The following is a 133531-nucleotide window of genomic DNA, read 5'->3' on the forward strand; positions in this document are numbered from 1 at the left end:
CTAACAGGATTAGTGCTAATAGCACTTAACGCATAATGATTCATTGTCTTAACGCCCGGACCAATTCTACTCTCATTTTTCCTAAGCAGGTGGCGCTCTCCCTATTCTCCCTTTTCCTGTATTATGTCCCCCCCCCACCCCACCCCCCACCCCACATGCCTGAGGGGAAGTGCTTCAGAAGCAAATTTACCAAATTAAGTCAACAAAAATGAACACATTTACAGGTCTATTAATTGATAACAGCTAATGAATGGAATGATAAAACCTATATGGTGTGTCACAAACATTGTGTACTGACAACCCAGGCTGGTGGCCTGAGGGGTTTTGTGTTTGACCTTACTATGGCCTGGCTGAAAACCTTGCCATTGCGAAATAAATTACTTAGAGTAGATGAACATGTTAACAATCACTTCTGAATCTTACGGAGAGCCTATATCGGTCCAGAATGTTCATTTGATAAATTACAGTGAGAGTTATTTGGGGGGGGAATAAAAGATTCCCACCCACTGCCTCAAATGAATAAAACAGCCAAAAAGAGGATGATTTTAGAGAGGATAACAATGACTTTCAGATTGTAGTAGCGCCGTATGTAGCGCCGTATTCATAAAATGTAGATGAGGTAGAACAAAAGTTCATTTGTCAGGTTCTCTGTGTGTAGGTATTCTGCTCTCCCATTCAACTAAAATGCATTAAATCTCTACCCCTCGCCTCAAGTGGAACGGTGTTTAAATTAATTCACTCAAATGATGACCTCTCTGTACAAAGAGGAATCCTAAAATGGACTGATCCCAGTCTGTACCTTCCACATCTACTGTACTCTACTGCCCCATGTTCCCAGTTAATAACATGATCCCAGTTAATAACATGATCCCAGTTAATAGCAGGCTCCCAGTTAATAACATGATCCCAGTTAATAACATGATCCCAGTTAATAACAGGATCCCAGTTAATAACATGATCCCAGTTAATAACATGATCCCAGTTAATAACAGGCTCCCAGTTAATAACAGGATCCCAGTTAATAACATGATCCCAGTTAATAACATGATCCCAGTTAATAACAGGCTCCCAGTTAATAACAGGCTCCCAGTTAATAACAGGATCCCAGTTAATAACATGATCACAGTTAATAACATGATCCTGGTTAATAACATAATCCCGGTTAAAAACATGATCCCAGTTAATAATATGATCCCCAGTTAATAACATGATCCCCAGTTAATAACACAATCCCCGTTAATAACACGATCCCGTTAATAGCATGATCCCAGCTAATAGCATGATCCCAGTTAATAACATGATCCCAGTTAATAACATGATCAAAGTTAATAACATGATCCAGTTAATAACACGATCACAGTTAATAATGATCACAGTTAATAACACAATCACAGTTAATAATGATCACAGTTAATAACATGATCACAGTTAATAACATGAACACAGTTGATAACATGATCACAGTTAATAACCTAGAATAAAAGGCACTTCTAAAAGGCAAAATAAAACTCTGAAATGATCAATGGCTACCCTTCTAAGAGAGTATAGATGTCAATTGAATAATTATTTTCAAAGCTTTCAAAACTGCCAAAGAGATCTAAATAAATAAAGAATTTTAGGGCTGGAATCCATAGCGGTGAAACTGCCAAGTCCGTTAGCGATAGTACAACAACGAAGACATTACTTGAAACAATGGACACTGTTTTTTCCCATCTGACGTCATTGCACATGCAATACAACAACAGAGTATGAACAACATTGTTTTTTACCACGATGCTGGATACTAATTTCTTCAAAACAAAAACAATAACAAATGTGCCTGGAGCAGCCAGTGCTACTGGTTTACATATTGTGGATCTCAGCTTTAAGATAAAAATCTATGTTCCTGATTCCTTTTTGAATCATTGAATAGTTATTTTGGAAATGTGCTGCTTGGTGTAACATGGTTTATATAGGCCTAGAGCCCTAGTCTGTTGATTTTGCTTGAATGCAAAAGAGCAAAACAAACTGGTTGAACTTGTACAACAGAACTTTCACTTGTCTCCGTATCCTGTAAGGGTTCTCCAACAGGCCAGTGTTTCCACTGTCTGCCCCCTGTAGTGCTGTTTAGTCCCTCTGATACCTCCAAGCTACTACTCTCAGATTCTGACCATGAAAGAAAACCTTCCACAAAGGAAAGGAAGAAATATATATTGAGTAGTGTCTTTTGTGTGGCCAAAGCATTTATCTTCAAATCTTAATAAACCTGGCCATCCTTTAGTCCAAATAAGTCCATTTCTACCTTTTTCTCTTTCTCTGCACTAAAGGCAAAGCTCCTGGTTTAATTATGACATATTGATTTTGTAGTAAGCCTTGTTTGGCTTAATGACATCTTTTGTTGGCCCTAATTCTGTCTTCCATTGTCTGCCCTCAGAAGCACTTAGATTTTGTCATCACCTTTTTGTGCAGCTTGAAATATATAATCTTTCTTTGGTCATCGTCAACGTCAATGGTTCCCCTCTAAATCAGACCCTGTCGCCATTTATCTTCTGTTTCCGAAAGCTTTTGCATTGATGCCAAAGCAATCCATTTCCTAAATGATGTAATTATCTGCTAGTCTTTTTTGCACATTTAAAGTTGAGGGTTTATTTTAGATCAATTCAGACCACTTTGAGTGCAAATTGCACAATTGCATTGCCTTCAGATTTCTCACAAATCCAATTGGGATTAGGGCCTTTGGAGTGGAATACCTAATGAAGCTTCGGCGAAGGATTGGTTGTCCTTCACATGTTGACTGTGAAAGAAGCTACAGTTGCACCGCAATTAGAGGGAGAATAAGTTGCAAACTGTCACCTTGGAGACGTGGCTGCCTTGTATGCCTGCAGCAAGCTGGGTCTTGGCTCAAGGTGGATATACGAAAGGCAATTAGTTGATTGAAAGATTTGACAGATAAACACATTTCTCCTGTCATCGCTGACTGGGCTCTTTCTGAACAAGTGATTCAATATTCCCTTGCACCATCATTAGAGCTGGTATTTGCACTGTAAGACTTAAGACCTCAATAGCTGTAGTAGCGGTAGGAGAAGACTTAAGACCTCTATAGCTGTAGTAGCGGTAGGAGAAGACTTAAGACCTCTATAGCTGTAGTAAAGGTAGGAGAAGACTAAGACCTCTATAGCTGTAGTAGCGGTAGGAGAAGACTTAAGACCTCTATAGCTGTAGTAGCGGTAGGAGAAGACTTAAGACCTCAATAGTGGAAGTAGCGGTAGGAGAAGACTTAAGACCTCAATAGTGGAAGTAGCGGTAGGAGAAGACTTAAGACCTCTATAGCTGTAGTAGCGGTAGGAGAAGACTTAAGACCTCAATAGTGGAAGTAGCGGTAGGAGAAGACTTAAGACCTCAATAGCTGTAGTAGCGGTAGGAGAAGACTTAAGACCTCAATAGCTGTAGTAGCGGTAGGAGAAGACTTAAGACCTCAATAGCTGTAGTAGCGGTAGGAGAAGACTTAAGACCTCAATAGTGGAAGTAGCGGTAGGAGAAGACTAAGACCTCTATAGCTGTAGTAGCGGTAGGAGAAGACTAAGACCTCTATAGCTAGTAGCGGTAGGAGAAGACTAAGACCTCTATAGCTGTAGTAGCGGTAGGAGAAGACTAAGACCTCTATAGCTGTAGTAGCGGTAGGAGAAGACTAAGACCTCTATAGCTGTAGTAGCGGTAGGAGAAGACTTAAGACCTCAATAGTGGAAGTAGCGGTAGGAGAAGACTTAAGACCTCAATAGCTATAGTAGCGGTAGGAGAAGACTTAAGACCTCAATAGTGGAAGTAGCGGTAGGAGAAGACTAAGACCTCTATAGCTGTAGTAGCGGTAGGAGAAGACTAAGACCTCTATAGCTGTAGTAGCGGTAGGAGAAGACTAAGACCTCTATAGCTGTAGTAGCGGTAGGAGAAGACTAAGACCTCTATAGCTGTAGTAGCGGTAGGAGAAGACTTAAGACCTCTATAGCTGTAGTAGCGGTAGGAGAAGACTTAAGACCTCTATAGCTGTAGTAGCGGTAGGAGAAGACGTAAGACCTCTATAGCTGTAGTAGCGGTAGGAGAATACTTAAGACCTCTATAGCTGTAGTAGCGGTAGGAGAAGACTTAAGACCTCTATAGCTGTAGTAGCGGTAGGAGAAGACTTAAGACCTCTATAGCTGTAGTAGCGGTAGGAGAAGACTAAGACCTCTATAGCTGTAGTAGCGGTAGGAGAAGACTAAGACCTCTATAGCTGTAGTAGCGGTAGTAGAAGACTAAGACCTCTATAGCTGTAGTAGCGGTAGGAGAAGACTTAAGACCTCTATAGCTGTAGTAGCGGTAGGAGAAGACTTAAGACCTCTATAGCTGTAGTAGCGGTAGGAGAAGACTTAAGACCTCTATAGTTGTAGTAGCGGTAGGAGAAGACTTAAGACCTCAATAGCTGTAGTAGCGGTAGGAGAAGACTTAAGACCTCAATAGCTGTAGTAGCGGTAGGAGAAGACTTAAGACCTCAATAGCTGTAGTAGCGGTAGGAGAAGACTTAAGACCTCAATAGTGGAAGTAGCGGTAGGAGAAGACTTAAGACCTCAATAGTGGAAGTAGCGGTAGGAGAAGACTTAAGACCTCTATAGCTGTAGTAGCGGTAGGAGAAGACTTAAGACCTCAATAGTGGAAGTAGCGGTAGGAGAAGACTTAAGACCTCAATAGCTGTAGTAGCGGTAGGAGAAGACTTAAGACCTCAATAGCTGTAGTAGCGGTAGGAGAAGACTTAAGACCTCAATAGTGGAAGTAGCGGTAGGAGAAGACTTAAGACCTCTATAGCTGTAGTAGCGGTAGGAGAAGACTTAAGACCTCAATAGCTGTAGTAGCGGTAGGAGAAGACTTAAGACCTCAATAGCTGTAGTAGCGGTAGGAGAAGACTTAAGACCTCAATAGTGGAAGTAGCGGTAGGAGAAGACTTAAGACCTTAAGGAGAAGTACATTCTCTCCGTATGCTCTCACTGATAAAGTCACAAGCCTATCTCCACTTTAAAAGGTCTGGCATCCTGTTTCTAGACTGTGCGGCCAACAAAAAAACTATGGTGTTACTAGTGTTACTCAACCTTCTCCAATGGAGAAAACTGAACAGACAAAGATCGGAAACCTATTGCAGAAATCGAACCGACTACATTGGGTTTAAAGGAGTCCCTCACCCAAATCCCTCTTTGACCCCACTACTTTCCCTTTCTGTTTCTGCTCCTGCCTCTGTTTATGTCTAGCCCCTATTCCCAGACTGATGGGGCCGGGCGCTGGTGTGCCTCTGGTCTCTGAGGGAGTGTCAGCCTCTAGCAGGGGGGACGCAGACTGCCTGGCTGGCTGCCTGACTGGCTGGCTTGTTGGTTGACTGACTGGCTGACTGGCCGCTTGGCTGACTGGCTAGCTGGCTGGCGTCTCCATGGGGAGGGCTTAGGGAGGAGGGGGCTGGAGGCCACTAAATCAGTGCACGCTTGTCAACATCCTCGGGCCGCAGGAATTACTCAAGTGAAAATAACAAATGACTGTCATTGCAGAGCCAAAAACCTGTGATTATAATTATCACATCCCCAGTGACCTTGCATAAACTTTACTCTCTCTCCAATGGAGCATTTAAATAGCCTGTATCTACTGCCAGGGGAACCAGGAGTCTCGGGCCAGGGCCAAACCAGAGGATCACTGACTGTGTGAGGGATTGCACATGCTAGACAAGTGCACTCGTGTGTTCGTGTGTGTAAGTGTGTGAGAGAGTATGTGTTTGTGTGTGTATGTGTGTGAGAGAGTATGTGTTTGTGTGTGAGAGAGTATGTGTTTGCGTGTGAGTGAGGGAGAGAAGGAGTGAGGGAGAGAAGGAGTGAGGGAGAGAAGGAGTGAGGGAGCTGGTTTTAGAGATAATATCTAGATAAAGTCAGGGAAAAACTTGACACTCAAGCTTTTTCAAATAATGTTTCTACTGAAGAACATTATTTGTTTTTGTCACTGGAGGTTTCTTACCATAACCAGAGGAAAACAAACACATTGACAGCTCTCAGCTCTCCTCTCAGCACGTCTACAATAGCACGTCACAGGACCACAACTCATTAAACCCCAATCTACATGACTCAGTTCAGAAACCAGGCCAAAGAGACAAAGCCCTCATTATTGTTTTTGTCAACGTGAATATTCTGCCATGATGGCACCAAAGCGTGCCAAACATGACACCTCGATGTGACAGAGAGCTGATGGCCTCTGCCTGTCTATGGTGAGGAGTTATATATAGGTAATAGGGTGCCATTTGGGACGCAACCCTGTCCTGTCCTGTTCTGCTACATCAGGGTCCATCCTTCCCAAAACACTAATTGGAAGGGATTCCATCCATTCTCTGGCACTCACAATTATTATGCATAGCTGGATGATTAGCCTTGATTAGCATTGTAGCAGCCATGTTCCCTGGGCAGGCACACTATTACTTGGCCGTGCAGGAGATCAGCACTGAGCACCCTCATTCTCCTCATCAACAGTTTTATAATCCGTTGTGCTTAGTGAGGTGCTCACTGACTTGCAGCTAGGGCTGGAAAATGATTCTAATAACTAGAGTATGTCAAACACATAACGATAAAAAATTGTACTTTTGTTAGGATTTCAAAAAGATTCTTTGTACATTCTGTATCCATTACATTCTGCAACGTTACATTCTGTATCCATTACATTCTGCAACATTACATCCTGCACCATCCAATTTGGCACCATTACATTCTGCATACATTACATTCTGTATCCATTACAATCTGCATCATTACCTTCTGTGTCAATTACATTCGGCACCATTACATTCGGAATCCATTACAAGGTGCGACTGAAAATTCTGAATCGATTACATTCTGCAACAGAAAATTCTAAACCAGTATATTCTGCACCATGACATTCTGTATCCATTACATTCTGCAACATTACATTCTGCACCATTATATTCGGCGACATTACATTTTGCATCCATTACATTCTGTATCCATTGCAATCTGTATCCATTAAATTGTGCACCATTACATTCTGTATCCATTAAATTCTGTATGCATTACTTTCTGCACCAGTACATTCTGCCCCAGTACATTCTGTATGAGTGTACTCTGTACCATTACATTCCGCACCATTACATTATGTATCCAATACATTCTGTATCCATTACATTCTGATTCCAATATATTCTGTATCCATTACATTCTGCAACATTAAACTCTGCAATATTACATTTTGTGTCAATTACATTCTATGTCTATTACATTCTGTATCCATTATAATCTGTAAGCATTACATTCTGCATCATTACATTCTAAACCATTACGATATGTATCCATTACATTCTGTACCATTACATACTGTATCCATTACATTCTGCACCATTACATTCTGTATCTATTACATATGGTACCATTACTTTATGAATCCACTACAATAAGAATCGAATACATTCTGTATCCATTACATTCTGTATCCAATATATTCTGTATCCATTACATTATGCACCATTACATTCTGTGTCACGCCCTGACCTGAGTATTCTTTGTTTTCTTTATATATTTTGGTTAGGTCAGGGTGTGACATGGGTGATGTATGTGCTGGGCACAGCCAGGGGAATATCGCCGCCCCAAAGCAGAGCTGGAGGCAGCGAAAGCAGAGAGGCGCTGGTATGAGGAGGCAGCACGGCGGCGTGGCTGGACGCCCGAGAGGCAGCCCCAAAAATGTATTGGGGGGGGTCACACAGGGAGTGTGGCGAAGCCAGGTAGGAGACCTGCGCCAACTTCCTGTGCTTACCGGAGAGAAAGAGGAACCGGGCAGGCACCGTGTTATGCGGTGGAGCGCCCCCGATACGTGTGCATAGCCCAGGCCGGGCTAGAGTGGGCATCGAGCCAGGTGCCATGAAGCCGGCTCTACGCATCTGGTCTCCAGTGCGTCTCATCGGGCCGGCATACATTGCACCAGACTTACGCATGGTGTCCCCGGTTCGCCAGCACAGCCCAGTGTGGGCTATTCCATCTCGCCGCACTGGCCTGGCTACGGGGAGCATTCAACCAGGTAAGGTTGGGCTGGCTCGGTGCTCAAGATCTCCAGTGCGCCTTCACGGTCCGGTCTATCCGGTGCCACCTCCACGCACCAGCCCTCCGGTGGCAGCCCCCCGCACCAGGCTGTCTCTCCGTCTCATCCCTACAGGTGCTCCCGTCTGTCCTGAGCCGCCAGAGTCTCCCGTCTGTCCTGAGCCGCCAGAGTCTCCCGTCTGTCCTGAGCCGCCAGAGTCTCCCGTCTGTCCTGAGCCAGCAGAGTCTCCCCTCTGTCCTGAGCCGCCAGAGCCGCCAGTCTGTCCTGAGCCGCCAGAGCCGCCAGTCTGTCCTGAGCCGCCAGAGCCGCCAGTCTGTCCTGAGCCGCCAGAGCCGCCAGTCTGTCCTGAGCTGCCAGAGCCGTCAGTCGGCCAGGACCTGCCAGAGCCGTCAGCCGGCCAGGAGCCGCCAGAGTCGTCAGCCTGCCAGGAGCCGCCAGAGCCGTCAGCCGGCCAGGAGCCGCCAGAGCCGTCAGCCGGCCAGGATCCGCCAGAGCCGCCAGCCGGCCAGGAGCCCCCAGAGCCGTCAGCCGGCCAGGAGCCGTCAGAGCCGTCAGCCGTCCAGGAGCTGCCAGAGTCGTCAGCCAGCCAGGAGCTGCCAGGGCCGCCTGTCACGCCGGTGATGCCGGAGTCGCCCTCCTGTCCGGAGCCAGAGTCTCCTTCCTGTCCGGAGCTGCCAGAGTCGCTCCTCAGTCCAGAGGCGCCTTTCCGTCCAGTGGCGCTCTCTACGATGATCTTCAGTCCGAGGCCCGCTGCCAGGGTCCCCGCTCCTGAGGTGCCACCTAAGTGGGCCAAGACTGAGGTAGAGTGGGGTCCACGTCCCGCACCCGAGCCGCTGCCGTGAAAGAGGCCCACCCGGACCCTCCCCTTTAGATTAGGTTTTTGCTGCCGGAGTCCACACCTTTGTGGGGGGGTACTGTTACGCCCTGACCTGAGTATTCTTTGTTGTCTTTATATATTTTGGTTAGGTCAGGGTGTGACATGGGTGATGTATGTGTTTTTCTACTGTCTAGGGGTTTTATAGGTTTCTGGGGTTGTTTACCATCTAGGTGTTTATGTATGTCTATGGTTGCCTAGACTGGTTCTCAATTAGAGGCAGCTGTTTATCGTTTTCTCTGTTTGGGAACCACATTAGGCAGCCATCTTCTTTGGGTATTTCATGGGTTATTGTCTATGTCATGTTGCACGTTAGCAGTCACGTTCGTCTTATTATTTTGTATAGTTTGTTCAGTGTACTTCGTGTTTTCCGTTTAATCATTAAAATATGCATTCACACCACGCTGCGCTTTGGTCTACTCCATACGACGATCGTGACATTCTGCAACATTAAATTCTGCACTATTACATTTTTTGTCAATTACACTCTGTATCCATTACATTCTGTATCCATTACAATCTGTAAGTGTTACATTCTCCATCATTACTTTCTAAACCATTACGATCTGTATACATTACTTTCTGAACCATTCCAGACTGTATCCATTACATTCTGCAGCATTACATTCTGTATCCATTAAATTCAGTATCCATAACATTATGGGTCATTATATTCTGTATCCAGTACATTTGGCACCATTACATTCTGAATCCATTACAGTGTGTATCCATTACATTCTGCGCCATTACATTATGAATTAATTACAGTAAAAATCCATTACATTCTGCACCAATACATTCTGCACCATTACCTACTGCACCATTATATTCTGCGACATTGCAGTTTGTATCCATTACAATCTGCACCATTACATTCTGCAATATTAAACTCTGCACTATTACATTTTGCATCAATTATATTCTGTATCCATTACATTCTCAACCATCTATCTGTATACATTACAAGTTTGTATCCATTACATTCTGCACATTAAATTATGCACCATTATATGCTGTACCAATTACATTCTGTATGCATTACTTTCTGCACCAGTACATTCTGCACCAGTACATTCTGTATCCATTACAATCTGTAAACATTACATTCTTCATCATTACATTCTAAAACATTACATACGATCTGTTTACATTACATTCTGAACCATTACATACTGTATCCATTACATTCTGCACCATTAGATTCTGTATCCATTAGATTCAGTATCCATAACATTATTTATCATTACATTCTGTACCCATTACTTTTGGCACTATTACATGCTCTACCCATTACTTTTGGCACCATTACATGCTGTACCCATTACATTCTGCAACATAAAATTCTGAAGCAGTATATTCTGCACCATTACATTCTGTATCCATTACATTCTGCAACATTACATTCTGCACCATTTCACTCTGTATCTATTACATTCTGTATCCATTACATTCTGCACCAGTACATTCTGCACCAGTACATTCTGAACCATGACATTCTGTATCCAGTACATTCTGCACCATTACAGTCTGCACCATTTCACTCTGTATCTATTACATGCTGTATCCATTACAGTCTGCACCAGTACATTCTGCACCAGTACATTCTGAACCATGACATTCTGTATCCATTACATTCTCACCATTACAGTCTGCACCCTTATATTCTTAATCCATTACATTATGCACCAGTACATTCTGCATTATTACACTCCGTATCCACTACATTCTGCAAAATACTTTCTTTATCCATTACATTCTGCACCATTACATTCTGTATCCATTACATTCTGCATAATTCAATTCTTTATCCATTACATTCTGCAAAATTACTTTCTTTATCCATTACATTCTGCACCATTACATTCTGTATCCATTACATTCTGCATAATCCAATTCTTTATCCATTACATTCTGCACCATTACACTCTGTATCAATTACATTCTGCATAATTAAATTCTTTATCCATTACATTCTGCACCATTATATTCTGCGACATTACATTTTGTATCCATTACATTCTGTATTCATTACAATGTGTATCAATTAAATTCTGAACCAGTATATTCTGCACCATTACATTCTGTATCCATTACATTCTGCACCAGTACATTCTGAACCATGACATTCTGTATCCATTACATTCTGCACCATTACAGTCTGCACCCTTACATTCTTAATCCATTACATTATGCACCAGTACATTCTGCATTATTACACTCCGTATCCACTACATTCTGCAAAATTACTTTCTTTATCCATTACATTCTGCACCATTACACTCTGTATCAATTACATGCTGTATCCATTACATTCTGCACAATTACATTCTGCACCAATACATTCTGTATCCATTACATTCTGCACAATTACACTCTGTATCAATTACATGCTGTATCCATTACATTCTGCACAATTACATTCTGTATCCATTACATTCTGCACCATTACACTCTGTATCAATTACATGCTGTATCCATTACATTCTGCACCATTACACTCTGTATCAATTACATGCTGTATCCATTACATTCTGCACAATTACATTCTGCACCAATACATTCTGTTTCCATTACATTCTGCACAATTACATTCTGCACCATTATATTCTATGACATTACAGTTTGTATCCATTACATTCTCCACCATTATAATCTGCGACATTACATTTAGTATCCATTACAATATGTATACATTCAATTGTGCAAAATTACATTCTGTATCCATTACATTCTGTTTGCATTACTTTCTGCACCAGTACATTCCCCACCAGTACATTCTGTACGAGTGTACTCTATGTCATTACATTCTGCACCATTACATTATGTATCCAATACAATCTGTATCTATTACATACTGTATACAATATATTCTGTATCCATTACATTCTGCAACACTAAATTCTGTACTAATACATTTGTATCAATTACATTCTGTATCCATTACATTCGGCATCATTACAAATCAAATCAAATCAAAGTTTATTGTCATGTGCTCTGAAAAAAACAGGTGTAGACCTTACAGTGAAAGGCTTACTTACAGGCTCTAACCAATAGTGCAAAAAAGGTATTAGGTGAACAATAGGTAGGTAAAGAAATAAAACAACAGTCAAAAGACAGGCTATATACAGTAGCGAGGCTATAAAAGTAGCGAGGCTACATACAGACACCGGTTAGTCAGGCTGATTGAGGTAGTATGTACATGTAGATATGGTTAAAGTGACTATGCATATATGATGAACAGAGAGTAGCAGCAGTGTAAAAGAGGGGTTAGCGGTCCACAATGCAGATAGCCCGGTTAGCCAATGTGCGGGAGCACTTGTTGGTCGGCCCAATTGTGGTGGTATGTACATGAATGTATAGTTAAAGTGACTATGCATATATGATTAACAGAGTAGCAGGAGCATAAAAAGAGGGGTTGGGGGGGCACACAATGCAAATAGTCCTGGTAGCCATTTGATTACCTGTTCAGGAGTCTTATGGCTTGGGGGTAAAAACTGTTGAGAAGCCTTTTTGTCCTGGACTTGGCACTCCGGTACCGCTTGCCATGCGGTAGTAGAGAGAACAGTCTATGACTGGGGTGGCTGGGGTCCTTGACAATTTTTAGGGCCTGGTGTAGAGGTCCTGGATGGCAGGCAGCTTAGCCCCAGTGATGTACTGGGCCGTACGCATTACCCTCTGTAGTGCCTTGCGGTCAGAGGCCGAGCAATTGCCGTACCAGGCAGTGATGCAACCAGTCAGGATGCTCTCGATGTTGCAGGTGTAGAACCTTTTGAGGATCTCAGGACCCATGCCAAATCTTTTTAGTTTCCTGAGGGGGAATAGGCTTTGTCGTGCCCTCTTCACGACTGTCTTGGTGTGTTTGGACCATTCTAGTTTGTTGTTGATGTGGACACCAAGGAACTTGAAGCTCTCAACCTGCTCCACTACAGCCCCATCGAAGAGAATGGGGGCGTGCTCGTCCTCCTTTTCCTGTAGTCCACAATAATATCCTTTGTCTTGGTTACGTTGAAGGCCAGGTCTGACTTCCTCCCTATAGGCTGTCTCGTTGTTGTCGGTGATCAGGTCTACCACTGTTGTGTTGTCTGCAAACTTAATGATAGTGTTGGAAGATGCCTGGCCATGCAGTCGTGTGTGAACAGGGAGTACAGGAGGGGACTGAGCACGCACCCCTGGGGAGCTCCAGTGTTGCGGATCTGCGTGGCAGATGTGTTCCTACCTACCATCACCACCTGGGCGCGGCCCGTCAGGAAGTCCAGGATCCAGTTGCAAGGGGAGGTGTTTAGTCCCAGGATCCTTAGCTTAGTGATGAGCTTTGAGGGTACTATGGTATAGAACACTGAGCTGTAGTCAATGAATAGCATTCTCACATACGTGTTCCTTTTGTCCAGGTGGGAAAGGACAGTGTAGAGTGCAATAGAGATTGCATCATCTGTGGATCTATTTGGGCGGTATGCAAATTGGAGTGGGCCTAGGGTTTCTGGGATAATGGTGTTGATGTGAGCCATTACCAACCTTTCAAAGCACTTCATGGCTACGGACATGAGTGCTACGGGTCTGTAGTCATTTAGGCAGGTTGAAAGCGGCCGCTCTACCCTTTAGCTCAGTTCGAATGTTGCCTGTAATCCATGGCTTCCCGGAACATGGGAATCCCGGAACATGTTCCAGTCTGTGATAGCAAAACAGTCCTGTAGTTTAGCATCTGCTTCATCTGACCACTTTGTTATAGACCGAGTCACTGGTGCTTCCTGCTTTAATTTTTGCTTGTAAGCAGGAATCAGGAGGATAGAGTTGTGGTCGGATTTACCAAATGGAGGGCGAGGGAGGGCTTTGTACGCGTCTCTGTGTGTGGAGCACAGGTGATCTAGAATTATTTTCCCTCTGGTTGCACATTTAACATGTTGATGGAAATTTGGTAGAACTGATTTAAGTTTCCCTGCCTCTGGGTGAGTGTTTTCCTGTTTGCTTATTTCCTTATACAGCTGACTGAGTGCAGTCTTAGTGCCAGCATCGGTCTGTGGTGGTAAATAAACAGCAACGAAAAGTATAGCTGAGAACTCTCTAGGCAAGTAGTGTGGCCTGCAACTTATCACAATATACACTACTTCAGGCAAGCTTCCTTAGATTTCGTGCACCAGCTGTTGTTTACAAATATACACAGACCCCGCCCCTCCCCCTCATCTTACCAGAGTGTGCTGTTCTATCTTGCCTGTGCAGCGTGTATCCCGCTAGCTGAATGTCCATGTTGTCATTCAGCCACGATTCCGTGGAACATAGGATATTACAGTTTTTGATGTCTCGTTGGTAGGATATTCGTGATCGTACCTCGTCTAGTTTATTGTCCAATGATTGCACGTTGGCGAGTAGTATTGACGGTAATGGCAGCTTACCAGCTGCTGGCAATGGCAGCTCCTGACTGGCGGGTGGCTCTGGCAGCTCCTGGCTGGCGGACGACTCTGGCAGCTCCTGACTGGCGGGCGGCTCTGGCAGCTCAGGACAGATGGGCGGCGCTGGCAGCTCAGGACAGACAGGAGACTCTGGTAGCTCAGGACAGACGGAAGACTCTGGCAGCTCAGGACAGACGGGAGACTCTGGCAGCTCAGGACAGACGGGAGACTCTGGCAGCTCTGGACAGACGGGAGACTCTGGCAGCTCTGGACAGACAGGATACTCTGGCAGCTCAGGACAGACGGGAGACTCTGGCAGCTCTGGACAGGAGGGAGACTCTGGCAGCACTGGACAGGTGGGAGAGACAGCCTGGTGCGGGGGCTGCCACCTGAGGGCTGGTGCGTGGAGGAGGCACTGGATAGACCTGACCGTGGAGGCGCACTGGAGGTCTCCAGCACCGAGCCAGCCCGAGGAGAGGCACTGGATATCAGATGCCTGAGCTGCGCTGAGATGTAATGCACCGGGCTATGCCTGCGCACCAGGGACACTGTGCACCTCACGCAAAACACGGTGCCTGCCCGGTCCACCTAGGTCTCCTACCTGACTTAGCCACATTCCCTGTGTGCCCCCCCCCAATAAATATTTGGGGCTGCCTCTCGTGCCTGTTGCGCTGCCGTGTACATGTAGCCAACTCCATTCTCCTGTAACCCTCCTCGCACTGCTCCAGAGAATCCCAGGCGGGCTCCGGCACTCTCCCTGGGTCCCAAGTTGTCACATAGTCCAGATCTCGCTGCTGCCTGATACCACGCTGCTTGGTCATTTGGTGGTGAGTGATTCTGTAACGGTTGTTGTAGGTGGAAGAAGAGGAGGACCAATGCGCAGCGTAGTAAGTGTCCATATTCTTTAATAAAATAATTGAACACTGAAACAAAACAAAAAAACTACAAACTAACAGTCCTGTATGGTGCTGAAAAAACACTGAACAGAAAATAATCACCCACACCACACAGGTGGGAAAAGGCTACCTAAGTATGATTTTCAATCAGAGACAACTAACGACACCTGCCTCTGATTGAGAATCATACCAGGCCAAACACAAAAACACCACATAGAAAAAGGAACATAGACAACCCACCCAACTCACTCCCTGACCATACTAAAACAAAGAAATATCAAAATAACTAAGGTCAGAACGTGACACTGCGTCGCTTCCTCTTGCAAATAATGGGGATGTTGGCCCTGCCGGGTGTTTGGAGAATGTCGTGTGTGTCTTGTTTGTTGAAGAAAAAATATTTGTCTAATCCATTACATTCTCAATCCATTACACTCTGTACCATTACATACTGCATCCATTACAATGTGTATCCATTACATTCTGCAACAGAAAATTCTGAACCGTATATTCTGCACCATTACATTCTGTATCCATTACATTCTGCACCATTACATTCTGTATCCATTACATTCTGCACCATTACATTCTGTATCCATTATATTACGCACCACTACATTCTGCATCGTTACACTACTTATCCATTACATTCTGCAAAATTACTTTCTGTATCCATTACATTCTGCACCATTACATTCTGCACCATTACATTCTGCACCATTATATTCTGCGACATCACAGATGTATCCATTACAATCTGTATCCATTAAATTATGCACTGTAACATTCTGTATCCATTACATTCTGTATGCATTACTTTCTGCACCATTACATTCTGTATCCATTTCATTCTGTATCTATTACATTCTGTATCCAATATATTCTCTATAAATTACATTCTGAACCATTACATTCTGCAACATTACATTCTGCACTATTACATTTTCTATCTATTATATTCTGTATCCATTACATTCTGTATCCATTACAATCTGCACCATTACATTCATTACAATCTGCACCATTACATTCTGTATCCATTACATTCTGAATCCATTACAGTCTGCACCAGTACATTCCTCACCAGTACATTCTGCAACATTACATTCTGCACCCATTATATTCTGCACCATTACCTTCTGTATCTATTACATTCTGTGTCCATTACATTCAGTATCCATTGCATTCTGCACCAATACATTGTGCACCATTGCATTTTGCACCATTACTGTATCCATTACATTCTGTATCCGTTACATTCTGCACCCTTACATTTTGCACCATTACATTCTGTGCTATTACATTCTGTATCCATAAAATTCTGTATCCACTTGCATGTAGAATAGGATTTTTCTGGATATTTCAGATACATTAATGTGATTATCTTGTGATTTTCTTTGAGATAATATTGTAGCCAACAACCTTCAGTGTCTGACATACAGTAGCACAACATTACCAGTAGCCACTAGAGGGCACTAATAACTATGACCCATCCCTCTATTTACGACTAAATACATATCTCTAAAAGTGTCAGATACTGAGATGATGTCTAACATAGGTGGAGATGACAGGGAGTTGTTTAATTTGAAGCCTCGAGTTATGTTGATTCAAAGTCAAGGCTGTCATTATTTTCATAAGGATAGTGATTTATATCGTTTTGGTCATGCCCCATGTCTCTTGATTGAGTCCTACTCACACAGTTCACAAGCAAGAGTTACATTTGAATCAATGAGGACAAAGGTTTAAAGAGAGCATGTAGAAATCACTCCCACAAACCCATGGCTATTGTGTTGGTGAGAGAGCTACATATCGATGAGAAGCCAAACCACACAGACAGTAGGATTCGCTGCAGCTGTTCTCTATGTCCCCATATTACTCTAGAATGGGCTGTGACTTCATAAACATATTACCTACTCTTAACTTTCATATCCTGAAGTAGGGATATATTTTAATAATGTCATATGCTGATGTATAATGTCACACACACACACACACACACACACACACACACACACACACACACACACACACACACACACACACACACACACACACACACACACACACACACAGACAGATAGACAAGCTGCTGTCTGCCCACACTCATCCTCCTCCCTCTCCACACATCCCCTTCCTGGCCCCTGAGAAGTCAGACTGGACCACATTAATCTACCTAATCATGATTCCTGCTCCACAGGATAATGTATTAAAACATTGTGTAAGACATTCTGGTATCGCCTGTGATCAATATGAAACATGGTACATGGTATTAATTTCTTTGCCTGTGACATAACTGTGACCTGGACAGCAGTTGGAATCCTGAGGCGTGAGCCGCAGTAGCCGGGAACTCCGGGAGACGGTGTCTCATGAAATGCACACACAGTCACACACAGACACACGCACACACGCACACACACACATATAACACCGAATGACTAGAATGATTAGATATCTATATCACAGAAATGTATGATTAGAATATAGTGGTAATTTAAGTTTCCGAAGCCACTTCTTAGGTTTTGTGTCGAGGTAGTAATAGGAAACAGAATCAACAGTTTTAACTGTAATAGTATAGCAACTATTTAGCTCTGTCAAAACCAATTACAAATGAATGGAACGTATGGCCCAAAAGGCTACACAGTTTGTTTATGTGATGTGTTATTAATATGTATTTTCAAATGTTTATTTGTGAGTGTGTATACTGTATGTCTATATGTTCGTGTTTGTATTTGTGTGTGTGTGTGTGTGTGTGTGTGTGTGTGTGTGTGTGTGTGTGTGTGTGTGTGTGTGTGTCATGTATGTGTGTGAGTCACTCTTTCAGAGGGCTCATATGAGTGTGAGCCAGAGGGAGTTGGGGGTCAAGTGATTTGCTCTGGGGTCAACTGACTGCGGCTACTCTAAGTCCCAACCATTAGCCTGTATCCCATAGAGAGTCCTCCATGGCCCTCTCCCTCAGATCAGACGGCTCATTGTTAATACGATATGAAGACCCTCAAATTTGTTTGTTGTAGATGCTCCCCCATTTTAATGGGGATGTATCATCTGCCAAAGCAGCCAGCGTTTTGACCTCTTTATTGTGATTGGGGGCCTTTTTTCCCTCAATGGATTTTCTATCCACTTGTGTTTTTCTCGCTTAGACTGAAGGATTGATGAGCTCGTAGAGCTGAGTGTGAGCTATGAGGAAAATTAGCATTTTGTTTATGTTTACCAATGCATGTAAAATGTAAGGATTATCTTCTCAGCTTTTGATTTCAGCTGTCACCTCAGAGAAGAAGGCTACAGTGATACACACCATTTGTGCTCCCTCCAGGGGACTCATGAGGGGACACAAAGTATGTGAGGAGGGCTAGGGCCCAACGTCCGGAAGTTGGAGAATTATTTTTTTTCCTGAGCCACAGTCATTATACTTAATTCTATGTAAAATAAAAAAGTATATTTTTCTGAATATCTAATCATACCTCATCAGTTTGTATCCTCCTGACTGGTAGTTCTTTTTTTAAATAAACTAAATATGCTTCTCTGCATCTCCGCTCAAATCTGGGTAAAAGATTGAAAGGAATATGAGTCTTATTCAGTGCATTTAGATATTGCTTGCTTCGCCAACCTTACCAGCAGGCATGCCAGCTAAGCTACACTACATACAGTTGAAGTCGGAAGATTACATACACCTTAGCCAACTACTTTTAAACTCAGTTTTTCACAATTCCTGACATTTAATCTTGTAAAAATTCCCTGTTTTAGGCCAGTTACAAGCACCACTTTATTTTAAGAATGTGAAATGTCAGAATAATAGTAGAGAGAATGATTTATTTCAGCTTTTATTTCTTTCATCACATTCCCAGTGGGTCAGAAGTTTACATGCACTCAATTAGTATTTGGTAGCATTGCCTTTAAATTGATTAACTTGGGTCAAACGTTTCAGGTAGCCTTCCACAAGCTTCCCACAATCAGTTGGGTGAATTTTGGCCCATTCCTCCTGACAGAGCTGGTGTAACTGAGTCAGGTTTGTAGGCCTCCTTGCTCACACACACTTTTTCAGTTCTGCCCACAAATGTTCTATAGGATTGAGGTCAAGGATTTGTGATGGCCACTCCAATACCTTGACTTTGTTGTCCTTAAGCCATTTTGCCACAACAATGCTTCCATTTGGAAGACCTACTTGCGACCAAGCTTTAACTTCCTGACTGATGTCTTGAGATGTTGCTTCAATATACACACATAATTTTCCTCCCTCATGATGCCATATATTTTGTGAAGTGCAACAGTATCTCCTGCAGCAAAGCACCCCCACAACATGATGCTGCCACCCCCGTGCTTCACGGTTGGGATGGTGTTCATTGGCTTGCAAGCCTCCCCCTTTTTCCTCCAAACATAACGATGGCCAATATGGCCAAACAGTTCTATTTTTGTTTCATCAGACCAGAGGACATTTCTCCAAAAAGTACGATCTTTGTCTCCATGTGCAGTTGCAAACCATAGTCTGGCTTTTTTATGGCGGTTTTGGAGCAGTGGCTTCTTCCTTGCTGAGCGGCCTTTCAGGTTAGGTCGATATAGGACTCATTTTACTGTGGATATAGATACTTTTGTACCTTTTTCCTCCAGCATCTTCACAAGGTCCTTTGCTGTTGTTCTGGGATTGACTTGCGCTTTTCGCACCAAGTATGTTAATCTCTAGGAGACAGAACGCGTCTCCTTCCTGAGCGGTATGACGGCTGCGTGGTCCCATGGTGTTTATACTTGCGTACTACTGTTTGTACAGATGAACGTGGTACCTTCAGGCGTTTGGAAATTGCTCCCAAGGATGAACCAGGTGTCTACAATTTTTTTCTGATGTCTTGGCTGATTTCTTTAGATTTTCCCTTGATGTCAAGCAAAGAGGCACTGAGTTTGAAGGTAGGCCTTGAAATACATCCACAGGTACACCTCCAAATGACTCAAATTATGTCAATTAGCCTGTCAATCAGAAGCTTCTAAAGCCATGACATAATTTTCTGAAATTTTCCAAGCTGTTTAAAGGCACAATCAATTTAATGTATGTAAACTTCTGACCCACTGAAATTGTGATACAGTGAATTATAAGTGAAATAATCAGTCTGTAAACAATTGTTGGAAAAATTACTTGTGTCATGCACAAAGTAGTTGTCCTAACTGACTTGCCAAAACTATAGTTTATTGAAAAGAAATTTATGGAGTGGTTGAAAAATGAGTTTTAATGACTCCAATCTAAGTGTATGTAAACTTCCGATTTCAACTGTATATGGATACCTGCTCGTCGAACATCTCATTACAAAATCATGAGCATTAATATGGAGTTGGATCCACTTTTGCTGGTCCAACTTTTGTTCCTCCACCAAACTTTACAGTTGGCACTATGCTTTCGGGTAGGTAGCGTTCTCCTGGCATCCGCCAAACCCAGATGGTGTGGTGTGATTTATCACTCCAGAGAACCGGTTCCACTGCTCCAGAGTCCAATGGCAGCGAGCTTTACACCACTCCAGCTGACGCTTGGCATTGTGTATGGTGATCTTAGGCTTGTGTGCAGCTGCTTGGCCATGGAAAACCATTTCATGAAGCACCTGACGAACAGTTATTGTGTTGACGTTGCTTCCAGAGACAGTTTGGAACTCGGTAGTGAGTGTTGTAACAAAGGACAGTCGATTTTTACACGCTATGCGCTTCAGCCCTTGGCGGTTCCGTTCTATGAGCTTGTGTGGCCTACCACTTCGCGGTTGAGCCACTGTTGCACATAGACGTTTCCACTTCACAATGTCGGCACTGACAGTTTGCCGGGACAGCTCTAGCAGGGCAGAAATTTGACGAACTAACTTGTTGGAAAGGTGGCAATCCTATGAAGGTAACACAATGAAAGTCTCTGAGCCCTTCAGTAAGGCCATTCTTCTGCCAATGTTTGTCTATGGAGGTTGCATGTCTGTGTGCTCGATTAGCTGAATCCACTAATTTGAAGGGGTGTCCAGATACTTTTGTGTATATAATGTAGTTAGACAAGCTAGCTACTTTAAATTGATTTATAGGTTCCCTCCATATGTGAGCAGGACCTACAATTCATGTAATATGTAATATGTAATATACTGTAATGTAATGTACTGTAATGTAATATACTGTAATATAATGTACTGTAATGAAATGTAATATACTGTAATGTACTGTAATGTAATGTAATATACTGTAATGTAATGTACTGTAATATAATGTACTGTAATGTTTTGTAATGTACTGTAATGTACTGTAATGTAATGTACTGTAATATAATATACTGTAATGTAATGTAATAAACTGAACTTTAATGTACTGTAATGTAATATACTGTAATATAATGTACTATAATGTACTGTAATATACTGTAATGTAATGTACTGTAATATAATGTACTGTAATGTTTTGTAATGTACTGTAATGTACTGTAATGTAATGTACTGTAATATAATATACTGTAATGTAATGTAATAAACTGAACTTTAATGTACTGTAATGTAATATACTGTAATATAATGTACTATAATGTACTGTAATATACTGTAATGTAATGTACTGTAATATAATGTACTGTAATGTACTGTAATGTACTGTAATGTAATATACTGTAATATAATGTACTATAATGTACTGTAATATACTGTAATGTAATGTACTGTAATATAATGTACTGTAATGTACTGTAATGTACTGTAATGTAATGTACTGTAATATAATATACTGTAATGTAATGTAATAAACTGAACTTTAATGTACTGTAATGTAATATAATAGACTGTAATGCAATGTACTGTAATATAATATACTGTAATGTAATGTAATATACTGTAATGTAATGAACTGTAATGTAATGTAATAAACTGAACTTTAATGTACTGTAATGTAATGTAATAGACTGTAATGCAATGTACTGTAATATAATATACTGTAATGTAATGTAATATACTGTAATGTAATGAACTGTAATGTAATGTAATTGCTCAAATTTAGATAATGTCAGATGCACACTTTTTTCCTAAATTTTTGCTACTGATAATTCTAACAATAATAACAGTTAATGAATAGTATGTGTCTTGTAATCATAAGCAATTTGCAAAACTATGACTACAATGAAAATAAATACCCCCAAACGCATGCACGCACGCACGCACGCACGCACACACACACACACACACACACACACACACACACACACACACACACACACACACACACACACACACACACACACACACACTTACACATCGGCAGACACAAACAGCCCAGTGCTATATTACAAATACATAAATCATAATGTTTCAACAAAAGCAGAATTTCATTTTCCCTCTCAGCTGTTATCTTGGTTGGGTGGTATATAGCATGCATTGGCCTAGTAATTTATTACTCTAGCTGAATGGATAATGGCAGGCCCTAGTCTATCACCCAAAGCTTTGTTAGAGCCCTAAATGCATTCTGAGGATCTATAGTGGCCCAAATCTCTTAAAATCTCTAGTACTTACTTATACAACGCAGGTCATTATTAAATGCCACAACAAAATGTTATATTTTAGAGATATGACATTTCACGTTTCAATTATCTAATCTAACGGTTATTCTGATAAAAATGAGATCACAACAATTAGAATGACTTTTTTTTTCTAATTTAGGTTATAGAAGTCCCAACAATCAGAAAACATTGTTTTTCTGATCATGAGAGAAAATAAAATATGTAAAAAGTTGCATTGAAGAACTCTACACAGTAGAATGGAAGAAGTCAATGAATTTGACCAAAACCATTAGTTTAATCTCTTGTATTTTGTTTTAACTCTGCATTATAATTGTGTCAAGAGTTTAGAGCAATTGTTATTTACTGGATCCATATTACAATAAAACAATTCTGATAGCATCCAAGGTATTTTACATTGATTTCTGTATGTCTGGGTCAGGAGTCAGACAAGCACATGATTGGCTAGATGTGCTGTCATTAGGATGAAGTCCAATAATACATGTTGGCATTCTGCTTTTGAATGAGTCCATTCATGTTTGATAACTGATGGATTTCAGAATTGCACCAATTTGATATGTGACATTGATTGCCTCATAGCAATCCTGCATGTTGATGATATAGCTGTTTAGTTTGCATTGTCCTTCTGATAACATTATACCTGTATATCTAATATGTTTTGCCTTTCTTAAATACTCTGTTCAGAACAATCAATGGTTATGATGTGTTCTAAGGCTCATAACATTTCGGTACTCATCTTTGTTATCCTATCCTGTGAGCATTGTGGTGTATTCACAGTGTGTGTTCCACTATGGGCCATGGTGTGTCTCTGGGTAGTCTAAATCTGAGGAGCTCAGAGCAGGCCCAGGAGGAGGGTGATCACAGGGTAAGGCCAGGCCAGAGGTCCCTGCCGCAGCCACTGACCATGCCAATGAACTGGAAGCCTGGGATTTCTGTCATGTCTCCCTTTACAGTTCAGCAGTTACGCTAAAAGAAACCAGCCAAGCATGGCCTTTTATAGCAATATTGGAATAAAACGGCTGCGAGATGAAACTTTCATCCACTGAAAGAAAAAAAGCTATTACATTGCTTTTCTTTTGTTGGTAATTTCAATGTGACATGCTCTGTATAGGGTTTTAAATTCCAAAGGTTGGCAATGTGGAGAAGAAATCTTTTTAAATGCAGATACGTAATTAATTCTTCATGTTTAGTGAATTAAACATATCTTGGAACGCAGACCATTGGGCAAAGGTTGTAATTTCATTATGTAGTAGATAAAAGGAGGAGTGTGACCCCCCTCCCCTCCTGCCCTACACCATCACAAAACCTCACCACCCAGGCCATTTCATTTTGGAGGGAGAAAATGTAAAGTCTGTATGTTAATAGAAAACAATAAGGACTACTTACTTATTCTCTGAGGCACTGTCTGCAGTCAGCATTCTACGCCGTACCAGAGGAGTTAACTCAAAGCAATGCTTTGGAAACAAAGAGAGAGGACAGGGGTGTGTGGTGGCACTTATATTTCAAAAAGCATCTTATTAACCCCACACCCCCACCGCTGTGTTCCTCTTCTGCACCTAGATAGGTGCACACTGAGGAGAGGAGGCAGTCTGGGAACAGCCTGGGACATTATATATTCATGTTATATTCAGGTTGTAATCATGTTATTAAAAGAACAAGAGGAGATTGAATGGGGAGAAAAACCCATTACAATAATTATTGCAGCATATCTTATGGAGGTGTACCATGAGCATTGTACTGTGTCCTTCGTGAGTTAATAAAGAGCAAATGAAAGTGTGAGGGTTTTCCCCGTCTACAAGGCTAATATGTTGTAATTGACTCGGCAATTTTCTAATTGTGATTGCCATTCTAATTTTACTCTTGACTGTGCAGCTAACAGTGTATAGTAATTAAAATGAATTGCTTATGTCGCACCTGTATGATTCAACCAACCTTGCACTTGAACCATAAGTTAGCAATCAGTACCCTGTATTTTGTGTAGTTTTGGAGTTCAGTATTTGATTGTGAAAGAATAAAGTTAGCGAGTACATACATAGGACAAATAATCAAAAATAGGGGTAGGGGTACTGTAAAGCCGTCGGCTACTGTAAAAATGAAGCACGTTTTGCATGCCATTTCTGCCCCATGCAACATAGTACAACTTAAAATAGACAGTGTGATATAATCATTGATGTATACTGAATTAAAGTGGCAACTAGTTAGACCTGTTCAGAATGAACTATTTGTAACCCTCAAAATGTCAATATTATACATTCAGCGCACAAAAAAAAGAATGCACTTGTCTTTTCCTACTAGCAGTGACTTTGCTGATATTTTTATTTAACTTGGCAAGTCAGTTAAGAACAAATTCTTATTTACAAATGACGGCCTAGGAACAGTGGGTTAACTGCCTTGTTCAGGGGCAGAACGGCAGATTTGTCAGCTCAGGGATTCGATCTATTAACCTTTCAGTTACTGGCCCAAAACTATAACCACTAGGCTACCTGCCACCTACTTTGTTGAGGGAAAATGTACAGTACTTGCTGTATGTTGTGGTCTCAACTAGCTATCATAAGATGAATGTACTAATGTAAGTTGCTCCGGATAAGACCGTCTGCTAAATTACTCAAATGTAAATGTGACAGCTGTTTGACCCTATGTAACAGTATAACTTTAGATCGCCCCCTCGCCCATACCCGGGCTTGAACCAGGGACCCTCTGCACACATCAATAACAGTCACCCTCGAAGCATCGTTACCCATCGCTCCACAAAAGCCGCGGCCCTTGCAGAGCAAGGGGAACTACTACTTGAAGGTCTCAGAGCAAGTGACGTCACCGATTGAAACGCTATTTAGCGCGCACCACTAACTAAGCTAGCCGTTTCACATCCGTTACACTCACGCCCCTTTTGACCTCCACCTTTTTCCGCAGCAACCAGTGATCCGGGTCACGGCACCAATGTAACAGTATAACTTTAGACCGTCCCCTCGCCCATACCCGGGCGTGAACCAGGGACCCTCTGTACACATCAATAACAGTCACCCTCGAAGCATCGTTACCCATCGCTCCACAAAAGCCGCGGCCCTTGCAGAGCAAGGGGAACTACTACTTGAAGGTCTCAGAGCAAGTGACGTCACCGATTGAAACACTATTTAGCGCGCACCGCTAACTAAGCTAGCCATTTCACATCCGTTACACTTACACAAGAGAACGATTCATAAACCTGATATAGCAGAAAAATCCCTGAGCCTTCCACTGTCTAAAAGAGCAAAGCTGCTTTTCTTTTCATCATTCTGCAAAGGCTTGTGGGCGTTTTGCACCGGACAACTGTGTTCTTCAATAATGAAAAAGGGTACTCTCTTGATTTTAAGTGTTTGACCGAAGTGGGGTAGACACATTCTAATTTTGAGAAAATGGTTCCATTACCTTTTTTCTGGGGTGTTGACTCATTTTGTCTGGTTCTGTGTTCTTGGCCCTCGAGTACAGACAAATATGTGTCGTTTACAACCCAACTCTCGTAATTAGCTGATAGACATCGGATGAGATAGCTGTAGGGCTGCAGTATTAGGACAGAGCAGCACATTCATCTTTCCAAAATTAAAATCTGTGCCACCACGTTTAGGATTGAGGCCACCACGGTGCCGAGCCACCTGACCGCCAGTTTTGATAAAACTGTTTAAGGAGAGGGGAGATTTAGATAAATTGCCCGTGGCCGTACTATAAGCACAGTGGAGAATGGGAGAGGGTGGGGGTTTGGAGGGGGTCTGTTAAGCACAGACACATGGATACAAGCAGGCTGTTTACATCAACCCTGTGGGGGAGGGGGGGGGGGGTCAAGACCACACCACGATAACCTGCGGTTATTGATGTCAGGGACCACAAAGCTACACTATCTGAATGTGGTGCATATCCCCCTGGTTGGTTGGTTGCAATGATGCATGATACTATAAGTGCATGGGGTTGAATTCCTTTTGCTTCCTGTCTGTGGCTGACTATGGATGGTGTGGTGGTGGTGGTGGTGGTGGTGGTGGTGAGGTGGTGGGGGTGGGGTGGTGTAGTGCTGGGGGTGGGGGTGATGAGGTGGTGGTGTGGTGGTGGTGGTGGGGGGTGGTGGTGTGGGGGTGGTGTTGTGTTGTGATGTGGTGTGGTGTTGTGGTGTGGTGGTGTCGGGATGGTCGTTGTGAGGTGGTGGTGGTGTGGTGAGGTGTGGTGGTGTGGTTACATGCGTGTGGTGGTGTGGTGGTCTGGTTAGATGTGTGTGGTGGTGTGGTTACATGTGTGTGGTGGTGGGGGTGGTGTGGGGGTGGTGGTGTAGTGTTGTGGTGTGGTGGTGTCGGGATGGTCGTTGTGAGGTGGTGGTGGTGTGGTGTGGTGTGGTGAGGTGTGGTGGTGTGGTGTGGTGTGTGGTGGTCTGGTTAGATGTGTGTGGTGGTGTGGTGGTGGTCGTGTGGTGGTGTGGTGTTGGTAGTGGTGTTGTGGTGGGGGTGGTATGGTGGTAACCTTACAAGCCCTTTACTTAACCAAAAAATGCAGTTTTAAGAAAATACCTTTAAAAAAAGTATGACATAAGAATAACAAATCATTAAAGAGCATTAGTAAATAAGAATAGCAGAGCTATATACAGGGGGTACCGGTACAGAGTCAATTTGCGGGGGCACCAGTGTCGAGGTAATTGAGGTAATATGTACACTACCGTTCAAAAGCTTGGAGTCACTTAGAAATATCTTTGTTTTTGAAAGAAAAGCAAATATTTTGTCCATTAAAATAACATAAAATTGATCAGAAACACACAGTAGACATTTTTAAAGTTATAAATGACTATTGTAGCTGGAAACGGCAGATTTTTATTGGAATATCTACGTACATAGGCGTACAGAGGCCCATTATCAGCAACCATCACTCCTGTGTTCCAATGACACGTTGTGTTAGCTAATCCAAGTTGATAATTTTAAAAGGCTAATTGATCATTAGAAAACCCTTTTGCAATTATGTTAGCACCGCTGAAAACGGTTGTGCTGATTAAAGGAGCAAAAAAACAATCAAACTGGCCTTCTTTAGACTAGTTGAGTATCTGGAGCATCAGCATTTGTGGTTTCGATTACAGGCTCAAAATGGCCAGAAACAAAGAACTTCCTTCTGAAACTCGTCAGTTTACTCTTGTTCTGAGAAATGAAGGCTAGTCCATGTGAGAAACTGGCAAGAAACTGAAGATCTCGTACAACGCTATGTACTACTCCTTTCACATGGTTAGAGCCAGTGCAAACGGGCTCTAACCAGAATAGAAAGAGGAATGGGAGGCCCCGGTGCACAACTGAGCAGGAGAACAAGTACATTAGAGTGTCTAGTTTGAGAAACAGATGCCTCACAAGTCCTCAACTGGCAGCTTCATTAAATAGTACCCCCAAAACACCAGTCTCAATGTCAACAGTGAAGAGGTGACTCCGGGATGCTGGCCTTCTAGGCAGAGTTCCTCTGTCCAGTGTCTGTGTTCTTTTGCCCATCTTAATCTTTTCTTTTTATTGGCCAGTCTGTGATATGGCTTTTCTTTGCAAAAGGCCAGTTTGATTGTTTCTTTAATCAGAACAACAGTTTTCAGCTGTGCTAACATAATTGCAAAAGAGTTTTCTAATGATCAGTTAGCCTTTTAAAATGATAAACTTGGATTAGCCAACACAATATGCCATTTGAACACAGGAGTGATGGTTGCTGATAATGGGCCTCTGTACGCCTATGTAGATATTCCATAAACAATCTTCCGTTTCCAGCTACAATAGTAATTTACAACATTAACAATGTCTACACTGTACGTATGTCTGATCAATTTGATGTTCTTTTAATGGACAAATATGTGCTTTTCTTCCAAAAACAAGGACATTTCTAAGTGACCCTAATGCAAATAGTCTGGTATAGAGGTCCCGGATGGCAGGAAGCTTGGCCCAAGTGATGTACTGGGCCGTACGTACTACCCTCTGTAGCGCCTTCCGGTCGGAGACCGAGCAGTTGCCATACCAGGCAGTGATGCAACCCGCCAGGATGCTCTCGATGGTGCAGCTGTAAAACCTTTTGAGGATCTGAGGACCAATGCCAAATATTTTTAGTCTCCTGAGGCGCAATAGGTTTTGTCATGACCTCTTCACGACTGGTGTGCTTGGACCATGGACCATGTTAGTTTGTTGGTGATGTGGACGCCAAGGAACTTGAAACTCTCAATCTCCTCCCACCTGCTGGTGGTGTGCTGTGGTGTGTGGTTTGTGGCTTGGCTGTGTAGCAGTGTAAAATTTCACTCCTGTGAGGATAGATGCAGTTCTGCTGAGAGTTAGCCTCCACAGCTGAAGGACCCCTGTACTCAGTCACTCAGGACAAAGCCGTGAAGCCTTTCACCCATGGTCTGACACATGAAGTGTGTGTGACCAATATACATGTCACTCAAACTGGATGACAATCTGACTGTAGCTTACAATGGGCTCCCTGATCCCCACTCACCTAGCTGGAACTACTCCCATAAGCCGCTTAAACTCTAGTCTATCACACCTGTCATCAGCACTGAATGCCATTACCCCTCCCAGGCTGCTGGAGTCATTACCCCTCCCAGGCTGCTGGAGTCATTACCCATCCCAGCCTGCTGGAGTCATTACCCCTCCTAGCCTGCTGAAGTCATTACCCCTCCCAGCCTGATGAAGTCATTATCTCTCCCAGCATGATGGAGTCATTATCTCTCCCAACTTGCTAGAGTCATTACCATTCCCAGCCCGCTGGAGTCATTACCTCTCCCAGCATGATGGAGTCATTATCTCTCCCAACTTGCTAGAGTCATTACCACTCCCAGCCCGCTGGAGTCATTACCTCTCCCAGCCTGATGGAGTCATTATCTCTCCCAACTTGCTAGAGTCATTACCACTCCCAGCCCGCTGGAGTCATTACCTCTCCCAGCCTGATGGAGTCATTACCTCTCTCAGCCTGATGGAGTCATTATCTCTCCCAACTTGCTAGAGTCGTTACCACTCCCAGCCCGCTGGAGTCATTACCTCTCCCAGCCTGATGGAGTCATTATCTCTCACAACTTGCTAGAGTCATTACCACTCCCAGCCCGCTGGAGTCATTACCTCTCCCAGCCTGATGGAGTCATTATCTCTCCCAACTTGCTGGATTCATTACACCTCCCCGGCTGCTGAAGTAATGGATCACATGTATATCTCTTGACCATGTTAACGATGTTCACTTTCATATTTTGGTTTAATCATTTCTATCCATTAATATGACAGGTAAATATTCAGGCACAACAGTAGTGGTTACACTTGGCTAAGGCCCAAGTCTAGTTGCTCAACTCTGACTCAAAATGATGTCACCCACTGTGACTCTCCATGCTACACTGCCTCCCCCTCCCTTTCTCAGACCACACAGTGAGGGAGTGGGTCTCAACATCCATCTATGTCTGCCTTCCAACCCTTCCAACCCTCCATTGTGCTCAACACAGCCAACACACCCAACTATCCACAATTCTACAAAACAAGTATGGAGGATATTCTACCAAACACCCCTTGCTAATCTCCCCAATAGGCCGCCGTGAAATTGACATTTGAGAGTAATTGTGCACCAACAACTATCCAATTCTGCAAACTGCATTTCGGATCGGAGGGGCATAATACAGCTGGAATGTGTTCATTCGTTCCTGTGGGCCACAGCTGATCGGTGTGGCTTGGACGCTGCTGCCTAAAGGCTAAAGGAGGCAGATAACCGGCTGTCTCGGCCAGCAGAGAGATAGAGAGGAGCAGGCTCATCTGAATGTCTTATCTGGAATGGACAGAGCTGGAACAGCACCCTGCGACCATGACTGTCCCCACACCTAGTGACCTCTCCTCTCCTCTTGTCCCATAAATAACCAATTACCCAGCCAAACATCTGTCAGGGGCTATGATCAAATCATTTAGCTGAAGTGATGGGGCCTTATTACAGGTCAATGTCACTCTGTTCGGCATGGTGGTTAGGGGTTAGGGTTACGGTTAGGCATGGTGGTTAGGGGTTAGGGTTATGGTTAGGCATGGTGGCTGACTCAAACTGAAGGACAGTGCTTCAAGTTTTGTAGTATTTTATTTAACCTCTATTTTAAAAGGGATGACATTGAGACCTAGGTTTCTTTTTAAAATGCGCCCTGTACATGTATATACAACATAAATAAACACATTATACAATTTTTTGTACAGTTGAAGTACAGCTGAAGTCGGAAGTTTACATACACCTTAGCCAAATACATTTAAACTCCGTTTTTCATCATTCCTGACATTTAACAATTCCCTGTCTTAAGTCAGTTAGGATTACCACTTTATTTTAAGAATGTGAAATGTCAGAATAATAGTAGAGGCAATGATTTATTTCAGCTTTTATTTCTTTCATCACATTCCCAGTGGGTCAGAAGTTTACATGCACTCAATTAGTATTTGGTAGCATTGCCTTTAAATTGTTTAACTTGGGTCAACTTGGGTAGCCTTCCACAAGCTTCCCACAATCAGTTGGGTTAATTTTGGCCCATTCCTCCTGACAGAGCTGGTGTAACTGAGTCAGGTTTGACACACCTACTCATTCAAGGGATTTTCTTTATTTTTACTATTTTCTACTTTGTAGAATAATAGTGAAGACATCAAAACTATGAAATAACACATATGGAATGTAGTAACCAAAAAGTGTTAAACAAATAAAAATATATTTTATATTTGAGATTATTCAAAGTATCTCTTGGCATTCTCTCAACCAGCTTCACCTGGAATGCTTTTCCAACAGTCTTGAAGGAGTTCCCACATATGCTGAGCACTTGTTGGCTGCTTTTCCTTCACTCTATGGTCCAACTCATCCCCAATCATCTAAATTGAGTTGAGGTCGGGGGATTGTGGAGGCCAGGTCATCTGATGCAGCACTCCATCCCTCTCCTTCTTGGTCAAATAGCCCTTACACAGCCTGGAGGTGTGATGGGACATTGTCCTTTTGAAAAATAAATGATAGTCCCACTAAGCGCAAATAAGATGGGAGGGCGTATCGCTGCAGAATGCTATTGGAGAACCATCTAATGAGTGAACATGATGTTCATCTGAAACAAAATTGCAAAAAGTTTAAAAACAACATGTACTTCGTTTTACTGGTATTAAGCACACATTTTAAATCAGCAAGGGATTCCTGCATAGCTATAAAATCTGACTGTAGATTTGACACTGATAATCATGAAACCGTGAACAGGCGTCAGAGCTCAGGCCTATCGAGGGCAACTCATTCAATAAAATAGCATGATCAACAGTATCAAAAGCTTTTGACAGGTCCACAAACAAAGCAGTACATTTCATTTTAGTGTTTAAAGCAATTGACAAGATCATTAACAACTGAAGTGGTAATTTGCATTCAAAATACGTTCCCTCAGATAAAAAAGCTAGACAAGGAATTCCTGAAATGGGGTGATAATGATGAAGATCACTACTATCCCCGTCCTTATGGAGTAGCTGCACAAGAGCTGATTTACATATTTTTGGAATATTTCCTGATAACAATGTTTAATAAAAAATGTGGATTATTGAGCCAACAATGATAGGCACTGTACACTTAAGCAGACCGGGATCCAATTGGTCAGCATCTGTGGATCTTTTTTAATTATTTTGCTAGCAAAGCATCCAGGACTTCTTTTTCTGTAAATATATTACAAGAAACGCTTTGACTATTTCTCTGATTATTCAGTAAATTTCCACTATCAGCATCCAGCTTAATATCATTGTAAATAGGATTTGCAAATGTATTACAAATATCACATTTAGGTAAGAATTAAGACCCTTTACTCAGTACTTTGTTGAAGCACCTTTGGCAGGGATTACAGCCTCAAGTCTCCTTGGGTATGACACTACAAGCTTGGCACAGTTGTATTTGAGGAGTTTCTCTCATTCTTCTCTGCAGATCCTCTCAAGGTCTGTCAGGTTGGATGGGGAGCGTCGCTGCACAGCTATTTTCAGGTCTCTCCAAAGGTGTTAGATCGGGTTCAAGTCCAGGCTCTGGCTCTGGAGCTCTGTCAGAGTGACCATCGGGTTCTTGGTCACCTCCCTGACCAAGGCCCTTCTCCCCCGTTTGCTCAGTTTGACCCAGGTGGCCAGATCTAGGAAGAGTCTTGGTGGTTCCAAACTTCTTCCATTTAAGAATGATGGAGGCCACTGAGTTCTTGGGGACCTTCAATGCTGCATAAATATTTTGGTACCCTTCCCCAGATCTGTGCCTCGACATAATCCTGTCTCGGAGGTTTACGGACAATTCCTTCGACCTCATGGCTTGGTTTTTTGCTTTGACATGCACTGTCAACAGTGGGACCTTATATAGACTGGTGTGCCTTTCCAGATCATGTCCAATCAATTGACTTTACCACAGGTGGACTCCAATCAATTTGTGGAAATATCTTAAGGATGATCAAAGGGTCTGAATACATACATAGATAAGTTTAAAAAAAATACATATATACATTTGCAAAACTGTATAAAAACCTGTTTTCACTTTGTCATTGTGGGGTATTGTGTGTAGACTGATGAGGAAATAATTTAATTTACACATTTTAGAATAAGGCTGTAACGTAACAAAATATGGAAAAAGGGAAGGGGTCTGAATACTTTCCCAATGCACTGTATATTCCTCAATAAGCTAATTTCCACATTGGAAATTTGGCCAATATTAATCCGGAACTGTGCAAAATAGGTACAGCTCCTTCATGGGATGAAACGTTCACCGTATTCTCTGAAGATGGTAGCTGCCAATCTAGAAAAAGTCTGTTTTGTCTATGGAGGAAAGTGGGAGATGCCAATTTGACAACATTATGTTAAAATCCACATAAATAGAATAGGTGGGTGAGGAATCAACTAAAAGTCAATCAAATCAAATCAAATCAAATCAATCCACACAGTGTGATAGCTAGTTAGATTGAATCACACAGTTTGTAGGATCACCACAGTTATAGGCAGGAAGCCAGGACCCAACCACAGACTAGAAGCCAGCCAGCACTAGGACCCACAATAAACACAACCAAGGCACAAAACTCGCCAGCATAACAACAGCAAGGAGATAGCGGTGACTTACTCAATGTGATTAAATGCTGTGGCCCATCAAAACAGCAATGCAATGGAGGCCGTGTTACCAGTATGATAGCCAGGAGAGAAGCACCTTGGGGGGGATGTGGTTTCCAGTACAGGCCGGTAGAAGCCAAATCAAATCAAATCAAATTTGATTAGTCACATGCGCCAAATACACAGGTGTAGTCCTTACAGTGAAATGCTTACTTACGAGCCCCTAACCAACAATGCAGTTTCCAAAAAATACAAATAAGAGTAAGAGATAAAAGTAACAAGTACTTAAAGAGCAGCAGTGAAATAACTATATACAGGGGGGTACTGATACAGAGTCAATGTGCAGGGACACCGGTTATTTGAGGTAGTATGTACATGTAGGTAGAGTTATTAAAGTGAATATGCATAGATGACAACAGAGAGTAGCAGTGGTGTAAAGAGGAGGTGAGAGGGGGTGCACTGCAAATAGTCTGGGTAGCCATTTGACTAGATGTTCAGGAGTGTTATGGCTTGGGGGTAGAAGCTGTTTAGAAGCCTCTTGGACCTAAACTTTGCACTCCGGTACCGCTTGCCGTGCGGTAGCAGAGAGAACAATCTATGACTAGGTTGGCTGGAGTCTTTGACAATTTTTAGGGCCTTCCTCTGACACTGCCTGGTATAGAGGTCCTAGATGGCAGGAAGCTTGGCCCCAGTGATGTACTGGGTCGTTCGTACTACCCAGTACATCAGACCAGAGGACACATACCAGGCAGTGATGCAACCAGGATGCTCTCAATGGTGCAGCTGTAGAACCTTTGGAGGATCTGAGGACCCATGCTAAATCTTTTCAGTGGAAGGAGCCAGGAGGCCAGGAGGGAGGCAAGCACTACACCAGGCCACGGGAGAGTCAAAAATAGTCAATCCAAGTAGGCCTGCCTGTGGTATGATCGGGGATCCTGCCTGTGGTATGAACGGGGATCCTCCCAGTGGCATAATCGGGGATCCTGCATGTGGCAAAATCGGGGATCCTGCCTGTGGTATAATCGGAGATCCTGCCTGTGGCATAATCGGGGATCCTCCCTGTGGCATGATCGGGGATCCTCCCTGTGGTATGATCGGGGATCCTGCATGTAGTATGACCGGGGATCCTGCCTGTGGTATGATCGGGGATCCTGCCTGTGGTATGATCGGGGATCCTGCCTGTGGTATGATTGGTGATCCAGCCTGTGGTATGATCGGGGATCCTGCCTGTGGTATGATTGGTGATCCTGCCTCTGGTATGATCGATGATTCTGCCTGTGGTATGATCGGGGATCCTGCTTGTGGTATGATCGAGGATCCTGCCTGTGGTATGATCAGGGATCCTGCCTGTGGTATGATCGAGGATCCTGCCTGTGGTATGAATGGGGATCATCCCTGTGGCAAAATCGGGGATCATGCCTGTGGTATAATCGGAGATCCTGCCTGTGGCATAATCGGGGATCCTGCCTGTGGTATGATCAGGGATCCTGCCTGTGGTATGATCGAGGATCCTGCCTGTGGTATGATCGAGGATCCTGCCTGTGGTATGATCGGGGATCCTGCCTGTGGTATGATCGAGGATCCTGCCTGTGGTATGAATGGGGATCCTCCCTGTGGCATAATCAGGGATCCTGCATGTGGCAAAATCGGGGATCCTCCCTGTGGCATGATCGGGGATCCTCCCTGTGGTATGATCGGGGATCCTGCCTGTGGTATGATCAGGGATCCTGCCTGTGGTATGATCAGGATTCTGCCTGTGGTATGATCGGTGATCCTGCCTGTGGTATGATCGGAGATCCTGCCTGTGGTATGATCGGGGATCCTGCCTGTGGTATGATCGGGGATCCTGCCTGTGGTATGATCAGGGATCCTGCATAACAGAGAGGCTTTGTTGCTATAACTTTAACTACATGGAGGATACCAAGACAATCAATTTTCTCTCGAGGATTGCAGGAGTCACTCTTGCACCCATGTTGTATAAGGTGAGAATTGCATTTCAAGTAAAGCTAGAAAATTGTATTGTTAGGAGTGAAATGATTAAAGTTCTAATGGAAAAACCCCAGCCATTAGGTATCCACAGTCTTACCAATTCAGCTAATCTCAAGAGTAAACACTCTCCCAGCCGTGATCTTTGCTGCCATCTAACCTTGGTCCAGGTGATGATCAGATCCTGATCTAATTGAACGTCCATGGCAGAACGCTTGTCTAGTCATAGGGCAAAGGAATCTTGATATACTCCTCAAGAGGCATCATTGACATGAGGTGTCAGTCACTGAGCTAGAATTGGTTTACGGTGTATCAGTTTATCTTCACCTTTTCAGCTCTACAGCTTCTAACAGCTGGACAGTATGTTGACATCCAAGGTCCAAGCTGCAGCAGAACCACAGATATCTGTATTTGTTGATAACCGTTGGATCATTGTTGGGTTAGAAAACCAAGAGTGAAGAGTCCAGGCTGTGGTTTGGGAATTCTAGCATCACATGTCTTCCTTTTATTCTTACTTCTTGTCTTTTTGCCTTTAAATACAAAAGACAAGTGCCTCCAGCCAATCTCTACCTTATTATGGTAATAATTAGGGGCCTGATTTTTATCGTTGTCCCTACAATCACAGTCCGAGGCAATGGCTAAATAAATAGCCAAAGTCCTTTTGTCCCCATGGGCTGTTCTGTGTAATTAAAATCAATAGGTTCCTCTCAGGGCCTCTTTAACCCACTAAGCTAAGTCTCCTCTATTGTTAAATAGCTTCTCCGCTGCTCTTCTGGTGGCTTCCATCTAGGTACTGTAAAAATATATATTTAGTCTGGAATATGGAATAAAAATGCCTGGTGATTCTGCTCATTTGTGGTTCATCTATTCTAACACAAGTGACATGTTAGAAATGATGGTCTCCATGGTTATCTGTAGACCCAATCATCATGTCAACAAGGTCAGTGTGACCTTGGTGGTGGCTGTCCTCCTTGTTGTTGCGAAAAAGTCACAATACTCCATCCTACTGTACTCAGAGCTACTATGGGCAAAGAGGAAAACCAATGGATATCTTTTGGTCCAAGTGTATGTTTTGGCTATATCTTGTTATATTCCGTCCATCAGCAATGGATCTTCATCCATCTACATCTCCAAAGTATATCGGCAATTGGGCACATTTATCAAATGAAGTCTGTGTTTTATGGCGGCACCAACCTTAGCAACAGAAGCTTGTTTCTGGCCTGGCAGGCGGATCACTTTGCAGATCCTCCCGTTGCACAGATGACAGCATTGCACCAACACGCACACAGAGATTCTAATAGCTCTGTGCTTGACATAGTCTGTCGTAATGAATCACAGAGCTTTTCTCAGCTTTTCAGACTTAATTTTCTGAAGATTGCTTGCCCATTCGAGAGGAGAGAGACCTGATTCTTGCTCCTCTCCTGGAGCCGCTGGCCATGATGAGATGTCAGTATTGTTCAGCAGATGCCCTGGCATGGGAGCTTAACTACTAGTGGCTGCTTTTAAGACATTGCCTCGAATTACTTGACTGGCGAAACTAAGCAGCAATTAGACAGCTCGCCCACCAAACGGAAATTAGAAATTTGCTGTTTGGTCTTAAGATAAGGCTGGGTTCTGTTCTCTCCATTGGAAGACTTTCAGGCCTCCCTACCTCTATCAAGACTCAGTCTTCCACTGCCTGCTGTCTCAAACATAATCTCTCTGGGCATTTTCAACAATGAGGCTTTATTGTTTCTGTCCCAGACAATCCCCTTGTAGCTCAGTGACTGTTATTTTAGTGGATTCCTGTTCATGCAGCCATAGCCACGGGAAGTTGTTTGGGGGTGGTGGTGCTGCAATTTTTTTGCAGAAGTAGTTTGGAGGGGGACGCAGAAAGAAAATTCCAGCGCTGAAGACATTTATATTGGTCCACCAACATAGGACTAGTAAAGGCCCAGTGCACTACTTTGTGAATATTTTTTACTGAATGTATTTGAGCGTTTAACAGCACTTGTAACTTGAGTCTGATAATTATCTGTACAAAACAGTTAATGTGATCATACTTGTCGAATATAAAAATACTTCCTTAATATGTTTTCCAATTTCTTGAAATACTTTGCAAATGCAATTTATTTCTATGTGAAAACTGAAATGGTCTACTCATTCCTTTTCCATAGACACTCCTTTCCAGAGCAACTTGTGCATATTTGTTTTTACTGGTCTCCCATGGGAATCAAACCCACAACCCTGGCATTGCTTAGGGGTGGCAGGTAGCCTAGTGGTTAGAGCATTGGGCCAGTAACCATAAAGGTTACTAGATCAAATCCCTGAGCGAACAAGGTAAAAATCTGTCATTCTGCCTCTGAACAAGACACTTAACCTCCTGTTATTATAAATAAGAAATTGTTCTTAACTGCCTTTGCTTGTTAAAAAGAAATAGCAAGCACCATGCTCTACTAACTGAGCCACATCATCACATCACAAACCACTTGATACCTCAATTACACTGTATTATGCATTGTTTCTCTTCATGGTGAAAGTCTACAGGTACAAATCTAGATGACCAACCTATGTGCAATACAGTAATATACATTAAGTGGTTTGTTAGGATGGTAAATTAATACTGCACAAAAAGTGGCTGTTTTCCATATTATTTGATCAAGACATTTTATTTTATGTGGATGTTCTGTGTTTTTGCCCATAACTTTGCATCTTTTGATGACAATTAGAATGACAATGGCAGAGAAAGGGACAGGGCAACAACTCTTACAATTCCAACTATTGAATCCTGCAAGATACTGTAGTTAATTATATATCTATATTTTAAATAAGCAGAGATGCTGAAGACATGTTTTGCCCGTGCTACAGACATCTATTTCGGGTCCGCTTCTACTAATAAAGGCCCAGTGCACTGGTTTTTGTGCAAAAACAAATTTTCTCACATTTTATATTTAAAACATTTCTTCAGTTTTTTCAGGGGGTGCTACAGCACCTTCAGCACCCCTACTTCCCGCTCCTATGCATGCAGGCTGAGGATCCCTGGGTATTCTGAGAAGCCTTGCACTTCAAGAGCCCTTCAGCAATGATGTTTACTGACAGACGTCTTTATGATTTTGGCTGGATAAACAAATTCCCATGGAAACAGAGAGAACTCTTCTCCTTCTCATCATTGCATCTGTTGGCTGGCAGGATTTAGTTCTGTCCAAGCGTCTCTCGACTAATCACTGATTTGCTAAATGAGAAAAGGGTGAAAAGCGAATATGATCTTTTGTCACATCACATCTCTGTCTGTGTCACTCAGAAATCATAGTGGCGTTAGGGAGCTCTGCTGAGGACCTCATTGCACCTTTTCATCAGTATTAATTTAATGAATCATCACTTTCTTACTCTGGAAATATTCAGCAAGAAGCGAATCCCAGATTTGATCAGACCAGCCACATGTCTGTGAGGGTCTTGTAAGTAGTTAGAAGAATGAGGGACAGGTTCAACCTGTCAGAACCAATTAATTCTCCTTCTGATTCGCCTTCAGATGCATGTTAGTCTCAATCTCACTCTAAATGACCACATTTGCAAAAAGTTATGCATCTCAGTTCAATCAACAAGTTAATTAATATTATAGTTTGATTTAGCCAATTTATTTAATCTCGCTGATTATCTCCTTCCTCTGGATTCCATGTATGTTATACCTTTCCATTCACTCCAATCCAGCCATTATTATGAGTTGTCCTCCCTTCACCAGCCTCCTATGGTGTCTCCATACTGACTCCCTCACTCTTTCACACACACACACACACACACACACACACACACACACACACACACACACACACACACACGCACGCACGCACACACACACACACACACACACACACACACACACACACACACACACACACACACACACACACACACACACACACACACACACACACACACACACACACACTGTGCAGTTCAGGAAAGCATTGTTATACTGTGTGACAGTAACAACGGGACTGTGGATGGGTTGCTGCCTGGATGCAGAGCTCCATCCCTGTACAGTGTCTGTCTGACTGTCCCTGTCTCCCCGTGACAAGGTGCTGCCATTATGTAACTGTGACAGAATTCTTCCAAGGGCAATTTCAGAAAATATTGAAACAATGTAACAAGTGAAATGTCACTATTCACTAATTATGTTTATGCTAATTGTTAATTAGGCTCTTAATGGGGACGATCTTAATTAACAATGGCTGTGAAACTGTGTGCAGGGCAATATGACCATAAATGAGGCCAGTAATTGCCAACCTCCAGTGATTAACATGGATTTATTGGGCTTTTACTGCGTTTGCCCATTCTATGATGGATAGAATACATTCTCTCTATAAATATATTCAAACATAGAAGAGCCCCATGGCATAAGATCATTTATCCTGCAATTAAACCATTTTCTTTCTGTCTCCAACTGTTCCACAGCACTTTCAGTTTCAAATAACACCCTAACGCATAATCAGCATTCCTTATACTGTGTGTTCAATTACAGTACTCATCCAATCCTGACTCCACCACTGTCCATTATTTTCTTTATATTGGCCAATATTGGTATTATCCATATGTTTTTGATTGCTTCTGTCTCTGGAGAATATGTTTGGCCATAAAGAAGTGAGTCCAAGAGAGTGGATGCATTGTGTTAGGGAGATGTTCATCGGAAGAAATCAAATATCAATAATCAATCATCAATCATAAATAATCAAGAATCAATCATCAATAATCAATCATGAATAAGCAATCTGTCTTCTAAATTGTTGCTAACACTATTTGCTGTGTTTTTCCTCTGCTCCATATGTTGGTCGCTGAATGTGCTTGGAGCCCTGATGTATTACATGGCTTCTGGCCATTGAATGGATTGCATGGAAGGTTGCATGGACACCACTGACTATCACAGTGAAGGTATCGATAGCTTTTTTTCTGAGGTGTATTTAGTTGCTCATACACTAGACCAACTCTTAATACTGAATGTTCAATACATGAGCCAGTACAGATGGATAATATAACCTTTTGAAAATGTCATACGGAATACATCCATGACAGACTAACTACCGTTGCCTGGAACATCTTGTATTAATTATCTGTGCTTAAGGACTTGTAATGTTGCTCTTGCCTGATTAAATTTGGCATGAACAAGAGGGCTGATCATTGCATGGGAGATGACAACTCCTCAGCGTCGATGCTTCTGCTCGCATCTGACTAAATAATCATCCACCCTAACCTCCCTGGCTGCATGTCTTAATAGTCATAGACAGTATTGGGTTGTTTTGTGGACTGAATATGACACGTCATCAGATGTACACTATGTAGGTTTTTGCGCACAAAAAGGGGAACAAACCTAAAACAAAGCCTACTTGGTACAGGTTTTCCCTAAGCAATGTATCCCTCATTGACTTTTCCATATACTTTGGGAACCTTTAAGCAGGGCAGGGACGATACCACTATCACCATAGTATTGTTGAAGGGAAACAAAACACGAAGCGGATTTACCTTCTTTAGAAAAAAAGCACAAATGTTGGAAACAAACATCATTATGTTGTCTTCAAGAGTCACATTTATTTATTTTCCCAGCTATAGCACACAATATTTTACATAAAGCAGGTTTTAAAGGATCAAAGAATTAGCTCTACTTCATGTTTTCATAATTTCTGCCATGGAAAAAATATTGCAATACTGGTACAGTCACGGCTGTGTAGCGGTATAGTCTCCCTGTGTAGGGTTATAGTCTCCCTGTGTGGGGTTATAGTCTCACTGTGTAGGGTTATAGTCTCACTGTGTAGGGTTATAGTCTCCCTGTGTAGGGTTATAGTCTCACTGTGTAGGGTTATAGTCTCCCTGTGTAGGGTTATAGTCTCACTGTGTAGGGTTATAGTCTCCCTGTGTAGGGTTATAGTCTCACTGTGTAGGGTTATAGTCTCCCTGTGTAGGGTTATAGTCTCACTGTGTAGGGTTATAGTCTCCCTGTGTAGGGCTATAGTCTCACTGTGTAGGGTTATAGTCTCCCTGTGTAGGGTTATCGTCTCACTGTGTAGGGTTATAGTCTCCCTGTGTAGGGTTATAGTCTCACTGTGTAGAGTTATAGTCTCCCTGTGTAGCGGTATAGTCTCACTGTGTAGGGTTATAGTCTCACTGTGTAGGGTTATAGCCTCACTGTGTAGGGTTATAGTCTCCCTGTGTAGGGTTATAGTCTCACTGTGTAGAGTTATAGCCTCACTGTGTAGGATTATAGTCTCACTGTGTAGGGTTATAGTCTCACTGTGTAGAGTTATAGCCTCGCTATGTAGGGTTATAGTCTCACTGTGTAGGGTTATAGTCTCACTGTGTAGGGTTATAGTCTCCCTGTGTAGGGTTATAGTCTCACTGTGTAGAGTTATATCCTCACTGTGTAGAGTTATAGTCTCACTGTGTAGGGTTATAGTCTCACTGTGTAGAGTTATAGCCTCACTGTGTAGGGTTATAGTCTCACTGTGTAGAGTTATAGTCTCACTGTGTAGGGTTATAGTCTCACTGTGTAGAGTTATAGTCTCACTGTGTAGAGTTATAGTCTCACTGTGTAGAGTTATAGTCTCACTGTGTAGAGTTATAGTCTCACTGTGTAGGGTGCACTGTAATTTTCAGACAGGTATGATGAGAGCAAGGGATACATGATAATCCCCCTTTCCCCCCTCTCTTCAAGAACATGAACTCTCATCAAGTTGAAGTTACATGGACTCATGCCTCGTTGCTGGCCTTGTCTCAGTTGTACTGGTGTGTCTGCTACCCCCAGACTACAGCTGAATAAGCTCTGAATAGTTCATGATTATTGGATATTACTAAAACAACAATCACTGAAAACCATTTCTCTACTTGAATATTCCAGGACTGCCATAATTGCTCCTTTGTATGTGACGCTATACCAAATAAAAATGTATTGATTGATTAGTCGATCTTCATCCGGCGTGAATTTTACCCCCGAGCTCCACACCGTCCGCCTCTTCGCCATTAAAGTGTGTAAGCGGATTTATACCCAGCACTCTATCTGTTAATTAAGCTCATAGGGCCCTGGGTTCCAATGCATTTAAACTACTCTGCCTCTGGCACGTTACCACAATTTAAAGCCTGATCCACAAGTGCAGCGGAAGATACTATATCCCTGTGAGTAAATCCAGCCAATCTAGTCCCAGACGGGTGGAGGTGGAGGGATGGGGGCCCTGGCCACCCTGCACCACAGACAAAATAAACTCTCCCTGTCAGGAGCCAGAGAGAGGTGGGGGGGGGGGTCCCTTTAACCCCACTGTCTGATGGGTAATGTTGATCTGTTGTCCAAACAGATGTATTGCATATTGATTGGGCTGCTGGGCAACATAAAAAAGAACCTCTCTGACCAGACGAGTAAGGTAGAGGATCTGGAGAGCCCCATTTGAGAAGTACTAGAGGGACATTGTTCATGTCCATGTAGGCTCTCAACCTGTCTCCTTTCCCTAATGTGTGTCTAGGGGTGATTCACTGCTTCATGGAAGTGCATATTTAGATTATTTAAGCATTAAGTAAATGCTCTGTATTTTCTAAACTTTGTATTTTGGCTCTTGTTTTTCCATTTGAATCAAGAAAATGATTGAAAGTTATTTTCAGTGGAAGCTATTCAACAGTTAGTTATGCTGTTGTAAACTTCATCAGTAGTAGCTATTCAGCAGTCAGTCCTACTGTTGTACACTTCATCAGTAGTAGCTATTCAGCAGTCAGTCCTACTGTTGTACACTTCATCAGTAGTAGCTATTCAGCAGTCAGTCCTACTGTTGTAAACTTCATCAGTAGTAGCTATTCAGCAGTCAGTCCTACTGTTGTACACTTCATCAGTAGTAGCTATTCAGCAGTCAGTCCTACTGTTGTAAACTTCATCAGTAGTAGCTATTCAGCAGTCAGTCCTACTGTTGTACACTTCATCAGTAGTAGCTATTCAGCAGTCAGTCCTACTGTTGTACACTTCATCAGTAGTAGCTATTCAGCAGTCAGTTCTACTGTTCAAACTGGAAAAGTTAAGCAGTAGGCTTGACAGTATTACTTTTAAGTGTTTGTAGTGGCTACAGTTATTAAGGAGGACTAAACTGTTGCTGAAATAGAGCAAACAGTCTGACTGCTGGTGTGTAACCCCTGCAAATCAGACATGATCTGGCTCCTGGCGGAGTGTCTCACCTCGCGGCAGCCATGGGACGGCCGTAGTAACCCCCAATCAGCCTGCAGGGAACCGTGGAGTCACCCTCTCCTTCACCCAGAACATCACAATACTGACCTACACACTGCAATCCATCACGGCCAATATGTGGAGAGCTCTCCCAGTAACAGGGGTGGTGCACCATAAGCTAGTATTGTCTGTCTAGCTGGGGAGCAAGGATTTAAGAAGATGACTTCAACGTTTAACTTTTCACTGTCTGTCTGTGAGAAAAGCAGTGTTTCTAAAGAATATAGCATCTGTACTGTCTGTTATTCATGATTGGTTTAGTAGTATATTAAATATGAAGCAGTGTTTCAATAGCATATAGCATTATCTACTGTCTGTTAACCATGATTGGTTTAGTAGTATATTAAATGTGAATCAGTGTTTCAATAGCATATAGCATTATCTACTGTCTGTTATCCATGATTGGTTTAGTAGTAAAATATGAAGCAGTGTTTTCTGATGCTCTCTTTGTTCCTCCTGATATCTTAAAGAGGTTTTAGCCCAGTTTATGGAAACATGTTGTGTATTAGGTACATGTGCATTATTTCCCTCATTTTACTGGTCTTACTGGTAACTTCCCTTTATTGTTTACTCTCCCACTTTCTGCCCATACATCTCTCTCCCCCTCCTTTCTCCCCTTACCTCCTCTCCCTCTCTCCTCTCTCTCTCTCCTCTCTAACTGAAGGAGGGAGGTGGTTGTATATTTGTTCCTTCACAGCTCCCCGTCCTTAGATTAGATTTCTCCTTTCTCATTACCAGCCTTAATAGACCCCTCCGATCTCATCCCAGCCTCAGATATTATCTGACCCGTATAATTAATTAATTATAGCCCAAATATTATATATTATTAAAAATAGCATAACTAATAGTGTAATATCTCAAGCTGTCAAGTTTAATAGTCAACATTGTCTTGGTCGGTCTTATCATTGTGAGACACCCGGTCAGAATATTGATTTCTGGTCATTTTAACTGTCATGTGCCATCGCGATGGGGAATTGTCAGGTTTTTACCACTCAGAGCTCATTTGAAATCGTTAAACTGCTGCCGTCCTGTTCACAGTCATGGCTGACCCTCCCCCCCAAGCCTCCTCCCCCCAAGCCCTATCCCTGGAACTACATGTCTCTAGAGAAATTGACCAGAAATCAGACAGTGTTTTGAGTTGCTTTCTTATGCAGTGTTTTTACACGATAAGGGACCCAAAGTCCTATTCAATCAAACCCTGAAACCAGGGCTCCAGGATAAAACAATGTTCATCATGCACTGTTTGCACTTGTGGGCGGAACCTTTCTACTGTAACGTATTGTTCTTGAACCAATCAAAATGGTCACTGTATGTCAAAAGTTTTTAGGCTAGCTGCTAGACGCACCAACCCTGGTGACATATTGTTACTGTTGTGAGGTGGTGCACTAGTACTTTTCCAACATTTCTACTTTTGTATTTTATTTGAACAGAATCCATTGCGTAGGCCAGGTCATCTGATGCAGCACTCCATCCCTCTCCTTCTTGGTCAAATAGCCCTTACACAGCCTGGAGGTGTGATGGGACATTGTCCTTTTGAAAAATAAATGATAGTCCCACTAAGCGCAAATAAGATGGGAGGGCGTATCGCTGCAGAATGCTATTGGAGAACCATCTAATGAGTGAACATGATGTTCATCTGAAACAAAATTGCAAAAAGTTTAAAAACAACATGTATTTCGTTTTACTGGTATTAAGCACACATTTTAAATCAGCAAGGGATTCCTGCATAGCTTTAAAATCTGACTGTAGATTTGACACTGCCAGATCAAAAGTCTGGGCAATTGCATACATAATAATATAATCCGCATATAGATGAAGTTCAACATTTTTAACAGATTGACCAATGGTGTTAATATAATAGTGAAGAGAACAGGTCCCAGAATTGACCCCTGTGGTACACCTTGATGTACTTCAAGAAACTCCATCAATCACAATGGTCTGAATTCTATCACTACGATAATCATGAAACCGTGAACAGGCGTCAGAGCTCAGGCCTATCGAGGGCAACTCATTCAATAAAATAGCATGATCAACAGTATCAAAAGCTTTTGACAGGTCCACAAACAAAGCAGTACATTTCATTTTAGTGTTTAAAGTGGTTGCTGGCCTGAACCCTGATTAATTTGCATTCAAAATACATTCCTCAGATAAAAAAGAGCAAAGTTGTACATTTACCAAGGTTTCAAGAATCTTAGCTAGACAAGGAATCCTTGAAATGGGGTGATAATGATGAAGATCACTACTATCCCCGGCCTTATGGAGTGGCTGCACAAGAGCTGATTTACATACTTTTGGAATATTTCCTGATAACAATGTTAAATAAAACATTTGGATTATTGAGCCAACAATGATAGGCACTGTACACTTAAGCAGACCGGGATCCAATTGGTCAGTGGATCTGTGGATCTCTGTTTTACCTCTGTTATATTTGAGATTCTTCAAATTGTCACCCTTTTCCTTGATGACAGCTTTGCACACTCTTGGCATTCTCTCAACCAGCTTCACCTGGAATGCTTTTCCAAAAGTCTTGAAGGAGTTTCCACATATGCTGAGCAGTTGTTGGCTGCTTTTCCTTCACTCTGCGGTCCGACTCCTCCCAAACCATCTCAATTTGGTTGAGGTCGGGGGATTGTGGAGGCCAGGTCATCTGATGCAAGTACTCCATCCCTCTCCATCTTGGTAAAATAGACTTACACAGCCTGGAGGTGTGATGGGTCATTGTCCTGTTGAAAAACAAATGATAGCCCGACTAATTGCAAAACAGATGGGAGGGCGTATCGCTGCAGAATGCTGTGGCAGCCATGCTGGTTAAGTGCGCTTTGAATTCTAAATAAATCACTGACAGTGTCACCAGCAAAGCACCCCCACACCATCACACCTCCTCCTCCATGCTTTACGGTGGGAAATACACATGCAAAGATCATCCTTTCTCCAACATCACGTCTCACAAAGACACAGGGTTGGAACCAAAAATCTCAAATTTGGACTCCAGACCAAAGGTCAAATTTCCACCGGTCTAATGTCAATTGCTCGTGTCTCTTGGCCCAAGCAAGATTCTTCTTCTTATTGATGTCATTGAACTCTGTGAAACATTTATTTGGGCTGCAATTTCTGAGACAGGTAATTCTAATTAACTTATCCTCTGCAGCAGTGGTAACTCAGGGTCTTCCATTCCTGTGGCGGTCCTCATGATAGCGCTTGAAGGTTTTTGCGACTGCTCTTGAAGAAACTTCTGTATTGACTGACCTTCATGTCTTAAAGTAATGATGGATTGTTGTTTCTCTTTGCTTATTTGAGCTGTTCTTGCCAAAGTATGGACATGGTATTTTACTATATAGGGCTATCTTCTGAATACCCCCCCCCCCTCTTTATTTTTTACTATTGTCTACATTGTAGAATAATAGTGAAGACATCAAAACTGTGAAATAACACATTGAATCATGTAGTAACCAAAAAAGTGTTAAACAAATCTAAATATATTTTATATTTAAGATCCTTCAAAGTAGCCACTCTTTGCCTTGATGACAACTTTGCACACTCTCAACCAGCTTCATGAGGTAGTCACCTGGAATGCAATTAAATTAACAGGTGTGCCTCGTTAAAAGTTCATTTGTGGAATTTCTTTCTTTCCTTCTTAATGTGTTTGAGCCAATCAGTTGTGTTGTGACAAGGTAGGGGTGGTATACAGCAAACAGCCCTATTTGGTAAAAGACCAAGTCCATATTATAGCAAGAACAGCTCAAATAAGCAAAGAGAAATGACAGTCCATCATTACTTTAAGACCTGAAAGTCAGTCAATCCGTTTCTTCAAGTGCAGCCTCAAAAACCATCAAGTGCTCTGATTAAACTGTCTCTCATGAGGACCACCACAGGAAAGGAAGACCCAGAGCTATCTCTGCTGCAGAGGAAAAGTTCATTATAGAGTTAACTGCACCTCAGATTTCAGCCCTAATAAAATAAAGAAAAACCCTTGGATGAGTAGGTGTGTCCAAACTTGACTGGAACTGTATATATACCCACTATAATTATTCTGGCTCCTATGTACCAAAAAACTGTTTCATCTGTAAAAAATGTTTAAGCTTATAATTGTACTAATTATGATTAATTCATATGATCAGATTAATTTAATAATCTAGAGGCAGAGCAGAGCTCATTAACCTTAATTAAGATCATTACTGAGTGAGATTCTTTCCCCCTCCATGGTGATTTAAATCTTTGTCGCAGCGCTATCTCTCTATCATGCCAGTCTCTCTCTATCATGCCAGTCTCTCTCTTGATCATGCCAGTCTCTCTCTCTCTATCATGCCAGTCTCTCTTCATCATGCCAGTCTATCTCTCTATCATGCCAGTCTCTCTCTATCATGCCAGTCTCTCTCTCTATCATGCCAGTCTCTCTCTCTCTATCATGCCAGTCTCTCTTCATCATGCCAGTCTATCTCTCTATCATGCCAGTCTCTCTCTATCATGCCAGTCTCTCTCTATCATGCCAGTCTATCTCTCTATCATGCCAGTCTCTCTATCATGCCAGTCTATCTCTCTATCATGCCAGTCTATCTCTCTATCATGCCAGTCTCTCTCTATCATGCCAGTCTCTCTCTATCATGCCAGTCTCTCACTCTATCATGCCAGTCTCTCTCTCTCTTCCATGCCAGTCTCTCTCTCTATCATGCTACGCTCTCTCGTTAATGCCAGTCTCGCCCTCTTTCATGACAGCCTGTCTCTCTTCCATGCCAGTCTCATCTCTCTTTTGATCATGCCAGTCTCTCACTCTATCATGCCAGTCTCTCTCTCTTCCATGCCAGTCTCTCTCTCTATCTTGCTACGCTCTCTCGTTAATGCCAGTCTCTCCCTCTTTCATGACAGCCTGTCTCTCTTCCATGCCAGTCTCATCTCTCTTTTGATCATGCCAGTCTCTCTCTCCATCATGCCAGTCTCTCTCTCTTTTATGCCAGTCTCGCTCTTTTCCTTGCCAGTCTATCTCTCTATCATGTCAGTCTCTCTCTGTATCATGCCAGTCTCTCTCTATCATGCCAGTCTCGCTATCTCTGATACAGGCTTTCTATCATGCCAGTCTTTCTCTCTATCATGCCAGTCTCTCTCTTTTATGCCAGTCTCGCTCTCTCCATCATGCCAGTCTGTCTCTCTATCATGCCAGCCTCTCTCTCCTCCATGCCAGCCTATCTTTCTTCCATGCCAGTCTCGCTCTCTCCATCATGCCAGTCTCTCTCTCTATCATGCCAGCCTCTCTCTCCTCCATGCCAGCCTCTCTTTCTTCCATGCCAGCCTCTCTCTCCTCCATGCCAGCCTCTCTCTCTATCATGCCAGCCTCTCTCTCCTCCATGCCAGCCTCTCTTTCTTCCATGTCAGCCTCTCTCTCTTCCAAGCCAGTCTCTCTCTCTTCCATGCCAGTCTCTCTCTCTATCATGCCAGTCTCTCTCTCTATCATGCCAGTCTCTCTCCATCATGCCAGTCTCTCTCTCTATCATGCCAGCCTCTCTCTCTTTAATTCCAGCCTCGCTATCTCCGATACAGGCTTTCTATCATGCCAACAGTCTTTCTCTCTATCGTACCAGTCTCTCTCTTTTATGCCAGTCTTGCTCAATCCATCATGCCAGTCTCTCTCTGTATCATGCCAGTCTCTCTCTTTTATGCCAGTCTCGCTCTCTCCATCATGCCAGCCTCTCTCTCTTCCATGCCAGTCTCTCTCTCTATCATGCCAGTCTCTCTCCATCATGCCAGTCTCTCTCTCTTTTATGCCAGTATTTCTCTCTATCATGCCAGTCTTTCTCTCTATCATGCCAGTCTCTCTCTCTATCATGCCAGTCACTCTCTCTATCATGCCAGTCTCTCTCTCTGTCTTGCCAGTCTCTCTCCCTCCATCATGCCAGTCTCTCTCTTTTATGCCTGTCTTGCTCTCTTCCATGCCAGTCTCTCTATCTATCATGCCAGTCTTTCTCTCTACCATGCCAGTCTCTCTCTCCATCATGCCAGTCTCTCTCTTTTATGCCAGTCTTGCTCTCTTCCATACCAGTCTTTCTCTCTATCGTGCCAGTCTCTCTCTCATTCATGCCAGTCTCTCTCTGTATCATGCCAGTCTCTCTCTTTTATGCCAGTCTCACTCTCTCCATCATGCCAGTCTCTCTCTCTATCATGCCAGCCTCTCTCTCCTCCATGCCAGTCTCTCTCTCTTCCATGCCAGTCTCTCTCTCTATCATGCCAGTCTCTCTCCATCATGCCAGTCTCTCTCTCTTTTATGCCAGTATTTCTCTCTATCATGCCAGTCTTTCTATGTATCATGCCAGTCTCTCTCTTTTATGCCAGTCTCACTCTCTCCATCATGCCAGTCTCTCTCTCTATCATGCCAGCCTCTCTCTCCTCCATGCCAGCCTCTCTTTCTTCCATGCCAGTCTCTCCCTCTTCCATGCCAGTCTCTCTCTCTATCATGCCAGTCTCTCTCCATCATGCCAGTCTCTCTCTCTTTTATGCCAGTATTTCTCTCTATCATGCCAGTCTTTCTCTCTATCATGTCAGTCTCTCTCTCTATCATGCCAGTCACTCTCTCTATCATGCCAGTCTCTCTCTCTGTCTTGCCAGTCTCTCTCCCTCCATCATGCCAGTCTCTCTCTTTTATGCCTGTCTTGCTCTCTTCCATGCCAGTCTCTCTCTCTATCATGCCAGTCTCTCTCTCTTTAATTCCAGTCTCGCTATCTCTGATACAGGCTTTCTATCATGCCAGTCTTTCTCTCTACCATGCCAGTCTCTCTCTCCATCATGCCAGTCTCTCTCTCCATCATGCCAGTCTCTCTCTTTTATGCCAGTCTTGCTCTCTTCCATACCAGTCTTTCTCTCTATCGTGCCAGTCTCTCTCTCATTCATGCCAGTCTCTCTCTGTATCATGCCAGTCTCTCTCTTTTATGCCAGTCTCACTCTCTCCATCATGCCAGTCTCTCTCTCTATCATGCCAGCCTCTCTCTCCTCCATGCCAGTCTCTCTCTCTTCCATGCCAGTCTCTCTCTCTATCATGCCAGTCTCTCTCCATCATGCCAGTCTCTCTCTCTTTTATGCCAGTATTTCTCTCTATCATGCCAGTCTTTCTATGTATCATGCCAGTCTCTCTCTTTTATGCCAGTCTCACTCTCTCCATCATGCCAGTCTCTCTCTCTCTATCATGCCAGCCTCTCTCTCCTCCATGCCAGCCTCTCTTTCTTCCATGCCAGTCTCTCTCTCTTCCATGCCAGTCTCTCTCTCTATCATGCCAGTCTCTCTCCATCATGCCAGTCTCTCTCTCTTTTATGCCAGTATTTCTCTCTATCATGCCAGTCTTTCTCTCTATCATGTCAGTCTCTCTCTATCATGCCAGTCACTCTCTCTATCATGCCAGTCTCTCTCTCTGTCTTGCCAGTCTCTCTCCCTCCATCATGCCAGTCTCTCTCTTTTATGCCTGTCTTGCTCTCTTCCATGCCAGTCTCTCTATCTATCATGCCAGTCTTTCTCTCTACCATGCCAGTCTCTCTCTCTACCATGCCAGTCTCTCTCTGTATCATGGAGTAAAGTATATCTCTCTTTAATGCCAGTCTTGCTCTCTTCCATACCAGTCTTTCTCTCTATCGTGCCAGTCTCTCTCTCATTCATGCCAGTCTCTCTCTCTTTTATGCCAGTCTCTCTGTCTTACATGCCAGTCTCTCTATATATCATGCCAACTCCCACGGGGAGCCATGCCAGTCTTTTTCTGTTCCATGCCAACTCCCACAGGGAGCCATGCCAGTCTCTCACACTGGTTATAAACCTGATATAAGTTTGGTGAATATAACTACAAAGCAGGTGATGCCATCACAAAAACTAATTTGGTTTAAAAAAAACTTTCTTACCTCAAAATCAGACTGTTATCAATAAATTCTGCAGTCTATCACACGGTCTTGCTTCATCATGAAGGTTGAGGAATAAACTGAGCATGTGCAGAGTGAGTCACATAATTCTAGCTTGTTCCTGATTGGAGATATTGAGAGTGTTACAACTATCCCATGTTACAACCAGCCCCAGTCTCCCCTAATTTTATAATCAAATGTAAATGGATGTTTCTTACACAAAAATCAGATCCTGACCTGGACCTGAACATTTTGCCAGGGACTTCCATAGATGGAAGAGCCCAGCCAGAGCCTGGTGCGTTGCGTGACCCTATTATTAATTCAGCTGTTATTGTAACATTGCAGCGGTTGGGGGTGTCTGTAGAAGGGTCAGACTGTTTTTTCATGTTGACAGATTACTAATTTTGCTGTTGAAGAAAGAGTCTGTTTTCGTGAGATTGAATTTGGTTGATTAACGCGCGGATAATTGACAGGTAACTGTCTGTAATTCACGGGACGTCATGGCCCTTCCATCTTCGAAAGTTCCGTGGCTGAACCGAGTAGGCTATATAAACTCGCGGGGTGTTGCAAAAGAGAGCTCTTGAAAGACACTATTTACATGCAAATTATCGAGCGTTATACGTCTAAATTTGGAGAATGGACACTGAGGCAACGTGGAAATTGTAATTATGGCACTACCTCCCCTCAATCTGTTTGACGGGACAACAGGACCCGCGGAAGCTGCAATATAATTAATTGTGTAGGTTCAAAAGGTTGGACCACAGGGAAACATTAATGCGTGTCACAGGCCTACATGGGACTATGAAAATAGCCTATGTTTTCTGTTATAGGATCAAATAAACGACAAAATATTAAAGTAAAAACAAATGTTTTATAAATTGTTAGATATCAGTGGTGGCTGGCGTGCCACTGATGGAGATAATCTGGGTTAACTCGAGGTGACAGCATTGCGGGCAGCAGTTAAGATGAAACTGTGAATAAGCGCTGTCAAATAGGCCTATATGATGATGATGATTCTGCTTAATCATTATTAAGCTATCGTTTGTTATTCTGTTATCATCAACCTCATTATTAGAAAATCTGTTCAAAGAGATATCAGGGAGAAACGTTTTTTTTTGTATACTACGTGTATAGGTTAAACAGGCCTATCATCAGACTTAAAAAAATACAATAACTGTAAGATATCACTTGTCCTATATTTATGCAATAAAGTCATATACGGCAACTGTGAGCATATTTTGCCATATAAACTTCGAAAACATAAAGACACGTCAAAGAAAGACTATTCAAACCACTGTTAGGACAGCATAGATCAGATGAAAGAATATCTAACAGCTGTTCAATTACAGCTTGGCCGCAATACCCTGCACTGGAGTCTGCAGCAGCAGCCAGTCTCCTATAGCACCAGAGTGGAGGGCAGGGCTGGGTCCCAGCCAACTCCCCTGGGCTTGCCCTTTTGATAGGATAATCATGTTCATCCCTACCAAAATTACAGCTGATTGTTTTACCCATTATTTTCCCCAACTTTTAATTTCTACTTTCCAAAGGATCATTGCCCGCGGTAATTGCAAAGAAACTGACCTTGTATGTGTCATCAGCCCCCAGACGAAGGAAATCCAATTTTGTTATGCTTGGCACACTTCTTTTTCTTTTTTCTCTTTACGATAAAGTCTGTCATAATATAGGCTACTGTTAAGGGAGTGCATAAAAGAAAAGTAAATGGAATATTAAGTTCAAGATTAGAATAAACACGTAGTGTTTTAAATCAAAATCCAATTCTTTGGTCTAGGCCCATTATTGTTCTGGCATAATAATGACATCTCAGATTAGAAATCAATATTTCACTGAAAGGGCTATTACTGAGTTTATTCAATGCATAATTGAGTTTTGGAAAGTGCCCTTTAATTTGCATTAAAGATAACGAATCTTTCTCATCTGAACTTTCTCATCTAACAATAATCCCCTAATAACAATAAGCCTAATAATAATAATAATAATAGCCTCCCCTAGACGTAGATTTTTTTTACCGATTTGACATTGTAAACCTTGCATTGGATCCCTCAATACTGAGGAAAAGTTAGATCATGGCATTATGATCTTGGAAATATTTATTAAAACAATAATTCTCACAACCTCAAAGTGGCCCATATAAGCGAGGGAGGAAATAAAAATAAGCCTATTTAGAGAGCCTTTCCATGCAGTTCAGGAGTTCAGATGAAATTGAGTATATCAGGAACCATATCATCCCTCACTCTCAGTGCGCCACTGTTACCCCTCACGCGCGCAGACGGAGATAATAGGCTATTAGAGCCATGGGATTCATTTGTAGCCAATTACAACCCACAGTTGAATATGAATGCATAAATAAGGCGTAGCTTGTGTCTAAGTTTTGGCTACGACTGAACGAGGGTGGGAGGTGGCGCGAGAGCGAGGTGTGCGTGCATGACATAAACGTTGGAGGGTCCTGAGGGGATGGTTCAAACCCCAAAAAGTAGTTGAGCAAGGGAGACCAACATCCAACACTGAACCACCACCTCCTGGCTGTCAGCCGTGAGTAACAAAGACCAGAGTAGTGCAGCTGTAAGAGGGGGTTTGGCAACGCAAGCTGTGCAGGAATATTGCACTAGACATTATAGCCTACTTTTCTCAAATTGCATGCGCTAGTATGTCTTCTTCGGTTGTAAGAGAATCTTAATTTGATTGTCTTGGTGCTAAAGCTCTGATAAGGAAGTCATGAACAGGGAAAAGGTTCAGGTGGGAGACGTCTCAGTTGCTGCTCCGCCGGCGTCCGGTGTGACTGCCCAAACAGCTGTGATCGTCGTGGCCGCTCCGGAAAGCATGGACAATCACGGCGAGAAGCGGCTCTCTGCCAACGCACTGTCGGTGTTTTCCTGCCCGGGGGGTAGAGACATACTGCAAGCGGACAGTCGAAACAACTCTCCACGTCAAGAGCCGGCTCCGGTAGCAATGCCAATGCTTCACCGGACCACTTCATTTTCGGTTTTGGACATTTTGGACCCAAATAAATTTACGAGCAAAAAGCCAAATCCTAACCGGACAGGCAGCGAATTCGCCTTCGGGACAGAGAACCGTGGAGGTGATGACTCGAATCATGATGTAGAGCAGAAGTCTTATGCAGATGACTATGACACATGTCAAAAATCTACAGGACTAAGTAAGTTTATTTTTGTAGCTTTAGTTTTTTGTATATTTGTATTGTATTTTCTAACAGTGTTGTTGTTATGCTGTAGGCCTATGCATATCTCTGAAAAATCCGATTTGAAATAGACATATTATGTAGCCTACATTTGCCTCTTGTTGGCTACACAGATGTCTTAGAAAGTTGCTCAATTGGCCTACTGACACATGTGACATTCTTGTAAAACCACGTCAAGCCTATTTGTGTCGATCGTAACGAGACAGAGAACTTGATGAGTGTTTGCTTTAAAGGCTAGCCCAGGGTTTCCCGAACTCTGTCCCCGGGACCCCAAGGAGTAAAGTGTTTTTTTTTTTTGCTCTAGCACTACACAGCTGATTCAAATAATAAACTAATCATCAAGCCTTGATGATCGAATCAGCTGTGTAATGTAAGGGCAAAAAACCAAAACCTGCACCCCTTGGGGTCCCGAGGACAGAGTTTGGGAAACACTGGGTTAGCCTATGTATTTGAAGCTAGAGGGACCTGCAAGTTGTTTCAGATCCAGGAGTTCCTTAGTTTGTATTTTTCACATCTAACTTTGTATTCTATATTCTGGAACGCTTTTTCTCAGAAATAAACATGATCATATCTGAGGTAAAGGTTATATGTAATGGATATGTAATATTCCATCCATGCACCTAGTCCCTTAGGCTACCCAGGATAAAAAAGGTTTGTAATAACTAAAGAAAAAACAATTAAAACCCTTCGATTACGTTTAATTTAAGGTGCTTTGCGAGGTTAAAGATGCAGCAGGATAATGGCGAAAATCGCCCCAGAGTGGCATGCAGAACGAGGCTAGGTCGATATCCTATTATCGAATTGAGTATATCTCTTTCAGGCAGCTTGCCTGACTCCTTCAACAACTAAATTATAGGGTCAAAATTCGGATAATTACACGATTAAAACCTATTATACTTATTAGGGTAGATATTGATCCCAGAAAGAAGACACACGATTAAGATTGTCTCTGCTGCTATAAGATAAACACATCACCCCCACTGTCATTTTTCAACTAAAAAAAGGGAACAATTATTTCATTAATTAGATAGGTCTACATTGATCTCCGTAACCACATTAATGGCTATGCATTTAAATATAACCTAACCTAGTCAGAGGAGAGGACACTGCGGTTATCATGTTGTCCGGGTGATTTGTTATGTACTAACTACCTGGTTAAAAAAACAGACATACTTAGCAAACCAACTGACAAAAAAAACATTGTTCTTAATATTATATAAAAATAATTGAACATGAAGACATGATGTGGATTAGTGAGATATTGTTTATGTTGCCAATATAAACATTAAAACCCTTTCCAACAGGGACATGGGCTATAGCTTAAACGTAAAAGCCAACCGTAGACGATCACACAAACAGGCTTGAGCAAATATACAAAATTGTGTCAACAAACAATGCTGAAGATGCGCAGACCTTGATGGGAAAATGTGAGTTTTGATTAAATAATTCAAAAGTAAGTAGGCTGATGCAAATATTCGTTTTATTTTATGTTGGTATTGCACTGTTTTGTCATAAGATGGTGCTTGTGCGTAAAAGTGGCCTGCATTTGAATGTTGTGGGCTACTCCTGAAAATAATTGACTTTGTTTATTTAACTTGTATCTCTTAAAATCAAACAAACCTTGAAGGTTTGACAAACAATATCCTTATTGAACAATTTAGGCCTAATGTAAATGGCTCGATAGATTAAATACCATGCATCCTCGAGGTCTAAACGATCATTTATCATTCAGGCCATACTTGTAGACTCTATGGCTGCGCTGTCATTGGTATGTAGGCTATATTTTCCTACATTCAATCACAATCGTTCTATCCAGATGTCTATTTTTTAGACCCCAAAGCATATATATTTGCAGGCTTTATTGTGCTGTAGGAAGTAAGGCCAAAATATCTGAAATTGTTCCTACATGTCATCATGATCCTAAAAAGCTATTTGTCGAATTAATTCTGCTGATCTGTGCATTTCAATATTTGTATTTGTAAAGGCCTATATATTGTAACAATTGTTTGTTGACTAATGTTTTGAATACCACTATGCAAACCGCCCTCACACAGGCGTGGAGCAATTATAGGCTAATTATCCCCTAGGCACTTGCATAAAAACAATGGCTTTGGCACGTCTCTTGATGCTATGATCAAGGCATAACTGCACGCAATAGCCTGAGGTGACGTATTGTGTCCCAACAAAAAAAGTGTAATTCCACCTTTTACCAATGTTCTTGAACTTGGGATTTCATTGGAAGTCATTGTCTCATGTTTTTACCCAATAAATTACTGGGAGTATATATATATATGAGTGTGCGACTCTCTATATTTGTATAGCTTACATATGGCAGAGCACCCAGCTATTAAAGCGAGATAGCGCACCTGTTACCCACTCCACAATAACATAAATGGATTTTGAATATCTATTTAATGTTAGAATATTTAGCATATAATGGCCTACTAAATTATGACGTATTTTCCAAAATAATTAAGCTTCCTCAAGTATTTTTCTTAAAGGTGTCTGAAAGTAGACCATATCAAACGCAGTTTTCACGATTTCATTGTTAGCCTAACATAAAATTGTTAACATGAATTACGTGTGTCCTTTTCCATTTTACCCAGCATATTATTTAGGTTGACTGTAATAAATACTTACACTATTGACACGGTATTAGGCTCGGCTACATAAATACACAACATGGACATAAAAACAACATTACACCTCCATCAATCACTTTGTAGGATGGTGAAAGGATAAAGGTTATCCATTAGCTGGCATTGTTTTTCATCACTTCATATTTTCTTGAGCAAATCCTATGTTAATTAGGCTGGTCAATATAGTCTCTGTCAAGTTTTGAATATTGTCAGTCTAATTAACTTGGACTTAATGTGATTCTTATTTTGAAATGACTCAATGGCATGTGTCTTTTTTCTTTCTAGAGGAGGGGTTCATGTGTGCCTACAGATCCGAAGAATGCGAGAATGATTTCAAAAGAGGCTCCCACTCTGACAGCGAGATGCAGGATGACGTGTGTAGTGAGGAGAGCAGCAGCGCACTAACTGGAAACGCGGAGGGGGAACTGGGACACCATGATGACGACGACCAGGCGAGCAAGAGCCCAAGAAGTCCTGGTGGACAGCAAACTCAACAGTCAGGGTCGAATGGACAAAGTAATCAAGGAAAGCCGAAGAGAAAGCGCTCTGGCTCCGATTCAAAGTCGGGTAAGCCCCGAAGGGCCCGGACAGCATTCACTTACGAACAACTTGTTGCACTGGAGAACAAATTCAAGTCCACCCGATACCTCTCTGTGTGTGAGAGGCTCAATTTGGCACTGTCACTCAGTTTGACTGAAACTCAAGTCAAAATCTGGTTCCAGAACCGACGGACCAAGTGGAAGAAACAAAACCCTGGCGCAGATACCAGCGCCCCGACGGGCGGTGGCCAGAACGGCCAGAGCAATGGACTAGGGAGCCTGAGTCCACTCAGCTCGTCTCCTCCCATGAGCCATCTGTCAATGCACACAGGCTACCCAGGTCACGGACCAGGCGGGCTAGTCTGCACCACCCAATTACCCTTTCTGCCAAGTCATGCGGTACTGTCACCTTTCATGTTAGGATCTCAGACTTACGGAGCGCCTGCGTTTTACACTTCTCACCTGTAAAGATATGGAGATACGTATAGAGTTTTGCGCCCAAACATCATGTTTTCGCAGGCGTCTAAAATTCACCGATATTATCAAAATAATTGACTCCAATGAGATATGAATTTAATAACCATATTAAACGTATGGTTTTAGAGAACTAAAGACATGCCCTTAACTAAAGACTTCTTAAATGCACTTGATGCTGTAGATGGGAAGAACTCTGAACATTTCATGTTGTTGTTTCGTCAAGGACAAGTGCTCGAAGAAAATCAACCTTTACCAAGGAAAGAAGATTTTGATGTATTTGACTTTTGATTTCATTTTGATAGTATGTGAATACTCGGGGTCAAAATGTACATACAGATGTTGACAAATATATGTCTAGCTTTTAATTTCGAATGCAGTTCATACATATTAGAGTTGAAAAAAATAGGCCTACATGATGTATATAAATATCGTTCATTTACATCTGGAATGGCTTGACATATTGTAATTACTGTGTAACTAAACTGTGAAAGTTTAATATGATTATTTTCATAAGTTTTCCCTATTCATTTATTATATAGGCCTATAGTTAATCTACCTGAGAATATTTGGCTCCAATGAATGCTCATTTCATCTGGACTCGTCTTTTATAGTATAAGACAAAGTAAAATAAAACAATAGGCTATCATTTACTAACGAATAAGCTACTTTAATACGAATATTAAATAGATTAAATCTTTCTTAGTCGATTTTTTTCTCTCTCCCCTTTCCACCAAATTAAAGGACATTTTGGAACTGAAGACAGTATCTTTTCACCTTTTTTAAATTAAATGGTTAATTCCACTTATATTTTTTGGGGACAACCGATGTTATTAGGACCTTAGTTGCATTTTCGTCGGGGAAAAAAACTCAAACTTTATCTATAACACTCTTGCGCGGAAAAAATATGAGTTTTTGAAAAATACATAGCCCATAGGCCTATTGATAAATCAGCCATGGCTAATATCTGTAGCATAACTTTTATTCATTGAATTAAATTACCTATAAATTGTGGGTTATTGGCTATTGTACCCGTTGCATATGCCTATGGTGTTTAGGTCTACAATTTTATTCAGCATGTCTCTACTTCGATTTATTGATTTATTTATAAGAAATTTGACAACGGCTCCCTGACTCAATTATTGATGAGGAAAAACAATCACTGGTAATTTAAACGCAAACTTGTTTCACAACATTATAGGCTAGACTGTCTTCTCGGACATACGCTTTCTAAGAAGGGTTTTGACTTTAAAACATTGTGTAAGAACATCATGCCGAATTCCCGATAACCTAATGTGCTTGCGCGTAAAACACAATTTAGGCTATGGAATATTTGAACGAATTAATTATTAGATGCCTAACAAAATACAATGTATTTCAGCAACTTTTTCAAATGTTTTTGCCGTCTGGGATAAGGAGGTGCATTTGAATAGGCCTAGGGCTACTTTAAAAGTGCAAAAACTATCCAGTCAATCAAATTGTATTTGTCACATCCGCCGAATACAACAGGTGCAGTAGACCTTACGGTGAACTGCTTACTTACAAGCCCTTGTTTTGAAATGCATGACTCAAGCAGACACTCGCTCCGTCATAAAAAAATATGACATTCCAGCCGCAATGGCGCAACTTTTGCGCTATGGATGCAAGTTAGGTCTATTCTACAATTTTTGAAAGTATAGTTTTGTCGAATTTGTGAGGACGAAAGTGACATGGATACAGCATTTATTTATATTATTTTAGACTGGATGACTACTTCGCTTCAAATAGGAATAGTCTGTCCTCTGTCCTTAACCAGCTCTCCAAAATGGTGATGAAATGGCACGTCAGCCATGATGGAACGCGATCCTGGAATCGTTCTAGAATTTCACATGCAGGTATGGCCAAACGCAAAAGCATGAAACGACTTAGCCTAATATAGCCTTTGTAGAAAGTCTAAACAAATGTACAGATTGCGGAATTATTTAGTGCATGGGGTGCATTGAAATTGGGACGCACATACCCGACCGTTGCAGAAAGTAGCATAGCCAAATGAAGGCTATTTCTTGATATCTGCCAGCTGTTTTCATTAAGTCCGAGTCTTGAAGCATTATGTTGGACAAAATGTCATTTTTAAAAGGTTAATTATGTAAATATTATATTCGACATGTTTTGCAGTCAAATAATTTGTATTTCCCATTGCAGTGGACAGCGCACTGCGCGACATTTGTGCAGAAAAAAATAATCTTACTTTCGTTTGAATTGTTTCATAGGCAAGTGTAATTATCATCTAAATAATATTAACGAGAGGATAGATATCAGTTATTTAATTTAATAATATGACAATTAGCATTGATATATTAGCGAACGTAGACATACGCTAAACAAAACATCTAAAAGAGTAAAACAATATCTATGAATTTGTAGGTTATTATTATGATTTTTTTACCAGGAAATTCTTGTTTTTAAATGCATGACTCAAGCAGACACTTGCTCGGTCATTAAAAATATGACATTCCAAACGCATGTTGAATCCCTGGGCAACTTTCCAGTGATGTGAGCTAGAAGGTGATTCTTATTTTTAAACATTTTTATAAAGTAGATTTTCAGATGTTATGTAAACAATAATGCAAGCAAATTTGGCGGACATGCCCAAATAGAAACAAAGGCGCAAATTGGGGCTCATCAAATAATATTTGAGCAGCTGGCACAGTGGACTGAATGAGGTAAACTTTTATCCCAGGAATGTTAAATACATTTCAGTATTAAAGAACGACAGCTTATGTGCAAACAATTAGTTTAATGTGCTCCCAATGACTAGTAGACAGTACTGTTTCAATGCCTCCAAACCAGACCTGCCCAAACCAAAACAGCCAACAACCGGGCCTGAAGATATCCCTCCTTGCAATCAACATGTACTAATCCAACACAAGCACATTCACTATCATCATACTACTACACAACAGAGAAAACATATATAAAAAAAAAAGGGAAGATATTTTTGTCAGGTGAATATTAAATTATTCATATTGATTCACAGGCTGTCTTTCTCTAACAGTCCAGAGAGGTCTGATGCAGGGCAGTTATTGGCAACCTATAGACGTTTCTATAAGCCCTTACAGTGCTTTCAAACTCAGACACAGAACTGTATGGGAGTCAAGAGCAACACTTGTTAAAAGCTGCCTGTCACAACAGTTAGGTTACCACTTCCACATAATAGCATTGATACATTAAGCATTCAATGGTTGTGATAATTGTAAAAAGAGTTCTGCCATTGAAAATCCCAAGGGGGGACTACATTAAGTGTAAATAGCTAACTGGTGACAAAGATTGGCACTACATTTTCCCTTATGTTACACATAAATCAATAAATAACATTACTTGACAAATTATTTCCTAAAAACATTTTTTTTTTTTTTTTTACATAATAGAAAGCATAAATGTGACGCAATTCAACATGTTGTTACATGGACATGAGATGTGAATGTAGTAGAAGTCTCCATTTAGAAGTCATTTCTACCAGTACAGTACTTGAGGATTATAAATCCACTGGCCTCCTCAACTTCCTGTTAATTCAGTGCATAATTAAATTGGTTTGCAAACTTTGCGTGTTTCAATTTGTCCATTTTATTCATGACGTCTGTCACTCGCCTCATGGAGCTCCTGAAAAATAAAGTAGGAAAGGTTTAGAATTACCGGTGTTTAAAAATGGTTACATCCTATCACGAACACCAGTTATCCTACAGTAAGTGTTAAGGTGAGGTTTGAATAATCATTAATCCTCTCAAATACACATTGGGAATTTGAAACTATACAGTACACGGACAAGTAAATAGTTACACATTGGACGTTTAAGCCAAGTGCAACAAGGTTACAGTATATATACACAGTATATATATTTAAATAATACATCTATTAAACACCCAACGTCTAGTGAGTGCAAGGTCATGTATCCATTGTGTTGGGGTAATATTCCTTTAAGTTAAACACAAGAGACAGCCACTTGTTGCAGTACTTACGGGTTGAAAACCTTCTTCTCTAGTCTGGAGCGTGAAGTGTTAACACCCTTCTTCAGATCACTGAGGTTGGGGAACTTCTTCTTCTTGCCCTTCCCCTTGCCTTTCTTGCCCTTCCCAAAGGTTTTGGAGGACCCCAGGTCCTCCCCAGTGGCAAGCTCTATGTCCCTCATCAGCTCAGGGTCCCGCCAGTCTAAACAATCAAATAAACTTAGATTACCAGACCTAAATATGGCGTGTAGTCTGTAGACATCCAATCACACACGGTAGACACTCAGATTCAGAGGGGTTGGATTAAATGCAGAAGACACATTTCAGTTGAATACATTCAGTTGTACAACTGACTAGGTATCCCCCTTTCCCCAATCACACACGGTAGACACTCCGACCTAAACATGGTGTGTATCTGCAGAGATCCAATCACACACGGTAGACACTCCGACCTAAACATGGTGTGTATCAGCAGACATCCAATCACACACGGTAGACCTAAACATGAACATCCATTTACTCCGAACACTTGGATGGACCAGAAGACGAGCATGTCCAAACATTCAAATACAGGACAAATTGAAAAGACAACCAAACACTGGATTATGGTTTTAAATAAAGGACAAAGTTAAAATGACTCTTACAGACAACACAGTGTTGAAGACCTGATGAGGCTGTAAGAGACCGAGTCAGAGACATACAGTGTGTGTTCCAAGGTCCTACAGGAGGATGTTGATGGTATGGAGGATTAATCATGGCTGTGATGGCCCGCTCCAAAGCTACGCCTGACCTTGATGGAATAGGTTAACTGCACCATCAACTCAGCCTCATAACGACAACAAACGAGAAAATAATTGAAAAAATGTTTGGTATTTTGGGTCCAGCGTTAGGGCTCTCCTCAATCACCCCTGAGAGCGACATGTGAGAGCCTGTAAAAAAGGGGCACCAATTTTAGTTACAAATTAATTTGGAGTGGGGGGTGTTCGTCTCCCCTGGGGTGGCAGGCAGGGTCGGGTGGGGATGGTGAAAGCCCCCTATTACATGAGCCCTGTGATCCCTCTGTGGTTAAGTCCTGCCTTTTGTGTGCTTTCATTCCTATCCCCAGGATGAGAGAAGGAGAGAGAGAGCCCTTATTAAGTTAAGCTGTCTGAAGCCCCTGCAGCAGGGGCCTTTTCTCTGTCAACAGCCTCGCGTCCACTCCAGCTGTGTCCGTCCACCCACCACAGACACTCCATACACACACCACACAGGCAGCTGGGAGCTTGGACTGACACTCCACACAGACAGAGCCTCGGAAGCCTGGACTGACACTCCACACAGACAGAGCCTCGGAAGCCTGGACTGACACGCCACACAGAGAGAGCCTCGGAAGCCTGGACTGACACTCCACACAGACAACTGGGAGCCTGGACTGACACTCCACACAGACAACTGGGAGCCTGGACTGACACTCCACACAGACAGCTGGGAGCCTGGACTGACACTCCACACAGACAGAGCCTCGGGAGCCTGGACTGACACTCCACACAGACAAAGCCTCGGAAGCCTGGACTGACACTCCACACCGACAGAGCCTCGGGAGCCTGGACTGACACTCCACACAGACAGAGCCTCGGGAGCCTGGACTGACACTCCACACAGACAGCTGGGAGCCTGGACTGACACTCCACACAGACAGAGCCTCGGGAGCAGTCCTGGCCTGTGCCTACGGACTCTGCTGTTATCCAAAAATAAACATACACTTGTTGAGACTGTGATTTTTGAACAATTTCTCTGATGTAAATGTAATTTCAGGGGAATAACCTAGGGGTTTTGGAGTGTGGAAAATAGCTGCTATAATAACTGTATTGAAATAACTCCTCAATACAAGCCTGGAGTATCATTAATCAAATATTCTGTCTAACTTTATTACTAAATTCAGTTTTAGCCATCTTGAGCCAAATAGCAAATTAACTAATTGTCATGAATATAATTGGGAACTCTAATTAAAACCTACTTATACCTTAATGTGCCAAAGACTGATCATGAACCGTAACTGTTTCTCTCAGACATTGAAGACATGCAATTTTAACAGCGTTAACTTGATCATCTATCACAGCCTGACCAAACCTATTTTGAGAGTATGGAATGGTTTGACAATGGAGTTAATATTTAGGATAGAATTGGCATCGAAAGATAAAAGTGCTGCAATGTCTACAAGCCAGGGTCTACCTCTCTTTCTGCCTGACAACAGTCAGAGACCCTGACATCGGTTAGTTCATACAGAATCCAAAATACAACCTATGAGTGTGTGGGGCCACACTAAGAAACTATTTGAGGGCGTTAAGAGTAAAAATCAATAGTGCCCTATGAGAGTGAGTGGAGTGACCAGGCAGGCAGAGAGGATTGATGGATCTCTGCAGGTCCTTATAGGGCTGGTGTGGGTGGCCTGGCGGGTGGCCTGGTGGGCCGGCATGCTGCTGTGCTGAGACACTGTGGCCATAGAGCCAGAGACACACTGTGTGGCAGCGTCTGGATGAGTCTACAGCACTGATGGAGTGGGGGATCAATAGTGTAGTTAGTTACAAAAGATGCTATTTCACAAGCCAGTGGCCAGCGGCCGCCCGAGTCAGCTGGCCCCGATACCTGTTTGTTAACAAGTGACTGCAGGCAGAGAAAGCACATCCGACGCCCCGCTGGCAGCAGCCAACACACCCTTAATTGGCTTTTAGTGCGGCCTCCAGGATAGAGAAAGAGAGAGCCCAGAGACAGAAACAGCAGTCCATTATCAGGGGTATTGATGATGACTGTGATTCCATCAGTTCATCTTTTCCTGAACTAAAAAGGCCCTCATCCCCGTGCTGTGGAAGAACCCCTGGCTCCCTGACTCTGGTGCCGTCTTGCTCCTGCCCTTTGTGTGATGGGATGGGAGTGATAAACAGTTCTGAGGGAGGCTGGGAGTGATGGATAGTTCTGAGGGAGACTGGGACTGATGGACATTTCTGAAGGAGGCTGGGACTGATGGACAGTTTTGAGGGAGCCTGGGAGTGATGGACAGTTTTGAGGGAGCCTGGGAGTGATGGACAGTTTTGAGGGAGCCTGGGACTGGGAGTGATGGAGAGTTCTGGGGGAGGAGTCAGAAGCAGGAAGTGTTTCCATTATCTCTCCTTCTTTACCACAGACTAGACCAGAGAGAGCTGCCACTGCACAGGGCAGATATTGGTAAGACCTTTATGAAAGGGAACCTATCAACGCCATCAGATTTCCTTTAGAATATTACTTCCATTACTGTGTCTGCTGTGAGCTAGATAATTATACAAAGGTTTTTTTCAGTTTTACTTTTTTGGAATTGAAGTGTCTAATAGGAGCCCTCTTATGTCCCTCACCAGGCTGGTCCTCTCTACGTTTCCATTCCTCTTTCTCCAGCCGCACAGCGTCCTCAGGGTTGGTGGGTTTTCCCAGCTCGTCTCGTGGGATGATCGGCCCATGGAAAGGACACTATGGGAATCAGACATTCCTGGCCTCATCAACAACGATCCTCTCTCTACATGTCACTTTCACTCTAATTCTGCCTAACTGCAAAGCCTCACTTACTGGTATCTAAACTTATTACCAGTAGAATATATACAAAAATAGAAATTACAATGACAGTTGTAATACTTTCACCAAAAACTTAAACGCTCACCTTGACTCGGTCCTGGCGTTCACAGAGGCCTCCGTTGGGCATGGGGGTTTTGCACCTGTGCTTGACGGGCTGGAAGCGGCCAGCGAACGTGATGTACCTGGACTTCATCTGGGCAGCCAGCTCCTTATTCTCCACCTCTTCCTCTACCTCGTTGGGAACCCAGAACTGGTGCTGGGAGCTATTCCTGGACACCAGGATAGAGGGAGGGGTGTGAAGAACTGTCCATGCTCTTTACTAATATCAATCTGTAGCAATGGTATAGCTATTAGCTGAGAATTTAATCAGAAGTATTATGGGAGAGTCTCTTTTCAGAACTCATAACACTGTTTATCTCTAATAACAGCTTTACAGTGACTCTGAACATACAATAGTGCTCTCTAGTGGCCATATCAAAACCAATGAAAACTTAGTGAAAAGTTCAGCTCTGTGCAGTAGTTAAATTTCAATGTATACTCAATAAAACATGCTAGTCATGGAGGAAGTTGGGAGGCTGTATGTACTTGATGATTTTGCCTGCAGTGGGTTGCTCCTCTCCCCAGTAGTAGAGGTCCAAACCGAAGGGGATGACTGGAGCTTTGTCCCTGTCCTCACTAGCCTGGTATGTGGGGTCCACATGACCTCCTGCTGCAGAGCTAGAGAGAGATGGAAAACAGTAGTCACAAGTCGTTGAGGCTGTGGTTCTTCTCTTTGGTCGAGACAGACATATTTCCAAAGTAGCCATCCCAAATCCCAATTCAGGTGGAATAAACATCCAGAGCTATGAAGTGAAGCAGGGAGGGGTCACCTGGTGCTAGGTGGCTGGGGTAGGAGGTGCTGCTTGAAGAGGCGGAGTGTGGCGGCTGCACAGGTGGGGTCCTGCTCCTCGTCAGTGGCTCTCTTCCTGGGTCTGGAGAGGGTGTGAGAGGCTCCTGTTGCAGGACACTTTACTGGAGGCTGCACCGGCTTCTTACAGGCCACAGAGGTGGAGGGGGACGGCTCTAAACCTGGAATGACCAACAGAGAAGTGTGTCCATACGTTACATATTACATCAAGAACTTCCAAATACTTTTCATATGTACGGATTTATCAAGCACATTCTACTGCTTTAGTGCTGTGTGCTCACTGCTCAGCTCAGATAGATTATTGTGGGACAGCTATTTATTTTCCTAGCCTCTTGGAAAACATTCGACTCTCCTCTTAAACACACTGGCCCTCCGCTGAATGTCTAAATCTCCATCTGGCCCTGAAGCCTGGAGATGTTGCCCACCCTGCTGTAGGTAATGTTAACCCAGTTATGAAGTGAAGGCCAGGGCAGGGAGAGGTGGAGGAGATGCTCTGCCGCTGTGCGTTACCTCCTGGGTGGGCAGAGAGGGGCTGTAGAGGGGCTCTATGAGGGTCAGACTGAGCTTAAAGCTGGAAGAGAGATCACAGCTCTGCTCTAAGCCGCACCTGCCCCAGCCCGGGACAACTTAAACTTATTAAAACAAATAAATAAAACATGTTTAAAGAGCAGTTGTTACCTCGCAGAGGACAAAGTGGGAGTTACCTTACAGCTACGCATGTAAGCATCTAACCTCATCTTCATCTCCTCTCCTAGTAACAGACCAGATACATTAGAAAATCATTTGGAATTAATAAACATTATTAATGACACAAATGTATTTGTGAAAATAATACACATAAACAATTCCCCCCAACAAGAAAAAGGGGGAAAAGGACAATAAAAGAGAATGTAATGTTGGTCAGAGGCACAAGTCTTCTTCCTCATCAGAGCCCATTCCCTGCATGACGTAGGCCTATCCCTGGGTTAATCCAAGAGTCCTCCATCGCTCTGACTTACGGCATCGTTCTGTGCAAAGACCCCATCTGAGGAATTGTGAAATACTACCAAATCCTTTCTTTTTCTGTTCAAATTGACCAAAATGGTAGCTATTTGTCTGAAGCAATAAAGTTGCAGGTGTTAAAGAGATAAATCAATAATAGTACATAGAGAGGTCTAGCAGCAGGGAGACACGGCGCTGGGCTGCCAATGGTGGGTATATTGATTTTCCTGAGTTCAGCAGGCCTTGTAATTAAAATGTAAATTTGAGAAAGAGATAACGTCCTGACAGGACTGCTGGGATAAAGGGATAGATAAAAGAGCAGTGGAGAGAATGGAGAGAGAAATAAAGGGAAAGGCCAAGCTCGTTCCTCTCTCTTTGGATCAAAGCTTGGTTTCTACAGGAAAATAAGAGTTGATGCATTTGATAGATTGGTCTGATAAGTTAAAATAAAAAAACAGTGCATATTTACAAAAATGTTCTCTGTATTTTACTTTATTTAAATATTTTTTCTAAAAGAGTAGGCTACCTTTTATTTATTTGTATTTTTTATTGTTGATTGCACCAGAGCTACAGATATTATTATTTTTGTCCTAAAACTGAATCTTGTATTTTGACTTGGCTTCATGTGTACCAAATCCCTGAGGTATGTGAGAAAACATCTAAAGCAGCCAGGAGAAACATCTACAACGTGCCGTTAAAGTCCTCAAGCCAAAATCAATAGAGATCCAGTCAAAACACGGGTACTAAATACATCACATTTAGTACCACTAAAAACACTACTTTGCCAGATTCATTCTGGGACCAAATCATAATTATTTACCCCCAGGAGGACTGCTTCCAATTTAATGAGGAAATATCCCTTATGTAAGTCACAAAGAATCTTGTGAGTGTGTGTGTGTGTGTGTGAGAGAGTTCACCTCAGCCTGGCTGTGGTAGGAAGCATGCTCTCTCCCTCCCCACTCCCTGTGGTCTAACCCCCCTACAGAGACTAGGGAGCATTCTCTCTCCCTTCCCACTCCCTGTGGTCTAACCTCCCTACAGAGACTAGGGAGCATTCTCTCTCCCTTCCCACTCCCTGTGGTCTAACCTCCCTACGGAGACTAGGGAGCATTCTCTCTCCCTTCCCACTCCCTGTGGTCTACCCCCCCTACAGAGAGACTGAGGCTAGATGGATGTTGTAAATTACAGCACTGGGCTAATAGGAGCTCATTAACAGCATTGCATTGTTAATTTTCCATGGCTTCCACAGATCACTTCATAGATCACTCATCAAAGTAGCCTGCCCGGCCATGCTACAGACTTTGTAGGCTGGTTCCTATTCACTTTAAGAACATTAAATAAACCAATCAAGCCACTGGACAACACACAAGGAGGACGGTTTTAGGGCTAATCAGATAACAAATCTAATTTAAGTGACATGGTCAGTTTCGTTTGAAAATGTGATGACGAGGAATTAGGTGGAAAATGTAATGTGAACCTAAAACATGAATTTATTTTTATTAACTAGGCAAGTCAGTTATTATCAGTTTCTTATTTACAATGGTGACCTAGGAACAGTGGGTTAACTGCCTTGTTCAGGGCAGAATGACAGATTTTTACCTTGTCAGCTCGGGGATTCGATCTAGCAACCTTTCAGTTACTGGCCCAACGCTCCAACCACTAGGCTCCCTTAAGGCTGAATCTGAGCACACAATGTACATTGAAACAAGATGTCTTTGATCACATGTCCAGAAAGGATTCAATTTGAACTTCTTTAGCCAGCAGGTATAAAAGGAGAAATCTTCAGTTCAAACAACAACAAAGCGGTCAGCCCCACCTCTGTTTTGGTAAACAGCTGAGGGATGGAGCTGGAAAAACGTAACCACTCAAATTCATAGACAGAGCTTCGGATGCGAGGACTGACCATCCCATAGAACAAAATGACAGTTTTAACCATGTTTTGAGGCTATACAGTGCTTGCATTGCTTACAAAAAGACAACAAGTTTATATTTTGGGTTCTGATGGAGTATGATAATTGAACTAAGCATGAGGCATTTTTAAGTTATATTCTTCAAGAATCAATTGGTGTATATCACTAATTTGAAAGTAAAAAAATGGATGTAGTAATTGCAGATTGCCACTTTGTCAACTATTATGACAGTGTCAGTTGGACACAAGGCTGTTATAATCCACTTGCATTACAGACAACCTCTGATCTCTGTGCATGGCACGTTTTGCTACAGCCTTGCAACCATATATCAATATTGAGGCCATTAGCAATTACATAGACTGGGAAAATGAACTTCTGGCTATAGAACTGGAACAAACTGGTTTGCTGTCATTGATGGAAGACCTTTTATAGAACATTGGTCATAAATCATATAAGGGGATTTAGCACAGGTAAATTAGCAATTATGTTACTTACCATTGGTGAGCAGTTTGGATAATTGAGTACAATGCTGAAGTACTTTTGAACATCGGAAGTTAAAACCAGCCAGGAACGTGCCTGAGGCCTAACCTACGACCTTTACCAACACTGCACACGTTGGGCTTTAAACAATCACTCTACAAACAAACCAGCTTTTAGAGGCATTCTTTGGCACCTTCATCATGTTTATCTGAACCAATCCAATCAATAGTATGTGATGTGTGTGTGGTGATATCCTGAGGCGAGGGCGAGAGCTTACTGGGATTACTCTTCATTATGCTCTTCTCAGATGCTGTTTGTATGGCTGTGACCCTGTTGTGTATGCACCTGCCCCTGGTCCTCTGCAGCTGAGCAAACTCACCGTACTCCTCCCGTAGATGGTCTGGAATGTGGGGTTCAAAACCCTCCTTCTCCGGAACCTCCTCAAAGTCATCATCGTCGTCATCGCTGCCCTCCGGCGCTTTCATCTAGTGGATGGGAAGAGGGTATCTTTGTAAGTACAGGGTCAGCTCAACATGGTTGACTGACTATGGAAAGGACCACTTCACCATTTGGGCTCCCGAGTGGCACAGAGGTCTAAGGCACTGCATCTAGTGCGTCACTACAGACACCCTGGTTCGAATCCAGGCTGTATCACAACCGGCCGTGATTGGGAGTCCAATAGGGCGGCATAAAATTGGCCCAGCATCGCCCAGGTTTGGCCGGTGTAGGCTGTCATTGTAAATAAGAATATGTTCTTAACTGACTTGCCTAGTTAAATAAAGGTTAAAAATAAAATAAACTACTAAATGGTAATGCATTAGCAATGTAGCTAGTTAGACATTTTATTATAAGCTAACAATACATGAGAAAGACTATCCTTACTTGCCTAACATAAAACTAGGCCTCTTCCTAGGACCACAATAATCAAACAGCACCGTCCGTATTCTCCATGCCCCTGCATCACTAGAAATAAACCGAGACACTCTTCTCTCCCAGTCTTCCTCAAGTCCCCCGTCTTCCTCAAGTCCCCTACCCCCTCTCCTCCCTGCTGTCTCTGTGTTTGTTTGCAGACAGGTTACAGAGGAATTAGGACCTCATCAGCAGTTCCCCGGTTGCTGATTATCACTCAAATGGTATCCCCCACGGCCCTCAGGGTGTTCACAAGATTTACAGCGCCCCGAACGGCTAACTCGGCAGTAACGTGGGACGTCTTCACATTTTAATTCAAAGCCTTAATGGAATTTCCACTTGACCACATCCAATTTTTTTCCGCTTCCTTTTGACGTAGTGGTTTATTTGACCACTGTGCCATCTAATTGTCAGTGCGTATAACAGCACTTGTTTAGTTAATTTTGTCATTGAGGTTAAGGGAGACAGAGAGGGAGATTTACATAAGAGTTTCTCCAGGAGGCAACTTAGTTATTTTTCACCAGTAACTGTAATTGATACAATATGATTGACTAAGGTAGTGTTTTTCGAACAGACAACTTAAAAGTTTACAAATGATCTGAAAAGACAACATGTATTAGTTGTAAAGGTATCTAAAGGCTGTTGTTAACCTTTAGATACATTTGCTCAACTACCCCCCCTTCCCCAGTTTGCACATAAGCACCTCTCTGTTCTGGCCAATCCACTCACCTAATACCCAAATCTTAGCCTATCCTTTATTCCTGAAAGAAGAGGAAATAAAACTGTTGGAAGCAATAGGCTGTCCAACAGATGGAGCGATAAGTGTACTGTGGCCCTGATTCACAGGTGTGGGAGAGGTGTCTGTGTGCGGAGCTGATAAGGAACCCGAGACAGGCTAGTCAGAGAGAGTCCGGGTCACCAAGCGATATGGAGGGCTCTCACCTCTGAGCCAGCCAGCTGTATTTCCTCAACACAATCGCTTTCGGGAGATCTACTCAACAAGAGCTGAGAGGACTAGGTGGTAACCACCGGCCTAGGTATTAGGCTTCCAGCCATAATCACTACCAAATAAACCCCCCCAAGTCTGATTACTCAGGCTGTGCACTTGACTATTTATTACGTCCCACTTCTCAGACAACAGAGCATGAGTTGGATAAAGCTAAACTGATGCTGGCCTCCGTGTCCATAGCCCCTGTCTACCTGCCTGTCTGTTAGAAGATGCTGCTGAGAACAAAGAAGGTGGTGTGCATGGTTCAGGACAGGAGGGGAGGTGATGGTCTCCTCCTCTCCTCTGCCTGGAGCCTCTACCTGCACATGCTCATCTATCACCCAGCCTGTACGTTTTGCTATCACTCTAACACTAATCAAAAGAGAAAACTGTCACCGGCGCTGACCTGTGGAACCTCCCAATTACGCTCTTCAGGAATGACAGGGGCACTTAACTCCCCAGGAGAGTAAATGACCACCATCAATCATGGCGGAATAACAATGAGCTGCCTTGGCCGCAAATTATTTTTGGGGTATAGAATCCGAGCAGGGGAATTTATGAAAAGTGAAAAGCAACCCAAGGCTTTTTTCTCTCCTCCTCCTCCCCTCTCTAAGGGAGGCTGTTCTGTTCTGCTCTGCCTGGGGGATGAAGCGAAGCCAGCATCGCCGCTAAACAGAATTTATGCCTTTTAATTTACTCAAAAAGGTAGTTAACCATTCCCTGCGCTACAACGCATAACAGAATGCCATTTAAATATAGGGGTCATTTTCATAAAATATTACCCATAATTCTCATGTCCTTGGTTTGTCTAGGGCACGCCACGTATGAGCCACTGTTTCATGCACGCCTTTCCATTTATTCAGCTTAATTGCTTTCATGATTACCTTTATGTCAAGTAGTACAGGTAGATCAAAGCTTGCTTTTTATTTCTCTTATTGCCCCTCATTTTATTTTTCATTACCGCATGTGAGCGGTGTTGAATATGGCAGATTAGGGTCTAAACTGTCTTTGGATGAGGTCTAAATTACTCCCTGTTATCGCTTTCAACAGGGAGACGAGCCACAGTGGCACAGTAATGTACATGTTGCTCAGAGAGCAGCCACAGTAATGTACCTGCTGCTCAGAGAGGAGCCAAAGTAATGTACCTGCTGCTCAGAGAGCAGCCACAGTAATGTACCTGCTGCTCAGAGAGCAGCCACAGTAATGTACCTGCTGCTCAGAGAGGAGCCACAGTAATGTACCTGCTGCTCAGAGAGGAGCCACAGTAATGTACATGCTGCTCAGAGAGCAGCCACAGTAATGTACCTGCTGCTCAGAGAGGAGCCACAGTAATGTACCTGCTGCTCAGAGAGGAGCCACAGTAATGTACATGCTGCTCAGAGAGGAGCCACAGTAATGTACCTGCTGCTCAGAGAGGAGCCACAGTAATGTGCATGCTGCTCAGAGAGGAGCCACAGTAATGTGCATGCTGCTCAGAGAGGAGCCACAGTAATGTACCTGCTGCTCAGAGAGGAGCCACAGTAATGTACCTGCTGCTCAGAGAGCAGCCACAGTAATGTACCTGCTGCTCAGAGAGGAGCCACAGTAATGTGCATGCTGCTCAGAGAGGAGCCACAGTAATGTGCATGCTGCTCAGAGAGGAGCCACAGTAATGTACCTGCTGCTCAGAGAGGAGCCACAGTAATGTACCTGCTGCTCAGAGAGGAGCCACAGTAATGTACCTGCTGCTCAGAGAGGAGCCACAGTAATGTACCTGCTGCTCAGAGAGGAGCCACAGTAATGTACCTGCTGCTCAGAGAGGAGCCACAGTAATGTGCATTCTGCTCAGAGAGGAGCCACAGTAATGTACCTGCTGCTCAGAGAGGAGCCACAGTAATGTACATGCTGCTCAGAGAGGAGCCACAGTAATGTACCTGCTGCTCAGAGAGGAGCCACAGTAATGTACCTGCTGCTCAGAGAGCAGCCACAGTAATGTACCTGCTGCTCAGAGAGGAGCCACAGTAATGTGCATGCTGCTCAGAGAGGAGCCACAGTAATGTACCTGCTGCTCAGAGAGGAGCCACAGTAATGTACCTGCTGCTCAGAGAGGAGCCACAGTAATGTACCTGCTGCTCAGAGAGGAGCCACAGTAATGTACATGTTGCTCAGAGAGCAGCCACAGTAATGTACATGCTGCTCAGAGAGGAGCCACAGTAATGTACATGCTGCTCAGAGAGGAGCCACAGTAATGTGCATGCTGCTCAGAGAGGAGCCACAGTAATGTGCATGCTGCTCAGAGAGGAGCCACAGTAATGTACATGCTGCTCAGAGAGGAGCCACAGTAATGTACCTGCTGCTCAGAGAGGAGCCACAGTAATGTACATGCTGCTCAGAGAGGAGCCACAGTAATGTACATGCTGCTCAGAGAGGAGCCACAGTAATGTACATGCTGCTCAGAGAGGAGCCACAGTAATGTACCTGCTGCTCAGAGAGGAGCCACAGTAATGTACCTGCTGCTCAGAGAGGAGCCACAGTAATGTACCTGCTGCTCAGAGAGGAGCCACAGTAATGTACCTGCTGCTCAGAGAGGAGCCACAGTAATGTACCTGCTGCTCAGAGAGGAGCCACAGTAATGTACCTGCTGCTCAGAGAGGAGCCACAGTAATGTACCTGCTGCTCAGAGAGGAGCCACAGTAATGTGCATTCTGCTCAGAGAGGAGCCACAGTAATGTACCTGCTGCTCAGAGAGGAGCCACAGTAATGTACATGCTGCTCAGAGAGGAGCCACAGTAATGTACCTGCTGCTCAGAGAGGAGCCACAGTAATGTACCTGCTGCTCAGAGAGCAGCCACAGTAATGTACCTGCTGCTCAGAGAGGAGCCACAGTAATGTGCATGCTGCTCAGAGAGGAGCCACAGTAATGTACCTGCTGCTCAGAGAGGAGCCACAGTAATGTACCTGCTGCTCAGAGAGGAGCCACAGTAATGTACCTGCTGCTCAGAGAGGAGCCACAGTAATGTACATGTTGCTCAGAGAGCAGCCACAGTAATGTACATGCTGCTCAGAGAGGAGCCACAGTAATGTACATGCTGCTCAGAGAGGAGCCACAGTAATGTGCATGCTGCTCAGAGAGGAGCCACAGTAATGTGCATGCTGCTCAGAGAGGAGCCACAGTAATGTACATGCTGCTCAGAGAGGAGCCACAGTAATGTACCTGCTGCTCAGAGAGGAGCCACAGTAATGTACATGCTGCTCAGAGAGGAGCCACAGTAATGTACATGCTGCTCAGAGAGGAGCCACAGTAATGTACATGCTGCTCAGAGAGGAGCCACAGTAATGTACCTGCTGCTCAGAGAGGAGCCACAGTAATGTACCTGCTGCTCAGAGAGGAGCCACAGTAATGTACATGTTGCTCAGAGAGCAGCCACAGTAATGTGCATGCTGCTCAGAGAGGAGCCACAGTAATGTGCATGCTGCTCAGAGAGGAGCCACAGTAATGTACCTGCTGCTCAGAGAGGAGCCACAGTAATGTACATGTTGCTCAGAGAGCAGCCACAGTAATGTGCATGCTGCTCAGAGAGGAGCCACAGTAATGTACATGCTGCTCAGAGAGGAGCCACAGTAATGTACATGCTGCTCAGAGAGGAGCCACAGTAATGTACATGCTGCTCAGAGAGGAGCCACAGTAATGTACCTGCTGCTCAGAGAGGAGCCACAGTAATGTACCTGCTGCTCAGAGAGGAGCCACAGTAATGTACATGTTGCTCAGAGAGCAGCCACAGTAATGTGCATGCTGCTCAGAGAGGAGCCACAGTAATGTGCATGCTGCTCAGAGAGGAGCCACAGTAATGTACCTGCTGCTCAGAGAGGAGCCACAGTAATGTGCATGCTGCTCAGAGAGGAGCCACAGTAATGTACCTGCTGCTCAGAGAGGAGCCACAGTAATGTGCATGCTGCTCAGAGAGGAGCCACAGTAATGTACCTGCTGCTCAGAGAGGAGCCACAGTAATGTACCTGCTGCTCAGAGAGGAGCCACAGTAATGTGCATGCTGCTCAGAGAGGAGCCACAGTAATGTACCTGCTGCTCAGAGAGGAGCCACAGTAATGTACCTGCTGCTCAGAGAGGAGCCACAGTAATGTACATGCTGCTCAGAGAGGAGCCACAGTAATGTACCTGCTGCTCAGAGAGGAGCCACAGTAATGTACATGCTGCTCAGAGAGGAGCCACAGTAATGTACATGCTGCTCAGAGAGCAGCCACAGTAATGTACATGCTGCTCAGAGAGGCCAACTAGATGGTGGTGAATAAGTGGCTTATCCTTCGCCCTGCACTTAATACAACAGACACCTGCGCTTATGAGACACAAAGACCAATTTAATTGTCCCACAATATTACAACCATATCAGATTAAATAGTAATTAACTCATAATTACTGATATTCAAGAGAGAGAGAAAGAAAGAAAGCAAAAGAGCAGTATGATACTTGACGAAATGAAGGATATTTTTCTCTATTTCATAGAATGTGATAATGGTTTCTAATATAATAATGGTTTCTAATATAATAATGGTTTTGGTAACACTTTAGTTTGTGTTGCGTTGTGGATTGCACTCTCTCTCCCTTTCCCTGTTTGGGGGGCAGAATCCGCTAAGTTAGAATAGAGTTGTTAAAGCGATCATTTCTATGGTAAACAGTAGGTTGGGGGATTTGGCTATCTCGTACCTTACCATTGTGGTAACACTTGACACTCAGTGCCATGACACGTTATAACACGGTCATAACCATGTCATAATATGCCATAACAGCTAACAACTTGTCATAATATATTCATGACACATATTGAAACCTGTTGACATATATTGCGTTATTTTATGGCTGGTTATGACACCTACGGAAGAGTGTAAAAACCAGAGTGAGTGTAAAAGAGTGTAAAAACCATGACAGTGTCATGAAGTGTATTATCTTAGTTATTTAAAATATGACAAAGGATTTAAGAAACACACTTTCAAACAAAAGGAAACTTCATGACAAGAAAAAAACTAATTTGAATAAATGTGGGTTTGACACTTATGTAGGTGTCATAACCAGCCATAATATGCAATATATGTCACAAAAGGTGTAAATATATGGGTCATGACCGTGGTAATACCATATTATTACAGGTTATGACAAGTTATGTCAGCTGTTATGACATGGTTATGACCGTGTTATAATGTGTCATGACACTGAGTGTCAAGTGTTACCACAATGGTAAGGTAAGAGATAGCCAAATCCCCCATCTTAATGTTTACCATAGAAATGGTCGCTTCAACAACTCTATTCTAATTTAGCGGATTCCACCCTCAAACTCAGGGAAAAGGAGACAAAGTGCAATCCACAACGCAACACAAACGTTCTACATTACTCCAGGCCCAGGTACAGTCTTTTATTCCCAGTAGCTAGCAATTGTGGAAAAGGAGATTGCTATTTTGTTTATACCAGTTGTCTTCTTTAATCCAAAGCAGTTATTTCTCCGTTGATAGATTAAAACCCCATGGAATAATATTACCAGCCCACTAGAAATTCCTGGTCGACAGACATTCTTTTAGTTTTAATTCTGCAGTGATAAAATCAGGACTGCAATCTTGAGATGACAGCGTTGTAACTCTTATAAAGGGGTGTGCATGGGGAGGAGAAACATTTTGCTGACACAAGCCTATCTAAAACATGGGCTCTATCCCTTATCCCCACCTTAGCATTTAAAAACAGACATTTTTCCTATCCTGTACAACGTATAAAGAAAATCACATTTTCTCTCTCTTACAAAATACTCCAGGACAGTTCCAAGATATTTTATTTTAAGTTAACTATACGGATATCTTCCCCATGAATGGTCTACATAGCAAATACAGCAGCTTTAGGCTACAACTGCGGTGTTATTTGTTACTTATTTATTCCTTTGTATTTCAGAGACAATAATTGTATGTCATTCAATCAAGAAAATGTGTGTTCTTTTTACATTAAAAAAATATATATAATTATACACATTTCCCTAATTAGGCTAATTAAAATTCTGCAAAGGTGTCCATGATACATTTTAGAGACAGAAGCAGGCGCATTAAATAAGAATATGATCCATTCCTTCCCAGTTCTACTTGGCGTGCCATTCCTTCCCAGTGCTACTTGGCGTGTCATTCCTTCCCAGTGCTACTTGGGGTGCCATTCCTTCCCAGTACTACTTGGCGTGTCATTCCTTCCCAGTGCTACTTGGCGTGCCATTGCTTCCCAGTGCTATTTGCCGTGTCATTCCTTCCCAGTGCTACTTGGCTTTGAAACATCCAGGGTGAACTATGGATTGGCCATGTCCAAACCTCTGTCCCTTCCCCCAGTGAAAGGTGTAGGTGAGGTTCTGGTTATATATCCACCACTTACTGGGAAAAACACCCTTCAGGGGGCTAAAGTGCTCCCTGTGCCCTCCAATATATTTGCTATGGTCTAATTAATTGTGTAAGCAATCTCAATGACTTTGTGCCCTGGGAAGCGCCCGCTACAGTGTACTCCTTAAGTCTGTTATCCTTTAAAAAAAATATCTTAGGAGGCAACGTCAGACAACTCAACTCAACTTCATTTGTCTTTTGGCAAGTTTGATGGCTATGCATTTAAAAACCCATTCAATCTTATAAACCAAAAATGTTATGTACTCAGCTGTGATGGTCCTTCGTTCATCTGCTATTTATATGCTAATATCCACTCTCACTGGAAGGTAATTATTACAGCAAACCAATAACTCAGGTGTATGGGCTGCTGGAGCAAGGCGGCTGGGCCAGGGGAATGCCCGGCCAGGGGAATGGAATTAAGCGCTGCGAGTCGGTCGGTCGGAGGACACACTCAAGACTGCTGGAGGTGAAAAACTCTTTAAGTTGTCCTCCATTGTCTCTGCAGACAATGTAATGCCCCTCACTGCCAGGCTGTCCCTTGTGGCTGTAAGACAGCATTCAGTCTCAGAAACACACAAGTCCACAGACAGACACCATCTCCTCAGCATACAGGAGTATATTACATTATGCATTACTGTGGAGGGAGAATGTGTTCTGTGAAGATTGTAAAGGCTTTAATGCAAGAATCATTTAAATGCATTTACTTTCTTTACATAAGAAAATGTAGCCTAACGCAAAATGTGCTTTGGTCGTGGAAAGCATTTCCAGTCACATAGTGATTGATGTTAATGAGTATTTCCACCATGCATATATAGCCTAGCTACTATTCGATTGGTTCTGTGGTCAAGAGCCATGTCCAAATACTGTGTGGTACTTTGTAGAAGCATTTGATAAAAAGAGTTTCTGTCATAAAGTAATGAAGTGAGAAAAGGCCTATTGGGTAAATAAGATTCAACGGGAGGGAGAGGATCTGACATGAAGACAAACAGAAGGGGGACTGAGGGATGCTTTGGGAGGTGGAGATAGGTACCAGCCAATAGTAATGGTCCATATTCCAGACCTACTACCGGACTGGGTGTCTGGGGGATACACTAATGAGGGCCCCTTAGGGGCCTCCCCTGGGACCTCATCCTGGAGGGGACCGCCAGGTCACCTGACAGATGAAGTTATATATGTCTACATCCTCCAAACGACACTGTCAGCTTCCCCAATGTCTTTATCCTGAACGTCTGGAACAGGCAGAGTGGGCCAACCAGCGACGTGACACGGGCGCAATCATAGGATGATGAGACTATTACTTAGCCCATCTGATGAATATATTTGAACTATGTCTAGATAAATGCATGCTGAAAGTGGTTCACATTAAATAGGCCCAGTCTCTGAACATCATAAAGATAATGACATTCGGGGATATAACAACAGTTATCCTGCTTACTGATCTCAAATGAGTGATCATGTGCTTGACTGAACCCTGTACAGATCAGTGGTCAGTGTGGATCAGGAGTGCAGAGGGTGAAGACAGACTAGGCCTGCCAAGCCTCTACGTTAGCTCCCAGACAGAGTGTGGAGTGGTGCTAACATTAATACCAGTCAGTCTGTAGATATTGTACACATGGCCTGATCAGGTGAGGATGAAGCACAGAACAGGCAGGGGGAAAGACTCTCTCTGTTTATCTCCAGTTTCCCAATGTGAAAAACAGAGAGACATCAATTACTGCTCTTCCTCCTGGTCCTGATAAGATGCCTTATCTGGGTAAACAACGCAATATTCATCCCATGCTGCATGTTCAATGTGTGGGGAGGGGGTTGAAAAGGTGCCTGCTTTACAAATACTCCCTTCTTTACCATAAACCTCAGTGACCAATAATTAAAGGTGCTTAAATGAGATCCAGCCAGCTGCAGAGTGCTGGTGTCAGACACATCCACCTCTTCCATTTATCAAATGGGTGCCACTGCCAGCAGACAGAGAGAGAGAGAGGTGTTCTGACTGCTATAGAAAGAGGGATACTGCTGGAGGAAGAGGTATACTGCAGTACAGCAGGCACTCAGTCTGGATGTGGGTTAAGGTTTGGCCCTTTTATTTACAATAGGACTAGGACGGAGAAGTGGGTCCTACATGGAGTATGGATTGCTCAATCAAATATCAAATTGATGTCAAGAGTACATTTGAATGAAAACAGTTTTCATGGATACGTTTAAAGCAAGCATACTTTGCTTTCTGTTGTACTCACTGAAGCCCGATAGAGAATTAACGCAACATAGAATTAAAACGTAACATAAATGATCCAAATCCATGATTGGATCTCATAAATGTTTCTGTGCATGTTATGCAACTGTGAGGAGGTACAATGTAGTGTAGTCCTGCAGGCTGAAGGCATACAAATATACTAACTACAAGGCTGTTAAGGGTTAAGTTGTTTTGGTAATTACTTTGTTCCTTGACTTCACGTCTATGTTTTTATGTCAGTAGAGTGAGAAGCAGCTAAACTACCATCTTTACCTTTTTGGATTTCTCAATTTTACTCCCAATCAGCACGGGTTTATTGAGTCGAAAAAGCAATCACATCCTTGTCAGAGTCCCGATAAAGCGAATACAGTAATGAAATGCTTTTAAGGGTAAAATGGAAAAACTAATTATGATAAAGGACTTTAAGTTGTTGCTTTATCACACGGCATTGGAAATGTTGTCTGACAGTGATAAACCTTTACAGGTAGCAGTATGGCGCTCTGTCACTGTCACTTCCCCGCGTTCCCTCAAACGCAACGCTCTCTTGCTCTCCCTGCCCAGTTAAAAAGGGACATCAGGTGTCATAATGATGAGTCTCATAACTGCTAGGTATGCGTAGTATTCCAGAGAGGGGGAGAAATGGTTCTGTCTATTAATACCTGAAGCCCTGCCTCTCCATTCTCTCTCGCTGTGCTAATCTCAGCCTGATGCGTTCCATTTCAACACTGCTATCATACCTCGCACAAATGTCCAACTATTCATTTTTTAAATACAACTACTGTGGTACTTCCATTTCCAGGCCCTGAAACAATTTAAAATAAAAGACATTACAGAAGTGCTGAACATGGAATTAGATTTGAGGGACTTTTGCCTTCAGGTATTAATGGTATTGAGGCCATGGACAACATGTCAATGATGCCGCTCACTTTTTCCAAAGAGAAAATCAATAACAATAACATGTGGGATTTCACAGTTTTCAGAGAAGATCTGAACATAAATATGTAAAAGTGAAGAGGATAAATATGTCTGTATTAAAAACACAGCAATTGATGCATACTGCATTAGTGCAATCTATTTACTTGTATTTAAAAAAGGATTTTACCTATGGATAATACAGACCACACACAGATATCTGCACACTGACGTTTGTTAAATGATCCTCACTACCGTACTGATAGTTGTCAACCCCTCGAGCCAGGCCGTTAACCCACTGTTCCCCGGGAGCCGAGACGTGGATGGCGATTAAGCCACCTCTCTGTTTCAGAGGGGTTGGGTTAAATGCAGAAGACACATTTCAGTTGAAGGCATTCAGTTGAACAACTGACTAGGTATTCCTCTTTCCCTACTCATATGGGGCGGCAGGTAGTCTAGTGGTTAGAGCGTTGCAAGATCGAATCCCCGAGCTGACAGGGTATTTTTTTTTGTAATTCTGCCCCTGAACAAGGCAGTTAACTCACTGTTCCTAGGCTGTCATTGAAAATAGGAATTTGTTCTTTACTGACTTGCCTAGTTAAATAAAATAAAAGTATGGCAAGCGGTAAACCTCTTCCTCTCCGTGGGTAATAAGTTGTGAAATAGTGCCCTCTGCTGGTAAAAATATATACTTGCAACCAGGCTGAGAAGTCACATGAACAACTGGACAATAAAAAGGAGGAATGCATGCAGAGAAAAATATGATCTGGATTTCTTGCAAATTATTATATTTCTCGACACCTGCCCTTCTTGCTAAATAATGTTTTCATTGTACTCACCACTCTGCGATGCCTGGCCTTGTAGTCAATGTGCAGGTCTTCATGTTTCTGCAGAGCTCTCTCCAGCGACGACTTCAAGTCTATGGCACGTCTGAGGAGCGGTTCTGGCACACCCGCCTTGGTGAAAACCTTGGGAGATAGTAATCAACTTTTTGCAACATGTACACAGGTCCTAAATAGTATCAACATTATTATCAAGCTGTCCTGCAACATGTACACAGGTCCTAAATAGTATCAACATTATTATCAAGCTGTCCTGGAACATGTACACAGGTCCTAAATAGTATCAACATTATTATCAAGCTGTCCTGGAACATGTACACAGGTCCTAAATAGTATCAACATTATTATCAAGCTGTCCTGCAACATGCACACAGGTCCTAAATAGTATCAACATTATTATCAAGCTGTCCTGGAACATGTACACAGGTCCTAAATAGTATCAACATTATTATCAAGCTGTCCTGCAACATGTACACAGGTCCTAAATAGTATCAACATTATTATCAAGCTGTCCTGGAACATGTACACAGGTCCTAAAGGACCATTATTTTGGTTTACCCATGTTTGATGATTGAGAGCACCTTGGCTGGCTGCATCACTGCTTGGTACGGCAACTTCAAGGCTAATGCAAGGCGCTACAGAGGGTGGCGAGTTCGGCCCAGTACATCACAGAGGCAGAGCTCCCTGCCATCCAGGACCTCTATACCAGGTGGTGTCAGAGGAAGGGTCAAAAAGTTGTCAAAGACTCCAACAACCCAAGTCATAGACTGTTCTCTCTGCTACCGCACAGCAAGTGGTACCAGTGCACCAAGTCTGGAACCAACAGGAACCACACACTCACACTGATACCCCAACACACACGTGCACACATGCATACTGATGCCACACACACACACTTACATACATAGGCTAATGCTTCTGTCATTTATTTTTCCTGTTGCCTAGTCATTTTAACCCTATCTATATGTACATATCTACCTCAATTACCTCGTACCCCTGCACATCGACTAGATACTGGTACTCCCTGTAGATAGCCATGTTGCTCCCTAGTACTCCCTGTATATAGCCATGTTACTACCTAGTACTCCTTGTATATAGCCATGTTACTACCTAGTACTCCTTGTATATAGCCATGTTACTACCTAGTACTCCTTGTATATAGCCATGTTACTACCTAGTACTCCCTGTATATAGCCATGTTACTACCTAGTACTAGTTGTATATAGCCATGTTACTACCTGGTACTCCTTGTATATAGCCATGTTACTACCTGGTACTCCTTGTATATAGCCATGTTACTACCTGGTACTCCTTGTAGATAGCCATGTTACTACCTGGTACTCCCTGTATATAGCCATGTTAGTACCTGGTACTCCTTGTATATAGCCATGTTACTACCTGGTACTCCTTGTATATAGCCATGTTACTACCTGGTACTCCTTGTATATAGCCATGTTACTACCTGGTACTCCTTGTATATAGCCATGTTACTACCTGGTACTCCTTGTATATAGCCATGTTACTACCTGGTACTCCCTGTATATAGCCATGTTAGTACCTGGTACTCCTTGTATATAGCCATGTTACTACCTGGTACTCCTTGTATATAGCCATGTTACTACCTGGTACTCCTTGTATATAGCCATGTTACTACCTGGTACTCCTTGTATATAGCCATGTTACTACCTGGTACTCCTTGTATATAGCCATGTTACTACCTGGTACTCCTTGTATATAGCCATGTTACTACCTGGTACTAGTTGTATATAGCCATGTTACTACCTGGTACTCCTTGTATATAGCCATGTTACTACCTGGTACTCCTTGTATATAGCCATGTTACTACCTGGTACTCCTTGTATATAGCCATGTTACTACCTGGTACTAGTTGTATATAGCCATGTTACTACCTGGTACTCCTTGTATATAGCCATGTTAGTACCTGGTACTCCTTGTATATAGCCATGTTAGTACCTGGTACTCCTTGTATATAGCCATGTTACTACCTGGTACTCCTTGTATATAGCCATGTTACTACCTGGTACTCCTTGTATATAGCCATGTTACTACCTGGTACTCCTTGTATATAGCCATGTTACTACCTGGTACTCCTTGTATATAGCCATGTTACTACCTGGTACTCCTTGTATATAGCCATGTTAGTACCTGGTACTCCCTGTATATAGCCATGTTACTACCTGGTACCCCCTGTATATAGCCATGTTACTACCTGGTACTCCTTGTATATAGCCATGTTACTACCTGGTACTCCTTGTATATAGCCATGTTACTACCTGGTACTCCTTGTATATAGCCATGTTACTACCTGGTACTCCTTGTATATAGCCATGTTACTACCTGGTACTCCTTGTATATAGCCATGTTACTACCTGGTACTAGTTGTATATAGCCATGTTACTACCTGGTACTCCTTGTATATAGCCATGTTAGTACCTGGTACTCCTTGTATATAGCCATGTTAGTACCTGGTACTCCTTGTATATAGCCATGTTACTACCTGGTACTCCTTGTATATAGCCATGTTACTACCTGGTACTCCTTGTATATAGCCATGTTACTACCTGGTACTCCTTGTATATAGCCATGTTACTACCTGGTACTCCTTGTATATAGCCATGTTACTACCTGGTACTCCTTGTATATAGCCATGTTAGTACCTGGTACTCCTTGTATATAGCCATGTTACTACCTGGTACTCCTTGTATATAGCCATGTTACTACCTGGTACTCCTTGTATATAGCCATGTTACTACCTGGTACTCCTTGTATATAGCCATGTTACTACCTGGTACTCCTTGTATATAGCCATGTTACTACCTGGTACTCCTTGTATATAGCCATGTTAGTACCTGGTACTCCCTGTATATAGCCATGTTACTACCTGGTACTCCTTGTATATAGCCATGTTACTACCTGGTACTCCTTGTATATAGCCATGTTAGTTTTACTCTGTATTGTTATTCACTGGGTATTTATTCCTCGTGTGACTCTGATTATTTTTTTAGCCCCTTTTTTACCCAATTTCGTGATATCCAATTGGTAGTTATAGTCTTGTCCCATCGCTGCAACTCCCGTACGGACAAAGGTCGAGAACCATGCATCCTCCGAAACACGACCCTGCCAATCCGCAATGTTTCTTGACACACTGCTCATTTAACCGGAAGCCAGCTGCACCAATGTGTCGGAGGAAACACCGTACACCTGGCAACTGTGTCAGCGTGCATGCGCCCGGCCCGCCACAAGGAGCCGCTAGACCGCGATAGGACAAGGATATGCGCCACCTTATGGGTCTCCCAGTCGAGGCCGGCTGAGAAACTGCCTGGGATCGAACCCGGATTCTTAAGTAAGCATTTCACTGTTAGTCTACACCTGTTGTTTACTAAGCATGTGACAAATACAATTTGATTTGAATGATGGGCACAGGCAACTGTTTTTGAAAATCAGTTGAATTTGAAGCCCTACCTGAACCCAGTACTGGACGACAGGCAGGTGTTTAGTGCTGAGCAATTTGTGCAGGTCCTTCATGGTGTTCACCACTGCTTCATTTTCCTCTGTCTCCTTTAGCTTTAAATCTGTGGGGATTGAGGAAAACTACTGAAAGGTTACATTCCTTCCCTGTCTGGCACATTTAAAAAAAAACAGCACTTCTTATTCAGCGTGGTCTTTTGGAAGTGTTGATTATAACTCATTCGAGAATTATGTTAGAAAGGTTACGTGGGTTCCTATAGGTCTAACTGTCCTGTGTGAGTGACTACTCACCTGTGGAAAGGTTAAAGGTTACGTGGGTTCCTATAGGTCTAACTGTCCTGTGTGAGTGACTACTCACCTGTGGAAAGGTTAAAGGTTACGTGGGTTCCTATAGGTCTAACTGTCCTGTGTGAGTGACTACTCACCTGTGGAGAGGTTAAAGGTTACGTGGGTTCCTATAGGTCTAACTGTCCTGTGTGAGTGACTACTCACCTGTGGAGAGGTTAAAGGTTACGTGGGTTCCTATAGATGTAACTGTCCTGTGTGAGTGACTACTCACCTGTGGAGAGGTTCAGGTCCAGGCTGTATTTGTGAGATATGAGTCCTGTGTTGCGTATGAATGCATCTTCTACCAGAACATCCTCTATATCGCTGTCTTCATCACTAGGATCCTCTTCCTCCTTCTCCTCATTGGTTTTCGTTGCTGTACTTGTCTCTGTATTCTTGGGTTCCCTCTGGAGCTCCAGGTCTTTACTACAACAGGGCTGTTCGTCTAGGTCACTGGAGGTGCTAGCCTTCTCATTAGGCACAGAAGAGACAGAAACGGTTGAATTATTGGCTGGAGTTGAGGTATCTAGGTCACTGAGGTCAAACTCTGCAGGCAGAAGCAACTTTATGCAGTTGTTTATCTCTGTAAGACACTCTTCAATCTCTTCTGAGGCATCTGAGAAGAAGCAAAAACAACACATAGAAAAGTTGTACATTAACTACACTCAATGCATGAAAACCCTGAACCTGGTGTATAAAGGAAGTGATACAATATAATTATTATAATGATAATAAAAACAATAGTAATAATATGTACGGTGTGCACCTTCCATTTCCTTGGTGGCCTTTTCAACTTTGTCTTTATAAATCCTCTCCAGTCTTTTCTGTCTCTCCTCCTCTCGTTTCCTCTCAGCTAGTGTTCTGGCCTGAACATCATGAAAGTCCACCTGAAAGGAACACAAACAAACAAGATTATTGCAAAACAGCACTTCATTTACTTGTTTTACTTGTTTTACTTGTGACCTTTAAAATGATATAATACAGGTAATCATCCTTCTTACCTTTTTAACCTGCTTGAGAAAGTGGTAGCCCAAGGCCAGTTTCTTATAGGCTTCTCCATAAGTGGCCTGCCATTCTTGCACAGTTTTGATGGCAATGGTCTTCAGCTTTCGGGCCACCTCTTTGGGTGGTGGCAGAGGCTCATCTGAGTCCGTCTCCACTGTCAGGTCCAGAAACTCCTGGAAGTTGTCTACCAGCAGGACCCTGAAGTGGTGTGAGCGGGTGAAGAGTTCACTGACCATCTGGAAGGCTGACAGGCGGATCTCGGCATGCTCCTGGGCCAGCTGCGTCATGGTCAGGTGGTAGAAGTGCTCAATGTAGTCGTTGGAAACTCTGTTAGAGGAGCAGTTGTGTTTGACAGAATTAAAATTTTACTCATTTTTATGTAAAGCTGAAGCAGAATAAGTAAATTAGCTATAAGAAAGAACGTCCTACTTGCATATCTTTTTCACTTCCTTCAGTTTATTTGGATTTAGTTGTGGTTCCCCAGATGTGGTCAACTCTTCCACGAGCTCTGACAACTTATCTCGCTGTGCGTGGTCCATCCTTTTACCTGAAGTGCTGGGAAATAAACCACGAATAGTAACGGTTGTATGCAAATTAGCACAAATGTAAAAAGCAATGTAGCTAACAAAGTCAACGGTGACACCCCTGGGTATACTTGAATTAAAGTGGTAGCTAATGGCATTTAAAGAGACTAGATAAAACAAACTAGCTATATGCTAGCTGGCAAATACGTAGACAAAGACTACTTCACGAGCGAGACACATACTAACTCCAGTACAGTACGTCCACATAGATTTCCTTTCAAACTATTTTATGACGAATTCACGACAGTCGTATTTAATCATAATTCATAATTGTGAACTTATGAAAGACATTGCTGGCTGCTACAGTATCTGGTCTCCGAGCTACTGTAGCAAGGTCTGTAGCAAAGACGGCTAGCTAGCTCCTCCTGAATGCCTGTCATGCTGAGCATGCGTCGCCCAGCCCTAGCCAATCAGCTGCTTCAAACAAAACACAGTGACTTCCGGTCAGGAATTTTCTGCGCCTTCAGTAGGACACAATATCCCGAGAGGATCCCTATGATAGATGCTTCAGGTTGTTTTAGCGTTCATAGCAATGGTTATCAACTGTACTGCAGGAATGGAACGTAATGGAACGTGGAGCAAAAACATTGTTATCAGATTAGATGCTTTTGAAAAACTAGATCATTACTTCGAGGATTACTTTTAAATTCAGAGAGGATGTTTGCGAAAAACAATCTATGAAACTTCTTTGTTTTCTCAATGCCATTCAAATCAGCATTGAAAAGGGGCGCAAATGTAAGTTTGTTCCACCTGGGGCGCAAATGTAAGTTTGTTCCACCTGAGCTAGTCTAACCACAAGTCATTGACCACTATGATGACACACCAAATGTATTTGATGGATCGCGGGAAAAGAGCAGCAATAGGCTTTTGTAGGCTACAGTCCGAGCTAAGTCTTCCAATGTCGCGACTTCTGTCGGCTTCCAAAGACGATCAAATTTGAATAAACGCTTGGAGGTCAGGATGACAGCAGTGGTGTAGCCTTCGGCGATACGGATATCACAAATGATTAGTGGTGGGAAAAGTACTCAATTGTCATTCTTGAGTAAAAGTAAAGATACCTTAATAGAAAATGACTCAAGTAAAAGTGCACCCAGTAAAATACTACTTTTGTAAAAGTCTAAAAGTATTTGGTTTTAAATGTACTTAAGTATCAAAAGTAAAAGTATAAATAATTTAAACTTCCTTATATTAAACAAGCCAGATGGCACAATTTTCTTGTTTTTATTTTATTTACGGATAGCCAGGGGCACATTCCAACATAATTTACAAACAAAGCATTTGTGTTTAGTGAGTTCGCCAGATCAGAGGCAGTAGGGATGACCAGGGATGTTCTCTTGATAAGTGTGTGAATTGGACCATTTTCCTGTCAAAATGTAACGAGTACTTTTGGATGTCAGGGAAAATGTATGGAGTGGAAAGTACATTGTTTTCTTTAGGAATGTAGTGAAGTAAAAGTTTCCAAAAATGTAAATAGTAAAGTACAGATATCCTCCTAAACTACTTAAGTAGTACTTTAAATTATTTTTAAGTACATTACACCACTGCTTATTATTGATATCTACTTTAGCGAATTTATACGAATCACACTGCTGCTCTCTCATTTAGCAATTTGCGCCTTACAGATTGTGGTTGTTGTGGATGGCTGTTCACAAATTTAAATGTGTATTTGAACCCAACAATGGTTAATTTCAAGAAGTGTAAGCTGCCTATCAATCATTGTTTAAAAAAAAAAAAGCCCTCTTCATCAGCTGAATAGTGTGGACCCAAGCCTATTGAATAAATGTGGGGCTTTTTTGCTCAATCTAATTGATGCTGATAAAAAGAAATCCATTGGCCTAATGGACACATGCTCAAACTTGCACACTTTTGATTTACTTAAAGGGGCAATCTGTAGTTGCTACATCCATATTTGGACGTATACAATATATTAATATATATATATATCCATTGATTCTTGAAGAATGTAACTTATAAATGCCTCATGAGTTGAGTTCAACTGTCACACTTCCAGAACCCAAAATATAAGCATGCACACTATACAGTGTAACAAACACTGTATAGCCTCATAACATGGTTAAAATGATCATGCTGATATCATGGATGGTCAGTCCTTGCATCCATAGCTCTGTCTATTAATCTGAGTGGTTACATTTCTCCAGGCCCATCAGCTTTTTACCAAAACAGACGCGGGTTGGTGTTTTGTTATTATTATACCTGTGGATTTGCCTTTTAAACAGCTGCATATTTTTCAAGGTATCAAAGTGTCGCCAACTAAAAGGTAAACAATAGCAAATGTAGCATATGGCATTCATTTTACACATGTAAATAGCACTTTTCAGTAGTGCTCAAAACATGCCATTCAATGAGCGCAGCATTGATTTTTCAACTTGAATCAATGAGCCCAATCAGTCGTCCATGACAACAAAATCATAAACAACAGAGTAGGGCTGGCTAATAAGTCCATAGTTTTGGGGTCATGCTCAGGTAAAACAATTTGGCTAATCTATACTTCCATATTCTCAAATCCTATTCTTGAAGATCATCTTATAACTTTTATTGGAATGACTGGAGTTCTGACTTCAGAAGTTACAGGGTGTGTTGAGTGGTGGTGTCCGTTTGCCTGGTGTAGGACCATAACGGGTTAATATTAGTGGAATAGGGTGGAGGATTTTTAATAAGGGTAGGTAGGGTAAGTTTCTTCCTCATTTTGTGTCACAAAGTATAATGGATTTATACACCAGTCCAGTTGGTGGCGGTAAAATGCAACATATTGGATGCCATCTGCCACAAAATATCATTGAAGAAAAGGACACACCCAAATACAGTACGTATGAACACAGATTGAACAATGAGACAGATATTTGACCGGAAGTATAAATGTGAAGCATCGGCTTCTACCACATGTGGTAGTAAGTTTTGTTGACTTTACCCTTTGCAAAAGTTTAGGAGTACAAAGGCGAATTGCACACGCGCCCTGGACAAAGGAGGCGTTCCCTAACGGAAATAGGCATATATAGGCTAAAACGCGCCAATAGGATCTCGCTAACTCGTGCTTGGCTCTGGCAACCTTGCTTGTTCTGTTCTATGACTAATTTGTTCCCAATGGTTTAGTTATACAAATTATTTGGTATGAAGATAGGCAGAAACTGTTTTTCCAAAATATATCGTTGGCTTCCTTCGATATACTTGATTTGACGAAAATGAAAACGTGTCAGTTTGTCACTTTCACGTGGTTGGAGTAATACAATGTTCAACTACTCACGACTTTGGCTCGAATCTAGGTTTTGCTTCAGATTGAGAGAAAATTGACAAATAAGGAAGAATGTTCCACTTTCTCTCATTGACTTCTCAAACCCCAAACTCTGGCTTGGTGTGTTTAGCAAGCGTTCACGGATGTCTCGCGATATTGCTCCTCTGGGTTTAGAAGCTCTGTAACACGTTTTGGAACGTTCCTATCTGAACGTTCCAAAACGAGAAATGTATTATGTAGAGCAAACATGCCTCTATAAGAGAAATCCTGTAAACTCTAATTATGGCATTACTATCTGCAACGTTCGAGAACGTTTTGGCAACTTAATGTGTTCATTCCATAGTCTATTACTTTCAATGGTTCAACCCGTTGACATTACGTTTCCATGTCAACCCAATTGTCATAAATGACCATTCTTTAATAGTAGGAATATTAATTCTATAAGGACAATCAATGTCCGTGTTCCATTCTCAGACTACATATATTCCATGGATCAAACAACGTATTCATCACTCACTATCATATTCAGTCTGATAAAGTAGCACACCGATGTTTATGGAGATGTGTTAGGTGGAAAGAAAGACCGGAACCAATTTGAGTTCTTTTATCAGCAATCGTTTTTGAACAATCAATCTATCCTACCAATATAAACATGCATGCTCAGTTTCTAAACGGTCTCTCCACAATAACAATACTAAACAGTTCAGAAGCAACCAGCCAAGATGAAAAAAAGGTGGGATAGATGGTAGGTACTGAAACATATGGTAAGATTACCCTCTGTAATCTCAAGGAACAATTTGGACCAACTGTAGCCCCTTGTGAAATCTGCAGCAATTTGTGTTAGTCATACAAAATGTCTTAAAAATCAGCACTACATCATAAAAAATGAAGAGCAAAGAAAATTATAATTATCCTCTTTAATTACAATGCACAATGTTCATAATTGAAAAATATGAAACTAAAGATAGAATAATTGAGTATTTTGCATTGACTACATCAGAGTTGTATAACTAAATCAATATAAAAAGTGATGAATTAACCCATCCATTTGTGGGTGCGGAAATTATTAAGCATCTCCAATCTTCACACACACAAACTAGGAAGACCACTGGTTATTACAAAACACTGGAAAAGATAAGTCTTTTGTAAGCTCTGTTGGACCACTTGTCAAGTCTTCTTCAGGTGGTGAGAAGACCTGGCATGTTCCCTTGCAAGACACAAATCCACTATGCTCCTCAAAAGTGTACCGAGTATACTTTAGGTCAGTGTACAAGGTTGCCATGAAGTACCTGAAGCAATAACAGTGTGCTTGTTCACGCCTGATCAGTGGAAGGTCTATGGAGTTCTTAAAATGTTTCTCATTAACATTTTGAGAGACCTGAATCTATACAGAAATGATCAATTCTCTAGTATTTACAAGATTGAGTGCATCGTCCCAGATCTGCAATCACAGATTTCACAGGGGGACAAACACAAGATGACCAATTTCAAAGTATTTCTATTTACCCCCCCCCCCCCCCTAACATGGCTACATAGAAATGATGTAACTTGTGCGCATCATGAAATTAGTGCCATTATGACACAAACACCAATGTGGTCAGCCTGTAAATCTGAAGTAAGTCTGGTTTAACTAAGGTAAAGGGTAGAAGCTCCTGTTATGATATTGGAGCAATACAGAGTTTTAACGTGCCACACTACCGGTTGGACTCTAGGTTAAAATAAAAGTCAAAACATCCACACTTTAAAAACCAAAGTTTGTTAATTAGTCTAATTTCACAAATCTGCCCAAGGTGATTTGGGACTATTCTCCATAGTGAGAGGCAGTTTGGGCAGGTCGAGAGGTCGGTAGGTGGGCTGTGGGGTGATTTCGGCTCAGTCACATGGTGGAGCATTGCCATTGGGGCAGGGGCTAGAGGTTCTGCTGGGGGATCCACTGCACTCAGACTGGACCCGCTGGTCATAGTCAAGGTGTATCCATCACATCACATGATGTACACCTTCTCAGCTTGGGAGAAGCTGAAGACTTCTTTGGTTCTGGGGCAGATCACCTTGTCATCTTGACGAATGGATAGAAGAGACTAGAGGAAGGAGAAATGATTAACATGAATAATAATAATTACTCCATTGCCATTGTAAAGATGAAATGTGTGGGATGTAGAGACTCACGTTGTATCCGTAAACATAGCCGTTGGGCAGCATCATGGGTGGGTTGTTCTCATTCATCACCTCCCCAGAGATTTTGCACACCAGACGGGAGTTGGCACAGTGTGCCATGGGCAGGGGCTGTGCCAGTTTGTTCAGGGACTTGCTGCACACGGGGCAGTCAGGGTTTTTAGAGGTGCCATCCTCCTTATAACACTGACTGGAAGCAGAAAGGTTAAGGGCTTAAACTTTATCTTTCACTTTACATTCCAGTACTTAACAGCTGGATGTCTTTGGCAGAACACATTGAGCCAAATATTTTGAAGACCTTGAATTTGATGTGCAGTTTTAGATAAGTAATTATAGAGAGACCTGGCCATCACAACCAAACAGAGACAATGTGCATCAACAAAACAAGCAGATGACAGAGCACCACATGTTACTGGTTGAATCAGCTAAACTAAGGAGCACAGAGCGGTGACCAGAAAAGATACGGAGTTTTGATAGCAGACAGGCCAGCCTGGAGTGTGATGGTAAACACAGAGTTGTTGCCCAGCTGATGTAATCTGTAGTTGTCATATCTGAACTGTTGGATCAGCATTTTCCAGCGGGCAGGGTCCAGGAGATCCTGCGAGGGTTGAAGGACAAAGAGATGATCAGACCTGATGACAGGCCTACTATTTGACATACACACAGGAATATGCACACTACAGGCTAGGGCATTACTATGGTATTACCTTATAAGGGGAGATATGGGTGTCTGAGGGGAACGCCAGCATACCCATCACCTGCCGCACCTCGTCCAGCTGACCCCCCTCTGCTTGGCTGAAGTGCTTCCGTGCATGTCTGTGAAAAACATGTATCATGATTGTTCTCATTTGAACTTTAAATATATCTCAATGTTAACCTAAATATTTTATTACAGGATATGCAATGTCAGCAGAAACGGTTTCCTACCTGACGGCGTCCATGCGCTTGTTCTGTCGGATGAGCTCGATAAATTCCTGGATTCGCAGACTAAACTCCAAACAGCTCTGGAAGGAGAAGCATCAATGAGTTAATATGTACATATAATGTACGAGACATCATGATCTACTAACAGACATGGCATAATCTCCTGCCTTACCTTCATCTTGCGGAGGCGTGATTTGTTGTCATGACACCAGGCCAAACAGGTGGCGGTTTCCTGTCGCTCTAGCGACTCCTCCACCTCTTTGGCTGTGAGGAACATCTCAATGTTGACCAGGTCCTGAAGGACAGGGAGAAAGAGGGGTCATGTGAAATAGAGACAGCACAGAAAATGTAGTTCTCTAAACAATTACAATACTAGCAGCCATTGGAGATACTACCCAAGTCTTTTACTGTAAAGGATAAGAAACTATAAGTAGTATCCACGTAACCTTGTATGCATATTGACGAAGAGAAGTGGGACGCACCTCAATGCCACTTTGCCGTGCCAGTTTGACCGCTGTGTTGTAATAGCCACACCGCAGCAAGTGTTCTACCATCATGCGGTCCATTCGTTTCTTCTTCCAGACATTGACGCCCACTGGCTGGTCGCTGCTGTGTTCCTTCAGGTGTTCAATCCTCCGCTTACACAGCTTAGCACTCTCATCCTCCGCCTGGATGGACTCAGCAGCCTATCCAATATTCACATGTTCTATACTTACTGCATGTAGTACTTGAGCTCTGCTGGATCCTCTTCATTTTACTGCTTTGATTAACTTATGTTGAGAAATCATTGTTTTTGAAATCGCTCAATAAACATGTACAAGATTTAACAAGTGCTTAAGAAATTTGCAAACGTGAAGCTGGCTGAAATATTGGTAGCTAAGCTATCTGGGGTTGATCGAGGAATACTGTAAATAAATGTAAAAACATCTCTGCACAGCAACATTTCAATGCTAACTGTTCAGAGGGAAACTGTTTGAACCTACCTTCCTCTTCAGGGCACTGAGCTTCTCCACCACCCCATCCAGAAGGGACACCACAGAATCCACCACTGGGAAACTGCTGAGAGTCTTCTCCAGCTCTGCCACCACCATGGTTACGTGACTCGTCTCCCGGTCAATGTTCTTCTGTGCAGCTCTGAAGCGCTTGTTCAGAGTTTCATATGGTACCTGTACATATGATCAATGCAAAAGCTACATGAGGTGGTTTCAGTCATCCATTCTGACCATTTAGGGTTCATTATTTGGCTGAAGTTTCCAAATATTTGATCCATAACATGCTGAGATCATAACCTCTAGTTGAGTGTACAAAACATTTTGAACATCTGCTTTTTCCTTGACAGACTGACCAGATGAGAACTACACTACACTATATATATATATAGAAGTATGTGTACATCCCTTCAAATTAGTGGATTCGGCTATCTCAGCCACACCCGTTGCTGACAGGTGTATAAAGTCGAGCACACAGCCATGCAATCGTCAGACATACATTCAACGTGGCAGAGTCATACGATACCACCTTTCAAACAAGTCAGATCATCAAATTCCTGCCCTGCTAGAGCTGTCCCGGTCAACTGTAAGTACTGTTATAAATGGGTTTTCATGGCCGAGCAGCCGCACACAAGCCTAAGATCACCATGCACAATGCCAAGAATCAGCTGGAGTGGTGTAAAGCTTGCCGCCATTGGACTCTGGAGCAGTGGAAACGTGTTCTCTGGAGTGATGAATAACACTTCACCATCTGGCAGTCCGACATACAAATCTGAGTTTGGCGGATGCCAGGAGAAAGCTACCTGCCCAAATGCATAGTGCCTAGGGCTGTTGCGTTGACCGTATTACAGCCACACTGGCGGTCACGAGTCATAAAGGCAGTCAAATTCCACATGACCATTTAGTCACGGTAATTAGGCTTCTCCAAGCTCTGATGCTGCTGGTCATTAGTAGCCTACCAAACTTGCTAACGGCCTGGTACTCAGCACTCTATTGTCCCTCTAATCACCCCGTCATCAATGCAAATGAATTCGAAAATCGAATCAAAACGCTTTTGCGCAACATTTCTATAAGCTATGCAATTGCGGGAGAAAACAGAGTGATGGCCGCTAATATTATTTCTCAACTTTCCTAATATTAAGAACATTGCTTATATTTACAACAGGAGTATAGCCTACCTCGCTGGCATGAAAATAAACCACAGGGTGAAGGTGAATAATAAGGTGAATAGGTGAATAATAAGGGTTCATTCTAAATCATAACAAATGTCACACATATATTATTTAGTATATGTAAAGACAAGATTAAATCAAGAATAGTCTAATGGGTGACAATATTAGCCTATCACTTGTGAATGATGCCCAGCATAAGGAACAATGCCTTTTTTTGCAACTTGTTCGAATCATAGTCGCACACCTCATGTTTTAATAAGGTTTGTATCACACCTCATGTAGCCTAGCCCACAGGCCTATGTTTTAATAAGGTTTGTATCACAACTAAAGTGGCCAAATAACTTCTTAAAATTAAGCACATTAACCTACTTTACAAGGGGTGTATTGCCTAACTGGCATATATAAGCAGCGCGTGACTTTCAAATTTGGGGAATATCATTTTCACCATCAAAAATGCACCTTTATAATAAAAGCATTACATGCATAAATGTATTTGCGGTCACTTTTGATAATGGTGTTTTCCGCTAATGGAATATTCGTGCTTACTACCATGTGAAGAAATAGCCTAACCCTATGTTCGGAATATTTATTTCTTGCACAGAATAGGTTGACTTTAGTACTATGTGGGATAGTAGATTGACATAGGCTAGTGCTTTTGCTGTTTGTTAGGCCTACTCATCTTGTTGACTGATAAAGTAAATGTGGACAGTTCTTCCAATATCTTCAATGTGCACCTCTGAATTGGATAAGGACACACGCAGTTGCGCCCCTGATGTTTCTGTCTTCACTTGTAGCCTGTGATAAAGACCTGATCACATGACAGAAAGCCATGCGAGTGAGAGACGCTTCGGATTGCGCAGCACACTCAGGGAGAAGGGCACAACGCAGCAATCCGGCCCGCAGTGTATGCTATCCGTTTCTTCTGAAATAAGACTACATTTTCTTAATATCATGTGTCTTTAGACATATCATGTGTCTAAAATAAATAATGGATTTATTATGAAGGTGTAGGCTATATTACATGGATTTATTAGACTTTTTAAAATGGCTTGTAGGCTGTGTGTGGAAGCCAGGAGATGCTAAATGTGTTTATGTTAATTAACGGTCAATTACCGTGAGACCGACAGTTATTTGCTTGACAATCACCGGCTGATGAAGTTGTGTGACCTCCACAGCCCTAATAGTGCCAACTGTAAAGGTCTGGGGCTGTTTTTCATGGTTCGGGTCAGGCCCCTTACTTTCAGTGAAGGGAAATCTTAATGCTACAGCATACAATTACATTTTAGACAATTCTGTGATTCCAACTTTGTGGCAACAGTTTGGGGAAGGCCCTTTCCTTTTTCAGCATGACAATGCCCCTGTGCACAAAGCGAGGTCCATACAGAAATGGTTTGTCAAGATCGGTCGAATAGCCATCGAATACCTTTGGGATGAATTGGTACGCAGACAGCGAGCCAGGCCTAATCGCCCAACATCAATGCCCAATCTCACTAATACTTTGTGGTTGAATGGAAGCAAGTCCCCGCAGCAATGTTCCAACATCTAGTGGAAAGCCTTTCCAGAAGAGTGGAGGCTGTTACAGCCGAAAAGGGGGGACCAATTCCATCTTAATGCCCATGGTGGTTTTAGAATGATGTTCGACAATCAGGTGTCCACATACTTCTGGTAATGTAGTGTATGATCCCTTATTGATGTCACTTGTTAAATCCACTCCTGTGTTTACCAAGAATGGTTCACCAACCAAAGGACATCCAGCCAAGTCAACATGGACCAGCATCCCTGTGGAACACTTGACACCTTGTAGAGTCCATGCGCCGACGAATTGAGGGTGTTCTGATATGCAATATTAGGAAGGTGTTCTTAATGTATAACAGATTCCAACCAACCACCTAAGGCCTTAGTTTTGGGACATCTGGAGTCTATATTGGTTGGACTCCCTGCATTGTTCTGGTGGCTGGCAATGGAAAATAACCCTACCACAATATAGCCAGCTTCACCAAAGAAGCATTTCCTTTCAACAAAAGCATTTGTATAATCTCTAGGACCTCTATTTACCAGATGTAAAGTGAAATGTGTCCCCCGCTATTAAATAAAAGTCTGAATCCAACTTTTGTCCTTACAGCACCATATTCCCGTTGAGTTAGAAGGCTGCCATTAGACCACGCACTTCACGCGAGACTTCCTGCAGCTAAATCTGGCGTGGGTCAGACAAAAGTTGGATTCAGACGTTTATTTCATAGCAATGGTCAAATTTCACCTGGTAAGTAGAGTTCCAAGATATTATACAAATGCTTTTGTTGAAAGGAAATGTTTATTTGGTTATACCGGTTATATTGTGGTAGGGTTATTTTCCGTTGCCACCCACCAGAATGATTCACAACTCAGGGATCCAACCAGTACAGACTCCCGACAGTGTCCCAAAGCTACTAAGGCCTCAGCTCTGATAATATCAATCATCAGTCCTATTATGCGAATTAACGTAACAACCACTCAAATGGTGTACAAGTACTCTTCCAATCCCAATGTAATTAAACGACTATTCAGATAAAATGGCGACTAAGAAGGCAAACATACAGCCGTCTAGCAGCAGCCACATAACAATAAGTGTCGCAGTGTGATATTGCCGCAAACTCGAATCTTCTCAGCCATATTGTCGAGGTAGTAATTTGAGGACACTGCGCTTGTTAGCTAGCTTTAAAAAACATTAGCAATAGCTATGAACGAGTCAACTGACCGTAAATACCACAATTATACAGTTTTCTAAACGATCAACTGACTAGCATTCATGCCGCTTTGGATTTGAGACTAACTTGAATATTTTTGTGACGCTGTACTTCACACAGCTGGTGAGGAACCATCCTTGTCATGGCATGTTGATTTCACAGGGACACAATACTAGCTAACAGCTAGCTATGGTGAATTTGGAAACAAACGTGAATAACTAGTTAAATTGATCTAAGCTAGAAATGTGTTAGCTTTCAAATCTGCGTCAGTGACAGAGGAAACGTATTCACACGAGCTGGCCATCCAATTCCAAGTAATGTTAACGTTATCACGTACAGTGTGATGAATTGCTGACTTCACACGCCACGGAATATGGACAGAGAACCAGCTAAAGCTAGCTTGCCGACACGACAGGTATCAGCTGGCTAGCTAGCATAAGATACGTGGCATAAGATAAGTACCACGTTTGCGAATAACCACCAATCTTCTCGATAATTGACAATCAACTACTGGATTGGGATGTTGTATCTGACCAAGTCTTTTCATAACCTCAATCTAACATTTGCCCCGTTGTTTTGAACCAACTTGCCCCTGCCTGACGTCGTTAACGTTAGTTAGCTTTATAGCTAATGGCCAGCCAAATGATAGGAATTAGCGCCTAGTTTGTCAAATCTTAAACTCATGCCTCCATCACGATCGGTTAGTCTTGATTTTCATTCAAATAAACCGTTTCAAACCTTCAAAGTGGGATACTCTTGAACCTTCAGCGCCATGGATAGTTGGGCAGCTGTCTCTTGCACCGCCATCTTCATTTGTGAATTTCTAGGATTTTACTTGCAGTGCAAAAAATACGTATGCTCACTACAGCCATCTAGTGTGCTGGTGTCGTCCAGTAATAATATTTTTTGGGGGATAGTGTGTAGAAAAATGTCTGAGAGGGTGATACTATCCCAAAAAGTCTGTTTAATGAAATTGGGCCCAAGCAAGCTTCTTTTTTTAAAACTTATTTTCGAATACGTGGTTGTACATGCGGCAGGGGTTTTACGAAAAACAGAGGTCAGCGAGAGGTGAGAGAGCTAGCTGTTGGTGGCTTACATGAATGACACTGTTGACAAAACACACGCCTTGTAGGTACAATCTGTAAGATATCTTGATGTTGAATGGTCATTTAAAAATGCCTTTAAAGTTGCTCAATATGTATTAAGTAAGTGAAGTCACATCTTTTTATTGAATAATGGACTTTACATGACCTGTAAGTCATGACCTGAAGCTCAAATGTTATTTGTCTAAAGTTTAAATTCTTTGTAAACAACAGGTGTAGACTAACAGTGAAATGCTTACTTACAGGTCCTTTTCCAACAATGCAGAGTTAAAAATAAAAAACAGAAATACCTTATTTACATAAGTATTCAGACTCTTTGCTATGAGACTCGAAATTGAGCTCAGGTGCATCCTGTTTCCCTTGATCATCCTTGAGATGTTTCTACAACTTGATTGTAGTCCATCTGTGGTAAATTAAATTGATTGGACATGATTTGGAAAGTCTCACACCAGTCTATATAAGGTCCCACAGTTGACAGTGCATGTCAGAGAAAAAAAACAAGCCATGAGGTTTAATAAATTGTCCGTAGAGCACCGAGACAGGATTGTGTGGAGCCACAGATCAGGGGAAGGGTACAAAACAGATTAAGTTTGGAACCACCAAGACTCTTCCTAGAGCTGGCCGCACAGCCAAACCGAGCAATCGGGGGAGAAAGGCCTTGGTCAGAGAGGTGACCAAGAACCCAATGGTCACTCTGACAGAGCTCCGGAGTTCCTCTGTGGAGATGGGAGAACATTCCAGAAGGACAACCATCTCTGCAGCACCACCAATCAAGCCTTTATGGTAGAGTGGCCAGATGAAAGCCACTCCTCAGTAAAAGGCTTGCTTGGAGTTTGCCAAAAGGCACCTAGAGGCCTTTCAGACCATGAGAAGCAAGATTCTCTGGTTTGATGAAATCAAGACTGAACTCTTTGGCCTGAATGCCAAGCGTCATGTCTGGAGGAAACCTGGCACCATCCATCCCTATGGTGAAGCATGGTGGTGGCAGCATCATGCTGTGGGAATGTTTTTCAGTGGCAGGAACTGAGAGACTAGTCAGGTTTGAGGGAAAGATGATAGGACCAAAGTAGAGCAAGATCCTTGATGAAAACCTGCTCCAGTGCACTCAGGACCTCAGACTGGGGTGAAGGTTCACCTTCCAACAGGACAACGACCTTAAGCACACAGCCAAGACAATGCAGAAGTGGCTTTGGGGAGAAGTGTCTGAATGTCCTTGAGTGGCCCAGACAGAGCCCGGACTTGAACCCGATCGAACATATCTGGAGAGACCTGAAAATAGCTGTGCAGCGCCGCTCCCTATCCAACCTGACAGAGTTTGAGAGGATCTGCAGAGAAGAATGGGAGAAACTCCCCAAATACAGGTGTGCCAAGCTTGTAGCGTCATACCCAAGAAGACTCGAGGCTGTAATCGCTGCCGAAGGTGCTTCAACAAAGTACTGAGTAAAGGGTCTGAAAATGTATGTAAATGCAATATTTCAGTTATTTTTAAAAATTTTTTTTATACATTTGCCCCCAAAAAAATGTTATAAACTATTTTTTCTTTGTCATTATGGGGTCTTGTGTGTAGATTGATGAAGGGGGAAGAAACAACCAATTTTAGAATAAGGCTGTAACATAACAAAATGTGGAAAAAGTCAAGCGGTCAATACTTTCTGAATGCACTGTAAGTATGTGTGGGTAGAGTCCAGTGTAGTGTATGTGCATGAAAGTTAGTGTAAAAAAGGGTCAATGCAGGTAGTCCAGAGTGGCCATTTGATTAGCTATTTAGTCTTATGGCTTGGGGGTAGAAACTGTATGGTTGCAGACTTGGTGCACTGGTACCGCTTGCCATGCGGGAGCAGAGGGAACAGTCTATGGCTTGGGTGGCTGAAGTTTTTGACAATTTTTCCAAGCTGTCCTTCTCAGAACCTATTATCAATGATGATCACAATCCACTCAGACTCAGTTTGTTTTCACTATGCCATTCTTTCACAGTGATACAATCACATGACAATGGCAACAGATGCTGATGATCAGAAATGATTTATTTTCCAGAGGTAAAAAGAAGACCAAATCTACCTGAACATGTAAGTATATGTAATTGGTTTCAATGGCAAATCTACAAAGATACACATTACTTTAAGCAGTGCACTGTCAATGTCTAAAGATATAAGAATTAACAGTAGACCACCTCTTTATGTATATCATCTATATTTTGAATATGCATAAAACATGAAGAATTCCTTTCTGCAAAAGGTTCTATTGTCTGATCCAACGTGCCATTTGAAAAATATTTCACTCAGCCATTACTGACTCTTGTTCCCCATACACCCTCTCCCTTTTCTCTTTCCCCCTCCCCCTCTCTCCACTGCATGCTCAGATTTATTTTCCTGTAGGAGCCCTCCCCAAGCCTGTCTAGTTGAGTAATGAGCCATATTGTGATTGGCTACTATCCAGAGGCAGTCAACCTTGATTGGCTGTCACATAGCGCCTATGATTGGCCAATGCTCTGCCGCATGTTTTAGCAAGCTCAAGCACAGTCTGGATTTGAGACACAGAAGAGGGTGATGCAAGGTTTGTGATCGTCCACCCCCATGTTGTGCTTCCTTTGTGCCGTGTGTAGGTCACTAGGTCAGGATACAGGGCAGCGTTGTGTTCACTCAGCGAGGGGGAGTATGCTGAGTGGCACGGAGAGGGGAGGGGCATAGGGGGGAAGTATGGAGATGAGAAGTTGTAGATACTGTAGTATGGTGTTTTGGTGTGTTTATCAGTGGTCTAATACTGTGAACTGTATTGTGATGCCATTCCCAGCCCTCTTTACTGAGAGATAATGTGTGTGTGTGGGAGATTTGTCAGTGTTATTACTAGGAGTCAGTAGTGCATTTTACACTGATACGCCTGTGCTTTTTCAAGAACAAGGAGCAAATAATTTTGAAGCAATCAACACTGAGTCCTACACCACAGGTTTCTGATTTTCCACACACCTTTAAATTCTCCTAATCGAAAACAAAGGTCTGTTGGACCCCCCCCCCCCCCATTCAAAGGGCTTTATTGACTCTCTCTCAGAAAAGCATAACCAATCCAATTATACATTTGGCTAGTTCCACAAATATAACCAGCATCTGCTATTTACAGTATAACATTCACATAGGTCCGTTGCAACTTAAAAGACGACATTAGACTTGCTGTCAGTCATCAGACTAAATGTGGCCAGTGCTTTGTTTGGCCTGTGCATCTCTCTGGTTGTTGGTGGAATCCGATGTGAAGGAGCAGAACCATTAGCTACGCTGCAGTGAGTGCTGAGGAGATGGCTGCAGTCTGTGCTCAGTCCATTGGCTCAGACAGCGTAATCTTTCTCTGGGGCATCTTCCTCTCCCCTCCTTTCCTCTGTCCTTCTCTCTTTACCCTTCACATCTTCTTCTCTCCCCTCTACTGCATGTCTTATTTCATGTACAGTTCTGTGATATAACAGTGGATGCCATATTGTCATTCAAGATGTTTGTGTTTTCTGTGTTCCGTGTTCAATGAGTCACTGTTTCATGTGTTATGTGGCGGTTCCAGATTGTATCACACTCTGTGTTTATAGTCAGTTGTTGTTCCATTCTCTCCCAGCTCTGCTCGTGTTTAGATGTTACTTTGCTAAATGATCCACAAAGGAATATTTGTATCTGGGGCTTTTTAATTGGCAGATGCAATGTGCCAACATGCCCGTACACTGAACTAAAATAGAAACACAACAATTACAAAGACTTTACTGAGTTACAGTTCATATGAGGAAATTAGTAAATTTTTCACATGACTGGGAATACAGATATGCATCTGTTGGTCCCAGATACCATACGGCGAGCACGAAGAAGAGCTTCCCAGAGACTGGTTGTGCAAACCTATAGTTTCATCAGCAAACCCATCAGTTTCATTCAGGGTGGCTGGTATCAGACGATCCTGCAACTGAAGAAGCCGGAGGTGGAGGTCCTGGGCTGGCATGGTTACATGTGCTCTGCGTTTGTGAGGCCCATAGGACCTACTGCCAAATTCTCTAAAACAACGTTGGAGGCGGCATATGGTAGAGAAATTAACATTCAATTACTGGCAACAGCTCTGGTGGACATTCCTGCAGTCCCTCTAAACTTGAGACATCTGTGGCATTGTGTTGTGTGACACAACTGCCCATTTTAGAGTGGCCTTTTTATTGTCCCCAGCACAAGTTGCAACTGTGTAATGATCATCCTGTTTATTCAGCTTCTTGATATGCCACACCTGTCAGGTGGATTGATTATCTTGGCAAAGGAGAAATGCTTACTGACAGGGATGTAAACAAATTTGTGCACAACCTTTTGAGAGAAACAAGCTATTTGTGCATATGAAACATTTCTGGCATATTTTAATTCAGCTCATATGAGTTATCTATCCCTATGATACAGCGATGTAGCCTGGATGGGACACATGTTAGAGTACATGCTGTGCTAGATCTGCTGGAATGAAGTCGCAAAACAAAAGTTCAGTCACTTAAGTCTTTTCCACTCAAGCACAAGTGGTGATCTGTTTACCTTCCAGCATTCGCTTGTAAGAAGTTGTGCAGAAAAAAACACTTGCTTTGCAGTGGCCAGGTGAATAGATCTTTAAAAATGGCAACATAAAAACCATCATTGGCCAGGGTGTGAACCAGCATAGAGAGCTTTGGGACACAGTATTTGTTTGATAATAGAATGTGCTATCAAATTAACCTTGTGTTTCTTTTTTTCAAAAATCCAAAAGTATTTACCTCATTATTTTTATTATAAAGACTCAGACTTTTGTGGCTCTGGATAATCACCTGTGTTTATCACATGTAGTTACTGACCATCTCAGGAGCATGAATTACAATGACACCTTAGGTACACCATGTACTGTACACACAGTAGAGTCATTACCAGTGAGTCAAGATATATATGGTTTTAATCATATTTACTAAGAAACCATATGGTAATTTATTTCAAATATGTAATCACAATTGATAATTAAAGATGTGTAGGTTTTATAATGCTTGTTTTAAATCTTAAAGACAAACAAGTCAATCATGTTATTATTATGTTATTACACATCTTTGTGTTGATATGCAGCAAATGTACACCAATCACTGTAAACTGAAACTCAGCAAAGTTATCATGTATCACATTTGAAGTTACATGTTTTATTTTAGGGCGTTTGTTTTTCTTCTGTTGCCTATAGCCTATCTTCTGTTATTGCATAACACTTTACGTTTGGCCTTCTTTCGGAAAACAAAAGATACATTTCGTGTGGCCTTAGCTCCACCCCATTTCTTTTCTCATTTTCTTTCAGCCACCTCACTCACGCGGCTGCTTTCTCTCTCTCTCTCGATCTCCCACTCCCATAAATGCAGTGACACTTGCATTCTGTGTGCACGAGCGTGTGACAGAGAGCGATAGTCGAAGTAGAAAGTGAGGAAGGAAGGGAGAGTGAGGGAGCATAAGGGAAGTTAAAAAAAGGGGGAGCATATGTATGTTTGTCACTGAGGGGGAAAAGGAAGAAGAACATTCAAGTATCCGCCATATGCTGTGGATTTATGATGTCTTGCTGAAGTGAATGTCCTTTTTTGGGGAAAAAGATGGGAAGCTCGCATTTGCTGAACAAAGGCTTGCCTTTAGGTAAACATTTACCTTTCCTTTTGTGCATGGGACCAAATGTTAACTGTGATTGCGTTGTGTGGTGTGGACACAGATCTGTGTGTTCAGTGTGCTGTACAGTATTCTACCTTCCCCTCCCCCTCTTCCTTCCCTCCTCCCCTCTCTCTCTCTTTCTCTCTCCATTATCTTTCATCTCTCCCATTCAGCCACTTACAATGCTGTAATAACTTGCTTTCCACTCCCGAATATGTTTCTGTTTAGCTGTTTTGGACCTGGTCAGAGGAGATGTGTGTGTGTGAGGGGTTAGAGCCTTTCTGTGTTGATTCAGGGAACGATTAGCCTCCTGTGGGATGAAGGACAGTACTATTTCCCTCTAAAAATGTGAGGCAAGGACACACACAGCACATATTTCCTGTTCATTGTGCAGTGGGGAACGGTATTTCCAGTTCCGGCCTTGACTTGCTTCCTCATTCTCCTTTCAGGGGAGAAGGAAACTTTGATTCTAGAACAGTCTACTAGGGGAATACTTCAGGTTCAGGAAGTACAGAAAACATATTTGTAGGTGCTTAGTACTGATGCTGCTATTGTGAATACTCCATGTTTTCATACTGGTGTCTGTTACTTGGACATTTTGTTTACTTGTATTCACAACAGCAGCATATTGTCTACATTGGAGGTATTGTTTGATCTTCATGATTGATCTTAGTATGATTATTCATGTCTGAGCTCGGAGGGGTCTTTGATTCTGCGATCAAAGGATCGTGTCTTATCTCATTAAAATTGACACACCAATTCACCCCTGGGGTGCTCAAATTGTCCGAATTACCACAATACAAAGCTCACATATCATTATGGCCATGGAATGTCATGATAGTGGTGATAGAACATGCATTGTTTGTTCTTTTTTTTTTTTTGGGGGGGGGGGGGGGCATTTTTGTCATCTTTGAAGAACATGACTGAAAAATGTGTTGTAGACCAACCAGACGGGGCTTGGTGATCTGTGTACGTGAGAGAGTGCTTGTGTGATAGAGTTTGCCTGTGTGTGTGTACGCACACGTGCGCATCGGTGTATGTGCAGGTATGCGTGTGTCTGTGTGTGTACAGTGGTAGCTGATGAGGGAGTGAGCTGAAGGAGAGGGGTGTGTCTACATTCCCCTGGCTCATCTGGGAGGGAGATCTCCTGTGGGAACAACAGTGGGTAGAGACGGTCACGCCATGTTTGTGCCAGATTGGCTCTGATCATAAATCACACAGCTCGAGCTGCTCACAGGTGCACTATTTTCCCTCTCCCTATGGTGGTTACAGTTACAATGCTACATTTAATATGAATGCAAATATAGATTTGATTATGCTGTATTGAAATCGAATGGGTTGATTCCTGGCATGCTCACTAAAAAAATAGTCTAATAAATAAAATAGAGCTATGTTTGAAACATTTCACGTTAGAGGACAGCTCTGATATCCTTGTAGAACACAACTGGGGCTTTCTGAGGTGCTGACCTTATTTTCAGGAAGTAGCTTTGACTGTATGAGCATAGACGACAGTTCACTGTAGCAGACAAAGGAGGGATAACCCTTAGCTCCACGAGAGACACTGTTTAGAATATTGGACCCAAGGGTCGTTCCTCCTGATTCTCACAAGGTCATATCCTCCAGTGGAATGAAAGCTATTTCCTTCCAGTTAGAACGGAGTCTGTAAATGTGTCAGTAAAGTGACAAGTGGATGTACAGTTAAAACACAGATTATTTGGGACAATGAGTAGCATCAGTGTAGAAAATGTGACATTCTAACAATTTGATGCACAGAGGATTTCCTGTTGCATTATTCTGTGCGTGAACCGTAGTGCAATTGACCCACACAGTTGCTCTTTTATATTGGTTTCACACTGAAGTGGTTTAGTCATTTTATAGTTGATACGAGCATGGCAGTTGGTTAAATGTCATGTAAAGTTTAGTTACCACTCTCACCATAGTTTGAATGGCTAATTTGATGAATCGCACCATCAGGGGGTGTTTCTCATTTAGTGACTCATTTTCTATGAAAGTCTGCTCCTAGCTGCTTTTCAAAAACATGCATGAAGATGACCTATGACATTTTAAATGGCTTTCCAGTCATGGATGCAATATTGACTTATTAAAAACCGCAAATAATTCTGAAACCCAAATAAAGTATGAGACCCCTTTTGGGATTTTTGTTTACTCGCATGGGAATCATTAACATACCAACTGACAACTGGATTTGTTGTGGTTTTAGGTGGAAAATAGTAAGCAAGATCATAAACACAGCTGCAATTTTCCCACACTGCCATGTCATATCACAACCCATACTGTAGACATACCTCTTTCCAGACTTACTGTCTGTGAGCGGTCCTTTACAGTAGACTATGGTCAAATATAGTTTGTTTACCCATCCTCTCTGTCTACAGGCATCCGGCCCCCAATTATGAATGGGCCCATGCACCCCCGGCCCCTGGTGGCCCTGCTGGATGGGCGTGACTGCACCATAGAGATGCCCATCCTGAAAGACGTGGCCACTGTGGCCTTCTGTGATGCCCAGTCCACCCAGGAGATCCATGAGAAGGTCCTGCCATGCTCTACATGTTATCTGTCTGCTCAGCCTCATTTACATGCTACCAGTTTCAAGTTAATTGGACTTAAAAAAGACACCCTGGCCTAAAAACACTATTTGTTTACCATATTATATGCAAGACCCTGTGCTGTTAAACAAGTTTGTTCAAACACCGTAATCAACAATGTCCTAAAAACAATGACATAAACAACTCATTTACAATGACAGAAATAAGCCTGACAAGTATACATTTTTCAGTTAAAATAAATTGAATCTTCCTAATTAACAGAACAGTGCAATAGACTTTATCTTTTTTATTTTAATTTATGTTGCCTTTTGGTAGGCAGCCATTTGTAAATAAGAATTTGTTCTTAATTGACTTGCCTAGATAAATAAAGGTGAAAAATAATAATAATATAATAAGACTTGATTATATCCAGTGTTTTTCCCACCCAGTGCAACAAAGCAAAATTAAACATCAGAGTAAAACTGGCCATCTATACTTCCTGTAGTACTGATTCCCAGTGTGTGTTTTCTCCTGCTCTGGTTCTGAATGTATGGCAGGCTGAATCTTTGAGCTCTCCCTGGCCCTGCAGAAACAGATGGCACCCACATTCTCTCCTCGTTCCCTTTCACAGGCCCATAACCACCCAGCTCCTTGCCTAATTAAAATATCCCCTTTCAGTTTAATTGAGCTACATGGTGGCTTTACACAGCGTATAAAGGGAGAAGTGGCAGAGCGTATGGTGCTAGCTGCAGTTGGGCTGATCATGAAATGGAACATCAAACGTGGTGAGAATAGATGGGCTACCACTACAAGAGCCCAATGGAGAGCCCATGTCAAATCAAGTCAAATTTATTTATATAGCCCTTCTTACATCAGCTGATATATCAAAGTGCTGTACAGAAAACCAGCCTAAAACCCCAAACAGCAAGCAATGCAGGTGTAGAAGCACGTTGGCCTGGAAAAACTCCCTAGAAAGGCCAAAACCTAGGAAGAAACCTAGAGAGGAACCAGGCTATGAGGGGTGGCCAGTCTTCTTCTGGCTGTTCCGGGTGGATATTATAACAGAACATGGCCAAGATGTTCAAATGTTCATAAATGACCAGCATGGTCGAATAATAGTAGGGCCTGTCAGGGCCTATGGAACAACAACACTGCTATGGTTAATGAATTGCTATGCATTCGGATGACACATTACTTTAGTTCTATTTCTCTTATTGAAGAGTGCTGTATAACTGTCCTCTGATGTACTAAACTTGACAGCGTTGAGTTTGCAGGTACTGAACGAGGCTGTAGGAGCTCTGATGTACTAAACCTCATAGCGTTGTGTTGGCAGGTACTGAACGAGGCTGTAGGAGCTCTGATGTACTAAACCTGAGAGCGTTGTGTTGTCAGGTACTGAACGAGGCTGTAGGGGCTCTGATGTACTAAACCTGAGAGCGTTGTGTTGGCAGGTACTGAACGAGGTTGTAGGAGCTCTGATGTACTAAACCTGAGAGCGTTGTGTTGGCAGGTACTGAACGAGGCTGTAGGAGCTCTGACGTACTAAACCTGAGAGCGTTGTGTTGGCAGGTACTGAACGAGGCTGTAGGGGCTCTAGTGTACCACACCATCACACTAATGAGGGAGGACCTTGACAAATTCAAGGCACTGCGGATCATTGTCCGCATAGGCAGCGGCTTCGACAACATCGATATCAAGTCGGCTGGAGATTTAGGTGAGATCCTGCTGTGCTCTCTCTCAACTATGGATGTCCACCTAAAGACTTACAGGCTGTGAACTGATCACTAGGTGAAATCTTCTATTATTTTCTGCAAGTTATGATATTCCATTGAAATAAAGTGCAATTGCTCAGATCTGCATAATAAAAAGTACCAGTCAAAAGTTTGGACACATACTCATTCAAGGGTTTTTCTTTATTTGTATTAGTTTCTACATTGTATAATAATAGTGAAGACATCAAAACTATGAAATAACACAACTAATTTTCTATGAAAGGCTCCTGGCGGCTTTTCAAAAACATCCATTAAGATGACCTATGATATTTTAAATGGCTTTCCAGTCATGGATGCATTTAAACAAAGTGCAATTGCTCAGATCTGCATAATACATTTTTTGTTGATACAGTACCAGTCAAAAGTTTGGACACACATACTCATTCAAGGGTTTTTCTTTATTTTTAGTAGTCTCTACATTGTAGAATAATAGTGAAGACATCAAAACTATGACATAACACATGAAATCATGTAGTAACCAAAAAAGATTGAAGCTGCCTTGATGACAGCTTTACAAATGCTTGGCATTCTCTCAACCAGCTTCATGAGGTAGTCACCTGGAATGGATTTCAGTTAACAGGTGTGCCTTTTTAAAAGTGCATTTGTGTAATTTCTATCCTTCTTAATGCGTTTGAGCCAATCAGTTGTGTTGTGACAAGGTAGTGGTGGTATACAGAAGATTATGGCAAGAACAGCTCAAATAAGCAATGAGAAACAGCATGAAGATCAGTAAATCCGGAAAATTTGAAGTACTTTGAAAGTTGCTTCAAGTGCAGTTGCAAAAACCATCAAGCGCTATGATGAAACTGGCTCTCATGAGGACCGCCACAGGACAGGAAGACCCAGAGTTACCTCTGCTGCAGAGGATAAGTTCATTAGCTACCAGCCTCAGAAATTGCAGCCCAAATAAATGCTTCACATAGTTCAAGTAACAGACACATCTCAACATTAACTGCTCAGAGGAGACTGCGTGAATCAGGCATTCATGGTCGAATTACTGAAAAGAAACAACTACTAAAGGACATCAATAAGAAGAAGACTTGCTTGGACCAAGAAACACGAGCAATGGACATTAAACCGGTGGAAATGTGTCCTTTTGGTCTGATGAGTCCAAATTTGAGATTTTTGGTTCCAACCCCCGTGTCTTTGTGAGACGCAGAGTAGGTGAACGGATGATCTCTGCATGTGTGGTTCCCACCGTGAAGCATGGAGGAGGAGGTGTGATGGTGCTTTGCTGGTGACACTGTCTGATTTGTTTAGAATGAATTCAAGGCACACTTAACCAGCATGGCTACAACAGCATTCTGCAGCGATACGTCATCCCGTCTGGTTTGCTCTTAGTCCCACTATCAGACCCAAAACACACCTCCAGGCTGTGTTAGGGCTATTTACCGTGATGGAGTGCTGCATCAGATGACCTGGCTTCCCCAATCACCCGATCTCAACCCAATTGAGATGGTTTGGGAGGAGTTGGACCGCAGAGTGAAGGAAAAGCAGCCAACAAGTGTTCAGCATATGTGGGAACTCCTTTAAGACTGTTGGAAAAGCATTCCAGGTGTTGCTGGTTGAGAGAATGCCAAGAGTGCAAAGCTGTCATCAAGGCAAAGGGTGGCTCTTTATAATCTCTTTAGAAAATAAATATATTTTGATTTGTTTAAAAACTTTTTGGGTTACTACATGATTCCATATGTGTTATTACATAGTTTTGATGTCTTCACTATTATTCTACTGTGTAAAAACTAGTAGAAATAAAGAAAAACACTTGAATGAGTAGGTGTGTTGTAACTTTTGACTGGTACTGTAGCTGTTTACATTCGTCCTGTCCTCCAATAGGGATAGCAGTGTGTAACATGCCAGCAGCATCGGTGGAGGAGACAGCAGACTCTACACTGTGTCACATCCTTAACCTGTACAGACGGACCACGTGGCTCCACCAGGCGCTGCGCGAGGGCACCCGGGTCCAGAGTGTGGAGCAGATCAGGGAGGTGGCGTCTGGGGCGGCGCGGATCCGTGGGGAGACACTTGGCATCATTGGCCTCGGTTAGTGTGAGATATTACAGTACAATGTTATATTATAGATGTAGGATCTTCATTTGATCACCCTGTTGCAGGATAATTTTCCTCCAATGCAGGACATTTAAAACTTGAAGTGTATTTGAGGTTTAAAAAGGCTTTCCATGTTGACATTTCAGACTTGATTTTCCCTTACGAAAAATGTATCAACCCCTACAAACATTTCCATTAATTACACTGCTCAAAAAAATAAAGGGAACACTAAAATAACACATGCTAGATCAGAATGAATGAAATATTCTTATTAAATACTATTTTCTTTACATAGTTGAATGTGCTGACAACAAAATCACACAAATTATCGATGGAAATCAAATTTATCAACCCATGGAGGTCTGGATTTGGAGTCACACTCAAAATTAAAGTGGAAAACCACACTACAGGCTGATCCAACATTGATGTAATGTCCTTAAAACAAGTAAAAATGAGGCTCAGTAGTGTGTGTGGCCTCCGTGCCTGTATGACCTCCCTACAACGCCTGGGCATGCTCCTGATGAGGTGGCGGATGGTCTCCTGAGGGATCTCCTCCCAGACCTGGACTAAAGCATCCGCCAACTCCTGGACAGTCTGTGGTGCAACATGGCGTTGGTGGATGGAGCGAGACATGATGTCCCAGATGTGCTCAATTGGATTCAGGTCTGGGGAACGGGCGGGCCAGTCCATAGCATCAATGCCTTCCTCTCGCAGGAACTGCTGACACACTCCGGCCACATGAGGTCTAGCATTGTCTTGCATTAGGAGGAACCCAGGGCCAACCGCACCAGCATATGGTCTCACAAGGGGTCTGAGGATCTCATCTCGGCACCTAATGGCAGTCAGGCTACCTCTGGCGAGCACATGGAGGGCTGTGCTGCCCCCCAAAGAAATGCCACCCCACACCATGACTGACCCACCGCCAAACCGGTCATGCTGGAGGATGTTGCAGGCAGCAGAACGTTCTCCACGGCGTCTCCAGACTGTCACGTCTGTCACATGTGCTCAGTGTGAACCTGCTTTCATCTGTGAAGAGCACAGGGCGCCAGTGGCGAAATTGCCAATCTTGGTGTTCTCTGGCAAATGCCAAACGTCCTGCACGTTGTTGGGCTGTAAGCACAACCTCCACCTGTGGACGTTGGGCCCTCATACCACCCTCATGGACTCTGTTTCTGACCGTTTGAGCCGACACATACACATTTGTGGCCTGCTGGAGGTCATTTTGCAGGGCTCTGGCAGTGCTCCTCCTTGCACAAAGGCGGAGGTAGCGGTCCTGCTGCTGGGTTGTTGCCCTCCTACGGCCTCCTCCACGTCTCCTGATGTACTGGCCTGTCTCCTGGTAGCGCCTCCATGCTCTTTACACTACGCTGACAGACACAGCGAACCTTCTTGCCACAGCTCGCATTGATGTCTCATCCTGGATGAGCTGCGCTACCTGAGCCACTTGTGTGGGTTGTAGACTCCGTCTCATGCTACCACTAGAGTGAAAGCACCACCAGCATTCAAAAGTGACCAAAACATCAGCCAGGAAGCATAGGAACTGAGAAGTGGTCTGTGGTACCACCTGCAGAACCACTCCTTTATTGGGGGTGTCTTGCTAATTGCCTATAATTTCCACCTGTTGTCTATTCCATTTGCACAACAGCATGGGACATTTATTGTCAATCAGTGTTGCATCCTAAGTGGACAGTTTGATTTCACAGAAGTGTGATTGACTTGGAGTTACATTGTGTTGTTTAAGTGTTCCCTTTATTTTTTTGAGCAGTGTATAATCCACATAATAATTCACATTTCTTGTTGCCGCAGGATTATTTAGTAATCCTGTAGTAAACTGGCTCAAATTAAGATCCTGCACCTGTACATTGTATTACACTGCCCAACTGGCTGTTAGCTGAAGATAACATGGTCGGTATAATGAATAAGAAATTGGTTCTTTAAATATGGCCTTGTTTAGTAGAGTTCGATGGCTTTTCTGTATGCCATTTTGAGCTGTGATGTGTTACAAAACAGGCATAGTGAATGTGTAAGGAATTCATCTTTATTGTATCTCTTTGCTGTAACTATTTACTTGTCTGGGTATTACTCAAATGTCCATGTTGTTGTCTGTCCTCAGGTCGTGTTGGCCAGGCTGTAGCACTGAGAGCCAAAGCCTTTGGGTTTAATGTGATATTCTACGATCCGTACCTGTCTGATGGGGTGGAGCGAGCCCTGGGCCTGCAGCGCGTCAACACCCTCCAGGACCTGCTCTTCCACAGCGACTGTGTCACCCTCCACTGCAGCCTCAACGAGCACAACCACCACCTCATCAACGACTTTACCATCAAACAGGTCGGGGCCGTGACACGCACATGCACGTACACAGACAGAAATATATAGACACTCACGCACAGAAGCCTACTGGATCCATGTCACTGCACTGGGGGATTTAAATCTACCAAGAAGACCAATGTAGCATGTCCTTTACAGTTGTGTTCTGCACTGTCTACATATTTTATATGGTGTGTTGTAGATGCGCCAGGGTGCGTTCCTGGTTAACACGGCCCGAGGGGGGCTGGTGGAGGAGAAAGCCCTGGCACAGGCCCTGAAAGAGGGGAGGATCCGAGGAGCGGCCCTGGACGTCCACGAGACAGAGCCCTTCGGGTGAGCTAACTTTAAATTCTTCTACTGTCTTCATTCTACTGATATTTATATGATACTGTGTTGAAGTGATGTTAATAATAAATTCCCATGTTCCTTCTGTCTCAGTTTCAACCAGGGCCCTCTGAAAGATGCTCCAAACCTCATCTGTACTCCCCACGCTGCCTGGTACAGTGAACAGGCTTCTATTGAGATGAGAGAGGAGGCAGCCAGGGAGATCCGCCGAGCCATTTCAGGTAACACCATTACACTAAGCATGGGTATTCTCGGGTGGATTCTTGTCAGGCTCCCCTCTCACTAATAAACAACAGCAAAGCCACAATAACAACTCCCCAATAAGCACATTGTGCTTCATCAGTGACTGTTTCCTGCTTCCAGGTCGTATTCCAGACAGCCTGAAGAACTGTGTGAATAAAGAGTTCCTAAGCCAGACTAGTCACTGGGCCAGTATGACTCCTGCTGTCAGTCACCCTGAGGTCAATGGGGCATACAGGTAATACATCCACTGTTGGTACAGAATAACATGTAGATACAGGCACTGTATGCATATTTTGCCACAGGCCAAAATAAAATGTTGGGTGTTATTTGTTGATGCTGGTGACTCATTTTCTGGGCATCCTCTCCTCCCAGATACCCTCCTGGTGTTGTGAGTTTGGCCTCTGGGGGGCTCCCTCCGCCTGTAGAGGGGATCGTTCCCAGTGCCGTGCCCATCACACACAGCCTGTCCAGCGCCGCCCACCCCCCTCGCGCCCCCTCGCCGGGCCAGCCAGGCAAATCAGAGTTGGACAGGGATCAGCACCCCAACGACCAGTTGTAGCCCCGCCCCACAGAGCTCTCTGTCCAACCATAGAACTCTCCTGGTCTTCATCACCCCAAAGAGGAATGGAACTGAAGCATCATGGGTTCTAAACAGCTGCCATGAAACAGACAGACTCACAGAGGTCCATTACAGTTCATCTGGTCCAACCATAGTGGAGTCGGTCGTCTTTTTGAAACTTTTTTTTGTGTAGAAAAAAAACCCGAATAATATTGTGGATTCGAAAAGAGAAAAATATCCTTTAAAGCCAATCCTACTGTTTAGACTATAGTTTGTCCAAGTAACGTGGGCGAATGTCTGTTTGTGTCCTATGGGTTCTTGTTAAAGCAGAAGTAGTTGATTATAACATGATTGTAACTGTTTGTGTACAGTTTTTAGAAATATGAAAACAATTATTTGTAGTGCAGTCTAAAAGAAAAACAAGGGTGAAAACTAACCAACCGATTTTAAAAAGACAATAGAATATTTGTTTTATATGTTTCCCAACAAGCCCCAAAAGAGGCAGCTTTTGCACAGGTTCTCAGGAAATGGAGTTTCCCTAGTTCTTTTTCTTCTACACCACATAGTGCTTTGTTTTTCTACCCGCCTGCCTCTGGTCAATATTAGCAAAAATACTTTAAGTTCCATTTGTTCTTTCAGTTTAAGGGGCATGTTGTTCTGTAGTCTTCAGCCTCTGTATAAATGTTAAAACTGTGCATTTTGGGAGAGAAGACCCCCCCCTGTCTTGTGCATACCTGACGTACTGCTTGCCTGTGTCAGTGTGACTTGATTGTAACGTGTCTGAGAAGAGAAGCAGCTCCCAGCTGCACAATTAGTAGCAGACATACATTGCCTCTCTTCTGGTGAAGTAGTAGGTTAGCAATATACAGTATACATACTATATATTACAAAATATCATTATTTTTGGTTAATCAATATCCAAAAAGAGATGTTTGTGACTGTATGCATTTGTATGAATTATTTTAAAAATAAATAAAAGTCCCTGTTGAAAGGTCAAATTTGATGTCTTTGTCCGTTGGCATCCTGTCCAAGTTCTGATATGATCAGTCTTGTGTGCCAGGCTTCTAGGCTCTCCTATACAGTGTGATTAGATTACTAAAATGAGATATGACAGGCTTTTTCAAATAGGAGGAAAATGGATGCATTACCAAATACCTCCACTAGATGGGACAATAGATGCAAGGTTCAAGGCCATTGTAACTGTCTGAATTTCCACTGGATTATTCTTAAGATTTTCAAAAAACATATTTGTCTCAAGGATACAGAAATAAAATCATATTCATCTTGTTTAAAAAGCCATGTTGCATGAACACCTCTGATCTTGATTAATTCCATGTGTATCTGTTGGATCGTAGAAAGATATGCACTGAATTATATTGAACAAAAGTAGAAACGCAACAATTTCAAAGACTTTACTGAGTTACAGTTCATATCTGGAAATCAGTCAGTTTAAATACATTCATTAGGCGCTAATCTATTGATTTCACATGACTGGGAATACAGATATGCATCTGTTGGTCACAGACACCATAAAAAAAAGTAGGGGTGTGACCACCATTTGCCTCATGCGGCACGCCACAGCTCCTTGGCATAGAGTTAATCAGGCTGTTGATTGTGGTCTGTGGAATGCTGTCCCACTCTTCAATGGCTGTGCGAAGTTGCTGGATATTGACCGGAACTGGAACAAGCTGTTGTACAAGTTGATCCAGAGCATCCCAAACTTGCTCAATGGGTGACATGTCTGGTATGCAGTATGCAGGCCATGGAAGAACTGAGACATTTTCAGCTTCCAGGAATTGTTTACAGATTCTTGCGACTTGCAGTGGTGTAAAGTACTTAAGTAGTACTTTAAAGTATTTTTACTTAAGTAGTTTTTTTTGTAATCTATACTTTACTATTAATATTTTTGACATCTTTTACTTTTACTTCACTACATTCCTAAAGAAAATAATGTAATTTTTACTTCATACATTTTCCGTGACACTCAAAAGTACTCGCTACATTTTGAATGCTTAGCAGGACAGGACAAGGGTCCAATTCACACACTTATCAAGAGAGCATCCCTGGTCATCCCTTTTGCCTCTGATCTAGCGGACTCACTAAACATAAATGCTTCATTTATAAATTATGTCTAAATGTTGGAGTGCCCCTGGCTATCCGTAAATTAACAAAAACAAGAAAATGGTGCTGTCTGCTTTGCTTAATATAAGGAATTTGAAATTATTTATACTTTTTACTTTTGATACTTAAATATATTTTAGGAATTACATTTACTTTTGATACTTAAGTATATTTAAAACTAAATTATTTTAGGCCTTTACCACAGTAGTATTTTACTGGGGGACTCACTTCTCCTTGAGTCATTTTATGTTAAGGTATTTTTATTTTTACTGAAGTATGACAATTGCATAGTTTTTCCACCACTGGCGACTTGGGGCTGAGCATTATCATGCTGAAACATGAGGTGATGGCGGCGGGTGAATGGCACAACAATGGGCCTCAGGATCTCGTCACGGTATCTCTGTTCATTCAAAATGCAATCAATAAAATGCAATTGAGTTCGTTGTCCGTAGCTTATGACAGCCCATACCATAACCACACCCCCACCATGGGGCACTCTGCTCACAACGTTGACATTAGCAAACTTCTCGCCCACACAACGCCATATACATGGTCTGTGGTTGTGAGGCTGGTTTAGACAGACTGCACATTTTTCTAAAATGACGAAGACAGTTTATGGTAGAGAAATTTAAATTAAGTTCTGGTGGACATTCCTGCAGTCAGCATGCCAATTGCACACTCCCTCAAAACTTAAGACATCTGTGGCATTGTGTTTTGACAAAACGGAACATTTTAGAGTGGCCTTTTATTGCTCCGCAGCACAAGTTGCACTTGTGTAATGATTATGCTGTTTATTCAGCTTCTTTATATGCCACACCTGTCATGTGGATGGATCATCTTGGCAAAAGAGAAATGATCACTAACAGGGATGGAAACACATTCGTGCACAACCTTTTAGAGAAATAATATTTTTGTGTGTAAACATTCTGGGATCTTTTATTTCAGCTCATGAAACATGGCACCAACAGTTTACATGTTGTTATATTTTTGTTCAGTGTATAAGAGGCATGTTGAGTAGCATACTCAATCAACTCAGTTGTTAGATTTTATTTGAAGCAACACAAATTATATGTGAATGTCAATATAAATTACAATGAAATCTGACAAATTTCTCACTTATGGCTAACAATTTACACTACTAACAATCATGGTATATTCTGTAAGACATGGCAACAGTTGCCAGTTATATTATCTAGTTATATTATCCCCAGTTATATTATGCCAGTTATATTATTCCCCCCCTCCCCCAACAGACTTGGGTTGGGCTGCTGGCATGGACAACGGAAAGAGCTGTGTGTTTTTTTCACTCTAAATTACAATCCCTGGAAAAGGCTGAAGAGCAGCTGGAAGATGTTTCTCTCAGAGCATTAAAAGCAGATGGAGTCCAGGCTTGATTGGTTTCCTACCTTGACGTTCTTCCTCTTTAATGTCAAGCCGTCCAACAAACATTTGGCTCCTCTCAACACTTAAATCACAATTTGTTATTTATATGGTGCTTGTAACATATGGATGTGTTCGCTGCCTGCGTGGTAGGCCCAGCCTTCACAGATGAGTTCAGAGGTGACTGAGACGCTGCCTGCGTGGTAGGCCCAGCCTTCACAGATGAGTTCAGCGGTGACTGAGACGCTGCCTGCGTGGTAGGCCCAGCCTTCACAGATGAGTTCAGCGGTGACTGAGACGCTGCCAGCGTGGTAGGCCCAGCCTTCACAGATGGATTTGCAGTGACTGAGAAGCTGCCTGCGTGGTAGGCCCAGCCTTCACAGATGAGTTCAGCGGTGACTGAGACGCTGCCTGCGTGGTAGGCCCAGCCTTCACAGATGAGTTCAGCCGTGACTGAGAAGCTGCCTGCGTGGTAGGCCCAGCCTTCACAGATGAGTTCAGCAGTGACTGAGAAGCTGCCTGCGTGGTAGGCCCAGCCTTCACAGATGAGTTCAGCGGTGACTGAGAAGCTGCCTGCGTGGTAGGCCCAGCCTTCACAGATGAGTTCAGCAGTGACTGAGAAGCTGCCTGCGTGGTAGGCCCAGCCTTCACAGGTGAGTTCAGCGGTGACTGAGACGCTGCCTGCGTGGTAGGCCCAGCCTTCACAGATGAGTTCAGCGGTGACTGAGAAGCTGCCTGCGTGGTAGGCCCAGCCTTCACAGGTGAGTTCAGCGGTGACTGAGACGCTGCCTGCGTGGTAGGCCCAGCCATCACAGATGAGTTCAGCGGTGACTGAGAAGCTGCCTGCGTGGTAGGCCCAGCCTTCACAGGTGAGTTCAGCGGTGACTGAGACGCTGCCTGCGTGGTAGGCCCAGCCTTCACAGATGAGTTCAGCGGTGACTGAGAAGCTGCCTGCGTGGTAGGCCCAGCCTTCACAGATGGATTAGCAGTGACTGAGAAGCTGCCTGCGTGGTAGGCCCAGCCTTCACAGATGAGTTCAAGCGGTGACTGAGACGCTGCCTGACAGGATTCCCAGACTTCCTCCCAGCTCTCTCTGAACAGAGCTGCAGTTGGTTGAGTTGGGGCAGAGAGAAAGAGAAATATACAAGACATTAAATGGAAAGTGTTCTCTCCACACTGGGTTATAGATCCATATGCAGTGTTGGGTTTTTGCATGCCAAAGTGGGTTGTGGCATTATTACAAGTATAACCAAAACTATTGTGAGAAGTGGTTTAGTTTAGCCGGCACATTGTACAGGAGCAGGAGAATATGCTCACTTGCAGAGGCGTCAAGCCCATAGGGGGAACAGAGGCACGTGCCGCCTCAGACTGGTCCAGTAAAGATTTTTCTTTTGCTTTTTTTGTTGTCCACTTATCAAATTGATGAAGTTGGCCTTAGCAGCCCAGATAGGTTCCCAATCTCACAACCTCACAACTAAACTCAACAAAACGTCCCTATTTCTGGACCCTGTCTTTCAAAGATAATTCGTAAAACTCCAAATAACTTCACAGATCTTCAATGTAAAGGGTTTAAACACTGTTTCCCATGCTTGTTCAATGAACCATAAACAATTAATGAACATGCACCTATGGAATGGTCGTTAAGACACTTACAGACGGAAGGAAATTAAGGTCACAGTTATGAAAACTTAGGACACGAAAGAGGCCTTTCTACTGACTCTGAAAAACACCAAAAGAAAGAGGCCCAGGGTCCCTGCTCATCTGTGTGAACGTGCCTTTGGCATGCTGCAAGGAGGCATGAGGACTGCAGATGTGGCCAGGACAATAAATTGCAATGTCCGTACTGTGGGACGCCTAAGACACGCTACAGGGAGACAGGACGGACAGCTGATCGTCATCGCAGTGGCAGACCACGTGTAACAACACCTGCGCAGGATCGGTACATCCGAACGTCACACCTGCGGGACAGGAACAGGATGGCAACAACAACTGCCCGAGTTACACCAGGAATGCACAATCCCTCCATCAGTACTCAGACTGTCCGGAATAGGCTGAGAGAGGCTGGACTGAGGGCTTGTAGGCCTGTTGTAAGGCAGGTCTTCACCAGACATCACTGGCAACAACATCGCCTATGGGCACTAACCCATTGTCGCTGGACCAGACAGGACTGGCAAAAAGTGCTCTTCACTGACGAGTTGCGGTTTTGTCTCACCAGGGGCGATGGTCGGATTCACGTTTATCGTCAAAGGAATGAGTGTTACACCGAGGCCTGTACTCTGGAGCGGGATCGATTTGGAGGTGGAGGTCCGTCATCAAATCAAATCAATGTATTTATATAGCCCTTCTTACATCAGCTGATATATCAAAGTGCTGTACAGAAACCCAACCTAAAACCCCAAACAGCAAGCATTACAGGCATAGAAGCACGGTGGCTAGGAAAAACTCCCTAGAAAGGCCAAAACCTAGGAAGAAACCTAGAAAGGAACCAGGCTATGAGGGGTGGCTAGTCCTCTTCTGGCTGTGCCAGGTGGAGATTATAACAGAACATGGCCAAGATGTTCAAATGTTCATAAATGACCAGCATGGTCAAATAATATTAATCACAGTAGTTGTAGATGGTGCAACAAGTCAGCACCAAGTCATGGTCTGGGGCGGTGTGTCACAGCATCATTGGGACTGAGCTTGTTGTCATTGCAGGCAATCTCAACGCTGTGCATTACAGGGAAGACATGCTCATCCCTCATGTGGTACCCTTCTTGCAGGCTCATTCTGACATGACCCTCCAGCATGACAATGCCACCAGCCATATTGCTCGTTCTGTACGTGTCAGTGTTCTGCCATGGCCAGCGAAGAGCCCGGATCTCAATCCCATTGAGCATGTCTGGGACCTGTTGGATCGGAGGGTGAGGGCAAGGGTCATTCCCCCCCAGTAATGTCCGCGAACTTGCAGGTGCCTTGGTGGAAGAGTGGGGTAACATCTCACAGCAAGAACTGGCAAATCTGGTGCAGTCCATGAGGGGGAGATGCACTGCAGTACTTGGTGGCCACAGCAGATACTGACTGCTACTTTTGATTTTGACTCCCCCTTTGTTCAGGGACACATTATTCAATTTCTGTTAGTCACATGTCTGTGGAACTTGTTCAGTTTATGTCTCAGTTGTTGAATCTTGTTATGTTCATACAAATATTTACACATATACCAAGAAGCCATTTCAGGCTATCAATCAAGTTAGAGTAGCTCGCTTGTCTAACTGTCTTAGCTGGCATGGCTAATGGTAAGGTTGGTAGACTTTGAAAAGCAAGCAATATCTAAATGTACTGAATAAGACTCACATTCCTTTCAATTTTGACCCAGATTTTAACAGAGTTGCAGAGAAGCATATTTAGTTTCTTAAAAAATAAGAAGAAACATCGGTCAGAGATATGCTTAGATAGGCAGAAAAATAAACTTATTTTTTACATAGAATTAAGCATAACGACTATGTTTTTAGATTGCAAGAAAAACGTCTTTCAGGTGTTTGAAAAATGAAAAATGATCCAAAAATGATCCAACTTATGGACTACTATTTAAGTAGTTTTTGTGGTATCTTTACTTTGCTATTTATATTTTACTGACACATTTTACTTTACTACATTCCTAAATAAAATATGTACTTTTTAATCCCTACATTTTTCCTGTCCTTCATTACGCACATCTGTCACCATCATTACGCGTAGCCGCACTCATTAGACTCACCTGGATTCCTTCCCTTTGTTGATTGCCATGTCTATAACTGTCTGCTCCCGTTTGTTCCCTGTGTCAGCATTAATGTCATTATGTGTTCATGTCTAGACGCTGTCCTGCCCTGTTCCATGTCCGTTGCTATGTTCACTCCTTATATCTGCTTCTCGTCTACCAGCGTCGATCCTTACAGAATGCTGACACCACTAAAAGAAGCATCAGGGAGTTTTGGTTGGTGATGTCGGGTCCAGGTGCCGTCACCGAGGGAACAGGGGATGCTTCAGCTAGCTTGTCGGGCTTCCACGCCTTAGCTGGCTTGAGAGATCGTCTTGCCTCAGTGGGCTCGGCAGGTGCCCACCCCACGTCCTGCTTCAGCTGGCCCATCAGGCTCCCACGCCACAGCTGGTTTGTCGGGCTCCCACGCCTCTGCCGGTTCGACTGCTCCCGGTCTCCCAATCGTGCCAAATGGTAATATAAGGAATATAAGGAATTTGATGTATAGAATTTAATTTTACTTTTACTCAAATAACATTATGACATTTGAGTACTTTTTCTACCACTGTACCAGTAAAAGTAAAGATAACTTTGAAAATTACTTAAGTAAAAGTAACAGTCACCGGGTAAAATTCTACTTGAGTAAAAGTCTAAAAGTATCTGGTTTTAAATATACTAAGAACTTTTCCCACCACTGCTTACAGACCCTCCCAACCTACTTTGTGCCCCCTCAGATATTTTGGGTGCATGACACCCTTGGCAACTTGGATGCCGCCTCTCAGCTCACAATAAAACCACTGTGCTCCACGTTGAAAAGAAGGGTACTGTCTTAAACCTAGTTTCAACACCTACATAGCAAAAATGTATACAGAAGTCAATTGTCTACATTTGAACTAAATTAAACTTAAAAAGGTTGAATGCTTTGATATTTTTTTTTAACCAAGACAAGCCTATAACTGGGTAATTCGCTCTATAACACTTACATCAATCATTACTTTATGTGCAATTGTTTTTGTAAACCCATATAATACTGAGCAACCGTTGGAATGTAAGGTAAACAGACAATTGGTAAAAGAGTGTTCAACTTGAACATTGGAAAGGAGGGGAATGGGGCCTAAAAATGGTTGGTTACTACTGTACTGTTAGAGCTAGGAACACAAGAATTTCGCTACACCCACAATAACATCTGCTAAATATGTGTGTGACCAATAAAATGTGATTTTAAAAAGACTACTAAAACAGAGGAAAGATTTTTATGTGTCGATTAAGAACAGTCCGGTTTGGCTATGCAAACATTTAGGCCGTTTTTCTTTCATCGTTAACGGTCACGTTTTGAGAAACGAGACTGTGAGAGGAGATTGACCCACTTTCTGTTGTCCACCTGTGATTTGAATGGGAGCTTTTGTGTGCCATGTGGTTTCCATCAACATTTTGGCTAATAGGACCTCGGTGGTACCTTTACGAGCTTATCTACAGAAATGGTTTGAGAGATTCCCTCAGAAAGACACTGGTCTTTTATTGACGGAAGAGTTTAAATGCCTGCTAACATCCTTTCTTTTAGTTCTAGCCCTCACAATACTCCATTTAGATTTTCTTTGCTATAATCTGAATGATGACTTGTCAGCACCGATGGGCTTGTACCTAGACTACATGTGAATCATGCCTTTTGTATTAAATTAACTGTTTTGATTCCCATGTAGGCTAGTTGCAATTCCCAAGCAAAAACCACCATTATTTCCCCTTAAAATTGACTCATGATTCCAAGAACCTATTCAAACATCTGGAGAGCAGTGTTGTTAGTAGTTTCAAGCAATAACAAAAGAATAAATTCAGATGGTACTTGCTTTAATCCATCATAAACATATTAATGTCAGATATTTTTCCGACTATTTGGTCCAAGGGGATTTTGGCCAGGACTTTCATCACTTCCATGACTGCATATGACTTTCAGAGTGGAGGGCAGCTGAGTTTGCAGTGACTCCCCTGACCAGAAGAAGATTTCTGGAGGCCTGCAATTGGGCTCACCTTGACCCCAACATCAAGTGTATTTCTTAAGACACAATCTGGGCATCCTCAGATTATTCTGCTTGCTCTCTAAGGGAAGTGATGCTTAATCACATCCTTCCTTGCCTTTCAGAAGACATGCTAAAGCAATGCTTTGCCTCTCTGACATAAGTAAAGCTTTCCCGTCCATACTTGGACCTGCTGAATGTCCAACGAACTGAGGTCTTGATTCAATATGACAGCTAGGTTCCCCGGAGTCCACCAGGGCCTTCGCTGTCCATTCCCAGCGTGGCTGCTTTCATCATTTACAAATGAACATTAATGACCAAAGTGGAGTGGAAATCTTTGGCATCAACCAATGGTCAGTCGATTGTTCTCCTTCCCAGTCCATTGACCTTACACTTCAGTCAAATTGACTTAAAATCCTCTGTAAGTCCAATGGAAATGCAGTAATGCTATTGGAAACACCAGGCTTAACTTTATTATTGCGTATATTACATTAGATAGACTTTTTAAACATAAACAAAACATTATTTTCTAGTGACCTGAGGATGAAATATGTCTCTGCTATAACTCAAACTGAATTGTTTGTTAATTTCATTGGCATTTGTTTACACACACAAAGCTCAGGGCAAACAGTTTCAAATTAAGGTTTAAAATCCTTTGCAATACTTTAATAACTTCCTATATAAGGATGTATTTCAACGTCTTTTGTAGACTGTTAGTTGATTGGCCTCGATGAGGGAAGGCAATGAAACTGTCTCTATGATAATCTTTCCATCTGCTCTCATAAATATTTAGACCTGAGAAAGCCAGCGACTGCACTGACAGCACGGAAAACACCAAGAGTCATCTTTCTCAACCATCTAAGCCCCTTCCACTGTCAACAAATGAGAAACTGTCTCTATTGTAATAACCTGTGAGAAAACAAGGCATTGTAGTCCATTGAGAGTGTTTCGTAAAACGCTGGCACCTATCAAAACAAAATGAACCCCTTTTAGAGTTACCCGCTAAAGAGTTTAGAGTTACCCTCTAAAAACAGATTGCTTCAAAGATCCTTGTAGAGAACTAGCTTTGGGTTTTGAGCAATGACTTTAAGGACCTGACATTGAAAGACCACACCAAAATACCAATATTCTTGCCAGCATTGCGTGTCAGAGAGTACACCACACTGAAAGCTGTCTGTGTTTACCTAGTGAATGGTATAATGTATGTGTTTACCGAGTGAATGGTATAATGTATGTGTTTACCGAGTGAATGGTATACTGTATGTGTTTACCTAGTGAATGGTATAATGTATGTGTTTACCTAGTGAATGGTATACTGTATGTGTTTACCTAGTGAATGGTATACTGTATGTGTTTACCGAGTGAATGGTATACTGTATGTGTTTACCTAGTGAATGGTATAATGTATGTGTTTACCTAGTGAATGGTATAATGTATGTGTTCACCTAGTGAATGGTATAATGTCTGTGTTTAGCTAGTGAATGGTATAATAAATGTGTTTACCTAGTGAATGGTATAATGTCTGTGTTTCGCTAGTGAATGGTATAATGTATGTGTTTACCTAGTGAATGGTATAATGTCTGTATTTAGCTAGTGAATGGTATACTGTATGTGTTTAGCTAGTGAGTGGTATAATGTCTGTGTTTCGCTAGTGAATGGTATAATGTATGTGTTTACCTAGTGAATGGTATAATGTATTTGTTTAGCTAGTGAATGGTATACTGTATGTGTTTAGCTAGTGAGTGGTATAATGTATGTGTTAACCTAGTGAATGGTATTCTGTATGTGTTTACCGAGTGAATGGTATAATGTATGTGTTAACCTAGTGAATGGTATTCTGTATGTGTTTACCGAGTGAATGGTATAATGTATGTGTTTACCTAGTGAATGGTATAATGTATGTGTTTACCTAGTGAATGGTATACTGTATGTGTTTACCGAGTGAATGGTATACTGTATGTGTTTACCGAGTGAATGGTATAATGTATGTGTTTACCTAGTGAATGGTATAATGTATGTGTTTACCTAGTGAATGGTATACTGTATGTGTTTACCGAGTGAATGGTATACTGTATGTGTTTACCGAGTGAATGGTATACTGTATGTGTTTACCGAGTGAATGGTATAATGTATGTGTTTACCGAGTGAATGATATAATGTATGTGTTCACCTAGTGAATGGTATAATGTATGTGTTCACCTAGTGAATGGTATAATGTATGTGTTTACCGAGTGAATGATATAATGTATGTGTTTACCTAGTGAATGATATAATGTATGTGTTTACCGAGTGAATGGTATAATGTCTGTGTTTAGCTAGTGAATGGTATAATAAATGTGTTTACCTAGTGAATGATATAATGTCTGTGTTTCGCTAGTGAATGGTATAATGTCTGTGTTTAGCTAGTGAATGGTATTCTGTATGTGTTTAGCTAGTGAATGGTATAATGTATTTGTTTAGCTAGTGAATGGTATAATGTATGTGTTTAGCTAGTGAATGGTATTCTGTATGTGTTTAGCTAGTGAATGGTATAATGTATTTGTTTAGCTAGTGAATGGTATAATGTATGTGTTTAGCTAGTGAATGGTATTCTGTATGTGTTTAGCTAGTGAATGGTATAATGTCTGTGTTTAGCTAGTGAATGGTATAATGTATGTGTTCACCTAGTGAATGGTATAATGTATGTGTTTACCTAGTGAATGGTATAATGTCTGTGTTTAGCTAGTGAATGGTATAATGTATGTGTTTAGCTAGTGAATGGTATAATGTCTGTGTTTAGCTAGTGAATGGTATAATGTATGTGTTTAGCTAGTGAATGGTATAATGTATGTGTTTACCTAGTGAATGGTATAATGTATGTGTTTACCTAGTGAATGGTATAATGTCTGTGTTTACCTAGTGAATGGTATAATGTCTGTGTTTAGCTAGTGAATGGTATAATGTTTGTGTTTAGCTAGTGAATGGTATAATGTATGTGTTCACCTAGTGAATGATATAATGTATGTGTTTACCTAGTGAATGGTATAATGTATGTGTTCACCTAGTGAATGGTATAATGTCTGTGTTTAGCTAGTGAATGGTATAATAAATGTGTTTACCTAGTGAATGGTATTATGTCTGTGTTTCGCTAGTGAATGGTATAATGTATGTGTTTACCTAGTGAATGGTATAATGTCTGTGTTTAGCTAGTGAATGGTATACTGTATGTGTTTAGCTAGTGAGTGGTATAATGTCTGTGTTTCGCTAGTGAATGGTATAATGTATGTGTTTACCTAGTGAATGGTATAATGTATTTGTTTAGCTAGTGAATGGTATACTGTATGTGTTTAGCTAGTGAGTGGTATAATGTATGTGTTAACCTAGTGAATGGTATTCTGTATGTGTTTACCGAGTGAATGGTATAATGTATGTGTTAACCTAGTGAATGGTATTCTGTATGTGTTTACCGAGTGAATGGTATACTGTATGTGTTTACCGAGTGAATGGTATAATGTATGTGTTTACCTAGTGAATGGTATAATGTATGTGTTTACCTAGTGAATGGTATACTGTATGTGTTTACCGAGTGAATGGTATACTGTATGTGTTTACCGAGTGAATGGTATACTGTATGTGTTTACCGAGTGAATGGTATAATGTATGTGTTTACCGAGTGAATGATATAATGTATGTGTTCACCTAGTGAATGGTATAATGTATGTGTTTACCGAGTGAATGGTATAATGTCTGTGTTTAGCTAGTGAATGGTATAATAAATGTGTTTACCTAGTGAATGATATAATGTCTGTGTTTCGCTAGTGAATGGTATAATGTCTGTGTTTAGCTAGTGAATGGTATTCTGTATGTGTTTAGCTAGTGAATGGTATAATGTATTTGTTTAGCTAGTGAATGGTATAATGTATGTGTTTAGCTAGTGAATGGTATTCTGTATGTGTTTAGCTAGTGAATGGTATAATGTATTTGTTTAGCTAGTGAATGGTATAATGTATGTGTTTAGCTAGTGAATGGTATTCTGTATGTGTTTAGCTAGTGAATGGTATAATGTATTTGTTTAGCTAGTGAATGGTATAATGTATGTGTTTAGCTAGTGAATGGTATTCTGTATTTGTTTACCTAGTGAATGGTATAATGTATGTGTTTACCTAGTGAATGGTATAATGTATGTGTTCACCTAGTGAATGGTATAATGTCTGTGTTTAGCTAGTGAATGGTATAATAAATGTGTTTACCTAGTGAATGGTATAATGTCTGTGTTTCGCTAGTGAATGGTATAATGTATGTGTTTACCTAGTGAATGGTATAATGTCTGTGTTTAGCTTGTGAATGGTATACTGTATGTGTTTAGCTAGTGAGTTGTATAATGTCTGTGTTTCGCTAGTGAATGGTATAATGTACGTGTTTACCTAGTGAATGGTATAATGTATTTGTTTAGCTAGTGAATGGTATACTGTATGTGTTTAGCTAGTGAGTGGTATAATGTATGTGTTAACCTAGTGAATGGTATTCTGTATGTGTTTACCGAGTGAATGGTATAATGTATGTGTTAACCTAGTGAATGGTATTCTGTATGTGTTTACCGAGTGAATGGTATAATGTATGTGTTTACCTAGTGAATGGTATAATGTATGTGTTTACCTAGTGAATGGTATACTGTATGTGTTTACCGAGTGAATGGTATACTGTATGTGTTTACCGAGTGAATGGTATAATGTATGTGTTTACCTAGTGAATGGTATAATGTATGTGTTTACCGAGTGAATGGTATACTGTATGTGTTTACCGAGTGAATGGTATACTGTATGTGTTTACCGAGTGAATGGTATACTGTATGTGTTTACCGAGTGAATGGTATAATGTATGTGTTTACCGAGTGAATGATATAATGTATGTGTTCACCTAGTGAATGGTATAATGTATGTGTTTACCGAGTGAATGGTATAATGTCTGTGTTTAGCTAGTGAATGGTATAATAAATGTGTTTACCTAGTGAATGATATAATGTCTGTGTTTCGCTAGTGAATGGTATAATGTCTGTGTTTAGCTAGTGAATGGTATTCTGTATGTGTTTAGCTAGTGAATGGTATAATGTATTTGTTTAGCTAGTGAATGGTATAATGTATGTGTTTAGCTAGTGAATGGTATTCTGTATGTGTTTAGCTAGTGAATGGTATAATGTATTTGTTTAGCTAGTGAATGGTATAATGTATGTGTTTAGCTAGTGAATGGTATTCTGTATGTGTTTACCTAGTGAATGGTATAATGTCTGTGTTTAGCTAGTGAATGGTATAATGTATGTGTTTAGCTAGTGAATGGTATAATGTCTGTGTTTAGCTAGTGAATGGTATAATGTATGTGTTTAGCTAGTGAATGGTATAATGTATGTGTTTACCTAGTGAATGGTATAATGTATGTGTTTACCTAGTGAATGGTATAATGTCTGTGTTTAGCTAGTGAATGGTATAATGTCTGTGTTTAGCTAGTGAATGGTATAATGTCTGTGTTTAGCTAGTGAATGGTATAATGTATGTGTTCACCTAGTGAATGATATAATGTATGTGTTTACCTAGTGAATGGTATAATGTATGTGTTTACCTAGTGAATGGTATAATGTCTGTGTTTAGCTAGTGAATGGTATAATGTATGTGTTTAGCTAGTGAATGGTATAGTGTCTGTGTTTAGCTAGTGAATGGTATAATGTATGTGTTTAGCTAGTGAATGGTATAATGTCTGTGTTTAGCTAGTGAATGGTATAATGTCTGTGTTTAGCTAATGAATGGTATACTGTATGTGTTTACCTAGTGAATGGTATAATGTCTGTGTTTAGCTAGTGAATGGTATAATGTATGTGTTCACCTAGTGAATGATATAATGTCTCTGTTTCGCTAGTGAATGATATAATGTATGTGTTTAGCTAGTGAGTGGTATAATGTATTTGTTTAGCTAGTGAATGGTATAATGTATTTGTTTACCTAGTGAATGGTATAATGTATTTGTTTACCTAGTGAATGGTATTCTGTATGTGTTTACCGAGTGAATGGTATACTGTATGTGTTTACCTAGTGAATGGTATACTGTATGTGTTTAGCTAGTGAATGGTATAATGTCTGTGTTTAGCTAGTGAATGGTATACTGTATGTGTTTACCTAGTGAATGGTATAATGTATGTGTTAATTAACCTAGTGAATGGTATTCTGTATGTGTTAACCTAGTGAATGGTATAATGTATGTGTTTACCTAGTGAATGGTATAATGTCTGTGTTTAGCTAGTGAATGGTATAATGTATGTGTTTAGCTAGTGAATGGTATAATGTCTGTGTTTAGCTAGTGAATGGTATAATGTATGTGTTTAGCTAGTCAATGGTATAATGTATGTGTTTACCTAGTGAATGGTATAATGTATGTGTTTACCTAGTGAATGGTATAATGTCTGTGTTTAGCTAGTGAATGGTATAATGTCTGTGTTTAGCTAGTGAATGGTATAATGTCTGTGTTTAGCTAGTGAATGGTATAAAGTATGTGTTCACCTAGTGAATGATATAATGTATGTGTTTACCTAGTGAATGGTATAATGTATGTGTTTACCTAGTGAATGGTATAATGTCTGTGTTTAGCTAGTGAATGGTATAATGTATGTGTTTACCTAGTGAATGGTATAATGTATGTGTTTACCTAGTGAATGGTATAATGTATGTGTTCACCTAGTGAATGGTATAATGTCTGTGTTTAGCTAGTGAATGGTATAATAAATGTGTTTACCTAGTGAATGGTATAATGTCTGTGTTTCGCTAGTGAATGGTATAATGTATGTGTTTACCTAGTGAATGGTATAATGTCTGTGTTTAGCTTGTGAATGGTATACTGTATGTGTTTAGCTAGTGAGTGGTATAATGTCTGTGTTTCGCTAGTGAATGGTATAATGTACGTGTTTACCTAGTGAATGGTATAATGTATTTGTTTAGCTAGTGAATGGTATACTGTATGTGTTTAGCTAGTGAGTGGTATAATGTATGTGTTAACCTAGTGAATGGTATTCTGTATGTGTTTACCGAGTGAATGGTATAATGTATGTGTTAACCTAGTGAATGGTATTCTGTATGTGTTTACCGAGTGAATGGTATAATGTATGTGTTTACCTAGTGAATGGTATAATGTATGTGTTTACCTAGTGAATGGTATACTGTATGTGTTTACCGAGTGAATGGTATACTGTATGTGTTTACCGAGTGAATGGTATAATGTATGTGTTTACCTAGTGAATGGTATAATGTATGTGTTTACCGAGTGAATGGTATACTGTATGTGTTTACCGAGTGAATGGTATACTGTATGTGTTTACCGAGTGAATGGTATACTGTATGTGTTTACCGAGTGAATGGTATAATGTATGTGTTTACCGAGTGAATGATATAATGTATGTGTTCACCTAGTGAATGGTATAATGTATGTGTTTACCGAGTGAATGGTATAATGTCTGTGTTTAGCTAGTGAATGGTATAATAAATGTGTTTACCTAGTGAATGATATAATGTCTGTGTTTCGCTAGTGAATGGTATAATGTCTGTGTTTAGCTAGTGAATGGTATTCTGTATGTGTTTAGCTAGTGAATGGTATAATGTATTTGTTTAGCTAGTGAATGGTATAATGTATGTGTTTAGCTAGTGAATGGTATTCTGTATGTGTTTAGCTAGTGAATGGTATAATGTATTTGTTTAGCTAGTGAATGGTATAATGTATGTGTTTAGCTAGTGAATGGTATTCTGTATGTGTTTACCTAGTGAATGGTATAATGTCTGTGTTTAGCTAGTGAATGGTATAATGTATGTGTTTAGCTAGTGAATGGTATAATGTCTGTGTTTAGCTAGTGAATGGTATAATGTATGTGTTTAGCTAGTGAATGGTATAATGTATGTGTTTACCTAGTGAATGGTATAATGTATGTGTTTACCTAGTGAATGGTATAATGTCTGTGTTTAGCTAGTGAATGGTATAATGTCTGTGTTTAGCTAGTGAATGGTATAATGTCTGTGTTTAGCTAGTGAATGGTATAATGTATGTGTTCACCTAGTGAATGATATAATGTATGTGTTTACCTAGTGAATGGTATAATGTATGTGTTTACCTAGTGAATGGTATAATGTCTGTGTTTAGCTAGTGAATGGTATAATGTATGTGTTTAGCTAGTGAATGGTATAGTGTCTGTGTTTAGCTAGTGAATGGTATAATGTATGTGTTTAGCTAGTGAATGGTATAATGTCTGTGTTTAGCTAGTGAATGGTATAA

At 42.2% G+C, this 133531-nt stretch overlaps 4 protein-coding genes across 12 annotated transcripts; 2 read left to right on the forward strand and 2 right to left on the reverse strand.

The window, feature by feature from the left end:
• Positions 1–54243: 54243 nt before the first annotated feature.
• nkx1.2lb (NK1 transcription factor related 2-like,b) lies at positions 54244–61373 on the forward strand. Its single transcript, XM_021583550.2, has 2 exons — positions 54244–55029; positions 57996–61373. Exons 1-2 carry the CDS (start codon positions 54588–54590, stop codon positions 58715–58717), a joined length of 1164 nt encoding a protein of 387 aa, XP_021439225.1. The 5' UTR covers positions 54244–54587; the 3' UTR covers positions 58718–61373.
• Positions 61374–61484: 111 nt separating this feature from the next.
• uvssa (UV-stimulated scaffold protein A) lies at positions 61485–91520 on the reverse strand. Of its 6 annotated transcripts, none has more exons than XM_036969773.1 (14): positions 91502–91520; positions 88085–88210; positions 87652–87982; positions 87417–87537; positions 86883–87266; positions 86318–86427; positions 82832–82960; positions 70943–71048; positions 67155–67353; positions 66871–67002; positions 66371–66554; positions 66072–66183; positions 62719–62908; positions 61485–62362 (listed from the first exon to the last, which is right to left on the reverse strand). In XM_036969773.1, the coding sequence occupies exons 2-14, from the start codon at positions 88192–88194 to the stop codon at positions 62269–62271; spliced, it is 2202 nt and encodes a 733-aa protein (XP_036825668.1). In that variant the 5' UTR covers positions 88195–88210; positions 91502–91520; the 3' UTR covers positions 61485–62268. The 6 variants fall into 6 exon arrangements, 5 of the variants coding, with proteins under 5 accessions (XP_036825668.1, XP_021439222.1, XP_021439224.1 ...); XM_021583547.2 differs by lacking the exon at positions 91502–91520 and adding an exon at positions 88422–88617; XM_021583549.2 differs by lacking the exon at positions 91502–91520 and adding an exon at positions 88426–88616.
• A 558-nt stretch (positions 91521–92078) lies between these two features.
• On the reverse strand, positions 92079–100521 carry LOC110504747 (macrophage erythroblast attacher, E3 ubiquitin ligase). Its single transcript, XM_021583555.2, has 9 exons — positions 100208–100521; positions 95569–95751; positions 95068–95271; positions 94758–94880; positions 94589–94665; positions 94369–94477; positions 94126–94259; positions 93656–93851; positions 92079–93567 (listed from the first exon to the last, which is right to left on the reverse strand). The coding sequence occupies exons 1-9, from the start codon at positions 100280–100282 to the stop codon at positions 93472–93474; spliced, it is 1197 nt and encodes a 398-aa protein (XP_021439230.1). The 5' UTR covers positions 100283–100521; the 3' UTR covers positions 92079–93471.
• Positions 98863–117021, forward strand: LOC110504746 (C-terminal-binding protein 1). 4 transcript variants are annotated; one of them, XM_021583552.2, is made up of 11 exons: positions 98863–99006; positions 102547–102638; positions 102932–103125; positions 108602–108756; positions 110321–110465; positions 112357–112563; positions 114683–114897; positions 115079–115209; positions 115315–115442; positions 115585–115699; positions 115837–117021. In XM_021583552.2, the coding sequence occupies exons 3-11, from the start codon at positions 103119–103121 to the stop codon at positions 116021–116023; spliced, it is 1290 nt and encodes a 429-aa protein (XP_021439227.1). In that variant the 5' UTR covers positions 98863–99006; positions 102547–102638; positions 102932–103118; the 3' UTR covers positions 116024–117021. The 4 variants fall into 4 exon arrangements, with proteins under 4 accessions (XP_021439227.1, XP_021439228.1, XP_021439229.1 ...); XM_021583553.2 differs by lacking the exon at positions 102932–103125 and having other exon boundaries at positions 98864–99006; XM_021583554.2 differs by lacking the exon at positions 102932–103125 and having other exon boundaries at positions 98864–99006; positions 102607–102638.
• Positions 117022–133531: the final 16510 nt, after the last annotated feature.

This window comes from Oncorhynchus mykiss, chromosome 31, assembly GCF_013265735.2.
Source record: "Oncorhynchus mykiss isolate Arlee chromosome 31, USDA_OmykA_1.1, whole genome shotgun sequence".
Lineage (NCBI taxonomy): Eukaryota > Metazoa > Chordata > Actinopteri > Salmoniformes > Salmonidae > Oncorhynchus > Oncorhynchus mykiss.

Excerpts from the sequence above, each read along its gene's own strand:
- nkx1.2lb (XM_021583550.2), top strand. The coding sequence starts at position 54,588 with ATGAACAGGGAAAAGGTTCAGGTGGGAGACGTCTCAGTTGCTGCTCCG. Across the intron at positions 55,030-57,995 it reads TCAAAAATCTACAGGACTAA|AGGAGGGGTTCATGTGTGCC; the intron begins GTAAGTTTATTT and ends TTTTCTTTCTAG.
- uvssa (XM_036969773.1), bottom strand. The coding sequence starts at position 88,194 with ATGGACCACGCACAGCGAGATAAGTTGTCAGAGCTCGTGGAAGAGTTG. Across the intron at positions 87,538-87,651 it reads TTCTCAAGCAGGTTAAAAAG|GTGGACTTTCATGATGTTCA; the intron begins GTAAGAAGGATG and ends TGTTCCTTTCAG. Across the intron at positions 62,909-66,071 it reads ACGTAGAGAGGACCAGCCTG|ACTGGCGGGACCCTGAGCTG; the intron begins GTGAGGGACATA and ends TTGATTGTTTAG.
- LOC110504747 (XM_021583555.2), bottom strand. The coding sequence starts at position 100,282 with ATGAAGATGGCGGTGCAAGAGACAGCTGCCCAACTATCCATGGCGCTG. Across the intron at positions 94,881-95,067 it reads CACGGCAAAGTGGCATTGAG|GACCTGGTCAACATTGAGAT; the intron begins GTGCGTCCCACT and ends CCTGTCCTTCAG. Across the intron at positions 94,666-94,757 it reads CACGCCTCCGCAAGATGAAG|AGCTGTTTGGAGTTTAGTCT; the intron begins GTAAGGCAGGAG and ends TTCTCCTTCCAG.
- LOC110504746 (XM_021583551.2), top strand. The coding sequence starts at position 106,157 with ATGGGAAGCTCGCATTTGCTGAACAAAGGCTTGCCTTTAG. Across the intron at positions 114,898-115,078 it reads ACGACTTTACCATCAAACAG|ATGCGCCAGGGTGCGTTCCT; the intron begins GTCGGGGCCGTG and ends GGTGTGTTGTAG. Across the intron at positions 115,443-115,584 it reads GATCCGCCGAGCCATTTCAG|GTCGTATTCCAGACAGCCTG; the intron begins GTAACACCATTA and ends TCCTGCTTCCAG.